At 29.0% G+C, this 144,179-nt stretch overlaps 10 protein-coding genes across 17 annotated transcripts; 7 read left to right on the top strand and 3 right to left on the bottom strand.

Annotated features, from left to right (window-relative positions):
• The first annotated feature begins 18,557 nt into the window (after positions 1 to 18,557).
• On the top strand, positions 18,558 to 19,684 carry LOC124812209 (uncharacterized). Of its 2 annotated transcripts, none has more exons than XM_065789786.1 (3): positions 18,558 to 18,784; positions 18,880 to 18,975; positions 19,084 to 19,684. In XM_065789786.1, exons 1-3 carry the CDS (start codon positions 18,586 to 18,588, stop codon positions 19,647 to 19,649), a joined length of 861 nt encoding a protein of 286 aa, XP_065645858.1. In that variant the 5' UTR covers positions 18,558 to 18,585; the 3' UTR covers positions 19,650 to 19,684. The 2 variants fall into 2 exon arrangements, with proteins under 2 accessions (XP_065645858.1, XP_065645859.1); XM_065789787.1 differs by having other exon boundaries at positions 18,901 to 18,975.
• Positions 19,685 to 19,922: 238 nt separating this feature from the next.
• LOC136076314 (uncharacterized) lies at positions 19,923 to 20,973 on the top strand. The gene is made up of 4 exons (XM_065789788.1): positions 19,923 to 20,138; positions 20,277 to 20,337; positions 20,468 to 20,636; positions 20,776 to 20,973. The coding sequence occupies exons 1-4, from the start codon at positions 19,938 to 19,940 to the stop codon at positions 20,894 to 20,896; spliced, it is 552 nt and encodes a 183-aa protein (XP_065645860.1). The 5' UTR covers positions 19,923 to 19,937; the 3' UTR covers positions 20,897 to 20,973.
• A 14,037-nt stretch (positions 20,974 to 35,010) lies between these two features.
• Positions 35,011 to 52,970, top strand: LOC136076620 (uncharacterized). Of its 5 annotated transcripts, XM_065789909.1 has the most exons (8): positions 36,727 to 38,273; positions 38,664 to 39,038; positions 39,194 to 39,352; positions 39,761 to 39,943; positions 43,192 to 43,333; positions 50,627 to 50,881; positions 51,033 to 51,141; positions 52,679 to 52,970. In XM_065789909.1, the coding sequence occupies exons 2-4, from the start codon at positions 38,781 to 38,783 to the stop codon at positions 39,848 to 39,850; spliced, it is 507 nt and encodes a 168-aa protein (XP_065645981.1). In that variant the 5' UTR covers positions 36,727 to 38,273; positions 38,664 to 38,780; the 3' UTR covers positions 39,851 to 39,943; positions 43,192 to 43,333; positions 50,627 to 50,881; positions 51,033 to 51,141; positions 52,679 to 52,970. The 5 variants fall into 5 exon arrangements, with proteins under 5 accessions (XP_065645983.1, XP_065645985.1, XP_065645984.1 ...); XM_065789911.1 differs by lacking the exons at positions 36,727 to 38,273; positions 38,664 to 39,038; positions 39,194 to 39,352; positions 39,761 to 39,943 and adding an exon at positions 35,011 to 35,150 and having other exon boundaries at positions 43,192 to 43,324; XM_065789912.1 differs by lacking the exons at positions 36,727 to 38,273; positions 38,664 to 39,038; positions 39,194 to 39,352; positions 39,761 to 39,943 and adding an exon at positions 35,250 to 35,353 and having other exon boundaries at positions 43,192 to 43,324.
• On the top strand, positions 35,596 to 69,583 carry LOC136076619 (uncharacterized). The gene is made up of 2 exons (XM_065789908.1): positions 35,596 to 36,328; positions 65,917 to 69,583. Exon 2 carries the CDS (start codon positions 67,489 to 67,491, stop codon positions 68,560 to 68,562), a length of 1,074 nt encoding a protein of 357 aa, XP_065645980.1. The 5' UTR covers positions 35,596 to 36,328; positions 65,917 to 67,488; the 3' UTR covers positions 68,563 to 69,583.
• LOC136076618 (uncharacterized) lies at positions 53,252 to 65,297 on the top strand. 3 transcript variants are annotated; one of them, XM_065789905.1, is made up of 8 exons: positions 57,705 to 57,735; positions 57,826 to 57,918; positions 62,229 to 62,286; positions 62,383 to 62,529; positions 62,602 to 63,770; positions 63,887 to 64,048; positions 64,409 to 64,760; positions 65,171 to 65,297. In XM_065789905.1, exons 5-8 carry the CDS (start codon positions 62,837 to 62,839, stop codon positions 65,250 to 65,252), a joined length of 1,530 nt encoding a protein of 509 aa, XP_065645977.1. In that variant the 5' UTR covers positions 57,705 to 57,735; positions 57,826 to 57,918; positions 62,229 to 62,286; positions 62,383 to 62,529; positions 62,602 to 62,836; the 3' UTR covers positions 65,253 to 65,297. The 3 variants fall into 3 exon arrangements, with proteins under 3 accessions (XP_065645978.1, XP_065645977.1, XP_065645979.1); XM_065789906.1 differs by lacking the exons at positions 57,705 to 57,735; positions 57,826 to 57,918 and adding an exon at positions 53,252 to 57,071; XM_065789907.1 differs by lacking the exons at positions 57,705 to 57,735; positions 57,826 to 57,918 and having other exon boundaries at positions 60,841 to 62,286.
• LOC136076842 (uncharacterized) lies at positions 53,471 to 55,342 on the bottom strand. The gene has a single exon (XM_065790424.1). The coding sequence runs from the start codon at positions 55,340 to 55,342 to the stop codon at positions 53,471 to 53,473; it is 1,872 nt and encodes a 623-aa protein (XP_065646496.1).
• Positions 69,584 to 86,128: 16,545 nt separating the features above from the next.
• Positions 86,129 to 89,591, bottom strand: LOC105845322 (52 kDa repressor of the inhibitor of the protein kinase). Its single transcript, XM_065789904.1, has 2 exons — positions 89,327 to 89,591; positions 86,129 to 89,247 (listed from the first exon to the last, which is right to left on the bottom strand). The coding sequence occupies exon 2, from the start codon at positions 89,118 to 89,120 to the stop codon at positions 86,163 to 86,165; it is 2,958 nt and encodes a 985-aa protein (XP_065645976.1). The 5' UTR covers positions 89,121 to 89,247; positions 89,327 to 89,591; the 3' UTR covers positions 86,129 to 86,162.
• A 4,162-nt stretch (positions 89,592 to 93,753) lies between these two features.
• LOC136076865 (uncharacterized) lies at positions 93,754 to 94,059 on the bottom strand. The gene has a single exon (XM_065790497.1). The coding sequence runs from the start codon at positions 94,057 to 94,059 to the stop codon at positions 93,754 to 93,756; it is 306 nt and encodes a 101-aa protein (XP_065646569.1).
• Positions 94,060 to 105,381: 11,322 nt separating this feature from the next.
• On the top strand, positions 105,382 to 107,079 carry LOC136076869 (uncharacterized). Its single transcript, XM_065790503.1, has one exon. It carries the CDS (start codon positions 105,382 to 105,384, stop codon positions 107,077 to 107,079), a length of 1,698 nt encoding a protein of 565 aa, XP_065646575.1.
• A 25,146-nt stretch (positions 107,080 to 132,225) lies between these two features.
• On the top strand, positions 132,226 to 144,015 carry LOC136076877 (uncharacterized). Its single transcript, XM_065790564.1, has 2 exons — positions 132,226 to 133,545; positions 143,743 to 144,015. The coding sequence occupies exons 1-2, from the start codon at positions 132,226 to 132,228 to the stop codon at positions 144,013 to 144,015; spliced, it is 1,593 nt and encodes a 530-aa protein (XP_065646636.1).
• The last annotated feature ends 164 nt before the right edge of the window (positions 144,016 to 144,179 follow it).

A 144,179-nucleotide genomic window follows, 5' to 3' on the forward strand; every position in this document is an offset into this window, starting at 1 on the left:
TAATGAAAAGAGAGTCAGGGTTTGATGTCTTTAAATACTTATGGAAGTCAGTATGAGATGAATGAATATTTTTTTGCAGTTCTTTACGGTTTGAAATAAAAAAGGAGTTGAAAATTTCCGAGATTTTAACTGGATCATTGATAATGGTGTTGTTTGAAGATATACAAGATGTATATAAGATATCATCCGAACGTATATTCAAAAGAGTTCTAATACCCTTCCACGTAGCTCTCAAACTATTGCTATTGGTAGTAAAGTAGTTAGAAAAGTGTTTTTTGTTTCTTCTTCGAATAAGTGTTAGAAGTAAATTTCTTTTTCAAGAATTAGTTTGTCATTAAGATTTTTTGTTTTAAGGAACTTCTTAAATATATTGTTTCGTTTTTTTTATCGAGGTTAAAATTGCTGAAGTATCCCATGGATTAAAGCCTTCAAGTTAAGCCTTACTTAGTTTACTTACGGTTACTTTGTTTTTTTAACGGCGCGTGTTTGTCTAGAAGAGAGTTAAAGGTAGTGAAGAAATCTTCATATGATTTATTTGTATTACTATTGGAAACTTTGATTACTTCATCCCAGTTGATTTCCGTGTAATCATTCCTGAATTCTTCACTATTTAATTTTTTAAAGTTTCGAAGAATAATATTGCTTTTTTGAGAATTAATAAATCTTTTTTTAAAAGATGAATAAATTAGAAACTGTGGCAAATGATCCGATATTCTAATAGTTAGATTGCCGGAAAAAATATCTTTAGAAGTTGAATTAGAAAATATATTATCAATTAAAGTACTTGAGTGATTGGTAATTCTTGTTGGTAAAGATATAAAAGGAAGAAAGTTATTTGAACCAATGGTGTTCAAATACTCCGAGATTGATTTATCTGAGCTTGCTTTTATAAGATCGATATTAAAATCACCCATTATAAAGGAAGTTTTATTTTTTTCAACAGCAAGTTTTTCAAATAGAATAGCTAGATAATGTTATATGTTTTTACATAAATAAAACTCATTTTTTAATTGTGAAACTTATTTTTGGTGTCAAACATGTAAGTTTTTTCAACGTAAGACTTTTTAAAAAAAGTAGTTTTGAAGTATAGATATAAAAAATATAGATATTTCATAATTTTTAAACGGAAATTTTTCCTTATAATAACACGTCAAAAAATTGAATACAAAAATCAAATTTCAAGCAGAATCTTTAATGGATAATATAAAAAGTGCCAATCCACTTGATTATTTACAGCTTACTCATAAATATTCTTTGAAAGCTGCTTACAAACATTGTAATTATTAAAGTTTAATAAAAATGAAACTTTTTTATATTTCAAAACTGCGCATTTATCTACGCTTCGAAGTCTTTTTTGAAACCTTCTCTCATAACTTCTTTTGCTGTTCTATTGTCTTGTTTATTTTCTTGTCTATTCTCAAAATCTTTGTATATATATATAGTCCAGTTCCACATATACTGATTACATTGCATAAATTTACGGCGTTGGTATGCACAGATAGGTTATTTAAATGTATAAATAGTATGCATACAATTAAATAACCTATACGCGCATATATACAATACATTTAAAAAACTTATACGCGCATATATACAAAGAGGGTTGGGATAAAAAGTTATTTTAATTTTATTTTATCAAATTGAAAAAATTCAACAAAAGATCCCAACTTTCATGATAAATGCATCATGATTAGAAGTCAATTTAGATTCAAATTTTAACTTTGTAAACGATTTTTAAACAGATATCGTTTTCATCAATATCCTAAAAAAAATATTTTTAGTGGTAAAAATAAAATTCTTTCACAATAATAATCATAGCGATGAAAACATGGAGGTGGGGGGAATTGGAGTATGCCATATTTTTTGTATCAACATTCTCTCTCCCCACCCCATTAAAAATTTAGTAAGTCCGTCACTAAATATTTAAAGTCTAAATAGGAGTTTTGAAAAAAATTCAACATTTTGTAGAAGAAACTGGAAATAATTTCAATAAAATTTGCTTAAGAGTAAGTTATATATATAAAAAAAACTTTAATTCCAACGTGTCATTTAAATGAAATTCAAGATCCAGTATTCAAACAACTATCTACTCTAGAAAAAATTAGTTCAAGAAGACACTGACAGAAATGATGCAGATTTTGAACATCACAATTCAGCTCAAGGGATTCGATAAGCTAGAGTTGAATGATTTGGAAAAGGATTTGGGCCTATTAAAAAATTCATTCTGAATATGGATTTAAAAAGAGTTATTGAGTTATTACAGTATAAGAAGCATCATAGGACAATCTGCGTTGACCCTAAAATGGTGTGTTTCCTCCTTAATTAGCTACGTTTTGACACAAATTATCCATGCTTTCTCTGTATATTGAATTAAAAAAATTAAAATCTCCACCTTTGAACATAAAATTAGGTCTCATAAAGCAGTTTGTGAAAGCACTGATAACTAATGACGATTATTTCAAGTACATTGCTAATGCATTTCCTAGACTGTCAATTAAAAAAATTAAAGCCGGTGTCTTTGATGGTCCACGAATTCGACAGCTTATCAAAGATAAATACTTACCAGAACTATGTCGGATCTTGAGAAGAATGCTTTGATATTATTTAAAGTCAGCGTTAAGAACTATTTTGGAAATACGTACGCACATAATTAAAAAGAAATTGTTTAGCAACTATTGGAAAATTATAATGCACTTGGTTGCAATAAGAGCATTAAACTACATTTTCTGCATTTCCATCTCGCCAATTTTCGTTAAAATCTTGGTGCTGTCAGTGATGAGCACGGAGAACAATTTCATCAAGATTTGAAGGTTGTGGAATAACGTTATCAAGGTAGATGGGATGTACATTTGATAGCCGACTTTTGTTGGAGCATAAAACGTCATAGTCCTCGATCTGAACATTCCATAAAGAGCTATAAACGTACATTTTTTAACCTAACTACTTATAAAATTGACATATTCAATAGCCATATTATTTTTAAAAAATATTATTTGCGTTAAATAAACATTGCAGTTCAACCCAATTGTTTAATTTTCCTTTGCATGGTAATAATTGGATAATTATTACCAAATAATAATATAATTTACATTTTATCACATTTTTTAAGAAAGTGAAAACCCTATAATTTAAAAACTTGACGTGATAGAGAAAAACTAAGATCATTTTTTAAATTAGCACCTATAATTTAATTACTAACAACTATCAAATTCCATTCAAAAAATTATTATTATTTTTATTATTGTTATTATTGTTATTATTTTAATCATGATCATTATCTTTATTATTATTAAAGATTATTTATTAAGGATAAAACTTTGTAAGCACTTATTAAGCACTTAAAACAAGTAAAAAAAAGATTTGTGAAATTTCCTTTTAGTGAGCACTACAATGCTTACTAAAAGGAAATGTCTGCTTATATAATGTCATGATTATAACTGATCTTAAAATAAAAATATTTTAGGGCAAACTCACCTGAATAATGGATATTTTGAAATAAAAACCTTAGTTTAGTGAGATAAGGGCAAGATGAGCTTATTAACCTAGGATGGTAATCTTCCAAGTGATGGCGTCACAATAAAAATACTTAGTTTTACAAAACAAAAAACAAGCCATATACAAAAAAGGTTCAGAGGAAAAGAATGTTCTGAGCGAAAAACAATTGTTTATAAAAATAGGAAATGTTGTTGAAAAAAGTATATTAGGATTGTTAAAGAGATTGAAAGATGTTTAGATTGTTAAAGAGCAGGATAAAAAAGTTAAAAAAAAACTTACAATTGAAGCAATTATAAAAGTAAAACTTCAAACGATCAGAAGAAAAATTGAAGAGTAAAGCTTTACAAAGGAGGTAAAGAACATGGTTTAAACAGAAAAAGAAAATTGCTTGAAAAAGTAATGAAATTTAAAAAAAGAATTATTACTGACAAAATAGGAAGCAGTTATGGGCGCTTGCATGATTTTTTGATGTTTCATATAGGACATTTTCACACATTGTGTAAAACTCTAAACTTGCTAAATAAAAACTCTAAACTATGCTAAATGATGAAGCCTTGCAAAAACTTAGGTTGGCGGAGGCCTGGGAACAAAAAAGCCCTTGCCCCACTCTGCTCAAACATTAAGGTACTAATGAAGTAAATTTTTCTACTTTACTATCTTAAACTAAATTTAAATTTATTGACAGATTTTAAATTTCGTAGAAAAATAGTATAAATTACAAAAGTTATGACCATGCAAAGTTTACACCTTCTTCCCCCCCCCCCCTCCCCCCCCTCATTTTGAGGGATTTGAAAATTCGCATTCTAATTTACAATATTATTCTACAAAGCTAAAAATCTGTCAATAAGTTTAAATTTAGTTTAAGATACAGAATAGAAACTATATTTCTTGTAAGGCAAGCTTGTAAAAGCAAAGAAAATCCGTGAATGTAAATTGGAGACCTTTAAAAAGCTTTTGACAGTGTACCAAGAGATGTAGTGTGGTGAGTTTTTGAGTAACTAGAAGTTAAAAAATGGCCTGTAATAGTTTTCAACTCATATATTCAGATAATTGTAAAATAGCTTTAGCTTCTTTTTCTTTATCATCTTGGCGCAAGCACTACCCTGATGCAAACAATAGTTCTTAAGATGAATATGATGCAACTAATTGCTTGAAACAATTAATTGCGAACCACTTGGTTTGTTTAGGTTTTTACGCTTAGGTTACTGGACTGAACAAGCTCTCGAATCCATTCATCAGGATTTCAATCAGTTTTTGCGAATGAGAAAAGTTGGAGAGCACAGCCCAAACTATATAGAGGCGCTGAAAAACGCGGTTGTTGCTTACAACTACAAGCACTTTTAAAGTAGCTTTCTATTTGCAGGAATGTAGTTTGTAAAAAGTAAAGTGTTAAATCTCCTTTGAACCTAAACAAACCACTTGGTTTGTTTAGATTCAAAGGAGATTTAACTTTGAACCTAAACAAACCACTTGGTTTGTGTAGGTTCAAAGAAGATTTAACACTTTACTTTTTACAAACTACATTCCTGCAAATAGAAAGCTACTTTAAAAGTGCTTGTAGTTGTAAGCAACAACCGCGTTTTTCAGCGCCTCTATATAGTTTGGGCTGTGCTCTCCAACTTTTCTCATTCGCAAAAACTGATTGAAATCCTGATGAATGGATTCGAGAGCTTGTTCAGTCCAGTAACCTAAGCGTAAAAACCTAAACAAACCAAGTGGTTCGCAATTAATTGTTTCAAGCAATTAGTTGCATCATATTCATCTTAAGAACTATTGTTTGCATCAGGGTAGTGCTTGCGCCAAGATGATAAAGAAAAAGAAGCTAAAGCTATTTTACAATTATCTGAATATATGAGTTGAAAACTATTACAGGCCATTTTTTAACTTCTAGTTACTCAAAAACTCACCACACTACATCTCTTGGTACACTGTCAAAAGCTTTTTAAAGGTCTCCAATTTACATTCACGGATTTTCTTTGCTTTTACAAGCTTGCCTTACAAGAAATATAGTTTCTATTCTGTATCTTAAACTAAATTTAAACTTATTGACAGATTTTTAGCTTTGTAGAATAATATTGTAAATTAGAATGCGAATTTTCAAATCCCTCAAAATGAGGGGGGGGAGGGGGGGGGAAGAAGGTGTAAACTTTGCATGGTCATAACTTTTGTAATTTATACTATTTTTCTACGAAATTTAAAATCTGTCAATAAATTTAAATTTAGTTTAAGATAGTAAAGTAGAAAAATTTACTTCATTAGTACCTTAATGTTTGAGCAGAGTGGGGCAAGGGCTTTTTTGTTCCCAGGCCTCCGCCAACCTAAATAAAATATAGAACAGTAGAAGTACAAAAGAAATGCAAGTTTATTTAATAAATATTCGTCGTAAATTATGCAAATTTTACGATTCAACTGTTGAAATAGAGTAATTAATTACTAAGATTATAAATTATTTTTAATCAAATTTAAAAGTTATTTATCATACCAAAGACTCCACCTTTCATGTTGATAAATTCAATAACATGTTGCTCAATTATGTGTACCTTCAAAGGAATTGTAGCCCTTAGATTTCTATAGCTCGTAGAGAACTCCTCTAGATCTTTAACATATGTGGAGCTTAATGATTTTCAAAAACAACCATGGACTATTTTTTCAAAATCTCTAAGTACCTTAATATATTTGGCAGCGGAAACTCCAAGACTAAACTCTTGAAAAAACAGTTCAAAGCTGTCTATGTTTTTAAGCAATTTATGACAAGCATTGCCTTCCAAACGATGCTGCCCTTGGTAGGACACTCTGCAGATGTTTATTTTAGACAGATATTGATTAACAAACTGTAACCCACACTCCTTGTTTTCAAATAAATTTTTTTCAATCTCTTTTAAAATTTTGTCTACAACACCTAGCAGTATATGTAGTCCAGGAATATTTACAAGTTCTAGTATTTTTTTGTTTTTGTTGCCTGTTAATAAAGGGGAGTTAACAACATTAGTGTATTTTTTAGCTTTTTTTAAATTTGCACCATCAGCCATCCATTGGTTGTACAATGTACACAAAGACAATAGAGTATAATGATCAGCTTTTTGAAAGTCATGAGATGACGTCATGCAATACGGACAAGGGTGTTTTGATGTTGCAGTTTGTTTTCCAACCATTTGAAGCAAAATCTTTAGATCTTCAGATACTGTGTAATCTAAGGATGAAATGTTTAGCTTATCCAATATTAACCGCAAGTTATGGTATTTTTCGTTCAATGAAGGCAAAATGGCCAATATAATAGTTTTGTGGACGCTTGAATCTTTAAAATCTTTGCACGCATATCCGTCACTCTTGCTCAGTTTCTCTGGAATTTTATTATTTTTTAACTCTGGTTTTAGGGTTATTGACAGTGTAACTTTTAGGAATCCCTGCCCTATATCTACACCTAATTTGATATCAACATCATTTGTTTCTTGACTTCTGTGATGAAGTACCATTGCTACGAGTTTTTCAATGTCATTGCAATACACAATAGGAGTATCTTTTTCTACCAACTATACATTCATAAAAAATCAAAATGAATAATACAAATTGCAATCTAGATATAAAATAATTTTTTTGGAAATAGTTTACTTACCTCTTCGCTTTCTTTTAATTTTAATAGCAATGGGAGTTTATCACAATTGAATAAATTTCCAATTATTTCGTTGTTCTCAATCAGTTTAATATTGAAACCGGATTCCACACTTTTTCGTCCTGCCTCACTTCTCAGAAATCGTGCAACTTCAATCATGTTGCGATTACTTATAAATCATAATAAAGTTATTACAAAAATTGGCTTTAAACTCATAACAAATTTATTTTTAAAAGTATTTTTAAGCAACAAAAATTTACCTGGAATGTAGTTTTAATTGAAGTTTGTTCAATTTATGTAAAGAAAAGAAAGGTTTCTTAACCTCAGTCTTTCCGAAAGAGACAGTGAGTTGCTTCGGACCAAAGGTTTTCAAAACTAAGGTGTTCTCTGAGTCATTTGTGCTGAAATCTTTGATAGAGCTGGACAAAACTTTTCCTTGCGTTGTTGGGGATGTTGATTTTACAATGGCAGTCAAATTCTTTTGTCTTTCTAATTTCGTACAGGGATGTGGAATTCCCTGTCCCACTTGGGCATAACAATGTTGACAAACTAGTCTTTCTGCAGGTTTATTTGAAACATCTTCAGCGCCTTGATAAACAAGCTTTCCCGAAACACAATCAACCATTGGGGCCAATATTTTTTCCATTTTTGATTTGCGCCCATTTTCACAAATAAAACATTCACATTTTTTCCCTCTAATAACTCTGGTATTCAGGTCTAAATTTTATAGCACTTGTATGACAACTATAACAACTAAAATAGCGAAACTAAATTTTAAATGGAGTAAATTAAACATCAATATAGTTATAATTACCTTCATAACACGGCCGCATAATGAAGTAAGGATCAGTCCCTGCAAGCTTTTTTCTACATTTTGAGCAAAGCATGGTAGGAAGGTCAGGATTATCCGCTGAATAATCTTTCCAGAATATAGTTTTGATAAGGTTTGAGTAGTCATTTTTCTTTTTATTTAGATTTAAATAAGTTGTTTCAGGGTTATTTATTGGTCTTAAATCCGTGCCTTTCCTGAAGCAGCAAATGCAAAATTTTTTTACAAAATCACTATGTTCTTTTGCATGTTTAGGCATTTTAAATGAATGTTTCAAATAAAAACTTTTGATATGGATTGATAATATTGGCATGATATATCGGCAATATCAATCAAATGTCAATATAATGCCTATAAACACATGTCAATATAATGGCTAAAAACATGCTTTCAGTTCGTATATCAACGCGTGCAAAGAGTTGTTATGCAACTGTTAACAATTAGCAACTGCTAACTTTTACTAATTGTTAATAATTAAAGGTTGCTTTGCTTTGTTTTTATTTCAATAGAAATGTAAATAGAAAGTAATAAAAATTACTTATCCGTCTGTAAATTTTAATGTTAAACAAAAATTTTTAAAAACTTTAAAAAATAAAATTGATAAATCTATCAAAAATATTTCTGAAAATCTAAATATGGGGCATGGGCATGATTTTGTGGTGTTCGAGAAGATTCCCCAAATCCCCCCTAGGGGATGGTTCCAAAAAACACTTTTCAACTTTTTGCTTGTTTTATATTAAACTATATTAAATCTATATTAAAACTTATATTAAATCAAAGTTCATCGACAGATTTCAAATTACATCAAAAATAAATTTTTCGTTTAAAAGTTGAGACCATTTAAGGTTATTTCAGGGGGTAATTTTAGGCTTTGCATTGTTATAAATCTTAAACGAAAAGAGATTTTTTGATGAAATTTGAAATCTGTCTATGAATTTTGATCTACTTTATGATAGAACAAAAAAAAAATTTACGATTAAAGGAGACGTAGTTCTAGGAAGGGGGCAGTTAGGGATCGGGGCGGGGTTGGTTTAGCTTCAATTACCTTAATTTTTTGCAAGTCATCCTCATTTGCTACCAGTATCAACATACTAAAAATTTGAGTATGCCCCATGCTTATTAGCTACCTATCTTGAACAACAAAATTCCTGGGCACTGCCCTAAAATGTGTGTTTTCTCCCCAGGCCCCCACTAAAAAAAGTTGTCGTTTACATTTTTTGAATGAGGAAATGTTTTCTAATGATAATCAAAAATAAAATCTCTGGGGATGTGTTGCAAGGTCTTAGAGTATGTTCCTATGCACCGTGAATCATAACTGGTTGATGCATTACTTTTTCACTAACTTTACAAATACATAATGTTAAATGAGGATTAAGCTGAAGATTTAATTCAAAATACTGATCTTGGTTCAAAGGTAAAGGTAAGGATTTTAGAAACAGATTAAGGTTTATTTGAGTCCATCTTTTAAATGTTTCTGGTCTTCCTACATTTGGCTTTGGTTTTCGACCAGCTTTACCAAATACACAATTACACTCGTTTGCTTGACATTTTAACCAAATTTTTGGTATAGCATTGAAAGTTTTATTACCTCGGTTTTCTATATTCACCATAGTTGTATTGCATTTCAAACACATTTGTGCTGGATGAACATCTAAACAATCTTCAACAATATTCATTTTAAAAATATTATAAATTCTATTCCGCCTACTGATGGTTTTTATAGAGTCTTTTCCAGTCAAATTTCCACAAATTTTGCATACTCTCAATAATTTTTGTTGATGTTTTTCAGGCTTCATCAAAATGAAGATTTTATAAAAACCTCTTGACTAAAAGATGAAAATATATTTCATTAAAAAATGATCGGTTATAGAAACTAAAATTTTTTGAGAGACGATTAACAATATTTTTATTAAAAACTAACCCAAATATCATAAAAATTTTACCTCGTCCATAATTGGCATCTATGTAAAGTGTTAGTTTAGGTAATATTCCAGTTAAAAGTTAAATAATTAAAGTGGATGTTTAGATATATTTTTCACATTGATTTTATGCTTAAACTAACTCATTTATGTAAAATTTCATTTTATGAGTCAAAATATTAGCAACCATTAAAATATTGCCTTTAAAAACAGGAAACAAGGTTGAAAGGTAATATACAAATTGAACACGTAAATATTAAATTAGATAACCGAGTATTTGTAACAGGCGCATGCGCATAATAAAATCCCAAGCTTTCATAAGTATTGAATCACCGTGTCTGATGATGCTCTTTCTCTTCTAAATAAGATCCAAAAACGCATTGTAAACGTAGTTGGAACCGCTCTATCTACTAAGCTTGAGCTTCTTTCCCATCGTAATAAAGTTGCATCTCTTTCTCTTTTTTACAAATACTATCATGATTGCAGCTCAAAGGAGCCATCATCCCTAACTCCATTAGCCAAAATTCATTCTTGTTTGACTCGTCTAAAAACTTTTATTCGTCTAGTTCTTTCTGTGCATTTTAACCTTTTGAAACTAACTCCCACCTTCATGTTTTTCTAACTTATACAATCTTCAACATTTTGTCTTCTGTCAACCGTTTTTTGGACTATAACTCCTTTCTTTTTTTCTAATAACTCCCAACTTATTAGTGGTTGCTTGCAGCCAGAAAAAAAAAAAAAAAATAGGCTTTACAACATGCATTGTATTGAAGTCACTGACTTGTGGTGTTTCTTACTCTGGACGACTGATAGATTTTACACGAAGCACTTAATATCTGCAGAAATCTAATTAAAGTGCTAATTTATATCAAAATTTATTGTAAAAAATAGTGATAGTGGAAAAACTGCATAAAATCTTTGAGTGAAATGATTTGTGCAAATCTTATCGGTCAAACTCGGAGTATAATACACTATTACAATTTTTTTTTTGTTTTATTAAGGAATATTGTTTCGAAAATTGGATTTTTTGTTTGAAAAACAAAAATTTTTTTTTATATAAAAACCATCTCTTTTTGTATTTAGCAGTTTTCAAAAATTAAAAAGAATTACAATGAAAAATCAGAAAATAGCATATTTCAGCGGGGTCGGAGCGATTTCAAAAGTGGATGAGATAACCCAATGTTATCCTCTCGTTTTACACATCCGTTATTCGAGAATTAGTTTTATTGAATAACATTAGTGTGAAAATAAATAATATCTTTAGAGCGGAGGGCATAAGGACACAATTTTAATATATAAGAAACTAAAATGTTAAAGAAATCTTGTTTGGAAACTTTATTTTATTTATTAAAAATTTTATCCATAAAACCTTTGAATTGTTAGCATAAAATGTATCAACCAATAATCCTAATATTGAACCTAATATTGAACCTAATATTGAACCTAATATTGAACCTAATATTGAACCTAATATTGAACCTATTATTGAACCTAATATTGAACCTAATATTGAACCTAATATTAAACCTAATATTGAACCTAATATTGAACCTAATATTGAACCTAATATTGAACCTAATATTGAACCTAATATTGAACCTAATATTGAACCTAATATTGAACCTAATATTGAACCTAATATTGAACCTAATATTGAACCTAATATTGAACCTAATATTGAACCTAATATTGAACCTAATATTGAACCTAATATTGAACCTAATATTGAACCTAATATTGAACCTAATATTGAACCTAATATTGAACCTAATATTGAACCTAATATTGAACCTAATATTGAACCTAATATTGAACCTAATATTGAACCTAATATTGAACCTAATATTGAACCTAATATTGAACCTAATATTGAACCTAATATTGAACCTAATATTGAACCTAATATTGAACCTAATATTGAACCTAATATTGAACCTAATATTGAACCTAATATTGAACCTAATATTGAACCTAATATTGAACCTAATATTGAACCTAATATTGAACCTAATATTGAACCTAATATTGAACCTAATATTGAACCTAATATTGAACCTAATATTGAACCTAATATTGAACCTAATATTGAACCTAATATTGAACCTAATATTGAACCTAATATTGAACCTAATATTGAACCTAATATTGAACCTAATATTGAACCTAATATTGAACCTAATATTGAACCTAATATTGAACCTAATATTGAACCTAATATTGAACCTAATATTGAACCTAATATTGAACCTAATACTGAACCTAATATTGAACCTAATATTGAACCAATAATATTGAGAAACATCTGAACATGAATTGCCTTGATAACACTTTTAAATAATGAAAAATAATTAACTATATAGTTGAAAATAAGTTTATAATAGTAATTAACTCCTAATAAATAGGAGTTTTGATTAGTTTTTGAAGGCTTTTAAAATCATAAATTGGTACATTTAAATAATAGAAAGAAAACTCCTTCTGTATGTAGTAGAAAATATTAACTTGCTTTAGTTTAGAGATCATTTATCGAGCAGTGCGTATAATATCAAACAGCAGAAATAACTATATCAACATAAACTTTCGGAGTTCCTCATGGCATGACCGTGAGGTAGTTTTTTTACTTTATTTAAATTTTTTGGAAATGAAACATTTTAATCTTTTTTTTTGTTTATGACTAATTTTTAATATGGCTAAAGACCTGGATTTACAGTAAAACTTTATTTTCAAAAATTGGCATTGACTTTTCATTTACCATTTTTATAAAAAATAACCATGGACTTTTTTATATATTATAAAATTTATATACTATTTAAATATTATAAAAACAACAACATATTTTTAACATAGATAATTTTAATTTTTATAATAAGCTACCTTCTGTAAGCATCAGAGCTCAATAGTAACTCTTCGAAATTGTCATTTATTTATTATGCTTTTGCTATTCATACTAGAAAGTCAAATCAGAAATAATTATCAAAATATATTTATACATTCTCTTAATATTGGACTTTAAAAGTTTTTAAAGTGACTTAAGAATACTTACCCAGTAATGTTAAACACATTTTTAAATTTGAAATTAAAACAGCAGAACCAATTTTGCATAGTTATTTATTTTTATTATTTTATATTACCTAATTAAGACTTAATAGACGATAAAATATATATGGTAGACATATTGCTTGTCTAAATATCATGATTCAAAAGTACGCAAAAAATGATTTTTTTCAATCTTAATTTTCATCAAAAAAAAGACTTTGTTAGTCTAACTATTATTTTTTAATTATTAATCTTCATTTGTTCAACTATTTTAAAATATAAAAATATCCATTGGAAAGAAAAGGCTATTTATAAAATTGGTTGTGTTGTCGAAGTGAGGTTGAAGATGTATCTATTTTGCGTAATTACTGTAATTAATTTTATATTTTGAGGTATTTTACCAAATTAAAATTTATAACTAAAAAAAATTATAGACTACTAAAGTCTTTGGATAAAAATGAATATTAAAAGAAAAGAAAAATTAGTTTTTGAGTACTTTGAAGCATGCTATTTAGACAAGCCTTATGTCCACCATATATATTTTTTCGTTTATAAAATTAAATAACTATGCAAAAATGGTTTCTTTCTTTTATCTAATTTTCAAACCTGAAATTAGTTACTATTGAGCTCTGCTTGATTCTTACAGGGCAGCTCTTCTTGCAAGGCATCTTTTAATCAAATTTGAAATTATGTATTTTAAATATATGTGGTTTTTTTTATAGTATTAAAAAACCTCTTAGTATTTTTATAAATATAGTAGATGAAAGATAAATACCCATTTTTAAAAATAAACTTTTACTGTAAACCCAGGGCTTACAATATTACGAGGTCGCACACATGGCGTTAATTGTCTGGAACTCCGTTTTTAAGTTAGATTCTGAGACTTGATTATTTATTTTTTCAGAAAATTTAGTTTTTTTCTAAAAATTTTAGTTTTTTAACAACACGTTAAAAAACTAATATTTTTAAGAGGGTCACTATAAAGGCTCATGCCCTCACTTTTTTCTCCAGAGCCTTTTTTTATTATGTTAGCAATGAAGGAGATTTTTTTTTTAAATCGAAAAGTCTTCAAAAATTCTGCCCAACTAATGATGACGATAAACAAAGGATCTTTTAATGTAAAAATTTGTTTAAAAAGATCGTGGCTGTTTATTGTCAACTTTCCCAAATCCCGAAGATTAAATTTTAGTTTGACGTAAAAAAATACGAAGTATAAGTAATGATATGAGAGCACACAGCCTGCTTTGAAATAAAGACCACTTTATTTAAGGTATGCATTTTCATAAGTTGAATACAACCATTTCTATCATACTGAACTCTTGTCTTGTTACATCATATGGAGCTTATTTTCTTAGCTGAGAAACTGATGAACCAAAAAAAACCTTAGCAGTTTATTATTTACTTGACTGAAACTTAATTGAGATTTGGTGTTCAAACAAATTGGCGACATTGTTTTAAAATTGTAATATTAACTGCAATTGCTGATAGTTAAGACAAAAGTTAAATTAATATTGATATGCTGTTTATAAGTTTTTTTAAAACTACGCTGTAAAACTTTACCGTGAAATTCAAGGTACTATACCGTGAATAACACGGTATTTCACCGTGAACGCATTTTGCGGTACAATACCGTAATTATTACGGTATTTCGGCCGCGAACACGACTCTTAACTACTTCACGGTATACTACCGTAAAATTTTTAGACAAATTAAGTAAATTGGATTGCCATGTTTTTTTTTAATATTTAGTCTTCGCATTGATTTTTGAATAATTTCTATTTGAAATATTTGTATGTCTAAATAATTCATCCCATAATTTACAAAATAATATTATTTGTTTCAATGTTATTTCTTATTGCACTTGATTTTATGATATAACTTATATGATATCAGCGTGTTTGACATCAAATATAAGATTAAAGATTGAGTATATAAAACGTGTTTGGTATCAAACACGTTGATATCAAACACCTGAAGATATTATTAACTTCAGTTATATCTTACTAAGACATAGCTGAAGTCCATGGTATCTTTAGACTGAAGACTTCAGCCTGAAGATCACAGCTAGGTTATCTAGTTGTGTTTTATATCATACCTTATATCCTTTTAATCCTATAAACATAATAATTCAAATCCTATAAATCCTAATAATTATTATATTATATGTATATATATTTTGTATATATAATTTTATATATATATATATATATATATATATATATATATATATACACATATATACAAACATTATTCCTGATGAACCTACTGATGGTGAAACACAGTGTTGAAGAAATCAAAAATTAGATAATTGTTTTTACTAATTTATTATTGCTCTGTTCTTTTAGAACATTGAGCACTCTGTTTGTAGAATACACTAACATAATTTATATATATATATATATATATATATATATATATATATATATATATATATATATATATATATATATATATAGTTTATAAAAAAGATAATGTCTAAATTGGATTTAAAAGCATGCAACCATTGTGGCAAAAAAATAAAATCTTTGCTGAGTTATATGACTCATTATCAAAGCCATCGCAATTTAGCTAATATTCAGTTTCCTTGCAGCATTCAAAATTGCAGAATTATTTTCAAAACGTATTCAACTTTCAAATTGCATATAAGAAAAGAACACAATAAAAGTATTATCGAAAATAAACCAACAACAGAAATAAATAACATTTTCCAAAGTTTTAAATGTGAAATTGCACTATGTAAAAAAATATGTGCTGGACTATTTCAGTTTATCTTACATCTTAAATTGCATCTTGATTCACTTGACCGCGTTCATTGTCCTTACATGAATTGCAAAAGTTCTTACACTAATCGAAATTCATTTGCATCTCATATAACAAGACGACACAAGCAATGGGATTCAAGTTTTATCATGCCACTGTATGTTGTACATAGCTTAAATTCTTCTAATTTAAACAAGAATAAAGATGTTAACACCCTTGAACAAGAAAGCATTTCATGTGGATCTTTAGAACACTATGAAAATGAAGAGTTTCATGATCGTATTGATGATATTTCTTCTGAAAAATATTTGAAGGATCAAGCTCTCTTTTTTTTAAAATTGCAAGTAAAAAATATATTTCCAGCTTCTTGTGTTCAATCTATTTTTGATGAACTTATGGTAGTTAATAATTCGAGTACTCAATTCTCTGTTCAAAGTCTGACTTCTGCAATCTCGAATCAAAGCAGCGATATCTGTGAAAATATTTTAACTGAATTTTCTAAGTCAGAACAAATAAAGATAAACAGTTTGTACGCTTTAAGTACTAATAAAAAAAGGAAAGCTTATTTTCATAAACACATGAGTTACATATCTCCAATAGAATTTACTTTAGGTTTTGATGCCAATAAAAAATTTAGAACTGTTCATCATGTTCCAATAAAGGACTTGTTAAAAATGATGTACAATAAACACAGCAATGAACCTGGGTTTTGGGTAAAACATGAGGAAAATTTTGGTATATATTCAGACTTACTGAGTGGATCCCTAATTCAAGATATTGCAAAGTCTGATGATAAAATTTTATATCTTATTCTATATCAAGATTCTTTTGAAATTGTCAATCCAATTGGATCAGGAAGAAAAAAACATAATATACTTGCAGTTTACTTAACATTAGCTAATATTCCATCACACAAGAGATATGCATCGGAGCATCTACAGCTGGTACTTATGTGTAAAGATGCAGATTTAAAGTACTTTGGCCTCAGCAAAGTATTTGCACCAATATTTTCTGAATTGGCAGAAATATCTGGTTCTGTTTCTGTTTCTGAAAGTTTATCTATAAAAACAAAACTTCTATGCATACTAGGGGATAATTTAGGGTCACATTCTATAGGAGGCTTTTGTAAAAATTTTACCACAGTTTCACACTTTTGTCGATACTGTTTAGCAACACATGCAGAGTTTGATTTTAACCCTCAATTCTGTGGACTAGATCGAACAGAATCAAGCCATAATAATAGCCTGCTTCAATTAGCTCAGAATAATGGTAACATTTTTGAAGGAATAAAATTTAATTCACCATTTAATGGTTTATGTGGATTTCATGTGTCTACAGGTTTGCCACCATGCTTAGCTCATGATATCTTTGAAGGCGTTGCTTCACGAGATATGTATCTATTTGTTAAATATTTTGTTAATAAGCGATGGTTTTCATTTAACAACATCAACAGAAGAATTAACATGCAGAAATATTTTGAAGGAGATGCCTTGGATAAACCTTGTGAGATAAATAAAACTTCGAGTACTGAAAAGTTAAGTGGTCATGCAGTTCAAAACTGGGTGTTTTTGCGTTTCCCCTTTATATAGGAATTTACATTCTAGATTTTGAAGATCCTGTGTGGTTATTGTATTCAAGACTGAAAGAAATTGTTGAAATTATATGTTCACCTAAAATTGACATTCAACATATTGCTTATCTGCAGGTTTCAATAAATGGTTATTTGTCTTCTCGTAGAGAATTATTCTCTTCTTCTAAACTATTACCAAAACATCATTATTTGTCCCACTATCCACAGTTAATTTTACGTTACGGGCCTCTAATGCGAGTTTTCACTTTAAGGTTTGAACAAAAGCATTCTTACTTTTAAAAATGTGCCAGAAATTTTAACAATTACAAGCATGTATGTAAAACCTTAACAGAAACACACCAGTTGTTGCAATCATACAATAATTCAAGCATACCAAGTTCAAAAATTTATGCGGTCAATTCATTTTCATTCAATGTCAAAAATTTTAGTTCTACCATTTCTGAGGCAATTATAACTACATGTGGACAACTGCCGGATACATTTTCTACCCATATTGTCTATCAAGGTACCCATTACAAAAAAGATTTATTCTTGATTTTTGACTTTACAAAGGATCACGAACTTCTTATTTTTGCAAGAATTTTGTTTCTTTTTTTTGATACACATGGAATTGAGTATGCTCTTATTAATGAGCAGAACACACAATTTGTGCATGAGCTTGGTATGTATGAGGTCTGTGGAGAAAATAATGAGATTCGATGTATAATGATTGCTTCTTTAATAGACTATTTTCCACTGCCATCTTACAAGCACTGCAATCGCTCTTTTATTTCCTTAAAGCACTCTGTGTCATGCTCATCGAATAACTACAGGTTTACATAAATAATTTTTAAAAGTTATATATTTTATTTGGCAATATCATGATAAAAGATTTTATTTGTAAACTATTTTAATTACAGTATTTATGCAGTAAATGTGTGCAGTTTTTTTCAGAAATATTATTTAAAGAACCAGTCATAAGAACCAATCAAAAACAATAGTAGAGAGTATTATAAAAACGTTTTAAGAAAACTTTCTTTTTTAAGAATTTTGCTGCATAATTAATATGTATAATGCCTTACTAAGAATTTTGTTAAATTTTTTAATATTTTGTTTTTTTGCTTAGTATAATTTAAAATGGAAGCAAGTATAATTTTTAATATTTTATATATATATTTTTAATTTAATTTTTTTTTTAATACTACATTTTGTGAATACTATATATATGTTTTTTAAATTTAATTAGTTGTAATCTTTTAAATTTAATAACCATATCAAACTCTGTAAAATTTACTTACAATATAATATGACTTTTATTATGATACTCTTGATATATTCACATGTTATATATGATCTATTTTTTTAGATAATGGAGGTTATTAAAAGTAATATTTTAAGAACACTGCCACATATTGACGGATGTGTTTTAAACCAGGTTGTGAAAAATTTATGGGAAATAGGTGTTGAAAATGAAACAGATCTCTACCTGGTTAAAGTTGATGATTTGGTTTTGCTAAAACCCATCCAACAACGCAAACTCCTTGAATCTTGGGCAAAGGAAAGCTCTGGTAAAAAAGATTTATGATACTCAAAATAAATATGATTTTTATTATCATATACATTTATATATTTTTATTTATAATATTAATAAAATTTTATGCAGAACAATCCCAAAAATCTGTAGATTTTATTGTGGCCACACAATCCAGCATACAAATGGTGCCCACAGTTAAAGTGAAAAATAACTCAACTAATTCGAGTAAGTTATTAAAAAAAGTTGTTAATAAAACATAGTAATTGAAAAAATATTTTGTGTTCTTTATATATTTAATTGCTCTAGTTTAAATATTGTGTCAATTTTGTCTAGTAATGAAGATTAAACATGTAAGTGCTGCTGATTGGTATTTGACATTTGTTTTACCTTGGGCCAAAATGTCTAGAGAGGTACAAGATATATTAGCAGCTGGAGAAAGACCTTTAACAGCACATCGGTGTGCAATTATAAGGATTATTATGAATGATGTCCTTGCTGTTTGCCCAAAGCCATTAAAAAAACATTTAGATGTAATTGCATCTTCTATGGTTGCCAAATATCCTAAATCGTTTAAAGATGAGTATGGTACTACAGTGATTGGTAGCGGTCATGACAGTTTAACGTTACAACTAGTAAACCGTTATGACTATCTGCAGCGGCCAAACCGTGTTCCACCATTAATGAGTGTTTTAAATATGGAATCCCAAAAGGAACAATTATCAGTAGATGTTATAAAAAGAAAAACTGATAGTTATGGTTGCTTGAACCGAGAACCAGTTCTCAGTGTTTCAAACAGTCCTGAAGAACTCAAATACTATTTACAACGAACTGAAATAAATGAAAAGATGTTATTGAATGATTTGTTGATAAAATTCCCCAATTTATTTACAGTAAATTAAATTAATTTTATTTAAAAATAATATGACTTATATTATTAACCAGTAAGTATTAATCTATATTACTACTAATTAGAGATTTTTTTATAGTATTTAATAAGATTTTTGTAGAAGTTTATTTTATTTAGTTTTGGTATATATATATATGTATATATATATATATATATATATATATATATATATATATATATATATATATATATATTTAAATTTTTTTTTTCAATTTAGGTTGATGGTGTGCTACATCACTGTGATTTGTTTTTGGGTGGTGTGAATGCTGGTGAACTTTTGATGAAAGCATTATATGATGAAAAGTTATATTTATTTTTGCATAGTTGTGGAATAGCAAACCTTAACGTAAAGAAGGTGATAAAAAATTTAGATAAAGCAAAACATGAAACTTTGTCAGATTTACCTGTGGCTCCCGGTCTTCTAATGGCTTTGATTAGTTTGTTTAATGAAAAACTTGACGCACTCTTTATGTTTGTGGATGTATGTTAAAGATAGTAATCATTAATTTAAAATATATCCAATACATATTTTCAAGCAATTAATTGTGTTTCACTCATTTTATAATAACATGCAATGTAGTTACTAAAAGATATTTAGTAGTAAAAAAAATATGTTTAGGAGACAATGGATCAAACAGAATTGGTGCCAAGATCAAATTCTCCTCATCTATGTGTTTATGGTATGTTGAATTACAAGTTCTAATATGTTTTAAGATTTTGAAAATAATTTAAAAAAAAAAGGCTTGATCATTTTTATTTATATATATTTAAAATGGATTTTTGTTAGGTCAACTTGCATTCTTTTTTTAGGGAATTCGCTATTTACAGCAAATCGATTCATGCTGGTAATTGATTGCATTGTTGCAGTTGATGGAATGAACAATTTCATCAAGTCATTTTGTTGTTTATTTGCGAGTTTTTATATTTTCAATATACCATATCCAAAAGAAGCTTCATCAATATTAGAATTTTGTCAACGGTATATAATGCTTATATTATGTTTAATTAAATGTGTTTAATTTGTTTAAGGTTTACATAGTATTTGATGTTAATGATATTTATTGATGAGAATGTTTTTAAACGTCAATTGCTTATACATATATTATTGACCGTTCTAGTGCATTTTTCGGCATCAATCCTGAAAAAGGGAGCAAAGCAAGGCGAACGAAGAAGACTACAGCAATAAGCAAAGCTGTGCTGTCAATACTGCAGAAGTTTGCGAAATTTAATAATATTTGAATTTACCACGTTGCTAAACTTTTTAATATAACTTTGAAACAGCAATTTATTATATAGTTATTTATATTTATTTGTAAATTTCAAAAGTTTTACAATGATGTCTTTTATTTTATTTTTGAATTTAATTCATTATTAAACTCCTACTTACCAAATATAACTATTTATATAACGTTATATTGATATGTAAGAGATTTTAAATTTTCGTTTTATTTGAATTTATTTATATTCATTTAATTTATCTGAGTAACTATTTCTATTTAATAACATGTAAGTAATGTAAAACTGAAAAGATTTTTAAAAATATGACGTGTTTTTGTTGCCATTAGCATATAAACAAACATATATGTTAATAGATATTTATAATTGAAGATACAGTTAAAAAAAATGCAATTGAAATACAATTGAAATAAATGAAAAAATAAGACAAAATGAAACAGGCAAAACATTTTTGAAAATAGTAAAAATATATTTTGATTTAAGTTGTACAAAAAATATTTTACAACAAATGAGCGAGGCATTTCTGTAAATTAATCACGGTACTATACCGTAATTCACGCTGTTTCATTACAGAATAATCACGGTATTCTACCGTAAAATAACGGCGTTTTACCGAGATTTCTTCACGGTGTTTTACCGTAAAATAATCACGGTACAATACCGGCACTTATGGTTAACGGTATAGTACCGTGATTTTCACGGTAAAGTTTTACAGTGTATCCTCCAGCATTTTATTTCGTAATTACTCTATCTTTACACGATGTTATCATTTTGAAAACTTTGATTTTGTATCCGTTAAATAATTGTATTTACATCAAAATAATGTGTTATTGTACATTAGTGATATATAGTGATATATGGAATAAACATTTGCAAAGTATTGTACATCAGTAATATATTATGGCAATTGTAATATTAAGAAGTTATATTTACAAAAGTAGCATAAAGTAAACGGCCTTTATTTGAACTGAATTCCTGAATTTACTTTTCTTTGATTAACATCATTTTTTAAAAGCTCATAAAAACATGTTAAGCATTAGGAGTTCAACTAAAAAGTTAAATTATTTGTAACAATTTTTTTTATTGTTTTATAAATATAGATTAAGATACTAAGCTATTGGTTTGAATTTCCGAACATTCATTAAAACATCATGTTTTTTTTTATCATAGGCGGGCTGATCACTTGTCCTGCACGATAGTTGACAACGATTGCTCTTCCCGAGTAGCCCTTTCTTCTGAATTATGCCCTTCTTATTCGAATTTTTCCCTTCCCTTATCAAGGCCCCAGTCCGCCCCTGTATTTTATTGATATGCAAACTAGTGTTTTTCTTTTAGAAGTAGCATATGAAACTTTTATGATCATAAAAACGTTATAATTATTTCAAAGAATTAGCAATATCATTTTTGACAGTTTTCATGTTGGAAATTCTCTATTAAATAAACCTACATTTTCATTTCGAATAAATTAATACCTTTATTAAAATTTAACTTTTCCAAATAAACATTGATCAATTTAAAACAAAATTATTAATAGACATTCGTTTTAAAATAGTTCCGAGTAATTCCACGTCAAAACAACCAATTTTTTTTTTAAATGCAACCCTATGTCCTTAGATTTTTTTTATATTTTTACCATAGTTAGTACATTATAAAATAAGATAAATCCCAAAATTTCAAGGTCTAACTCCCAACGGTTCGTGAGTAATGGTTGTTTTAATTTTGGCTACTATTATTGTTTTGGTCATTTTCCGCCATTTTTAAATTTACATTTCTCCTTATAAAACCAAGTCTATAAACATTTGAGTTCTAAAAATAAGTGACTTAGTTAATTTCTAGGTGAGGAATTTGAATATATAAATAAAAAACTCATTTTATAATTAAAAAGTACCTAAATATCAATTATAAATATTAAAATAGTGGACACCTGCCCCAGTAAAATTTTTAGGTGTGCAGTAAATTTTTTAAGCCTAAAATTTCAAATTAGATCATTGTATGTTTGAAGAAAATTGTGTGAAAAAATCATTTCTGCCAAATACATAGTTTAAAAATTACATAAAAAATGTTACAAAAAAAGCAAATATAGCATATTTCGCTTATCGTAGTATTTAAAATAAATAAAAATGATGCATACTTGAATTGATATACAATCTTTTATAATATATCCATTAAAAATTATTGATTTACAAATATATACTTATTAATTTTGTTAAAATCTTTTTTTGAAAGTTCATATTTGTCTGATATTATTGTTGGTGCACTTATTAATGTTATTACATTGGTGATTGGTATCCAACAAAAATTATTCCTTTTCGGCCAGAAAAACTGTTCAGATGGACCGTGTGGATGCATAAACTTTATTTTTATATCATTATATTCTTCATCTTTTTCTTCAACTACTGCAATTCACCAAAACAAGTTATATGTACATGCGTAATATTTGTATTTCTGCATTAGCTCAAAATTTATTAAACTTAAATTTTGGTAGTTTGATTTTTTAGTTATCTTAATAGATTTTGGATTTATATTGTTACTAGTTTTTTTAAATAATATAGATGCTTTCGAAACTGGTATGCAATGGTGAAATCCTCGACTTCCTGGTATTGTTTTTCCTTTCTCAAATCGTTTGTTTTATGTAGCTCTAACATTAACCAATCAATTTTAAAGAACTTTATTGTGAGCGTTTTTTGAATGCAAAATTCAAACGTTGCATCGATTGTTAGTATTTGATTTTTCTTTGGACGTTTTTTTGCTGTTGTTCGTTTTACTGTATCACCTATTGCATCACAAGAATATTTGCCATGACTGGTTGCAAAAAATATCCATTCAGCTAAAAAATCTTCTGAGTGATGGCATAGATTTTGAAAATTTTCATACTGTCCTCCACATCCTTCAGAAAAGTAATACAATTTGAGAATTAAAGAAGGGTTTCTTTGATATAATTACATAAAAAATATTTTAAATCAAATTACCTTTCATTTTTTTTTTATGCACTTTATAAACATTACAAAAATTGCCATTTTTCTTTTCAAATCTTTTTCCAAAGTAGTGAAAATGGTGATTACAAATGCTGAATAGTTCTTCACATGCACGCAACTCAGATCTACATAAAATGTTTTGACGAGTATCAGTGTCTAGGTCATGTAGTAAAAAAATCTCTTTATTTCTAGAATATGAGGTTTTATGGCATTCTGACTTCAAAACTTTACCAATATCACATGAAATCATTTTGATAATGAATTAAAAAATGTTATAATTGCAAATTTAAAAATGCACAAGTATTAATTACATTATTTATGTAGAACTAATTGCAACATTTAAATTAGATGAATATGTCTAAATTCAGCAATTAAACTTATTTTTTCAGTAATTAAACTGATAATTGGAAAAGAAAAGGAACCAAAGAACAAAAAGGAAACAAAAAATACATTAAAAAAACTTTCATAACTTGAGAACCACTTAGATTTAGATTTAGGTAGGAATTAACATTTTTTCCTAAAGTACTTTGGCAAAAATTGAAAAAAAAATCAGAGAATTTAGGGTTGTATGGCCTGGTTGTTTTGAAATGGAATTACTCTTAGGAAAAGAAATAAAAATTGCACGTTTAATTCAGGAGCGGATCCACGATTTTTTAGTGTTTGAGTTAAATAACTTCCAGGTAAGTTCTATATTCCAAACCTTTGAATGTTCATACTTATGTCATTTAAAGATGTTTTGCAAAAATTTGCGCCGCAAAGAACTTGGGAACAAAAATACCCTAAAAATTAGAAAACTAAAACGTGGGGGAAATAAATTTTTTGAAATATGAATTCTAATATCCTAATCTAGGTAGAAATTTCTTTAAGGTAAAAAAATTTCATTGAAAATAATGATTTGTTTAGAAATCATACCTAATTAAATAACCCCCCTCGTTTTGAGGGGGTTGTAAACTTTACATGGTTATACCTTCTTAATACCAAATGATTTTTTGACAAAATTTTAAAAATATGTACAATTTTTAGTCTTATTTAAGTAAGTAATTTTTCTGTTTGGAAAAATTAATTCCCTTCACGTTTGGGCGGATGATTTCTACTTTTTAGGGTATTTTTGTTCCCAGGCTCTTCGTAGCGCAATTTTTTGCAAACATCCTTAAATGACATAAGTATGAACATTCAAAGGTTTGGAGTATAGAACTTAGCTGGAAGTTATTTAACTCAAACACCAAAAAATCGTGGTCCGCCCCTGCAATTATATATACATTTTTAGTACAAAAGTAAAATATTTACAGAACTATGTATTTGGCATAAATGATTTTTTCACACAATGTTCTTCAAACATACAATGACCTAATTTGAAATTTTAGGCTAAAAAAATTTACCGCACGCCTAAAAATTTTACAGTGGCAGGTGTCCATTATTTTAACATTTATAATTGATATTTAGATACTTTTTAATTATAAAATGAGTTTTTTATTTATATATTTAAATTCCTCATCTTGAGATTAACTAAGTCACTTATTTTTAGAATTCACACGTTTAAAGGCATGGTTTTATAAAGAGAAATGTAAAATTAAAAATGGCGGAAAATGACCAAAACAATAATAGTAGCCAAAATTAAAACAACCATTACTCACGAACCGTTGGGAGTTAGACCTTGAAATTTTGGGATTTATCTTATTTTATAATGTACTAACTATGGTAAAAATATAAAAAAAATCCAAAGACATAGGGTTACATGGCCTGGTTGTTTTGACATGGAATTACTCTTCCAGTACATAAAAACTACACTAATGATCTTCTAAAATCAAATATCATATTTTCAAGCTTTGCTATTTATTCGCGTAAGTTGTGAACAAATTGCTAAACTTGCTTAGCTATTTGCGTAAAATTTAAAATATTTGGTACCAATGTATATATTGTTGCCGAAATAAAATCGTTCCTATTACGGCTCTACTAACTATCAATTTAAAAAATCGGAACGATTTCTCAAAAACTTGAACTATTTCTTCAGGAACTATTTTCTAGAAACAGGAACGATTTCTTATAAAATAGGAACGATTTCTTACGGGCACAAATCTTAATAACAAAATCTTCTTTTTAATCATTGCAATTTAAGTATTAAAAAAACAAGTACAATATAAAAAAATAATCATTAAAAAATATGTATGCGTTTAAAATAAAAAAATTTGGTAAATAATAAATTTCAAACAAAAGAAAAAAATACCAAACACATTGGAACGTTGAGATTGTTGCTGCATAAGATTTTGTTTTAGTCATGGTTTAATAATTATCAAAGTGTATTTAGTACTGGTTTTTGTAACTCAGTATATACTTATTTATCGATGCCTTATTTTTTTTTTAAGGTTGTCGTTTGTATGTCATTAATAATTTGCTCAGATTCAAAGAGACGATGACCTGATATTTTATTTTTATTGTTTAGCGGAAAGAAATTGTTAAAAATATTTTTTTAAAGTTGTTTTCAAATCTACTTTTAAAAAACATAAAACTTAAAGCTTCATTTACGATGATATTTTAATTTGGGGATGTCCATTAATATTGTCGACAAAATAGGGGAGGAGGAGGTCAGAAACGTTTTGACAATTATTGACAGGGGAGGTCAAGAAAAGTTGACGTTTACAATAATAATTTTTTAAATAAATTTATTTACTTAAAAAAAGGACAATTAGGCAGCGTTTGTAGTTGTTTATAGCGTAGCATTTGTATTGGGGGTAGCGGTGTAATAAAATAAAGGTGATAAAGTTGTTTGATATCATCTAAGTTGTATTTTATGTGGCCTTTCTTTTAATGTACTTTTTATAAAGTTTATTAAATTGGGCACCTTAATTTGATTTAATAATAAAGACAAATAAGATAATTACTCTTGAATAAAAAAAATGTCATTATATTGAGTCGATTTAAAACCTCGTGGTCTCTTAGCGCACTGTGAAATTACTTTGCGACATTTTTCTGATGTGTCTTTTTTTTTTTTTTTTTTGTAGTTTTTATCCATTTTTTTAAACAAAAAGAAAAAATGAAAAAACTTTCAATCCTCCTCATAACCAATACTGCGCAATCTTAAAATTTATTTATTATTTATTAATTATTGGAAATTATCAAACTAACATTTAATTAAATAAATTAGTCGTTAATAGTTTTCAGGATTTTGTTATTTATAAGTATAAACCGCAAATTGTAATTGATTGAGCTCGATTATTTTTTTTTTACCTGAGTTGGTTACTATTTTCTACCTGAATACATCGTAAATATTCTGAACTTTTTTAAGAAAGGATATACTTGAAAAACAAACGTTAAATTAGTTATAATTCGAGAGTTATACCTGTTTTTAAATCCTGTACATTTACGACCAATTTCAAATCTTCTTTGTTTCTCGAAAATATTAGAGCGAATTATGTATACTCAACTCTTTGGTTGCCCAAATGTATATAAAATAGTGAGCAAGGAGTTTTTAAATTTAACGGAATAGTTTAAGAAAAATAAACTTGGATACAAATAAAACAAAATACATTTTTTAAATAGATTAAAACTATGCTAATATCTTTTCGTGCAGCTCTGCAATGTATTTAAGATTAAAATTGTTCTAAGTAGACAAAGACGTTGCTGTCAGAATTATTTCGAATACAGGTTCACCCATTTTAAAGATCTATTCTAAAATAATATCTAAATGTTTTTCAACTAAACATTTATCAAATCCTTATTTTTATGTATTATCTTGGAAAGAAAAAAAATAACAATGTAGGAGAGACATGGGCATGATGATCTTAACAATTTATGTTTTTTACTAATTTATTTTTAGGCATAAAAACTAATTTTAAGTGAACATCTTAAATTAGTCCTTAGTGGTATTAAATATATTAGCATTTACTTATTCAAATAAAAAAGATTAAAGTTAATCTTATTTTTTCATAACCTTAACTTAACATCTTGACTTTGGCCTGGGAAAAGAATTAAATAGTCTATTAGTTGGATTTTTTTTTCAACTATATTTAGGTGCCCCAAGACGTCCTTACGGTCTTCACGCCTCTTTCCTAACCAATGTCGCAAAACTTGCTCAGAGGTGGCAAGTTTTGCCACCTCAGGCAAATACCTCTGGGAATTACAGTTGATTTTAGAAACACCTCAAGCCACTGACTTGTGGTGTTTCTAAAATTATTTTCGTCATTAAAAACCTGTATTTTCTGGTTTATTTCTGCATATCTGATCATCCGCTATATATATTTAGTAGTTTATATATGATACTTTAATCAAGTCTTGATGCCAAATGTTTTTTTTAAATTTAGGATTAAAAACAACTTCAGGAATATCTTGAAAAAAATTGATTAAATTTAAAAAAAAAGAATTTAGCGAAATCTCGGTGATTATGAAAAAATAGCTGTTTAGTTTATAGTGATCTAAGTGAAAATGATGTCAAACCAATAAATCAGAAGATACGCGCCATTATCTTAGAGTTATTTTTCAAATCGGATGTGTCAAACTGCCATCTAATCGAATGGTATTGTACAAATGGTAAAAATCTACTCTAGTAAGGCAACTCTCGACAAATATTTTTAGGTTAAACGGGAGCTATTGTTATAGATTTAATGGAAAAGGTTATCACCTGTACGTCATTAACTTCTAAAATTTCTTTGAATTAACAAAGAACATGATAAATCACGTTAAGAACTGACTGAAAGTTAAATCCAAAAGAATGAGCAAAAGCTAAACTGAGAAACAGGGAGAGCTGAGAACTGAGAAATGAAAACTGAGAAACTGAGAAACAAGGAGACGTTATAAGCAGAAGCAGAGAGAGTGAAGTGGTTGCTAAATGAAAAGACAAAAGAGACAAGACAAAAAAAAAAAACGCCTTCTTACTACGAGTATACTCGTAGTTGGCAAATAAAAGACGCCGACTTACTTAGAGTATACTCATAGTTTGCAGCAAACAGATTAAGGGTTACAGCCGTTTTAAAATTTAAAAAATTTTTTAAACTATTGACGTGTGCGTATCTGAACATAGCGCCTTTTCCTAATATCGGAATAGTTTATAGAACTTAAGAAAAGTTCAGTTTCCGTCATATTCAGCAAAAAATCAGATACTCTTTTAGTTTTATGCCTGAAATTAGACACCAATGAATGAACTTCTACCTAACTTTTTTAATTTTTTTTTTAATTATTTATTTTTAATCCTACTACTTTAATGCACCTAATTATCTTCGAAGTCACCTGAGTTATTAACTTTAATACATGGCATGAAATTGTTGAAATATATCAGAATTTTTGTTATGCCATTATATCATAACTTCGATTTAATCATAAGAAATTTTAATTCTCTAATTCTAAAATAAAAATAACATTAAAAAATAACGTAAAAAAAAAATAGAGGTAGATTTTTTTAAGTTTTTTTTCTAAAAAAGAACAAAAATTTTTTTTTGGCTTCACTAGAAATTTCTATACAATATACATGCCACTAATTTTACTTGAGCATTATTTTTTTATTCTTAATTTAATTTTGTCAAAATATTTATCAAATTTATATCGAAATTTATTAGATAGATTTAATTATATCGACAAAATTTAGAACAAATACGGGAATCTTTTTTTATATATGAATCTAATTTTTTAGGAATGAATTTTGATGAAAATCTATCATGGATACAACATATAAAATCCATTGAAAAAAAAATCTCGAAAACATTGGCGTAATCTTTAGAGCAAAGACATTTTTAAATGTTAGGTCCTTAAAAAATTTAATTATTTTTTTATAAATAGTTATCTAACCTACAACAATATCGTATAGGCAAGTACAAATCACACTAGGTCAAGAAAACTGTATTGAAAGAAAAAACATGCAGTTAGAATTGTATTTGGAGCTGGTAAAGCTGTTCCTTGTGAACTTCTTTCACGTTGACTTGATGCCTTAAATATTCACAAACTTAACATCCATCTAGTTTTACAGTTTATGTATAAACAAAATGCGCACGGTCTCCAAAAAATTTTAAAACTTATTTTGAAAAAATACACCATAAGTGTTCTACAAGTTTTTCCATAAATAAAACATTGTTGTTCCTAAATCTTATTCAAAACTGAGTTCTTATTCGATTCAGAATCGCGGGCCATTTTTGTGGAAAAGTTTTTCGCAATAATAATGCCTTCTTCTTGCTCTGGTCATTAATTTTATTTGTAAACTTATGTAGGTTGTAAAATTTTTTCAACGGCAAAATATAATGTTCAAAAAAAATCTAGTAAGACCTAGTTTGAAATTACCTATAGCATTATACCCACCTCTGGGCAAGTTTGGCGATATCGGATAGCAAGGAGATGTGAACTTTCTTCTAAATACTCTTCCGCGATAAGTAAGGACTTCTTGGGGCATCTAAAAATAAAATAAATAAATAAAAAGTAAACAGTAGCAAGAGATGCATTGGGTGGGGAAAATCCCCAAGCCTTGTTACTACTGTTTACTTTTTATTTATTTTTAGATAATTTTAGAAACACCACAAGTCAGTGGCTTGAGGTGTTTCTAAAATCAACTGTAATTCCCAGAGGTATTTGCCTGAGGTGGCAAAACTTGCCACCTCTGGGCAAGTTTTGCGACATTGGTTAGGAAAGAGGCGTGAAGACCGTAAGGACGTCTTGGGGCACCTAAATATAGTTGAAAAAAAAAATCCAACTAACAGACTATTTAATTCTTTTCCCAGGCCAAAGTCAAGATGTTAAGTTAAGGTTATGAAAAAATAAGATTAACTTTAATCTTTTTTATATGAATAAGTAAATGCTAATATATTTAATACCACTAAGGACTAATCTAAGATGTTCACTTAAAATTAGTTTTTATGCCTAAAAATAAATTAGTAAAAAACATAAATTGTTAAGATCATCATGCCCATGTCTCTCCTACATTGTTATTTTTTTTCTTTCCAAGATAATACATAAAAATAAGGATTTGATAAATGTTTAGTTGAAAAACATTTAGATATTATTTTAGAATAGATCTTTAAAATGGGTGAACCTGTATTCGAAATAATTCTGACAGCAACGTCTTTGTCTACTTAGAACAATTTTAATCTTAAATACATTGCAGAGCTGCACGAAGAGATATTAGCATAGTTTTAATCTATTTAAAAAATGTATTTTCTTTTATTTGTATCCAAGTTTATTTTTCTTAAACTATTCCGTTAGATTTAAAAACTCCTTGCTCACTATTTTATATACATTTGGGCAACCAAAGAGTTGAGTATACATAATTCGCTCTAATATTTTCGAGAAACAAAGGAGATTTGAAATTGGTCGTAAATGTACAGGATTTAAAAACAGGTATAACTCTCGAATTATAACTAATTTAACGTTTGTTTTTCAAGTATATCCTTTCTTAAAAAAGTTTAGAATATTTACGATGTATTCAGGTAGAAAATAGTAACCAACTCAGGTAAAAAAAAAATAATCGAGCTCAATCAATTTCAATTTGCGGTTTATACTTATAAATAACAAAATCCTGAAAACTATTAACGACTAATTTATTTAATTTAATGTTAGTTTGATAATTTCCAATAATTAATAAATAATAAATAAATTTTAAGATTGCGCAGTATTGGTTATGAGGAGGATTGAAAGTTTTTTCATTTTTTCTTTTTGTTTAAAAAAATGGATAAAACTACAAAAAAAAAAAAAAAAAGACACATCAGAAAAATGTCGCAAAGTAATTTCACAGTGCGCTAAGAGATCACGAGGTTTTAAATCGACTCAATATAATGGCATTTTTTTTATTCAAGAGTAATTATCTTATTTGTCTTTATTATTAAATCAAATTAAGGTGCCCAATTCAATAAACTTTATAAAAAGTACATTAAAAGAAAGGCCACATAAAATACAACTTAGATGATATCAAACAACTTTATCACCTTTATTTTATTACACCGCTACCCCCAATACAAATGCTACGCTATAAACAACTACAAACGCTGCCTAATTGTCCTTTTTTTAAGTAAATAAATTTATTTAAAAAATTATTATCGTAAACGTCAACTTTTCTTGACCTCCCCTGTCAATAATTGTCAAAACGTTTCTGACCTCCTCCTCCCCTATTTTGTCGACAATATTAATGGACATCCCCAAATTAAAATATCATCGTAAATGAAGCTTTAAGTTTTATGTTTTTTAAAAGTAGATTTGAAAACAACTTTAAAAAAATATTTTTAACAATTTCTTTCCGCTAAACAATAAAAATAAAATATCAGGTCATCGTCTCTTTGAATCTGAGCAAATTATTAATGACATACAAACGACAACCTTAAAAAAAAATAAGGTATTGATAAATAAGTATATACTGAGTTACAAAAACCAGTACTAAATACACTTTGATAATTATTAAACCATGACTAAAACAAAATCTTATGCAGCAACAATCTCAACGTTCCAATGTGTTTGGTATTTTTTTCTTTTGTTTGAAATTTATTATTTACCAAATTTTTTTATTTTAAACGCATACATATTTTTTAATGATTATTTTTTTATATTGTACTTGTTTTTTTAATACTTAAATTGCAATGATTAAAAAGAAGATTTTGTTATTAAGATTTGTGCCCGTAAGAAACCGTTCCTATTTTATAAGAAATCGTTCCTGTTTCTAGAAAATAGTTCCTGAAGAAATAGTTCAAGTTTTTGAGAAATCGTTCCGATTTTTTAAATTGATAGTTAGTAGAGCCGTAATAGGAACGATTTTATTTCGGCAACAATATATACATTGGTACCAAATATTTTAAATTTTACGCAAATAGCTAAGCAGGTTTAGCAATTTGTTCACAACTTACGCGAATAAATAGCAAAGCTTGAAAATATGATATTTGATTTTAGAAGATCATTAGTGTAGTTTTTATGTACTGGAACTATTTTAAAACGAATGTCTATTAATAATTTTGTTTTAAATTGATCAATGTTTATTTGGAAAAGTTAAATTTTAATAAAGGTATTAATTTATTCGAAATGAAAATGTAGGTTTATTTAATAGAGAATTTCCAACATGAAAACTGTCAAAAATGATATTGCTAATTCTTTGAAATAATTATAACGTTTTTATGATCATAAAAGTTTCATATGCTACTTCTAAAAGAAAAACACTAGTTTGCATATCAATAAAATACAGGGGCGGACTGGGGCCTTGATAAGGGAAGGGAAAAATTCGAATAAGAAGGGCATAATTCAGAAGAAAGGGCTACTCGGGAAGAGCAATCGTTGTCAACTATCGTGCAGGACAAGGCAAGGGCCGGGGATTTTCCGTTTTTCCCAAGTGATCAGCCCGCCTATGATAAAAAAAACATGATGTTTTAATGAATGTTCGGAAATTCAAACCAATAGCTTAGTATCTTAATCTATATTTATAAAACAATAAAAAAAATTGTTACAAATAATTTAACTTTTTAGTTGAACTCCTAATGCTTAACATGTTTTTATGAGCTTTTAAAAAATGATGTTAATCAAAGAAAAGTAAATTCAGGAATTCAGTTCAAATAAAGGCCGTTTACTTTATGCTACTTTTGTAAATATAACTTCTTAATATTACAATTGCCATAATATATTACTGATGTACAATACTTTGCAAATGTTTATTCCATATATCACTATATATCACTAATGTACAATAACACATTATTTTGATGTAAATACAATTATTTAACGGATACAAAATCAAAGTTTTCAAAATGATAACATCGTGTAAAGATAGAGTAATTATGAAATAAAATGCTGGAGGATAGTTTTAAAAAAATTATAAACAGCATATAAATATTAATTTAACTTTTGTCTTAACTATCAGTAATTGCAGTTAATATTACAATTTTAAAACAATGTCGCCAATTTGTTTGAACACCAAATCTCAATTAAGTTTCAGTCAAGTAAATAATAAACTGCTAAGGTTTTTAATTTTTTGGTTCATCAGTTTCTCAGCTAAGAAAATAAGCTCCATATGATGTAACTAGACAAGAATTCAGTATGATAAAAATGGTTGTATTCAACTTATGAAAATGCATACCTTAAATAAAGTGGTCTTTATCTCAAAGCAGGCTGTGTGCTCTCATATCATTACTTATACTTCGTATTTTTTTACGTCAAACTAAAATTTAATCTTCGGGATTTGGGAAAGTTGACAATAAACAGCCACGATCTTTTTAAACAAATTTTTACATTAAAAGATCCTTTGTTTATCGTCATCATTAGTTGGGCAGAATTTGTGAAGACTTTTTGATTTAAAAAAAAATCTCCTTTATTGCTAAAAAAATAAAAAAGGCTCTGGAGAAAAAAGTGAGGGCATGAGCCTTTATAGTGACCTTCTTAAAAATTTTAGTTTTTTAACGTGTTGTTAAAAAACTAAAGTTTTTAGAAAAAAACTAAATTTTCTGAAAAAATAAATAATCAAGTCTCAGAATCTAACTTAAAAACGGAGTTCCAGACAATTAACGCCATCTGTGCGACCTCGTAATACTGTAAGCCCTGGGTTTACAGTAAAAGTTTATTTTTAAAAATGGGTATTGATCTTTCATCTACTATTTTTATAAAAATACTAAGAGGTATTTTAATACTATAAAAAAAACCACATATATTTAAAATACATAATTTCAAATTTGATTAAGAGATGCCTTGCAAGAAGAGCTGCCCTGTAAGAATCAAGCAGAGCTCAATAGTAACTAATTTCAGTTTTGAAAATTAGATAAAAGAAAGAAACCATTTTTGCATAGTTATTTAATTTTATAAACGAAAAAACATATATGGTGGACATAAGGCTTGTCTAAATAGCATGCTTCAAAGTACTCAAAAACTAATTTTTCTTTTCTTTTAATATTCATTTTTATCCAAAGACTTTAGTAGTCTATAATTTTTTTTAATTATAAATTTTAATTTGGTAAAATACCTCAAAATATAAAATTAATTACATTAATTACGCAAAATAGATACATCTTCAACCTCACTTCGACAACACAACCAATTTTATAAATAGCCTTTTCTTTCCAATGAATATTTTTATATTTTAAAATAGTTGAACAAATGAAGATTAATAATTAAAAAATAATAGTTAGACTAACAAAGTCTTTTTTTTGATGAAAATTAAGATTGAAAAAAATCATTTTTTGCGTACTTTTGAATCATGATATTTAGACAAGCAATATGTCTACCATATATATTTTATCGTCTATTAAGTCTTAATTAGGTAATATAAAATAATAAAAATAAATAACTATGCAAAATTGGTTCTGCTGTTTTAATTTCAAATTTAAAAATGTGTTTAACATTACTGGGTAAGTATTCTTAAGTCACTTTAAAAACTTTTGAAGTCCAATATTTAGAGAATGTATAAATATTTTTGATAATTATTTCTGATTTGAATTTCTAGTATGAATAGCAAAAGTGTAATAAATAAATAACAATAATATATAAATAATAATAATAAAAAAAAAAACAATAGTGAAGAGTTACTATTGAGCTCTGATGCTTACAGAAGGTAGCTTTTTATAAAAATTAAAATTATCTATGTTAAAAATATGTTGTTGTTTTTATAATATTTAAATAGTATATAAATTTTATAATATATAAAAAAGCTCATAGTTATTTTTTATAAAAATGGTAAATGAAAAGTCAATGCCAATTTTTGAAAATAAAATTTTACTGTAAATCCAGGTCTTTAGCCATATTAAAAATTAGTCATAAACAAAGAAAAAGATTAAAATGTTTCATTTTCAAAAAATTTAAATAAAGTAAAAAAACTACCTCACGGTCATGCCATGAGGAACTCCGAAAGTTTATGTTGATATAGTTATTTCTGCTGTTTGATATTATACGCACTGCTCGATAAATGATCTCTAAACTAAAGCAAGTTAATATTTTCTACTACATACAGAAGGAGTTTTCTTTCTATTATTTAAATGTACCAATTTATGATTTTAAAAGCCTTCAAAAACTAATCAAAACTCCTATTTATTAGGAGTTAATTACTATTATAAACTTATTTTCAACTATATAGTTAATTATTTTTCATTATTTAAAAGTGTTATCTAGGCAATTTATGTTCAGATGTTTCTCAATATTATTGGTTCAATATTAGGTTCAATATTAGGTTCAATATTAGGTTCAATATTAGGTTCAATATTAGGTTCAATATTAGGTTCAATATTAGGTTCAATATTTGGTTCAATATTAGGTTCAATATTAGGTTCAATATTAGGTTCAATATTAGGTTCAATATTAGGTTCAATATTAGGATTATTGGTTCATACATTTTATGCTAACAATTCAAAGGTTTTATGGATAAAATAAAGTTTCCAAACAAGATTTCTTTAACATTTTAGTTTCTTATATATTAAAATTGTGTCCTTATGCCCTCCGCTCTAAAGATATTATTTATTTATTTTCACACTAATGTTATTCAATAAAACTAATTCTCGAATAACGGATGTGTAAAACGAGAGGATAACATTGGGTTATCTCATCCACTTTTGAAATCGCTCCGACCCCGCTGAAATATGCTATTTTCTAATTTTTCATTGTAATTCTTTTTATTTTTTGAAAACTGCTAAATTCAAAAAGAGATGGTTTTTATAAAAAAAAATTTTTTTGTTTTTCAAACAAAAAATCCAATTTTCGAAACAATATTCCTTAATAAAACAAAAAAAAAAATTGTAATAGTGTATTATACTCCGGGTTTGACCGATAGGATTTGCATAAATCATTTCACTCAAAGATTTTATGCAGTTTTTCCACTATCACTATTTTTTACAATAAATTTTAATATAAATTAGCACTTTAATTAGATTTCTGCAGATATTAAGTGCTTCATGTAAAATCTATCGGTCGTCCAGAAAAAGAAACACCACAAGTCAGTGACTTCAATACAATGCATGTTGTAAAGCCTATTTTTTTTTTTTTTTTTCTGGCTGCAAGCAACCACTAATAAGTTGGGAGTTATTAGAAAAAAAAGAAAGGAGTTATAGACCAAAAAACGGTTGACAGAAGACAAAATTTTGAAGATTGTATAAGTTAGAAAAACATGAAGGTGGGAGTTAGTTCCAAAGGGTTAAAATGCGCAGAAAAAACTAGACGAATAAAAGTTTTTAGACGAGTCAAACAAGAATGAATTTTAGCTAATGGAGTTAGGGATGATGGCTCCTTTGAGCTGTAACCATGATAGTATTTGTAAAAAAGAGAAAGAGATGCAACTTTATTACGATGGGAAAGAAGCTCAAGCTTAGTAGATAGAGCGGTTCCAACTACGTTTACAATGCGTTTTTGGACCTTGTTTAGAAGAGAAAGAGCATCATCAGACACGGTGATTCAATACTTATGAAAGCTTGGGATTTTATTATGCGCATGCGTCTGTTACAAATACTCAGTTATCTAATTTTATATTTACGTGTTCAATTTGTATATTACCTTTCAACCTTGTTTCCTGTTTTTAAAGACAATATTTTAATGGTTGCTAATATTTTGACTCATAAAATGAAATTTTACATAAATGAGTTAGTTTAAGCATAAAATCAATGTGAAAAATATATCTAAACATCCACTTTATTTATTTAACTTTTAACTGGAATATTACCTAAACTAACACTTTACATAGATGCCAATTATGGACGAAGTAAAATTTTTATGATATTTGGGTTAGTTTTTAATAAAAATATTGTTAATCGTCTCTCAAAAAATTTTAGTTTCTATAACCGATCATTTTTTAATGAAATATATTTTCATCTTTTAGTCAAGAGGTTTTTATAAAATCTTCATTTTGATAAAGCCTGAAAAACATCAACAAAAATTTTTGGGAGTATGCAAAATTTGTGGAAATTTGACTGGAAAAGACTCTATAAAAATCATCAGTAGGCGGAATAGAATTTATAATATTTTTAAAATAAATATTGTTGAAGATTGTTTAGAAGTTCATCCAGCACAAATGTGTTTGAAATGCAATACAACTATGGTGAATATAGAAAACCGAGGTAATAAAACTTTCAATGCTATACCAAAAATTTGGTTAAAATGTCAAGCAAATGAGTGTAATTGTGTATTTGGTAAAGCTGGTAGAAAACCAAAGCCAAATGTAGGAAGACCAGAAACATTTAAAAGATGGACTCAAATAAACCTTAATCTGTTTCTAAAATCCTTACCTTTACCTTTGAACCAAGATCAGTATTTTGAATTAAATCTTCAGCTTAATCCTCATTTAACATTATGTATTTGCAAAGTTGGTGAAAAATTAATGCATCAATCAGTTATGATTAAAGATTATCAGCACTCTTTTTGTAGCCGATACAAAAAAGAATTTGCTTGTTAAAGGTAAACTAGAAAATAAACCAAAATGTTCTATATGTTCAACCTACATCATGGTTAATAGCCTTTGCAGTTCTGTGCATATGGAGTTACAGGAGCTATTGGTAAGTTTGCTCTGCTTTTATTACACTTATACAAAAAAAAACATTTCTTTTAGAAAGTAAATAAACCTTATCAAGAAAACTTAAGGACTTTAAAAACATTAAAAGTTAATGAAAACCTTACTATACTGATAGCATTTCTGTTATGCATAGGTCAGCATTGCTGTCTTTTTTGTGACCAAAAAAGATACCCAACTAGCTCCAATATGTAGAGAGCATGTTGTTTCACAAAGGTCTTTAAACTCCTTAAACAATGACTTTCATTGTTTTCAAAGTAATGGAGGAAATTTGAAAAATGCTAAATTATTCAACAATGTGATTAATGAAACTTTATTTAATATTCCTCTTGACCAGGTAATATAATTTACCACTTCTGTTTTTTAATCTTTTTAGTACTCTTTGTTGGTTCAATCGTGAGTTTAGTATTGGTAGTTGGTATCTTTGAAATTTTGTTAGGTTGCTGTACCTGCTTTACATATATCTTTGGGTACCTATTTAAAGTTTTTCAACATGTTCGAAGATGAATGCCACTTAATAGATATAAAGCTTGCTGGAGAACTTGCTTTAAAGAATAAAATAATTGGTAAAGCTGATTTTGACAAATATGTTAACATGCATCTTCAATCCAATCTTGTAAAAAGTGTTATTGAAGACTGTGACAATAAAATTGCACTTCTACAAGACACAATTTCTCTAAAGGTTATATGTGAGGCAGATAAAACAGTAGAAATTAGGAACATATATACACCAAGAATAGTTAACGACAAGGTATTTATTATTATGAAACTATGTTTATTATATTACTATGTTTGCAAAAATGTTTAATCAAGTTTACAATGAAATTTTTGTTAAATAAAAATATTATTAAAAATTTATATATATATATCCTTATATTTTAAAATTTTAAATATATATTTTTCTAGATAAAAGAATTAAGTTCATTAAATGAAGCAAACGTACTTGATAAAACTTCAGGTCCCTGCATTCAGCAACTTAATGAAGTGTTGAAGGCTAATAAAGTAGAAAGGCAGGCTTATCATGGAAAATGCTTTGTTGGAAACCATGTTCACATGATGCTTAAGGTTTTTATTTAATATTATATATTATTTATATATTTATGTGTTTTTTTAATTGGAACAGTTGTTCTGAAAAGCAGCAATTGAAAAACCTGAGGTCACTGGGAAAAAATCTAATGTGGCTTTCGAATTGTTCATATAAAACCTTTAATTTTTTTCAATTTTTTTGTTTTGAACTACCCGATCTTTGCAAATTAGAGGGATTAAAGACCCCCCTGCTTATTACACCCACTACAATTAAGCAGAAAAGAGTAAATTGGTTGTTGCAAAAAAAAGTTAATGCTTGTTGACAAAAACAAAAATTATATTTGAATTGATCAAAAATCCATAGAAATCAGTTTAATCTCATGCAAAAGTGTTGTTTTTTTTTGTAAAATATTGAAAAATTATTTAATTTTATAAATATTTTTTTAGCCTCAGCCATTGTTAGATTTGTGCAATTCCATTCCATCTAAACTCTTGGTTTTATTGGCACCGATATTAATTTATTATCTGTTAAAGTGAGCCAGAATTTTAAGCAGTTATTTCATTATTCAAAATGTTATATGCTCATGAACAGCTCGCAATCTTTTCAAAGGAATGATATTCAGGAATTAGGTAGGTTTTCTTTTTATGCAGATTGGTGATTGAGTTTAACACATTTTTGAGCTAATTGAAAAGTAAATTGCAAACGAGCATGACTGTCTTGATTGCTTTTAGGTAGATATTTGATTAGTATATTTAAAGGAAGTTGTGTAAAAGATTTTCAATATTCAAATTATTTAATTTTAGACTTAGCAATCCGTACGCTTATGGAGTATTATCGGTTGACTTGGCCAAGTGCATCTGTAACTCCAAAGATGCAATTGCTTTGAATCCCATGTAATTCAATTTATTCAGAAATGGGGATTAGACATTGGCGTTTATGGGGAACAAGGCGGCGAAAGTTTACATTCCGAAGTTAACAACCTTAATCGTTTGTTTTGGCATATGAAAGGCTGTAGTCGTTTGAAAAGCACGTTGAAAGAACATTATCTCATAAACCATCCGAAAGCTAAAGCTATGAAACCAGAAATAAAAAAAAGAAAAAAAAATGCTTAGATCTTAAATTTTATTGTATACAAATTTGTATTGAAAATCCAATCTTTTAATAAAAAGGATTTCTAACGAGTATATAATTCAGAAATGTATTATTATTTAAAAATAATAGTAATGGTTCCCTATTCTGCACCATTACCGAAAACTAAAAATAAATAATTGTACTTTAAGTTTTATAGTATGGAGTATATATTGATATAATTAATACTGCTGTTGAAAATTTCTTGGATTTATAATCAAATAGTTTATAAGGTAGCATTGTGCATAAGAAATGTATCATCAATAGAAACTACCGTAGAACCCCGTAAATTCGTACCCTGGATAAGTCGAACTTTTACTAAGTCAGATATTTAACTTCCTTTGAACATTCTATAAATATCGAGAGCTTCGTTTAAGGCCATCGCTAAGTCGGACTATTATCTATTATCGAACTTCATCTACTCCCCTTGAGAGTCCGACTTAACAAGGTTTGTACTTATATTTGTGTTTAAAAGTTATCGGAGGGACATTTTTTAGTTTTTTAATGAAAAATTACAATAGAAAAGTGTTGCATGAAGTTGAAGTATTTTTAAATAAATATTTTCTATGCATTACAAGATTAAATCTTGCATATTTATAGTTTAATTAGTACGTTACACAATTAAAAGTAGATTTTCTTGTTAATATCTTGAGTATCATAAATCTTATAAGTTGTTACTCAATAAAATATGACATTATCTGTCTGCAAGTTAAGGGCAAACATTAGAAATTCCATAACTGTGGAATCTCTTATACATTTTGAAGTAAATGATTGCAAGTGTTATCTCATAAATTATAAATCCATGTATCTTTTAACATGTTTATAATTACTTAGTTAAAATTGAATGATATAACATTAGACTTTTTATAGTATTTTTAATAATATTCATTAGCAAATTTAGGTTTTTATAGTGGTAAGAAGTTTTTTCAGAACGCACAAAAAGTATAGAATATATACATAGCTTGCTGTAAAATCATTTTATTTTAGTTAAAAAAATGATTGGTTAAAACAGAACATACAGATTTTTTATGCTTTTTTTTACAGAATTTGAATCAATTAAACTTTTTGGCCAAAAAAATTTCAAACAAAAGATATTCTATAGGTTGTATGACAGATGTTTAGTTTTTAAACTTAAAAAACCTTTAATCTTGAACTGAGATATTTTCTTTGTTTACAAACATTCTCATTTATTTTTACGATTTAGGTTAAACACTTAAGGATATAAAATTCCAAAAATGTATTGTGTTTATTTATTCAAGTGAAATTTGTACCTCATTAATAAGAAACAAAAAAACAAATTTTCATTATTTGCCCAAAAATCTAATCGCCAATTTTTTTCGTAACTTTATCAAACGTAACTTATGCGCATGCTCACAATAAAATAACAGGCTTAAATCGCCGTGCAGAAGAACCTGCCCAAATATGACAACGGTGAATATGAGATTTGTAGAGATAGAGAATGGAATGAGGAGAGAGAAAATGGCGAGCACGATAAAGCGAAGCTTTATCGTGCTAAATTAGCATCTGCTAAATTAGCCTCTGCTAAATTAGCCTCTGCTAAGTTAGCAGATGCTAATTTAGCAATCGATTTTATGTATGGTTTTCTTTGAAAGTCAGTAGTAAACGAAAATCCAAATAGACGTAAAGGAGAAAACTCAGTGAGAGGGTTGCCATTCATTAATATAGGAATGGCGACAGAACTGTGTTAGTTGTTTGCAGTAAATAACTTTTAAAGAGTTTTGTTGGAGTTAAAATTTACAAGCCACTGTAAGCTTAAATCTGTTACAGAAGTGAAATCAGATTTAAGATCGACTGCCTGTTATAAGCGATCGAAAAGAAAAGACTTTTTGTCAAGACAGGAGTATAAAGTTCAGTCATCAGAAAAATTTATTAGATTTATTAAGAGAATTTTATTAAGAGAACCGCAGATGATGCAAATCGGTGGTGATGCGAAGAGAACCGCAGATGATGCAAATCGGTGATGATGCAAATCGCAGATAATGCAAATCGATTTATTAAGAGAACCGCAGATGATGCAAATCGGTGCTTGACTTATTTTAGTAATAAAGTGGCCTAAGGTTTTTCTGAAATGACCCGTTCTTTTGTTTTATCTTTACACCACTTAAGCCGAGACGTGCTTTTTTTTTATTGTAAAGAGTGTCTTACAAATATTAAATTATAAAAAACTAAAATTACTGTTACATTTAAAAACTCTATTCAAGTATAGTTAAGATTAGTTGTTTTATTGTTTATAGAATAAATTATAGAAAATTTAAAATAAATTGAAACCTTAAAAAAAATTCAATTTATTTACATCAAAAGTTCTCGTTGAATTTTTTTGATAGAAAAAGGGAAGAACATTTTTAGGCGATTGTTTATTAAAGTCAGAGTAATTAGGCTTCTTCATGCCAAGTCCATCAAATTAAACGGCTCATTGCCACAATTTAGTGGGATCTTTTCGAAATTTAAAGATTTTTTTGTAAAAATGGTTAATAATAAAAGGTTTTTTGAAATTTTGGGGCCCTAATGACAGATTTTGGGGGCCAGACCAATAGCCATAGCAACAAGTATTCCATAAATTAGAACCTCTTGTAACAATATAAGTTATTTTGAAAATAAAAAACTAAATTAGCTTAATATTGTTTTAGTTTTTATTTAAATATAATGATTCTATTTAAATAATTGCCTAATGAAACAAGATAATTTTTTGTTTAGCTCTTTATTTTGAGTTATAAACTTATGTTTACAGAGAGAAAAACTTAGTTCGAAGCCACAAACTTCAAGGTGGTGGTAGTGTAATAATTTTCAAGGCAGTTGCCCCTCATGTTTAAACTGGGTGAGTCGTTCGTAAAGTTAACGAGGCATTACATAACAAGTACAGAGTAAGTCCGGTAAATTATTTTTACGGAATAAAAATTATTATTTAAAAAATAGATACTGCATAAATTATCTTAACAAAGTTTGGCACCAGACCAGTCTGGTAAATTAAAAAAAAAAACACTTTTCAAGATGCTTTGTCAAATTTGTGTTTTTAATGCTTTTAATAACTTTTTTAGAATTAAAGGCTTATTTTCAAAAATAATAATATACAAAAATAACAAAAGAAAAAAGCCAGGTTTATTTTCACAAAATAAACTTTACTAAATAGAAATATAACCAGACTAAATTATATATAATAAAATATTACGGGTTGCAATATTAAGTTGATTTTTTGGATTTGCAATAACTCATTCGAAAACTAAGAAAATTAAAAAAAAAAGGTAAAAATAAGAGCAACAACTTGCCATTTAAAACAAAACTACTTAAGTTTAAGCATTTTAAGTGTCTGTTTCTTAAGTTTCAACCATAGCATGAAGATGACAAACTGATGCTGATTGCGACTGTCGAGGTGGTAGATAAACTGCAATAATTAAAAAATAAAATCACATTATTTAAAATAAATTGTAATATTTCAATATATTAGTTGAAACACTTAAAGACTTTAAATAAACATTACATACCCTCTTCAATTGATGACCCAGACCAATAAAGACTTCTCAGCAACTTTTACCGAGAAAACATTGCAACTAATATTACCTTGTATAAAAAACAATGAGTACAGTTTCAAGAAATTTTCTGCAGCATCAATCAAAATTTTTTTTTTAAACTAACGTTCAGTTAGTAGCTAAATAAGAGTTATAAACGAGTCATGGCATGTAATAACATTAAAATCCATCGCATTGTTCTAAAAAATATGAACATAAAAATAACTAAATAATAATAATATAATGCAATAATAGCTAAAATAAACATAAATTAATTATACTGCAACATTTGAAACAAAAACTATTTTTTTATTTTCAAAAAAACACAAAAAAGAAAGACACTTTATGTGTTTTTTTTTTGGGCGCCCATATCAGGCCAAGGTTATCAAAACAGGTCCATGTATGTTTAAAATTTATAATCTAATTAATAATAATACAAATAAAAGTATTAGTAATACAAATAAAATTTTGTGTTGAAATAGGAATATAAAAAATACCCTAAAATCTTTATTAAATGGTCTCTAGTCATGAAAAAGACTTTGCAGTTGTTCTTTAAAACAGTGAAAAAAATTTTGCAAGCATAATATGATTGCCAAACTTTAAATTATAACAATCAGAACAGCAATATCTCTATTTTACAATCAAGTTAATTTATATACAATCACATGGCCTTGACCTTGCTATTGTTGGGCTTATTAACAACACTGGTAGAAGTTATGTTGCCTGCAAGAGACAAGAATAGCTTACAAAAAATTATCAACATAAAGTAACCCATGAATCAGGTGGATTTAAAACACAAGTGTAATATATCTTAACCAGCACAAATGAGTTATTTGCTATATAAAGTTGTTGGCCATGAAGCAGGAGATATGTGAGTAAGTAGAGAATTTAAAAATTAAAAGAAGATGAAGTGCATAAACATTTTGAAAGGAAATTTAAAGCAAAATAAAGAAATCTGAACATAAAGTCATCAACAACACAAAGAATTGTGGTAGTTCAATGAATACTTGGTTAAAATTGTAGCAAAAATCAACAAATTTTATAAAATGCTGTAAGAGTCTGTGAATGCAGAAGACAGGTTCTTGCATTGTAAGTCTGAGTGCAAGGCAAAAAAAGATGTATACAAAGTTCAATCAAACAAACAGAAGGTATGAGGTAAGATGCTAGATGAATAAAATGAACAAAGAATATAGAGTTGTGAAGCAAATAGTTACAAAAAATATAGATTTTGTTAAAGGGTGTATTAAAGGGCTAGATAGAAAAATATTTACAAATGAAGTTTAGGTAAAAACGAGTTGGATGGCTCATTTTGAAAAATTGCTAAATGAAGAGTTTGAAATGATCAAGGAAGGTGAATAAGATTGGAGGACCAGCAGATAACAAGTAGTGAAGAAAAATGAAGGATGCTCAAAAAGCTCAGTTAGACAAGGCTGATAATCCTTCCAGTGTATTGAGGTAGGTTTTGAAAGCTTCAGGGATGCAGATGTTCATTATGTTTTAGATCTTTGCAATGAAATTGTTCAAATATAAAATTCGGAATGATTAGAAGCATAAAATCAAGCCATGGCTGTTCTAATTATTATATTTTAAAGGTTGGCAATCATACCATGCTTGCAAAAATTTAAGTTCAAAATATTTGTGAAATTTAATAACTTAATTACTTTAAGATATTTCAAAGGCATTGAAGTATAATTAATTGCCAAAATATTGGTAAAACTTTATAACTCAATTACTTGGCAATATTTTAAAAGCATCAGAAAAGCTAAAGAAGTTTCAAAGGAAATAAAGGAATTAATTATAAAAGCCGTAGGAAATAAAATGACTTACAGGCAGATTTCTGAACTTTACAATGTTTCTAAACCAGATATAAGTCACACTATGAAAAGATTTTGTCTGCGCAAAACTATTGAAAGCAAACCTTGCTCTGGAAGACCTTAAGTTACAACTGAAAAGTCTGATAGATTATCAGTAAGGTATTCCAAAAATAATCCTCACAAGTCTGCTGTCTAACTTAACGCATCAGTTTCATGGCACAAACTTTGGCGTCAATACAACTAAACGCCAATTACGACAAAATAATCTCTATGACTGTTGCCCAGTTAAGAAATGGCAAATACCTGCAAGAAATTTGAAAACAAGAATAAAATTTGCAAAAGATCATATTAGTTGGTCTGTTAATGACTGGTCAAAAGTCTTTTTATTTGATGAATCAAAGTTTATGCTATAAAGTAGTGACGGAATTAAGTATGTTGGGGGCCCAGTAGGAGACAGATTAATCCAAAATATCAGTTACCCACTGTTAATCATGGAGGAGGAAATGTTATGGTTTGGGTATGTTTAATCGTGACAATGTGGGTCCCATTCATTCACTTAGAAGGTTTTATGGACCAGAGAGTTTATTTAGACATCATAAAGAAAGTTATGCTGCCACATGCAAAGCATAAAATGACTTGCAAATAGATCTTACAACAAGATAATGATCCAAAGCATTTAGCCAAATCTGTTAAAGAATAATTTAAATCACAAAAAATCAAAGATCTTAAATGGCCTTTACAGAGCCCAGATCTCAATCCTATTAAGCATCTTTGGGAGTACATCAACTGGCAATTAGTTGGTAAAAAAATAACTAACAAAGACCATTTATTAGCATTTATTAAAAAATGTTGGTATAATATTCCTCAGGATGTACTCATTAAATAAGTAGATTCAATGCCTCATCGCTGTGATGCTGATTTAAAGACAAATGGATATGCCACCAAATACTAAGTGTTTTATTAAAACAAGTTTATTGTTAAAAAAATTGCTATTTTGTGAATTTTAGTAAAAGTTTCAGCTTTTTTGAAATAAATATTAACCAAATTCAGTTGTTTCTAAACTTTTGCACGGAAGCTTTTTCGAAAAAAAAAAAAATTAAATGTTAATTAACCGTTTAATTTTACAACTTTTGTGACTTGTATTTTAAGTTGAAATAATATAGAGCACATTTGGTAAAAATTTCAGCTTATTTATGAAAGTTTGTGAAAAGTTATGCAGTAAAAATTGAAAAAAAGTGGCATTATGAAAAACATGCAATCTGTAGAAGCGAAGAAACAAGGACGCTAGCATAATGATGAGGATCATCATTATAATTAATTAATTTTTTATAATTGATAATTTGCAAAAAGTTATCAGGATTGACATAAATCCTGATAACTTTTTGCAAAAAACTTTGTAAATCACAAATAAAAGTATTTTGTGCTAGTATTCCTAAGAATACTAATACAGAGTAAGGGTATGGAAATTTAAATGTTGTACAAAAACAAAGCAGCTTAGGTATTTATGCTAAAAAAACACAACACAAAGTCCAAAAAAATAACTTATATTTAAAATAATAAAAAATAAAACCTTAACATTTATGAAATTCTGTTTATTCATATTAATAAAACAAATAAACCTTTGCTAACATAAAAAAACATTAGGCACCTCCCTACAAACTAATTCCCCAAACATGTAAAGTGAATTTTTTCCTTAAGTTTTACTTTGACATTTCCAAACTTGTGTTTTCCAATGGTTCTCTACAGCAACATTTAAATGCCATTATGGATTATTTGAAACAATTTTTTACAACTGCATGCCCTTCCTGATGTTAATATGAAGCAGGTTGTACTGGTTTACATGTTCAACCCTCAGAATTAGGGTCGGCATTCGGCAATGCCGACCTAACTGCTGACCTGAAAGTATTTAAGATCGGCAAAAAATTGCTGACCTTGTTTCTATGTTTTATGGTTAGACCTTTGTATCAAATAATTTTTGCCGACCTGATGCCGACCTCAAAAAGATTGAGGTCGGCAAACTATTGCCGACCTCATTTTTCCTAATTCCGAGGGTTGCATGTTATTAGTAGCAGGGTGACCTGATCTGACGAATAAAAAGTGTATTAGGGATCCTACCTTTTTTTTTTTGTCAGTGATGGTTTAACAAATTGAATAGAAAAAGGAAAAATACTTCAAGCTAAAAATAAACTTAACCAAACAAATATTAGTTAAAAAAAAACATTCAAGTCAGATTAATAAATACAAGAAAAACATGTGTTTGATCATCTATGTGCTTGATCACCAATGCCAAAACTATGAGAAGCATAAACTAATGTAAAAAAATTAACAAAGTAACTTAAAAAACATATAGGTGGATGAATTTTTTAAATAGAACACCCAGCATATTCTATTAAAAAGGCTGAAAATGTATATAGATAGAGAAAAATCAAATATTTTCAGAATCTTTTTATTCTATGTGTTTTATCTCCATTACTAGGGATTGCAATACCAGTTAACTGGTTTACAAGTAAATCAAACTGAAAATGTATAATTTTGTTACTGGTGAATTTATCCTTAATTACTGGTAAATTTAAAAAAAATATATTATAAAAATCTAAGAAATAAAATACATTCATTCAATAAAAAACTACACTACTCATCTTTTCAATAAAAAGTAAATGGAGATATGTTTTTGTCCCCATTAACTTTTTTACTTAAACAGTTATTTTTTTTTTGTTACTATTCTGTCTCAAGTATTTTGCTGATTTGATATTTACTGAATGTGCACATAATTAATTTGTATGTAGCTCATATCATAAACAAAATCTTTTCAAAACATGTTAAAGAGGTAATAAAAATAACAAATTGCCTGTTTCATGGGAGAAAAAAATATTTCTAGTTGCTAATTACATTTTTTTAAATACTTTATTAAATCATTTGTTTGGTGCAGTTGTTACACTATCAACAGCCAAAGTTGGTTTGTTACTTGTTACATATTTGTTTGTACACCTTATAATTTAAGAGCACTGTTTAGCGCTAAGGGTTATACAAATATTCTTAAGTCTCTATACGATTCAAACTTATATACTTAAGTATCTATAGGATTCAAAAGTATAATGCATTGTATGGTGCAGTGTGTAAATCTAAACATGCTGGGAGTACATCTATATATTGCAATATATAGATGTACTCCCAGCATGTGTAAATTTAAACACTCAGTGTGTAAACCTAAAGTGTGACACTGCATCATGAAGTGTCCACCCCAATGTACCAACAATAACAAAAAAACAACAACAACAAAAAGCAACACATTTACCAAAAATATAGGTGTTTTACATAAGAATGTTATAAGTTGCAAAATATATGTACAGTCTACATTCTGGATGATTCGCTCTAATATAGCTAGGCTAAATCGAGGAGAGCAGCCATGAACAAAACAAAACAAAAACAATGCAAATAAAACAAAAAATACACACACAGAAGGTTGCTACTAGTCAACATTCATATTTATATCTTATATATCTTCTATAGTGAGATATCTTTTATCACCAGTGATACAACTATTATTTCTATTTATCTTAATGTAACAAGTAGTATTTTTATTTGGTTATGAGGACATATTTTCTAATGTTGTTAAAAGGGATTGATTTTAATTTATTTTGAAGTGGATTTAAGTCCATTAATGCAGAGTATTTAAAAGAATATTTACCGTAGGATATTGTATTTTATGTTGGCACACTCAGTGCACCTCTACAAGAATTTCTTGTAAGTTGACAGCTAATTGCACTGCGTAAGGTAAACCATTTATTAAATATAGGAGGTAGCTTTTTATTTAGGCAGCTGTGAATAAATGAACAAATTTGAATAGTGCAAATATCATGCACTTTTAAAATTTGTAATGCGCTAAATTTATTGGTAGAAATTCAATAACCCTGACTTCTTTTTTCTGCAAAATAAATAAACGATTTACAATACTTATGTTTCGACTCCATGATAGAAGGCAATATGACTATTCCTATCAGTTAATATTGATATGATAGAAGGCAATATGTCCAACCTCTCAATCAATATTGACTGATAGGTTGGGGTGGAGCAAGTAGTCTTTATTTTATTTATTTATAATTTTATTTAGGAAGTCTTATATTCTTTATCTACATTATATATATATATATATATATATATATATATATATATATATATATATATATATATATATATATATATATATATATATATATATATATATATTAAACAACTTTAAAATGTATTCTACACAATAGAGTGCTCAATGTTCTTAAAAGAACAGAGCATTTATATACTAGTAGGATTTCCTACTAATATATATATATATATATATATATATATATATATATATATATATATATATATATATATATATATATATATATATATATATATATATATATATATATATATATATATATATATATATATATAATTTTTAAATTACTGTAAAAAAAACAATTCATCATTTCAAAATAAACAACTTACCGACTACATTATCTTTAAAGAATTTCTTTGAAAATATGTATGGTTTTACATTTACATTTTTTACATTACATTTTACATTTACATAAGGGTATGTTTTAAGACGTTTGTTTTTAAACACTTTATTAAATCAAATAAATTATAGTATGCATTATTCTATACTTAAACGCCGTGGATAGCCTACGGAAAGTCGGTAGCCAAAAAAATAAAAATTTGCCTACCGAAAGTCTGTTTTATTGGCTAAGAATGTCACGTGTTAAAAATTTAATCTTGTTTATATTTTTTATCTTTTTTTACAACATTTTTTAAAGTATTTTTCATATGGCTGTTTTCATAACTTACTTTATTGCGTTTCTAGCGAAAGTATGGCTTTTTCATGCTCTGATTCTTTTGCATCATTTGCAGTTTTAAAAGAAGCTATTAAGAAGTACGAAGATACTTCTTTTATAAAGTTGTGGGTAAGAGATGCTAGAACTATTGAGGCTGCTAGGAAATCCATTCCTAAAAAAGCTGCTTTAATGGCAGCTGATATTAAACATTATTTTATAAAGTATTGTTGCATTCATGGTGGTCAAAAATTTAAATATTGTGGCAAAGGAAAGCGTAAAACTTCGTAAGTTATTGTGTTTATTGTTTTAGCAAAGTATAGAAATTTACTTTGATTTATATTATATTATAATTGTTATTGGATTATAACTTATAATCCAATAACTAACCGAATAAAAAAGTCTTATGTTGAATTTTGATTGTGCTAATAATTAAAGAACTTTTAAAAAAGACTGTCCATTCTACCTGAATTTTAAAGCTTCTGAAGATGGTCAATTTTTAGTGTTACATACAATGAATAATACACATAATCATGAAGTATCTGAAGTAAAAAATTTTTGTTTTGTATTTAAATAATTTCTTATTAGTTTTTAATATAAGTTACACACAAACACACACACATACGTATACATACATACATATACAAATGCACATATATGTATATATATATATATATATATATATATATATATATATATATATATATATATATATATATATATATATATATATATAAAGTTAATAAAAGATTGAAGATATTATAGGGAGGTTTAATTACTTTTTTGATTCAAGATCACACATTTTGAGTATTTTTTTTTTTTTAAATAAGTAATTGATGTCAGAATTAAAATTGTATTGTTGAAAGTATATTATTTTTAAAGCTTTGTTTTGTAGGTTAAATAATCTAAAAAATGCACAAGACTTGGTTTGTCCCTAAACCTGACAAGCATATCTGAGATGTGATCCAAAAAATTGAATGGTTTATATTGAGTAAAGTTTCATAATTGACATAGTGACACATTTTGGCTAGCATTCCATTTCACCGCTACACAATTTCACCGTTAAGTTTTTAAGACTAGAGGAGTAGGATAGATTTGAGTCAGTTTTGATTCTAAGATATTTTAATGAAACTAGGTTTTTATATATTTTAGTTTTAAGTTTAGGTTTTTATATTTTTTAGATTGATGTGATTTGTAAATGATGAGTTCAGTTTTGTTGGTATTAAAACTTAGTTTGTTAAAGTACTGCACTTTAACAAACTAAGTTTGTAACTAGATTGGATAAATGACTAATATATTTGCTAATTTTTTTTAATGGTTGGTTTGTTATGAGTAATTTTATGTTGTCAGCAAAATAATAAGCCTTTAAAATTTTAGATATTAAGATCATTTATAAAAATGAGGAATAGCAATGGTCCTAATTCAGAACTTTAGGGTATACCTATGGAGCATTTTATTGGCAAAGATTTGGCATTATTAATGAAGACAAATTGCAAAATTTTAAGAAAGTATGATGAAAACAATTGGAAAGCAATACCTCGAACACCATAGTGTTCTAATTTACTTAGGAGATTAGAGTGATCAACAGAATCAAAGGCTTTCTCCAAGTCAAGTAACAATCCACATGTAAAAAGTTTATTGTCAAGAGCTTTTTTAATAGTTTCAGTTATTTTAACAAGTACATGAGTTGTTAAGTGTCTGCTATAAAATCCATACTTATATTTGTGGAGACTTTGATTTTTTTCAAAAAAAAGCTATAGAATAATGTTAGATAGAAGAGAAATTGATTGATAATTTGTGTGGTCCATTATAGAACCTTTTTTATGTATAGGAATGACTTTGAATATCTTAAAGATATCTAGAAATAAGCCTTTATTAGTAGAACTATTATATGGTACAAAGAGGTTTAGAAGTAACATGATAATTAAGTTTAAGAAGGTGTGTGGGATCTAAACTTTTATTGTTTTCTATATTTTTTTTTATTAAATTAGACACCATATTCAGTAACTAGATTAAGAAAAAAGAATTAGAATTTTTTAAATAGCCAGACAAGGTACTATAAGAAGAAATCATTTTACTTTTAGATGGGCATTGTATTGTTTTATAAAAATTGTTGAAAGTGTTTGCAACAGCCATACTGTATAAGATGCTGTTACCATTAGATTCTGTTACCATTAGATTTGAGATGGTAAGATTTAATTGGTGTGGAGGATATGTGTTGTAGAAGTTAATCTACTACATTAAACTTTGCCATGGCTACAGAAAAAAACAGAAAACTTCAAGATGAAAATCGCAATTTTAAATCCAAATAAACAGGAATGTATACGCTTATACCAAGTACCACTGGTTTACCATCATGTTTAATCAGTATTAAAATGTTGTATATATATATATATATACATGGTTTTCTGATGAGCCTGCTGATGGTGAAACAAGTTGTTGAAGACCAGTAAAAATTAGATAAGTGTTTTTACTAATTTATTATTGCTCTGTTCTTTAAGGACATTAAGCACTCTATTTGTAAAATACACTAACATAGTTTATATATATATATATGTATATATATATATATATACATACATACATACATACATACATACATACATACATACATACATACATACATACATACATACATACATACATACATACATACATACTGTAATATTAATTCTATATTTGTTTTTCTCACACACTTTGTAAATATCTTTACTCAATATATATACATTTGCAAATACCCCCGAGGGTATAATAAACATTATAAACGTTATATACAATGTAATAAATGACACACCCACAACGTTCCTTCTGTCGCAATACAACAATAGTTTATATATAATACAGTTATTTACACTAATTACAACACCCCTTGATCTCTAGATCACAAAGTCCGCATACTTATTCGGAAACCTCCGCACTCGCGTCGATCTTCGGAGATTTAGGTTATCCGCGATGGGTTCTTCCGATTCTCTGATAGACAAGTCAGCTACAATGGGAGCAGGACGATCGTCCGACATGTGTCTCGGCAATCCATCGATTTCTACCGAAACTCCTCGTCTTTCATCTGAGACTCTTCCTCTGTTCCATTCGCTCGTGCATTTTGAGTCAGGTGGTTTTACAAATACTTCTTGTCCTTGTGTATAGTTGTGGAGAACTTCCGCGTTAGTTTTGGCAGAAATTGTGTGTGGTTTCCACTCGTAGGAAAATATAGCTTTGTAGGGGAGCGATGTTTCCTCACCATTATTTCTGGGAGCTATGTTATACCAATATACCATTTTTAACGGGTCTTTGCCACTTCTGGCTTCTATGCGCTTGATTGTGCGATGATGACGTTCAACAATTCCATTTCCAGATGGCCTGTAAGCGCAACGAAACAAGATGGACACTCCCCAATCTGCGCATAATTCACCAACGAGTTTTGAGCGAAAAGTCTTGCTGTTGTCAAGTAGAACTTGCCACAGAGGTCCTCTTTCTCGGAATATTTCTTCTAAATGGAAGCACACTGTTGTTTCTTTCTCGTTCTGTAGCCTTCTCCAAATTGCAAACTTGCTCCTTTTTCCACAGTCAATAATAGACAAGTAAATCTCTGATTTGTAGTGGGTTATGTCAATAGCCAAACGATGCCAGCTCTTTCCAACTTCAAGATTTCCTTCTTCCCATCTAATCGGCGCAGGATCCACCGATAAACATCTTTCGCAACTTTTCACGACTGATTCAACGTCTTTTCTGCAAACTTTCTCCTTCGGATATGTTTGTTTCATCAAATAAAGTGTTCGATTGACTCCAAAGTGATGAAGATTATGAAACGACTTCACATCAGGCGGTACAATGTTTGCTGTCATTGCAGAATGGTTTGCATGCAGCCAGTTCTGTGGTACCCTCGTAAGAGCATCGGCTTTGTTTTCTGCTGACTTTACCAGGAAAAGTTTTAATTTTATATTGCACTCCTTTACAAGGTCTTCAATTAATGACAACCGGCGACGGACAAGTGGTTCTCCGAGACCGTGTACTCGAACGGGTTTGTCACCGATAATTAAGGATCTCAACCAACCGACAACAGTAGCCGAATCACACTTTATGTTAATACATTCGAATCCCCATTTTGTTGCTAGATTAATTCCTTTTATCACGGCTTCTAACTCTGCAAGATTAATGTGAGCCGTATCATCTTGTTTCCTCAGCCACGAACAGTCTTTTACTATTTCCCCAGCCACTTCCAAAACTATGCCAACAGCTAAACTGCTTGCATCGCACCACACTGTTGCTTCAGAAATGTTTTTGACGTTCCATGACCCATGAACGGGATCTTCCTTTGTAAGTCTTTCATTCAAACTGCTTACTAATTTAACAACTCGTTCGTTCACCAAAGAGTCCCATCCACAACTACTCGAAACTCTTTTTAGATAGCTGCACGAAGGACGCAGACAATTTGCTATTGGAAAATGTCCGGTCAGCTGTCCGCACCAAGAAAAGATTTGCCGACGTGTCATTTTTCCTTCCGGAACTTTGGGTATGTTGTCACGTTTCCAACGGACTTGGTTGCATTGTTTGTACACTCGCAATCCAAGCACACGACCACCGACAAGTTTTTCTGGCAACTTAGAATCCAAGCCATATTTTTTCAAGAGTTCTTGAACTCTGCAACTTGACACTATGTTGTTATTGACAATGATATCATCAATAAATGAATCCGTCCCAGACTCGACAAACTTATCTAAGGATAATACCTTTTTTAAGATTTTAGTCATTAGACGAGGATACTTCACTCGTTTTTTCTTGAGAAACAGCAGTAGCACCGATAGTTAGTTGTTCCACATTGAAGTGTATGGTTTCGCCGTCTCTCCCGACTTGGACACCTCCAAGCAGTCGTATTGCGTCCATACCAAGTAGCATTTGATATTTGGGAACAATGTCTGCCACCAGGCATTCCAAATCGATGGTGGTATCATTTATAGAAAGATTAACAACAATCTGGTGTTTTATTTCAATTGAGTTTCCATTCATCATAACAACCTTTTCTCTTGCGAGTTTGACATTTTTTGCGTTTACAATTTCCCGACTTAAAATGGATTTGGAGCATCCAGTATCCAACAATGCTTTTATTTTTCTTCCATTAACATATACGCAGAGAGTTGGCGGTTTTAAATTTTGTGGGAAGCCGCTCGCACAAAAACGGGTGGCTTCCCTTCCACGTTTTTTGAGTTCGTACACTTTTTATAGCAGTGCAGGGCCAGGTGATTGTCCATTCCACATACAAAGCACCTCTTTTTGTCAATTTCTTCGCTACAATTTCGACTGATATGTCCATCCTCGCCGCAATGGTAGCAAGTTATGGTCTTTCTTCCGCGTCCTTGAGGAACCTGCCTTTGACTGACGGCAACAGGATTCACGCAACTAACAAAACATGATTCTTTACGACGTAAAATTACCAAACTTCTTGATTTTTCAGCGATCTGGTACAGCGACATTGTTGATATTGAGCATGCGGTTTGCAGCTGTTTTCTTGCTTCGTCAGGTAACCCGAGAATGAATGCGCACCTTATCCACTCTTCGCTTACGTGAGTTGATATTAGCTTGCTCAGCCTCGTTAATTCTGCGAGATATACGTCAACAGACTCGTTCTCTTTAAGACGGCGATTTACGAATTCTTCGTATGCTGTTAGCGGAGAAGCAGAGAAGGCAGTAGTCAGTGCATTTTTTACTTCTTTGTAGTCTTCTTTTATTTCATCACTAAGACCTTGATAAACGGCAAACACTCCACCGGAGAGAAATAATGGGAGCACCACATGCAACTCGTCAACTTTTTGAAGTTTTGCAACCAGTTCCAATTTTTGTATCCATTCTGAAAACTCACCCGAACCATCGTATTGCGACACCAAATCTGCAAACTTTATCACTATACTCATTGCCGAAATAGCTTGTAATATTAATTCTATATTTGTTTTTCTCACACACTTTGTAAATATCTTTACTCAATATATATACATTTGCAAATACCCCCGAGGGTATAATAAACATTATAAACGTTATATACAATGTAATAAATGACACACCCACAACGTTCCTTCTGTCGCAATACAACAATAGTTTATATATAATACAGTTATTTACACTAATTACACATACATACATACATACATACATACATACATACATACATACATACATACATACATACATACATACATACATACATACATACATACATGCATACATACATACATACATACATACATACATACATACATTATAAACCAATTAATTTTGAAATCTATTATTGCTTATTAATCGCTATTGAGAAAGCTAAAGAGTTAATGCATTTAAAACCGAACAAAAAACTGCTACAAAAAGAGTTGATTAAATCCACAGGTAAAATTATCACTCTAAGAGATCTTTCAAACATTGCTGCTTCATCTAACAAAGTTGAAAACAGGAATAATATCACAACCTTTGTTACAACTTTAAAAGACAAATATAGTAAGTAGTCTTATGAACTGATAATGCTTCTTGTTTTTTATTTTATTTTTTTTTTCTCTTAAATTTGGCATGTTTTTAAATAATGTTTCTCCATTTGTTTCTGTTTTTATTGCTCAATAATTTGTAATTTATTGACTTTATAGTGTTTTATTAGGTCAAATTTAAACTATATTTTCTGAATCTTTCTGGTTTTGTTTAGAAAGCTAATAAATTGACTTATTAAATTGAAAATAGGGATTGTTGTTGCCATATCAGTCTCAGCTTTAGGGTGAACAGTTTCAGCTTCAACTTGATGCTGAACTTGAAGTTGATAAGGATTATTATAATCAGCTTGAGAGAGAGTGAGTTTAGGAGTTACTCCTAAAGTTTTGGAGTAACTCCTAAAGTTTAGGAGTTACTCCTAAACTGCCTCTCAAATGATTTTATGCAAGTGATACTAAATGAATAACTTCTAATTTTAGATGATTAAATTTTAAAAGTTTATTTTTAGATCTAAAATTAATTAATCTAGATAAATTGTTTACAGTGATGCAAATAAAATTATATAATAACTATAAATATATGTATTATATTTAGTATATGTAAATATATATTCTAGGAGTGCACCGATCAAGTCTTACCCGAAAGGGTGTACGGTCGCACGCCTTGTTTGTCCACATTTAAAGTAATTTTTTTGGACCAAATTTTTTTTAACTAAATTTTTTGGAGCTATTTAAAACTTTTTTTTAAGTTTTTAACTACATTTTTCAAACAGAGCAATTGTTATGTTCATTATCTCCAGTATTTCGTATTAACGCTGGAAATCGGGCAATATAAAGGAAGTAATTTCAGACTGGGATCAAATGTGGTAAATACATTTATAAAAAAATCATGAATTTTTTTAGTTAATTTTAGTTAAAATATACTGCCTTTTTCCTCAAATTGTATGAAATTCGGTAGCTAAAATTACCTACCTAAAAAAAAGAATACAAAGTTTTAAAAAAGTTTTACAAAATAAATATTTTTTTGGAATTTACTATTTTTAAGTTAATAATGAATAAATTATAAATGAATAAATAAATGAATAAAATATAATGTTTTATTTCGTTACAACTTTGTTTCTTTTTTTTTTAGAATTGGTTTTTTTCTAAGTAGATAAGTTTACCTTTTTACCACAAATTATTGAAACGCTTTAAAAGTTAAAAGATGCGAACTGCCGTGGTCAGTGTGTCTAAAAAAATTGCTTTAAATGTGGACAAACTTTGTGTGCGACCACTAATCTTTTAGTCTTGTCCACGCAAAATAATTTAATTTGAATAGGATGCCAGGTAAAAAAATTTTCATTTTGAATGTCTTGGGATGCCAGCTAAAAAAGCCTGCTTGATTTTTTATTTTCTATGATAAAATTTAACAGATGTTTAGATTTTACTGTACAGTATCTACATAGGTATCTATTGTTTTAGCTTTTATTACCAATTAAAGGGCAACAAATATTCATATATTTTTTGACTTTGTTTGAATTAATTAATATAGATAGAGATGTTAGAATCAGAAAATAATTTAGGCTGATTAAGCTTCAACTTCAACCTGACACTTCAAATCAGCTTTACCCTGAAGCTGATTGCCAGAAATCAAATAAAACTTTCGTAATGAAAAGTTAAATTAAAAAATGGTATGTAATAGCAAAATTTGATAACACAACTTTGTTATAGTAATAGCTGCTTCTAATGTTTTTATTCAGCCATTCAGAAAATGTTTCTAAACTTTATTTATTTACATAAATTATTTTTAATTATTATTAAAACAATCACTTTTTTTATTTTCAGATGCTAATGTTGAAGTTTTATTAGATTCTGACAATAATTTGAAAGGGATTTTTTTCAAGACGATATTATGCACAGTGCGTACAATTCATATCCTTTGTTTTGATGCAACATATAAACTGTTACAAATTCGTCTGCCTGTTCATATTGTACTTTGTGAAGATAGTTGTGGTTAATGTGTTTCTTTATACATTAATGATATGGTTGATACATCCCTAGATCAACTGTTGTAAATAATATTGATAACAGTCAATTTAGGAATGTATCAACCAATCACAAAATGTATAAAGGAAATGAACAAGTTTATATATTCATATACAAATATTTATTTTTTATGAATGAAGACTTTAAAGGTTGTAGGTTCTAAGTCTTTAAGGTTAAGAGTCAGAAAAACATAAAAATGGGAGAGCGTTCCAAAAAATTGAATTGTAGGGGGAAAAAACTAGACAAATAAAAGACCATGCAGTGATAAATACAGTAAAAACTTATGACTTTACTTAATGACGAGTCAGATGAGTTTTGGTTGCTGGAGCTAGAGCTAATAGCTTCTTTGAGCAGGAACCATGATAGTATTTGTAGAAAAGAGAAAGAAAAGCAACAATATGACGATGTGATAATGGTTGGAGGTTGGCTGCAAGAGCATGGCCAACTATGTTTACAATGCGTTTTTGCACCTAGTTTAAAAAAGAAAAAGCATTATTAAAAGATTTACCCCAGATATGGCAACAGTATTCCATAAGCACAATAAAGAGGCTAATTTTGCAATGGATTTGATATACGGTTTCCAAGAAAGATCGGAAGTAAGAGTTAATCCAAGAAGATGAAGAGTAGATGACTCATCAAGTACATTACCATTCATAAATATAGGAAGATCTAAATTATTATGATAATGATTGACTGAAAAAAGTTGAGTTTTATCTGAATTAAAGTTCACCAGCCACTGTATGCCCATGCTGTAGCAGAAGTGATATCCTTCAAGCTCATATGCCCCCTCCAAGCATTCAGAGAGTGTTGGCTTCTTGTCACGATAAGAATAAATGGTAGTATCATCAGCAAACAATGCCACCTAAGATGTGAGAATATCTGGAAGATTGTTAATATAAATTAAAAAGAATATAGTGCCAAGGATAGAACCTTGAGGAACCCCTGAAGTTACAGGATATAAAGAGGAGTGCTGTCCATTGAGGACAAATTTTATACTACGATTGGAAAAAAAGGACTCAATAATCTTAAAGATGTTACCAGATACACTGTAAGAAGAAATCTTATGGAGAAGACCAGCATGCCAAGCTTTATTAAAAGCTTTAAATATGTCAAGAGCGATAGCCTTAACCTCTCCACCTCTATCTAATGCACGAAAAACCCTATCTTGTCCATATTGATGATCAAAAAGTAAGTTATTTGATTCATGATGATAGATTAAGTGTTTGTTAATGAAAGATTCAAAAACCTTGCTTATGATAGGAAGAAGACTAGTGGAAAGGTAGTTAAACAAGTCGGATTGCTCTCCAGAGTTTTTGAAAATATGGAATTTTTTCTTACACTCTTAAAAAAGAAATTATACAAACCTTCCTGCAAATTGCCTTTTTTTCAGGTAACGTAACTTGTTTGTTAAGGCAATTAGCCGGAGCCTTAACAAACAAGTTACGTTATCTGAACTAGTTCAATGAAAAAAAAAACTTGTGCGTTAGGTAACCTGAACTAGTTTGGTAAAGTAAACTAATAGTAAATAATATTTAATAAAGCAACAAACTTTGATAAATTTTACGTTTATTATGCTATTAATTTATTTTAGATTATATACTCCTGAAAAAAAAAATATGCCTGCTCTAAAAAAATTAATTACCACTTGTTTTGTTAAATTTTCAAATTAATAATATTGAATTGTCATCCTATTTATATATAAGTTAAATTAACCTGCCAAACTTTTTTTTTAATACAAAGTTTATATGCAGTTGTACCAGTAAACTGGTACAACTGCATATAAACTTTGTATTAAGTACTTTTGAATCAGAAAATGTACTTCATAGAAAAGGGACATGACATTTGACAAGAAATACATTTATAAATCATTTCACATTTACAATTTAGCTTTAAATGCACGATCATCTTGTAATTGACAGATTACAAGATGATCGAACGAAACGTTGTAGCACAATAAAGTATTGAAAAAAATTTGATGATTTAATTGAAACATTAAGTAACTACTAACGTAACACATCTTAATGAAGAACCAAAGGTAAAGATGTAGAAAGAAGAAGAATTGCACACATGCAAATTCATGTTGAATATTTCAAAAGGAATGTTATCTGGACTACAAGCAGTAAAAGAGTTTAGTTGAAAAATGGATGTCTAACTATGGGTTAACTTGTTTAATTTGAATAGCAAGAAGGGTGTTGCAATTAGAATCAAGTGTCAATCTAGAGAAAAAGTTATTTGTTAATAGTTCTGCCTTATCCTTAGGAGAAGTAAAAGAACAGACCCATGAATTAAAAATGAAATGTTATACTTAAGTTTGTTAATGACACTGTTAAGGATTATACTAAAGTCTATAGAGCCTAACTTCTAAGGTAAGGTACACTATTTTGTAAACTAGGAATAATGATACTTAGCATTAAAAATCACTTTTTACATTGATTTCTTGCAATATTAAATATGAGTTTGTTCTCATGAGAGTTGTTCTTTTAGAAAAGATGAAAAGAATGATTACAATTAGATATAGCTGCTGCACAAACAGGCGAGAACCATTGAGTAAAATGGGGCTTGACTTAAAACCTGAAAGAATCAAAGCTTTCATAGTTACCATAATCCAGGAGGTTATATAGGAGGAGCATGTTTCAGCAGAAAGAGAAAAGTCATCAGCCCCAAGTGCATCATAAAAAAAATTGCAAAATGAATTCTAGTCAGCTTTAGGTTAGTAGTAAGTATTGCAATGATAGGGTGAATCCGAAGAAGAAGTACAAGACGAAAGATTTATGGAAAACACTGCATTCGCGGAACCACCTAAAGGAGAAAAAGAAGAGACTGTACGCAAGCTAGGGTCAGGTTTAAGACACATATCAAGGAGTTAAGGTAAGTGATTAGGTTGTCTAGAGAAAAAGTCACAAGTTAGCTATCTTAGTAACATATTGAGAAATACAAAAGTCATTGTAATGATGACAGGAAATGCACTTCTTCTTGTCTTTGCTTAGAAAGCGAATCCAACTAGACAGCAGGACATGGAACGGGTTGGACTGGATTTCAGGTTTACAGTAACTGGGTGATCATGGTGACAATATGCCAACTAACTTTCTATATTTTGCATTTGCATTGTTGCTAAATTGTTTTTTAATTAATGTTAATTTTACTAAAATAGGTGAAAGTGAAGTAGCTGCCGTTGGTTTAATTACAAATGAAGATGCGACATCATTGAGGTTTGACTATTTGTGTCATAACATGTATGTAAAGATAGTATTTTTTATTTAATGGTAATTTTTTTGTCAAAATAACTATCTTTATAATATTTTTAGTTGGTTTGTAGAAACATTTAAAAGAAACAACTGTTTCTGTCCTAAAACTAATGCCATAATGACAGACAAAGACTTGATCGAGAGAGATGTTGTACGTGCTTCTTTTCCTGATGCGTCTCTTTAACTTTGCCTATTTCACACTCTTAGGTAAAATAATCTAGTAACAGCTAGTTAAATGTTACTTGTGAAAATAGTTAGTTAAAGGATTTTTATTTTCAGAACTTTTAATTGTGAAATTTCTTCTGTAAAACTTGGCATCACAAGTGGGCAACAAACGTCTTGTCTAGAACTCATTCAAAAATTAGCATATGCAAGATCAGAGGCCCAATATAATGAATTTTATGAGATATTTGTTTCTTCATCGCCAACTACAGTTCTCGACTATTTTAATAATAATTGGCACAACATTCGTAATGAATGGGTCTTTGGCTTAAATTATGCATGTGCTAATTTTATGAACACCACTAACAACCGTCTGGGAAATTTTAATGGAAAACTGAAAGAAGTTATTGACTTTAATAGTATGTTAGAAAACTTCCTTGAGATTTTATATGTTTTATTAGCCTCAATGCGAAATGAGAGAGATCACAAAACTATTTTCAAAATGCAGAAAATTTGTATTGACTTTTTTGAACCTAATTCTGCTGAAACAGGTTATAAAAATTTTCTGACAACATATGCATTTGAGCAAGTATTGAAACAATTTTCCTTGCGTTCTGAAGTACATCTTTTTTGTGACAATGAAAACCATATAGTTAAAAGCAGTGAAGGTATGCTTATAGTCACTTCTGATATGTGTGGTTGTACATTTAGAAAATCAATGGGTCTGCCATGTCACCATATCTTTGCAGTTCGCCAGTTGCTAGGTTTGAATTTGTTTGAAGCCAAGCTATGTCTGGAAAGGTGGACAATGAAGTATTATCGTCAGCATCAAAGAGTTTTTAATACTTTTTCGGAAACTAAGGAGTCTTGTATGGAGATTTGTGTTGCTCCAAGAAAAAAAACAATTCTTTCTCAGCACGAAAAATTCAAACTTGCACTTCGTACAACTTCAATATTAGCTACATTAGTTTCAGAGTCAACTGGACCTTCTTTTGAACAGAGAATGGAACTTCTACAAGAACTGCAAAAGGGTTGGGAGCATGGCAAAGTCATGGTATTAAATGAACTTGATGAGACAGACTTAAAGGTATCTGATATAGTCTCAAGTCAAACATTTTCAGATGCAGGAGCACCAAACAATGTAGACCTTATTAAAAACTCTAACAAAAAGGATAGAAATGAGATCGATTTCAGAAATGAGTCTTCAGAGCAATATGTTACTGCCGATAATTTGCAACAAAACCAAGAAGAATGTTTTGTTGTGCAGGACAAAGCAGGTGTTCTAGGTATATATAAATTTCAAAAAAATTATATGCAATTGAGATTGATAATTATAGTAAATAGAGTTTATTAATTATGTAAGAATAGGATGGAATTATAGCATTTTGTACATTTATTTTAGATACTCAGTTAAAAAAGATTTGCTTGCCTCAAAGTGTTATCCAATGTGGACGTGCAAAAGGTGCTACTCATATAACAATAGGTCTTCCTAAAAAACGTCTTTGTCGATCTTCTGATGTGCCATTTCCTTTTATAAAACTTGAACCTGTTAAAAGACATGCTTGTATGTTAAAAATATTGTTTTACATTTAAAGCTAATAAATAACAAGTTATTTTTAAAAGTTTTTCTTTCTAATTTATATTAAGGGTCATCTATAAAGAGTTTAACTAGTAAATTGTAGTAAAAGATTTTTTTCTAGTACTAAAAAGATTACTTTTCTTGCACAATTTTAAACTTATATGTTTAATGATAATCACTGTGCAAAAATGGAAATGGTCTCCTATCTATATTAAAAAGTCAAATACAGCATGACATACTTTATTGGTGACCACTTAATTAAAATTAATAAATGTTTTAATGAATTTTTTTATTAATAAATGGTTTTACAGCATTAGTTATTAAGATTAAATGGTTTTGTTATAGTGATGCTTAGTTGGTTTTTAAAAGCTGACGACGTACAGAAAGCTCTTTCTGGTACCCTTATCAATAAGAGTGCTGTAGAAAAAAGACCGAATTGTATTCCATCATCTATACTTGATGAAAGTTCATTAGAGTTGCTTTCTTCATTGCAAATATACTTTAGCTCAGATGCATGGAAAGCACTTAATAAAGTAATCAAGGCTAAAAAAAATCAACATATCTGGCCATGCGCTGTTTGCCTGATGAGCACAAGCGAAGAAAATAAAACTGGCAATGCAATAGCATGTGATTCATGCTTGTTGTGGTCACATAAAAAATGTGTAGGACAAAAAGAGAATTCCTTTTTAAAAGCAAGGTATTGGTTTTGTCGCACTTGTTATGGAAAAAAATGATTTAAGTATTAACTTTATAATTTTTGTATATATATATATATTAAATTGATTGTTACAGTTTATATAGTTATATTTAGATAGTATTATATAGTATGATTGTTACAGATTATATAGTTATATTTAAATAGTATTATTTAGATTGTATAGATTAGATACAGATTGTAAAAGTATTTATAAAACCTCAGTATGCAATGTCATATTTTATTTTTTGAGCTATTTTTTGATCCAAGCTTTAAGATAAATAAAAATCTAATCTTATAAAATAAAAAGAAATAGTTTTAAAGAAAAAGAGAAAGAAAAAAAAAACAGTTTTTTAGTAACAACATTTTTTCCTTTTTTGTTTTATTTGTTTTTTGTTTTGTATTTAATCTAGAAATATGAAATGCCAAGTCCTATGGTTTACCTTCTCGTGGTGCATTTCGTTAAATAAGTTACAAAAATTTTATACTTTGTAATTTATAAACTAAAAACCAAGGCAATATTTGTTGAAGTTATTTAAAGTTTGTGGAGATGCAATTCCTTGCTTTGTCCAACCTTTTAAACTATATATATATACACATACAAACATAAATATATATATATATTTATATATATATATATATATAAAAATATATATATATATATATTTATATATATATATATAGAGAGAGAGAGAGAGAGAGAGAGAGAGAGAGAGAGAGAGAGAGAGAGAGAGAGAGAGAGAGAGAGAGAGAGAGAGAGAAAGAGAGAGAGAGAGAGAAAATATAACAAAAAAAACAAATATCTAACTTGAGCTTCTACTGCCAGGTTCCTGATAATACTGCTGAAGGAGAAACTGACAGTAGAAGCTCAAGTTAGTAAAGTGTTATTTTACTATAAATATATATATATATATATATATATATTTATAGTTATTTTACTATAAATATATATATATATATATATATATATATATATATATATATATATATATATATATATATATATATATATATATATATATATATATATATATATGTAGATTATGTAGATTCAAGTATAAATAAACCTATATATAGAATATGTAGATTCAAGTATAAATAAACCTGCAAATAAAAAAATTTTTATACCGTCATACTAATGATCAACGCCAACGCACAGTGGGCCAGTAGGTGGACAAACTGGGAAAAATTTTAGTTGTCTAATCTTGAAAACCTATTTAATTTTAGTATCTACATATATTAGGAGAAATCTATTGATAATTTATTTATATTAAATCCCTTACTTACCAGGACTCTAAGCATTTGAATATTGAGATTAAAAAAATTTAAAAAATAAAAAAATTATAAATAAGTAATTAACGGTGACATCAACGTTGTGTTATATTTCAATTACATCTACGTTTTTGAAACAAAAAATTAGTACATGTTATTCTAGAGTATTTAGAGATAAGAAATACCAATGTGTGAAATAAATTTGTCATAGCATGTTATCTCAGTTATACTTTGAAAATCACAGATTGAAAAAAAAAATTTCTTAAGAAACTTATTTTTTGCCGCACAATAACTAATAATTACCACAATTTGCCATGTGTTGTCTTATATTTATTTGAGCTATATGATGCTTCAATCGAGTTTTAATTGATTGCTCGTCCCCTTAAATCCCCGTTCAGATTTTATGTATGTTTTAACTTGGTTGCTATGGTACTAAATTTTGCATAGCAACAACTCATTTTTACATTAACGTTGTTTTAACAGTATTTTACTTGCGCTAAATACACAATATTGGGGGTATGTATTAAAATGAGATTCAGAATTCTTATGAGGTTAACTTTTTTTGGTTACTATGGATACCTTACTTTGCATAACATAGCAACAACATATTTTCGGTAGTTGTTAGTAATTTAATTACTAACACTGACAGTAATTTAATTACTTTTAATTTTAATTACTAACACTTGTAGTAACTTAATTACTAACAAGTATTAGTAGTCCAGGCGGCATATATATTATAACATTTTACTTTTAAATACAAAATACTTTTTACAATAATTATTTAGATATGGTTTTGTTAAACTTAGACATTCATAATTTTCTCCAAAAAAACAGTCTTAGTATTTCAAAACAAAATATTACTGAAGATATATTAAAATTTATTCAGCCAAAATTTGCTGATTTTAAAGACGTTGATTTTAGACATGCTGTTCAACGATTTGTTTACTTGTATAAAAAAAAGTGGAAATCTGCAAATTATACTGTGAAAAATTTTGAAAAGAAGTTTGTGAACTGGCTTAATGAATATTTAATTGTCAGAAAAAAAGACAATGAACCAACTGCAAGTAGACGTGGTCGAAAACCAGTTGCATTTGATAATAGTTCTAATAAAACTAAAAAACGGCGTGTATCTTGTTTAATTGAATCTCATTCATCCAATGAATTATTTTTTGCTGCTAATAAAAAATTTTGAGATGAATCTGTTGTTATTGCTGCCAAGAATGTTTTAAATATATCAAATACAGATAAAGCAACTAAATATTCAGCAGACGAAGCACTGGCTTTAATAATTGATGCAAGTCTGACAAAAGCTTCCTATCAATTGATTAGAAGCGGAGCCTTGGAGAAAGAATATAACATCTACCCCGCTTACAATGATGTCAGAGATGCAAAATTGAAATGTTATCCTGCAAACATAACAGTGGAGGACTATTTAGCTTCAGTTCCTTTAAAAGATTTAATGACTCATACTTTGCAAAGAATCTGTGCAGTTCAGGAACCTGTGCTAAGGCACTTGATATTGAACGACAAAGCAATAAAAACAATGACACTAACGTGTAAGGCTGGTTTTGATGGTGCTACTGGCCAAAGCATTTATAAACAAGTTTTATCAGAACCCGACATTAACAGAGATTTAAAGCGTGAAGAATCATTATTTATTAGTTGTCTTGTCCCATTGGATTTGACTGGATTTAACAACAGCAACGAAAAGGTGCCTATTTGGAGAAATCAAAAGTCGTCCTCCACAGCCTATTGTAGACCCATAAGATTTGCATACAAAATGGAATCCAAGGAATCTGTGATTGAAGAAGATCAGTACATTAAAAGTGAGATAGAAAGCTTGGGTATGATTTTATTAGAGGTTTGCGGATCTTCTATTGAAGTGAATTGTATTATTGAACTTACAATGATTGATGGGAAGGTTCAAACAATATTATCTGAAAGAAATAACTCATACCAATGCTGTTCAGTGTGTGGTGTCTCTCCAAAAAATATGAATAGTCTTGATATCCTTAATATAGATTATACTAACACAGAGTTCAAATATGGTCTTTCCAGTCTTCATGCATGGATTCGATTTTTTGAGATGTTATTGCACATTGCATATAAAAAAGAAACAAGAAAGTGGCAAGCAAGATCTAAAGAACACAAAGAAAAGGCATCTGTAGCTAAACAAAAGATTCAGACTGATTTTATGAACAAAATGGGACTTGTTGTTGATTTCCCTAAAAGTGGTGGTTCTGGAACAAGTAATGATGGCAATACCTCAAGGCGTGCTTTTGCAGCATATGAACAAACAGCTGAAATTCTGGGTATTGACCAAAACCTTATATTCAGATTTTACATTATCTTGGTAACGCTCTCTTCAGGATATGAAATAGACTGCTTAAAGTTCAAGGATTATTGTTTTGACACTTTTAGACTATATGTGTCCCTTTATCCATGGTATTACATGGCTCAATCAGTTCACAAAGTATTGATACATGGACATGACATAATTAAAAGCCTAACATTACCCATCGGACTTATGTAAGAGGAAGCTCAAGAGGCTAGAAATAAAGACTTTAAATCTTATCGCGAAAATTTCAGCCGAAAAACATCCAGAAAAGCAACAAATACTGATCTTATCAATAGACTCCTAGTTTCCAGTGATCCTGTTATTTCATCATTGCGTAAATCAACATCACACCAAACAAATCATAAAGCATTTCCTTCAGATGTTTTACAATTACTTAAACAATCTTCAAACGGTATTATTGTTTTATAATTTTTTGATGTAATTTAAAATTGATAACGTTTTCTTGCACTATTTTTTGCTTTTATTATTCCTAAAACATTATTTACCTAAATACTCAATTTTTATTCAATATAGGTGGGTCAAAAATCCGATAAGATATTCAAATATCAATTTACCACTTTGTAACTAAGAAAAGTATCCGGTAACTAAGCAATATAAGTATCCATAACAACTAAATTTAAAAAATTATCACTTTTGTAAGAAGTGTGATCTCATATTGGTACTCATTCCAAATTTAGTGAATATAGCACTTATAAAATATCTGCAGATAACAAAAGTAGGTTGTTGCTAAGCAAAATAAAGGTATCCATAGCAACGAAATAAAAAAATATTACCTTCATAAAAAGCGCAGACATCATATTAATACTCATACTAATTTTAGTGAATATAGTTCTAATATTAAATTAGTTATGAATTTTGTCCAGTAAAAGTGCATTCTGGCCGACTGTGCAACGCCTTAATGAGTTATAAAATTAAGAACATTTGATTAAGGTGTCGTGCATAACTATCAATTAAAATTAATTAATAGTAGTTTATTTGGCACTTTGCCTGAGCTGTGCCAAAAATATTACGCTAGTGTTGTATCATCAGCAAAGTGTTGTACCATCAGCAAAGTGTTGTATCATTAACAAAGTGTTGTATCATCAACAAAGTGTTGTATCATCAGCAAAGCTGTGCCAAAAATATTACGCGGATTTGAATTGTGTTGTCATAACAATTACTTTTATAATAATATTGATACGGTCACACAATTTGTCTTAGAAGTTTACTTAAGTATTTCTTAGAAAAATAAAAACTACCTACGGCAGTTCTGTTTTGTAATAAATTAAACTCTTTTATTAGGTTAATAAATAATCCCATGAGTTTTTACTTACTCAATTACAGTGTAAAAATATCTGAATTTATTTATAAACGAAGTATTTACTATACGCAACCTAATGGAAGTATACAAACTCTAATGTGTGTATACAAACCTAATGGAAGTATACAAACTCTAATGTGTGAACGAAGGTAGATGGTCGATTAATGTTACACGCTCACAGCAAGTATTAAAGACCAACGTTTAGAAAAGCAATTTTAAAACAATCAGTTTAACTAGAATTTAGAGGAACAGCAAGTGATTTAAGGAACTTTATGAAGGAGAACATTCCGAAGCAGAAATTGATCTAACAATCTTGTCTATTTTATCATTATCGTATACCCCATTTAATACGTACACCCAATTATTTTATTGGGTGTTTAAAAAAATTAAATAAAAAAAGCGCATACGCGTGCTATTGCATTGAAACCTTTGAACCAAACAGATTGTAATTTTAAAAGTAAAAGTTTACTGTTTTATATTAAAAAATAAAATTAAAAACATTTTAATTCCACATTGGACTTTAATTTGTCATTATACTCTAGATATATTAATTTTTTAAAACGTATGTGTAAATTATTTTTTTAAGAAATATCTTAAAATATTTTACATATTTTACATGTTTTAAACGGCAGGCTAACAGTATTTTTATTCTAACAAAAGCGCTTTTTATTGGTTGATAAATTCTATTTTGACACGTGACATTCTTAGCCAATTAAACGGACTTTCGGTAGGCAAATTTTTATTTTTTTGGCTACCGACTTTCGGTAGGCTATCCACGGCGATACTTAAACTATATAATTTGGAACAAGATGGCGACTTTGATATTTTTTAGCTTAGATTTGTGCCCGTAAGAAATCGCTCCCGTTTTAAAAGAAATTGTTCCTGTTTTTAGGAAATCGTTCCTGTTTTTCTTTAAGAGTCATTTTTTGTAAGAATCAGGCAGTCAATGGAAGTGACCTCCTCCAAATTGCTTGAATTTTTTATATATTGATCAGAATATAGAAAAAACCTGTTAGGGAAAAAAAAAAATTTCAAAAATGCTTCGTTCACTCGGAATCTGGGCTTAAATTTTTGAGATTTTTTTAAAAATTTTTAGAAATTTAGTTTTTCCCACCTTTGAACCCATTTTTTTGGCAAGGCAAAAAGTTGCACATAGCTTTTGTAGTTAATATCAGACGTAACCCAAAAGCTCTCTCCAAAAAATATAAAAAAGTTGCGTGACACTGTGCGGTTGGCTAATTATCATAGTTCAAAAGTACAAAATCAATCACTTTTGTCAATTTTTAATCGGAGTTAATTCTAGCGGCGAAGTGTTGCACACAATTTTTCTTTTAGGATTTGAAATTATCAAAGGTATTGAGTCTAAAAATGCAAAGAAAGTTATGTGATACCTAAGGCCTATTAATATATTAAGGCTTGAAATTGGAAAAAAATGTTTTAGTATACTTACAAAATGAACCATTACGGCAGAGGCGCTTAGTTTTGTAAAAATGTAAACATATCCAACTGTCAATACAAAAAGGTCCTAACATAATAATAAAAAAAATTCGTGTGATCTTTAGATATTAAGTTAAAAATAAAGGTACAAATTGTTAAAAATGATTAAGTACGAAGAGATATTTTTTTGGACACACAGATGAGGTTTTCGCTCACAATAAAATTTCTATCATCCAAAATTAGCATTTAGCATTACACAAAACATTGCACGTAATGTTAAGAAAAAATTTAAGCGTTTCTGACTATGATATAGAAATCATAAGAATTGAAATAAATAATAATAAAAAACAATACATGATCAGAAGTGAATTATTTAAATTTACGTCATAACCAAATAACTTGTGGTGATCGAATGGAAGAAGAATCGCTGATATCACGATTGTGGAGAAACAAGTTAGTGGGCGGTTGTTTACTTTACCATAAAAATGTCTTAACTTTATTTTAACGATCTTTAAAATTTGCATAAATAGAGTAGATATTTTATCATTGTTATTGAGAAATAGGTACTGCATAAATAGAACTTGTTTTTAGTTGAGTATGAAACAAAACAAATATTTTTATGAAAACTGTTGTTGCTTTTCAAAAGGAAATTGTGGATCATTCAAAAAACATAAAATTATAAACAAAATGTTATACATTCATCAGCTGGGAGATGTTGATGTTAAGAAACACCTCATCAACTTAAAGGTAATTATGTATTTTAAATTTACGCAGACTGTAATATAATTTTTATAATTACATACTTTATAACTTCTCTGCAATAAGATTTTGAGACAAAGTTCTTTAAACAAAAAAAAATAGCTCTTTTAATTAATTCCTCACTCTTTTAATAAATAATCACTAAATTAATCACACTCTTGCAATATTGTATTTTAATAATAACAACAATGTATTTCAAACTTGTAAACATTTTTCGTGAAGAGTCAGATTATAAACAATGCTTTAAATGACACACTTAAAAATTGTTTAAAAAATTGTTTTTAGGTCATGCGATTAAACGATAATAATATTTGGGAAGAAAATGGACTTATTGCAAATAGACTTGAAAGAAATCTTGAAAAGGATGAACAAATATGTGCTTTTCACCGGTACACGTTTGGTATTGCATGGAGTCCTCCAAAAACATGCTTTCATCCTCACCATCTAAATATAAAAGGAAAAAAATCTCCCGCTTTAAGGGCGTCACCAATACATGTCGTCATATCAATGTCAAAGCGATACAATGAAGTATTTTCAGTTGGTGCAATGCTGTGTTTTACCCATTTAAAGCAAGAAACTGCTTTATCTAGAGTCAACGAAAACACCAATTTATGTACAGAAACACAAACACAACAAGAACAAACATATATGACACCTGCTACTCCAGATGAAGAATTTGATCCCGGTGAAATTAATGTTTCACAGGAGATTTTGGACGAATCTCTAAGAAGCCGTGAGAGTGTAACTGAGGTTCTTAATGCAAGTCCAATAAAATTTAGATTAAAAAGGAAGTTCGAATATCTGGAAGATACTACTAAAGATAAGTTAAAACGCAAGTATGTTCGCCTAGAAAACTTATTAAAGAAAAAATTTGCGGAAGCTGTTGCTCCTGGACAAGAGGAAATACTTATAGATTTTCTTAACAGTAAAAATGTTGATGAAATAAATAGCCCTCTCCCAATTGAAATTATTCGTGCTCAGAAAGTATATAAGCAAAATGATTCCATGGGAAAGTTAGTTATCCTCTCATTATTAGACCATACCAAGTATACCAAAAAGTTTATAATGAACACATTTGAGTGTACCAAACATCGTATAGAAACAGCAAGAAAATGGCATGCATCTCATAAAGGGTTGGCATTTCCAGAGAAGAAATTATTCGTCCGATCTAGTCTTGATCAAACAAAGTGTGAACATTTCTTAGACTTTATATTTACAAGCGGTATTTTGCATGATGTTGCTTATGGAATAACCAAATTAAAATACGACAGCGGTGAAGAACAAAAGATAGTGCATGCAATACTGACGACAAAATATAGCCACGCTATCATGTTCGATCGAAAAAGTTGTAGTGAAAACAATTATATACCATTATCTGATTCAAGTTTGTGGAAAGTATTGCATGCAATAAAACCTTCAAGTCGAAAAAGCTAAGCTGGATTAGATGATGTTACTGCTTCAGGCACGAATGGTTTTCAAACATTACAAAAATTGGCACAAAGATTTAGTTCTAAATCTCTCGAAGCTGCCCTTGAAAAAGGAAAAAGGTATTTGAAAACAAGTTATCAAACCAATTGTAGTGTCAATGACTCAAACATTTCTTCTCATAGCTCAAAACATGCCTTACCAGATCCATCTGGAAAAAATCTTCAATCCAACACAGAGATATCAGAAGTGGTATGTGCCGATTGCTATGATTTGTGCAAAGCTATCGAGATGATCAAAGAACTAACAATTCAAAATTCTGACGATGCTGATTCTATTTATGATTTGGAAATTGCTGTAAAGGATGTATTCAACTACATAAAACACCTGATGAGAGATTCTCAACAGAAAAAGGCAAAAATCGAAGCTTTTAAGCAATTAAACGATGAAACTGCTTTCTGGCTTAAAGATTTTTGTCAAAAAATTCTTCCGGTTCGATACAGAGAGGGCCAAAGAGAGTATTTTGGCAAGAACGGAATGAGTTTACATGTGGATATATTCTTCATAAAAATAGCAGGAAAGTTATTCAAACGTGTTTACTTTACTTCAATGTATAGGTGTGATCAGGGAATAGGTGATGTTGTTTCGTTAGCCACTGCAGTTTTAGACCAATTCAGAATTGATCAACCGCATATCAAGAAAATGTTTACCAAATCTGATAATGCCGGCTGCTATCAGGGAAATCTTTCAGCTGAAGCAATCTACAATGTATGCAAAGAGAGAGATATAAAGTTGCTGAGATATGATTATAATGAACCCTGTTGTGGAAAAGATCAATGTGACAGGGAGAGTACAGTTGTAAAGACAATTTTAAGGAGTTACGTTGACTCTGGTAATAATCTTTTGACTGCTGAAGATATACACAAGGCTATGCATTATAGTTTTGGCGCTAAAGATGCAAAAGTAGCAGTTGCTCAAATTAGCAATGATAAAACTGTAGTTACTGGACCAAAGATTAAGAACATTAGCAACTATCACTCATTTGAGTTTGGTGAGAAAAGTATGAAGATGTGGCGTTATTTCAATATCGGTGAGGGAATTGAACAAGAGTATGGAAATCTTAAAATTCAACCCTCGATTAAGTTGTTGTTGCCATATAGCAAAACAGATAATTCAATTAAGCGTAACAAGTCACTTAAGGAAAAACAGAAAAGAAGAGACAGGCAATTATATTCATTAAGATTTTGCACTGAAATGAATTGTACTTTATCATTTGAAAGCGATGCTGAGTTAGAAGAACACATGCTATCCGGTCTTTATACAGTTCCGAAATCATTAACATCATTGGATAAAGTTCGCAACTCGTTTGTTCATAAGATGAAAATTACTTCACAACTAAATATGCCAATTTCTTCATCCTCTAACATTGCTTCCGTAAAAGACAAACCACATTGCATGAACATTTTTCTATTGCAAGGTTGGGCATTACCAGTTCGAAGTTCTTTTAGATTTTCAAATCAGCAGATAGAACTGTTGTATAAATACTTTATTCGTGGAGAAGAATCAGGTAATAAAATGAGCCCTGAGCAGGTTCACATGCAGCTGAGGAGAGAACTTCCGCCTGATCAATATGTAACTAGCCAACAGATAAGATCTTTATTTTCAAGGTAGGCATTGTTGCTATCAAAACTTTTGCAAATTAGATTATGTTTCTGACTGTTAAATAGTTCTTTTACAAATATGAAATTAAAATTTAGGTGAAAGTTATAATTTTGTGTGTTTGTTTACATATGTTTAAAAATATGTACAATTGATATTATTATAGATTTAGTAACCTGAAAAGAAAAGGTAAGCTGGTAGAACCGACAACAGAAAATAATGAAAATAGTCAGGTTAACGATAACAAAGAAGTTTATGGCGAAAATGATGACTTTAATCTGGCAGGAGACAATGAAGATGATAATAAATATGAGGAAGACATCGCCAATCTTGCAAAAGAAATTTGTCTTGTATGGAAAGTGAATGATTGGGTTGCTGTTGCATATGAAAAACAATGGAATATTGGATATATTGTGGAGGTAATATTATTCAAAGTATATATTAGTTTCAAGTTTTTATTTTGTTTTACAAAACAGTGCTCTAAAATAAAAGGAATATAAATAAAATGTAAAAATAATTTCAGAATGACATTATATAAGACTTTACAAGTTTTATTGAATGTAAGCAAAATTAAACAAATCATAAACTCTTTATTATATTATTGTAAATGTTGCGCTAATACTTTTAAGTATCTATAACTGGGATCAGAGTTAATTGTATGATTAACGGGCAAGAGAAGAATACTTTTCGCTGGCCAGTTACTACCGAGGAGATAAATAACCAAACTGATAAAATTATCTGTTTAGTAAATGCTCCTTTTCTAACCAGTGGTTGTGGCGATTATTCATTATCCGAAGAAGACTATAATACAGTCATATCATTATTCTTAGAGAAACTTACTGCAGCAGAGTAGAAATTATGTGTGATGTGGTGGATAATGTGTGTAAATGACTCTATTAATAAATGAAAAACTAATTTTTAAATGGAAAAACATTTAAATGTTTGATTTATGTTTTATTTAATTAGCAATATAGTTATCTTGATGTTAGATTTTTGTTCAGTTTTTAATTCATGTTATATCATGCGTGTGACAAAATCACACGAATTTTTTTTATTATTATGTTAGGACCTTTTTGTATTGACAGTTGGATATGTTTACATTTTTACAAAACTAAGCGCCTCTGCCGTAATGGTTCATTTTGTAAGTATACTAAAACATTTTTTTCCAATTTCAAGCCTTAATATATTAATAGGCCTTAGGTATCACATAACTTTCTTTGCATTTTTAGACTCAATACCTTTGATAATTTCAAATCCTAAAAGAAAAATTGTGTGCAACACTTCGCCGCTAGAATTAACTCCGATTAAAAATTGACAAAAGTGATTGATTTTGTACTTTTGAACTATGATAATTAGCCAACCGCACAGTGTCACGCAACTTTTTTATATTTTTTGGAGAGAGCTTTTGGGTTACGTCTGATATTAACTACAAAAGCTATGTGCAACTTTTTGCCTTGCCAAAAAAATGGGTTCAAAGGTGGGAAAAACTAAATTTCTAAAAATTTTTAAAAAAATCTCAAAAATTTAAGCCCAGATTCCGAGTGAACGAAACATTTTTGAAATTTTTTTTTTTCCCCAACAGGTTTTTTCTATATTCTGATCAATATATAAAAAATTCAAGCAATTTGGAGGAGGTCACTTCCACAGTTTCAGGAATTTGCCTGATTCTTAGAAAAAACGGCTCTTAATTATACCAGTATAAATAGGGTTTTCATAAAAATTGTTGGTGATTATATTGTCTAGTAGTGTAGAAGAGTTATTAGTTATTCTGGTTGGCTTATTTATTGTTGGAATAACATTATGTTGAAGAAGGGTATCTATAAAATATTTAATGTTATTTGAAGCATGTCTCATCAAGTCCAAATTGATGTCTCCGACTATGTATACATGCTTTCGTTCTTTGTTGACTTTAGTTAAAAATGTATTTAAAAGAGTTTTAAACACTTTTAAATTGCCAGCTGGTTTCCTATAAGTAGTATTAACAATTTCAATGCATAATGACTCACAATCTGTTTCATTAATGCATAGGTCATAACGTGGGACATAGTTAATTGAATTGCAAACAAAAATACTTACGCCTCCGCCACAATATTTTTTCCGCAGTTGATGAATTGACGTGTAATTAATTAATTTAAAATGTAAATTTCGTTCATCATATTTGCACCACGTTTCTGTTATGCAAATAATGCTAAACTTGTGTTTTATTTCATCCAAGAGAAGTTTTAAGTTTTCAAAACTTTTATGTAGACTTCTGATGTTAATGTTTAATATAGTAAAATGCTTCTTTATTTTTTTTTTAAATATTGTGCAGATTCCCAAACAGTGTAGTATTTACTTTCAAGACTAAATTTGTCGAAACAATTTGTATCAGTATCATTATCACTTAAAATTATCAAAAAAAAATTTAAATTCATGGCGTTCCTCCATTTAAGATATAAATAAAGATAAATTATTAATTAGAAAAAATTAAAAAAAATATATTACTTATTTAGCCTTCAGATTAAACTCTTTTACTATTAGCTTGTCGTACTCTATAACGGCATATTTAAACATCAAACTTGGTTTTTACATACCTTAAGACTTACCACAAAGTATAGTGATAATCTGATTTACCACGAGAAATCTGATAAACCACGTGATATATCAGATATATGATAATTGGATAATCTGATGTGACGTGGCAATCTTATTTATCACAATGATATGATATTTTTGTTTGTCAGAATTGAAATTTAACTATAAAAACTTTTTGTACTGATGTAATGTTTTTGTATTTGTGCTGAGAGGCTCGTTGATATTATTACAAGTAGTTTGTTTATAGATTTGATACTGATATTTTGATATAGCTTTGATGTTGCTATCAAATACGACAATACAATAATGTGAACATATATCTGTATTCTTCCCATCAAGTTTCTGCATTTTTCAGGTGTTTTAACAAGTATGAATTTATCGCATTGCTTAAAAAACTATACTTTACCAAGAGAAAAGTGTTTTCTTTGTTATGTTATTCACCTCCCCAATGTCGAGACAGCCACTAAAGTCAAGGAGCCTAATCTTTTTTAATGTGGTAACAAACTACTCTCAACTCTTTTAACTCTAAAACACAAACCTTGACGAACCATATACAACTTAATACCAACAATAAATAAGTCAACGAGAATAACTAAGACCACATCGTCATTACTTAATAATATAGTTACTAACAATTTTCAAAACTGTCGTTTAGGAACGAGCATAATCAAAACTGATTTAACAAATCACTTTCCAATATTCTTAATTACTGATAACATTACCTAAAATAATTCCCCCTTGAACTCAACAATTTTAAAGCTACAGATCACTGAAAACTCATTATTGTATTTTCGAACTTTTCAGAAAATATCGATTTGAATCTTATTTTACAGTCCCATAAAGTCAATAATGCTTATGAAATATTTTTAGTACAATTCTGTAAACAGTATGACATAGCATTTTCTGTTTAAAAAATAATTATAAAATCCATGTCTCTTTTAAACCACTGGATGACCAAGGGACTAACTTTATGTTAAATATTTAAGGCATAAAACATATAAAAATGAAATAAACTACTAAAACCATAAAAATTTATTAAGCAAAGTTGTTGTAAAAACCAACAACTTTGCTTAATAAATTTTAATAGTTTTATGGGTTTAAAAATATAATTCAACTAACCATGCGATAATCGAACTAATTAACCACGTATCAGATCCGTTCAATAGTGACTATTTTACCTTTAGTTTTTATTGATCTGTAAAAAGCCTTTGACACTGTTAACCATAAGATACTTATTGAAAAAACTGGAACTTAATGGAGTTTAAAATAATAACTTACTTTGGTTTGAAGATTACCTGGCGAACAGGTCACAATGTATTACTCATAAAAAAATTGAAAAAGAAAAACACATTACATATGGTGTGCCCCAAAGTTCAATCTTAGGACCGTTATTATTTTTATTGTATATAAATGATTTGTACTTAGCATCAAATATTTTAAATGTTATATTGTTTGCAGACGACTCCAATCTTTTTTATTTCAACAAAAACATAAAAGTTCTCTTTAATATATTGAATGAAGAACTATTTAAAATAAACGAGTGGTTTACAAGTAATAGGCTTTCTTTAAATGTAGAAAAAACTAAATTTCTTTTAGTCTTCAAACTTAGTAAAGGCTCCTTTAAAATTACGTAATCTTTTAATCAATAAAATATTTAATAAAAGGGAACCAATCGCTAATTTTTTTAGGAGTAATACTAGATGAAAATTTGTCATGGAAACCACATATAGAATACATAGAAAATAAAATCTCAATAAATATTTCCATATTATATAAAACTACACCATATCTAAACACTGCTTCCTTGAAAAAAATCTACTTTTCATTTATTCATAGTTTTATCTCTTACTGTAATATTATATGGGGTAGTGCTAGTTATAGTAAATTTAAAAAAATTTATAATAAGCAAAAACACGCATGCACAACTGTATTTGACGTACACAGAACTTTTTATTGCGAATCTCTTTTAAGGAAGCTTGGTGCCCTAAGTATCTATAAACTCAATATACACCAAGTTCAACAATTCATGTTTAAAATAAAACATGGGCTTTCTCCTATTGTATTTCAGTCTTTCTTTAGTGAAATCTCGCACAGGTATCCTACTAAATTCTTAATTAACAACCTTATTGTACCAAAAGCTAATTTAAAACTAAGTTCTTACTTAGCTACTTTTCATTTTTGTATATAAACTGACAATTTTTTCAATGTAAATGAGGCTCGATGATAAGACAGTTTATGTCTTCTGCCTGCTCCAGCTCTCTTACTTATTAACACGATTTATTTCATTGTAAATTTTAATATATGGCAAATAATAATAAGAAAAAAAAAAAAAAAATTGAGCGCGGTGTTTTCAAAGACGTGGTATGGATTAAACTTGGAACTTCAAGCTAATGATGCAAGCGCTCTATTACTACACTACTACCGCCGTTGAAGATTATGAGGTACAAAAAAAAAATTAAGAAAAATATTTATTCATTATCCGAGTATTGTACAATATTGAATGAATGATGGACTTCCAATAATATTTGTTGTAAAACATTTTTTTAAATTACTTTCTATACTTAATCAATTTAAGAATTTTTTAGATAAGAAAAAAAAGCTCATACAACAGTAGCCGTGGCGCAGTTGGTAGAGTTATGACACTCTATGAGAGTAGCTAACATCGAACCTCTCTAATGAGAGGTTCGATGTTAGCTCTGGCTAAACTATCTTGCGACACCGATATGAAAGAAGGCGTGCACTTCCTGGTTAAATGCTTTTTCACGGTACTCTGTGATAGATCAAGTTTACTCTTTTTTTAAAAGTCCTTAATGTCTTATTTAAAAACCATTTTAATATAGTATTACCAGCGGTGTGCTCTGGATTTTTAAATGTTTGAGTTTTGACACTTACCTGCATTTTGCAAGCTCCAAACTTTTGTATGTTTATGCTTATATCTAAAAATAATGCAAAGATTTGGAGTGATTGGAGCTTGGGAACAAAAAAACCCTAATTTTTGGGCCCACCCAGCCCTTAACGTCGGAGCAACAAGTTTATAAAATATTTTCTTTACAATTTTTTTCTAAATTTATATTCATCAACAAATTTCAAATTTCATGCAATAATCTCTTATTTTTCAAAAACTATGACCATATAAAGTTTTAACCCCCCCAATTTGAGGGGGCTGTAAAAATTGCAGGGTCATAAAAGCTGAACAGTAAGATATTATTGCATGAAGCTTGAAATTTATAGATGAATATGAATTTAGATAAAAATAGTAAAGAAAATATTTTATAAACTCGTAGTTCCCACGTTAAGGGCTGGGTGAGCCCAAAAGTTAGGGTTTTTTTAGTTCCCAAGCTCCAATCACCCCAATTCTTTGCAAAACATTCTTTTTTGATATAAGCATAAACATACAAAAGTTTGGAGTTTGCACAATGCCTGTAAGTGTCAAAACTCAAACATATTAAAATCCAGTGTACTCCACTGATTACTGTAAAATCCCTATAAATGTAACCCTTAAACTTTATGTAACTCGCAGTATTTTTAAATTTCCTTTGAATCCGGTTTTTCATAAAAATCAATAACTCGAGTAAGTTTAACTATTTTTTTTGACTCTCGGTTGCTTAAGAGTTTAAACAATATTTATGGCACGTTAATGTCAAGTTTAGGGGTCTTGTTAAGAAATTTTTTACTAAATCTAAGAAAGATGATGATCCTTGCTTTGGGTTTAAATAAATTTTTCCTTTTAGAAATATAGTTTATTCTGAGAAATATTATTTTTTAAAAAGTACTTTTATCTCATTTGATTGAAAAGATATTGCCTAAAGTTTACCGGGCTGATCAACCAGCCTCAACAGGGTATCAATGGATAAACGATTATGCATGATATAAAACCTAAGCGTAAGTAAGCGTGTCTATAGTTTATAAATATTTTATATTTTGTGTGGTACTTAAAGTGTTTCAAGAAGTCCTCACGATCTTGTGACAAAATAGGGGAGACCGTGGCTAGTTGGCTCGGTTTTTACACTATGAGCTCCGTAGCCCTAACAGTACATTTTTTTGAAAATATTAAAGTGAAGTCTTTAAGAATATAAATTTGGGTAACTTATAAAACTTGCATTCATTCACCAAAAAAAATTCATGGAGCCTTTCCAGGCCCTCAAAAAAAAAAAAAAAAAATTGCGCCAACTCACCACGGGGTAAGTTGGCGCAAACTATAAAAATGATTATTAATGTACTATTAAGTGCAAAATAAATAGAAATTTTTTTACTACTTTGGGCAACAATTTTATCCCAAAAATTAATATTACTTCTAACTGGTACCGAATATAAGTCCGTATAACAGTCAAAACAGTATCCCACTTTATATCTGTGAAAAAGAAACTTAAAAATATTTTATTTTTTTATTTTTTTGTAAGAATAAATTTTTTCAATACTGTTGAAAATTAAAAAAAAAAAAATTAATTTTATAAAAATGTATTTTTTCCATAGTAAATTTATTATTTATTATTATTATTATTCAGTGATCAAATACAAATACAATAATCTATTTATAATTTGATGAAGAGGTGCTACACCAGGCCCCTCTATGCTGACGAACATATGGATACAGACGCTAAAGACAAAGCAGCAGTTGTATCTATAAAGTTACTTTCTTATGTTGTTTTTGAAAGCGTTGATGGATTGAGCGTTCACTGCTTCATTCCATGGGGCGACAGTTCTATTTGAAAAAAAGTTATATCGCTCCTCACAGTTTTTTACTATCTGACATTCTAGTTTATGGTTATGGCCTCTTAGAATATACTTATCTTTACTTTTTGAAATTTTTTGCGGGACGACAAAACTAACAAGCTCGAGTTTACGAGTGATTTTGAATTGCTCGCTAAGATCTGCTCTTTTGCCGCATTCTTCAAGAGTTGTTAAACCGAGCCGTTGGAGTCGATCTTCATAGGTGAGATATTTAATAGTCAATATTGTTTTTGTTGCTCGATGTTGGACTTGCTCGAGAATGGCAATGACTGATTTTAAATGCGGTGACCAGGCTTGTACAGCAAACTCAAGATGGGGGCAAATGTAAGTAAGATACAGAGTGCGCCATGAATAAAAACTGTGACTGCAAAGTGTTTTTTTGAGTCGCCCTAGCATTCTATTTACTGCTGATGCGGCTGACTCTATTTGCGGTCTGACGTTAAGGTCATTCGAGACCATCACACAGAGGTCTCTTTCGACTGCGGTTTCTTTGAGAGGACGACGGGTGCCGTCGACGTTAGACATTGAGTATTTGTACGTTGACTTGTTACACCCGCTCCCAACATGCATTACTTTGCATTTCTCAACGTTGAAATGCAAAAGCCAAATATGTGACCATTCCACTGCTCTGTTAACGTCATCTTAGAGAGTGATGTTGTCCGACTCCTTTTTAAATATCCCTACTATTTTGCTGTCGTCGGCAAACAGTTTCATATGATGAGTAATTCTGTCCGGCAGGTCGTTTACAAAGATTACGAATTACACCAGTTGCAATCGAGCACTTATAGATAAGCGAAAGAGGCTTGGCAAAGGTAGCTAAATATTTACTAAGAACCCTTGGATGTAATCCATCGTAGCCGGTTGATTTTCTTTCATCAAGGTTGTTTAGGCATTTTTGTACTATGTCAATAGAGAAACTTGCTGGATCGATGACACAAACTGCTTCAGTACAACTTTCAAAGCTTGGCATTGAACCTTCGGGCTCTGAAACAAAAACTGATTGAAAATAGTTATTTAACGATGCGCTTATATCGCCGGTATCTGTTGTGATGTTGCTATTGACTGTTTGGAGCGATGTAATGTTGTTACTGACGCTCTGCTTGCTTCTTACATATGCATGTAAGCGTTTAGGGTTGCTTTCGGAATCCCTGACGAGTAGCTCTTCTTCTTCTAACTTTTTTGCAGGCAGTGCGATGCGATATTTTGAAAAATATGTGCGTATCTCGACCTGCATTTATGTACTTGGCCCAAGAGGTGCGTTTAGCTTTGACTGCCTCAATAAGTTCTGGTGTTACCCATTGCTCCTGTTTTTCTGTAAAGGGAGTGGTAGTTGACGGAATGTGTAGGCTAGTGGCTTCATTATAAACGTTTGCTAGAAGCTGGTACTCATCGCTTACATTTAGTCCAGTGAATACTGTTTCCCATTCAACAGCTTCATTATGTGCGGATATTGCTGCGTAGTTTGCTCGACTCCAAATGAGTTGAGGTTTTAGCGCAAAGTAGGCGAGTTGTTGAGGCATGCAATAGCAAATTGACCTTCGATGAAGCAGTGTGCTTGGCCAATTGGAGTGTTACCAAGAGAATCGCCTTGTTTAATGAAGAATACACGGTCTGGCTCATTTGTTATATTAATATCGAGTGTGCTAGTCTCATTTGTTATATTAATATCGAGTGTGCTAGTAGGCTCAACGTGTCGACTACAACGGTAGGTTGGGAATGTGATAAGCTGAGTTAAGTGACATTCATTAAGGCACTTCTAGAACCTGATATCGCCTTGACGCTCACCTCTCACGTGAGCAACAGTTGCAATGCCGCCGTTATCTTCGAAAGACTCATAAGATGTATGGCTAAAATTGAAGTCCCCATATAGTAGTATTGCAGAGCAGTTTATATTAGTCAGTATCTGTTGAGCGGTAGTGATCGATGTGATACACTGAGTAAGAACTTGATCATTTTCGTCGTGTGGACAATATAAGCAGCCGAGGAAAAATGATTCTTGAACAAGTTTTATTTTTTGCCAGATGCTATGAGCCAACTTTTTCGCAAATGCTATGAGCCAACTTACTCCGTGAAAATTTTGCCAACTTACCCCGAAAGCCTTTTTTTCAATAAACAGTCTATAGATCCTGAAAAAAGGCAACTTTGAAAAAAAGTCTGACTGGATATAGTAAACCAATTGTGATTGGAACTTTTACAAGTATACAAATATTTTTTTGTAAAGTAAAAAGGAAGCGATGTTCCAAAAGTTACGTTTTTGTCCAAAAAACGCAAAAAATTCTAATATCTCCTATGCGCATGCGCGAATCCTGACAATACTATAGTGAATGATGAAATAATCAATTAGGAAGGTTCTGTGTAATTTTTGTCACTTTCTGATGAAAGGCTCTGAAGATAAACGCAGTTCGTCAACTTACCCCTGCGGCCAACTAGCCCCGGTCTCCCCTACCACTCTGTGAAAAAGCATATAACGTAAGAGTATTTAACTAGGAAATTTATGTCTTTTTCTTTACCAATGTTGCTTGTCTGGCCAGAGTTGGTATAGAACTTTGATTTCATGACTTGGAGCCAAAACTAACCGTTGCGAATTTATACACTTTAATGACGTATGAGAGAAAATTAAATTGCAAGAAATTTAAATTGTTGTCAAATCTGCTTAACTTACCCCTATTAGACTAAATGACACACTAGTTAGGTTTTAAAAAGAACAGAATATCGGATAAAAAGACTAATTATAATTAAAAGTTCTATAATTTGGTTAAATATTAACTCTTTAGAGATGCAGATAAAAATTTCAAAGCAAAGTAATAATATTTTTAACTTTTTTGGTTAAAAATAGAAAAATGCCCATGCATCATACTCAGGGGCGGATCCAGGAAATTTTTTGGGTACATCTGATTTTTCCACGAGCAATTTTTCTCCCCCCCCCCCACACACACAATTCCGGAGTTGGAGGGGAAGGATTAATACACCATATATATACAAAAGGGCCATTCCGAAAAGATCTTCAAGGAGGAGGAGGGGGGGGGAGGAAATAACGTATGTTTTTGCCGAGTTACTTCTAAAAAAAAAAAAGTCATCGTTTACTGACATTTGCTGACTATAGTTAAAAACTTGCCTAACTCAAGTCTAAATTTGCCGACTAATTTTTCAATAAAGTTTTTGTAGGGGGTGGGGGGTTAGACACCGCTCTTCCTAGTGACAACTCTGTATTTATAAAAAAAATACGCAAGGATATTACTAGGACATCTTACCATAGTAAAATCGTATAATTACATAAAATTTAGAAATTTATTTATATTGACAAGTTAGATTATTTATACTCACAAATTAGCTTAATATTTTCACATTCCATTTTTAAATTATAATCTTACACATTTTACACATCTTATATTTTTATCGTAAATAATTATATATTATGTTTATATTGTAACAAACATAAAAAATATAAATATAACAAAATAATTACTTATTATAATAATAAATATTGAATTTTATATAAAGAAATTAGATGCCGCAATCTTAGTTTTACATTTTGCATAGCAAAAGTAAGTTTTAAAATCTTTATTCTATTTAAACTTGTATAATACATAAAACTTCAAAAAATAAAAACGTTTACACTATAATTATTATAACATAGCATTTACAAAGAATGATAACAGCAACAACGATATATCTGAAACCAACGTATGTAACGCGATGTATGCCAATAATTTCTTTATGCCAAATAATGTTTTAAAAAGATTTGTGGCTATGAAAATAGCCGGGTTTTTTTTACCAGTCGCAAATAAAGATGACTTTTTTTGTTCTGTTTTTATTTTTAGTAATTTGTATTTTTTTAAACTTTATATTTTAAAATTTTTTTTAAATATATTTTATATTTATTTCAATTTTATTTAAAAGTTAATCTACGATTAATAGTAGCAAACTTATCAATGACTTTTTTTATATCTATAACTATCTCTGTATGAATATTCATTAATGCTAAACCATTTAGGCGGTCCTGAACCATGGTGCTTCGCATGTAATTTTTTAGGCGCCGAAGCGAAGAAAATGACCGCTCACACTCACATGAAGTTAATGGAAAGGTAGCAAGTAACTTTAGACAAACTTTTATGTTTTCAAAACCAGGAAAATTTATCGCTTTTAAAGTCTCAGAAATATTAGAAGGGATATCTCCTTTAAAATTTAACCAGAAGGCTTCCCTTAAATCAAGCTCACCAGACAAAGCAAGCGGATTCGGTAAATCTGTTCCATAAAAGTCACTGAAAGATATGATGGAGTCTTTCCAACTGGTGTCACGAGAACGTTGCACTACTGAAATCATTTTTCTAGGAACTAGCACAAGTGCTTTATAACATTTTAAGGTAGTATCATCAAACCTTGTGTCTAGTTCAACACTGAGATGGTCTAACAAAGGAATCGTGATAACAAACTTAAAATAATCAGAAATAGATTCAGAAGGTGTATTATCTCTGTTTTTGGAAATAAAGGAAGTTCTTGGCTTTGTTTCGACTACATTAATATTTTGTGCAATTTTTAAAGCCTGTTCATAACACATTTGATGGTGCTGATCAACTACATTTCTAAGTGAAGATACAACATCTTTCAACGCCTGAATAAGATTTAAACCATCATAAATATCATTACTCTTTGACTGCAACATTCGCGTTATGGGAAGAGTTAAGTCAAACACATTTCTTGTTATGCACATAGCAACAATAAAATCAAAACCTGTAATTAGTTTCAGAAGAGACGATGCACTTGAAGATGTTGAGTGATTAAAACTCTTACTGACATTTAAAGACATCTCTTCAAGACAAGAGACCAAAGAAATAAAAAGTTCTTGAAAAGTGTCTAATCCATTTACTTTTTCCACCCAACGTGTCCTGCAAACATCTTTTAACTTTTTTTTAACAGCCGATGGAACAGTACTTTCGATATGCTCCCCTAACTTTTGTTGTCTCGTAGGTGAAAGATTAAAAAAATATGATACTTCTTTAACATGTGTCAGAAGATTCTTAACATATTGTACGTTGCACGAGGCACAAATAGCTAAATTTAGCCTATGGCTATAGCAATGAACAAATGAAGCTTTTTCATTTAGATTTAAAATGCGAGAGGACAATCCTTTGGTATGACCAGCCATTGCTCCAGCACCATCATATGACTGTCCTCGGCAATTCATGATATCTAGAGAAAAATCTGAAATACTTTTTAACAAAATATCAAATAATCCTTCACCAGTAATACCATTTGTGCAATGTAAAAAACTGATAAATTCTTCTCTTATATTAAACTTTGAATCAACAAATCGTATAACTAATGATAGCTGTTCTTTATTTGAACTGTCAGAAGCTTCATCAGCAATAATAGAAAAATATTTAGAATTTTTAATTTCTGCTATTATTGTGTCAGTAATAACTTCTCCACAACACCTTACTAACTGATTTTGTGATGTCTTAGATATATAAGATGCATTTCGTTGATGATATTTAAGATGATCTTCAAGAACTTTATCACCAGCTTTAACACGAAAATGTAACAATTCAATAAAATTACCTACAGTATGATTAGAAAACTCACCATTTTCAGGATGAAACTCCGAATCATCTCTATGGCCTCGTAAAGAAAGACCAAGACGTCCACAGAGAATAATTGTTTCAATAATAGGTTGTAATAACTGTCGGTTTTTAGAAATCTGTGATTGAACTATTTTTTGAGATGTAATATCTATTGATTCTGTTTTACAAGACCAAATGGACGACATTGAAAATAAAACTTCAGCAGTTTTTACATGTAAGCTTTTATTTCTGCAGACAGACCTATCATTGGTTTTGCCAAATGCATGTATCTGAAAGTAACGAGAAGCTTCATTCCAGCGATCAAAAGGCTTACTAAATAATCTTTCGACTAAACTACATTCAGATGGAAAATTGCACCCAAAAAGTACACATGGCAAGCAGAAGGCTCCATCAAATATTTTCGAATATGTGAGCCATGGAAATTTTTCCATCCACATAAATTGAAAACTTCGCCCATTCAGATTTTTAGGAAAAGAATATGTTTTACAAGGTACAAAAACAGATTTAACTAAATGTTGAAGTTCAGAATTATTTAAGGTTTTTGCAACATTTGAATAACTAGTATAGTTAGAAACCAAATAACCAATATCATAATTATTGGACGGTAAAGTAAATGATTCACAACATGTAATTTTACTAAATTTTGATAATGATAATGGTGGTTGAGTAGAGACTTCCATTGGTTTCCTTTTTATATTATCCAATAAAAGACTACTATCTTGATGTTTGGCCTCGAAATAAAATTTTATTTTAGTCTGCGACATTTTGGTGCTTTCATTTGAAATTTTTCGTTTTAAGTTTTCTTTTATTATCACAGGGGTATAATGGTTGTGTTGGAAAGGAGCAGAAAAATCATATAAAACACCTTCATAACAAAAAAGGAGATAAAAAGACTCAATATTGTTTAAAGAGGTTATACGAGGTACAATAGTAGAGCTGAATAAAGTTTTAAATTTATGTAGACCAAAATCTGGATATAAACATTCTATTTTCTTATTGCAAACACTTGATAATGCAATAATACAAAGGAAAGAAGACCAGTTTTCATTGTTACAATTATTAATAGCTTCTTCTTGAACTAAATCTATACTTTTTTTTCCTGAATCCAAAGAATTTAGTGATACTGATAAAGGAAGAATGTTATCAAAGCATAGAAAAGAGCTAGTATTATTAACAAAAGCATTATGAAAAGTTGGATGATTAGAATAAAATTCGGCATTTAAGAATAATTCAATTGAGGTCTGTAATCTTAAATCATTAGCCATGCAGTTATTTCCAGTTAGACACAAGGAGATAGAACTGTACAGACAGTTTCCAGTTGATTGAGACCTGAGATATACATAAAATATAATAATTAATGTATTTATATGAAAAATTTATAAATATTTTTAACTAGCTAGCAGTCAATATAACATTACAATTAACCAAATAGTTATTTAGAAAATTATGGAACCTGAACAAACATCTTTACCTTAAAACAACAAAATTGCCATTATGTTTTTCTTTAAAACTTTTTGGAAGATAGATTTCAAAAATTTTAAGAGTTTTTTCTGCTTTGCAAGAGTCGACAATAATAATATCTTTACAAGAACTAATATTTTTTTCTAACATATCTTTCAAAGAAATCAATTTTGTTTTATCATTTTGTAACATAATGTTTTTAATTTCTTGATTGATTGACATTTTAAATTAATACTCGGACAGACAAATTAATGCTTGAACATTTAAAATTAAACAAATTTTGAATATTTTGAATTATTCGTATGTATATTAGGGTGTATGTGTTAGGGTACGTCCGACAGTGTTTTTTTTATAAAAAAAACAGAATATTTAAAATTATAAATAATGAAAACTAAATTGAATATAAAGATAAATAATATAATGAAATAATACTGGGTACGTCTATTGATGTATTTTATCACTTATAGAATATTATTATTACTTTTACCTCCTGATGATTGCAAAACAATAGATTTCGTCAAAAATTTATTAAGGGTGTTATGAATTAGGTTCGTCCAAAAATTGTTATAAGTAAAGAAAATTTTCAATTATTATTTTAACAAGCTAAATAAAAATTTAAAAAGATTTTTAATTATATATTAAAATAAAATTGGGTACGTCTATTGATCTGTTTAGGTATATATTATTTATCAAGAATTGCTTAAACCTCCGGTTAAGATACTTTTATAAACGTTTTAAAAATCGCTTTAAACAAGAACCATTGGTATTTTTATTTCACAATTGCCCGTAAATGTAAAACGCAAGCGTAGTACTTAAATCTTATTGAGTTGACAGTTCAGCAAAAAAGATATATACTTTTTTAAAATTCAAGTAATAATCGCATATAGTATAATTTATATTTTTGATATTTTTGGGTACGTCTTAAGACGTATTAGACGTACCCTAGATCCGCCCCTGATTAGTATATTTTAAAATGCATAAATTATTAAATCATGGATGAAGTAAGTTATTATAAAAAACAAATTTGTTTAGTTTTAGTGGATTAAAAATATCTTTTATTTGATAAATATTGGATCAATAAAGTATACCAGAAAAATGAATTTTTATGCTCAAAAGATTAAGTGTATTAAATTGTTTTTAAAATCTAAACTTTCAACAATAAAAAAAAAATTCAATATTAATTTATAAAAATTTCTTATTATGTTTTGAGTTAGTTTAATAGTAGAAATAGTGGTTCTTAAAGTAATCATAAGACTCGGATTCTCGTTAAAATGCATCCTTATCAAATTTGTTTAAAAAAACCTGCGAAAAGAGTACACTTATTAAAGTAAATATTGCAATCCAAATCAATACTCAAAATTTATTTTGAAGAGAACTGTGATTTATTGTGAAAAATTAAATATAAAATTGTAAATAAACAAATACTTAAAATTATATTAACTGTTATATAGGGGAGAGTGGGGAGAAATGGTCCACCATTTTTACTTTTTTACAAAAAGTTGCATTAAAACATAGATAACAACAACTCAGAGATGTTTGTTATATTTCTCAAAAGAGTAACCATTTATTTCAAAATATAGTCTATAAAAAAAATAAAAATTATCATACACAAGAATATAAAATAAAAAACATCACTCCAATATGGGGAGAAATGGACCACCTGTGGGGAGAAATGGACCACCTGTGGAAGACACAAGAAGTTTTAAAGAAATTAATAAAAAAAATTTTTTTTAAAGATAAATCAAGTGAGATATATCTTTCTGTTCTTTTTTTACTTTTGGAATTTACTGGTGGCGGCAAAATTGTTTTAATTTATCCTATTCTGACTATCCCAATATACTGTCGGCTAAAAAAACTTGTCAACTGTTTTCCCACTCTTTCGCAAAAAAGAAATTTCAATAACACCATCCTCATCTTCTTCTTTTATAACATTACCATCTAAATATTTTGTTTTCTTTCCTACCTCAAACTCACACAAAACATAGTCGTTAACATTCACACTTTCGACATCAACCATTCTGACATCAATACTTTCATCACTACTGTCGCTACTGTCACTAATACTATCTGACATATCATCAGTCATGTCAGTATCAAATAGATTCTTGTTTACATTGGATTTAATGCACTGCTTTAATTTTATTTCCTCCATCATCGGTGATGATGTCGCGTTCATACATTTTCCACGTTTTTTCCCTCTGTTGGTTTGCTTGCGAGGAGCAGCTTTAGGATAGCCTACAAATATTTCAGGCGAAGCAAACATTTTTAATGAAGCTGCATCCAAAGATACTGTATGGACCAACACATTAATTGATGCGTTCCTTGTGAAACTATCGCCCTATCGCCCCATCTCTGTTCTCTCCACATTTTCGAAAATCCTAGAAAAAATTATGTTCAACAGATTATACAAATACTTTCATGATAATGATCTACTTTACATTAATCAATTTGGTTTCAAGAAAGATAACTCAACGGAACATGCTATTATCCAATTTGTACGTGAAATCTCAAAATCATTTGAAAAATCACAATATACACTAGGAATTTTTATTCACCTATCAAAAGCTTTTGATACGGTCGATCACCATATTTTGATTCATAAACTCAAATACTACGGAATAAAAAATAAAATTTTAAAATGGTTTAAAAGTTATCTATCTAATCGAAAACAGTTTGTATTATTTAACAATGATTATCAATCCACTTTTCTTAATACTTGTGGATTTCCACAAGGTTCAATTGTTGGACCTCTCCTTTTTTTAATTTATATAAATGACTTAAATAAAGCTTCAAAACTAATGAGCATTATGTATGCAGATGATACAAACCTATTCCTTTCTAACTATGATATCGCTGAACTTTTTAAAACAATGAACGAAGAACTCAGACATATATCTGATTGGTTTAAGTGTAATAAGTTAACCTTAAATATTAATAAAACAAAATGGGTTTTATTTCATTTGATTACAAAAAAAAGATTTCTCCCTACAAATTTACCTCAAATTTTTATCGATCAAAAGGAAATCAAAAGAGATTCTGTTACAAAATTTTTAGGTGTTTATCTTGATGAAAATATTACTTGGAATCACCATATTGATTATATAAGCACAAAATTTTCTAAAAACATGGAGATCCTATATAAATTACGAATCTATCTCAATATGAAAGTCTTAATACAACTTTATTACTCATTTATACATAGTTATTTAAATTATGCCAATATTGCTTGGGGAAGTACTGAAAAAAGTAAGTTGCAACGTCTTTATCTCCGTCAGAAACGCGCAATCCGTATAATCAATTTTGCAAATCGCTTCTCTCATTCGAAGCATTATTTTATGGAAATGAGAATTTTGAATATATACGAGTTAAATGTATTTAATACTTTATGTTTTGTATATATGTGGATAAATAACTTATCCGTAGCCGTTTTCAAAGATCTTTTTTCTCTTAAACCAATCAGTAAATATACTTTGAGAAATAATAACTTTTTAAATGAACCTTTTTGTCAAACAAACTTTAACCAATTTTGTATTACCTATCGAGCGCCACACCTTTGGAATAAACTTGTTTTGCCGAATTTTAATTTCGAAGTACCTATTACTTTTTGCCTTTTTAAAAAAAAACTGAAAAATCTCATTCTTTCATTAGATAATAATTTGAGTTATTATTAGTAGTAAAAGTTAAAAATATTTTTTGGTCTACTTTTTTATTGTTTATATACATGTTTACGTTTATAGAATTTTATTCCTACTAATTTTATTTATTGTTCATACACTTTTTACTTTTTAACTTCCACATTGGTTTACTCTTGTATACAATTCTGATGACAAGATCATCTTGATCTTTCTTCAGATCAGATTATTTACCTTGTAGTTTTGTAAAAGTTTATTAACTTTTTTTTTATCTTATCTTTGTTAAATGCTTATTTGAGGTTCTGATGACAAGATCCTTGTGATCTTCTTTCAGATACCTTGTTTATATTTGTTATTTTTTTATCATTGTAAGTTTATATTATTATTTTTACTATTTTTTATTTTAAGCTGTACAACGATTAACAAATGTAAACCAAAAAAAAAAAAAAAAAAAAAAAAACTGCGTCGCAAGATACTTCTTGACAAACAAATTAATTGACGTGTCCGCTTGTGTAGTTGCATCAGGAACAAAAAGAGTGTCAGTGTTTGGTGATGATGAGCTACAATGTGCCCTTGCTCTTGCAATGTCTATGTCTGATAATTCTGGTTCTGCAACCATAGGCCTGTCTGTAACGTCCGAAGGCAGAAATTCTTCATCAGAAAATGTGTTTTAATCTAGAGGCCACACACCACTAGTTTTGAAACCAGACAAAATATTTTGTTTTGTAGAAGCCTTGAGAAAAGCTGTGCCTCCAAGCTCCACCAGCTGGTAAATGAACAGAGTTTTCCCACCATGTTTTATTTGCTAAGAGTCAGCAAGATTATTGAAGGCGGTATTCATTGGTCCAAATACGGCACGGTCTAGTGGCTGTAACTTATGGCTTGTATGAGGTGGTAGGGTAATAATAGGAATGTTATTACTTTTAGCTAATTCTAGGGCAGCATATGAAAGATGACTTTCATGCTTGTCTAATATTAGTATCACAGGGTAGTTTTCAGTTGGCCTAACATATTTTATAAAATGGCGTATGACTTGAAGAGAACTGTCACTGGTCATCCAACCAGAAGGATGGGCAAGTCCAAAAGAGCCTTCTGGTGATCCATTTAACATGAAGTTAATAAATTGCTTTCTTGGAAAAATAAAGAGGTGGTAAAGTATTGCAGTGGCTGAAACAATGCAAAACAGCACAAATAAAAACAAACTTTACGTAAACGAAAAGACAACACAAAAACTAAAAAATGAAAATGCAAACACAAAAACTTCTAAAAAATAAAAAAAATAATAATAATTTTTTGTTATTTTCGGCGAAAAAAAAGGTGTAGAAAAGTTGGTAGTACAAATCGATGTTCGAATTTTCTTTTGTTAGTTTTTTCAATTGTTAATTTTGAGTATTTACTTTTTAATATGTTTCTTTGTTTATTATATGACATGTTTTTTTTTAATCTTCATTTTTTTTTTGATATTTTCAAATTCTTTATTTTAACAATTGACAATTAACTCAGTTTTTTATTTTCTTTTTTTTTTATTAGGTTATGTAAAGATTTGTGTTGCATGCGTACGAAGAATACGTGATATTTACCAAATTACCGATGCCCCTTAGTATTGTTTCAACAGCCATCATAAGATGACATTTAATTTTAAATTTAGAGAAACAAGTTTAATTTTTTTAGTTGATTAGGGCGTCAAATTTTGCTAACATTGATCAATTTGAGGCGATTGTTTAAGCAAAGATATTATTTTTTAAAAAACTATAAAAAAAACTTTTGCAAAGAAAAAATGTTTTCCTAATTCTTTCTTTCTATAAGTTAAATGTTAACATATGAGGCTATTGATTAATTGCATTAAGACTTTTTTGCTTCTCCACAACTTATTGCATTATATATTGCTGAACATGTTATTGATATTGCTTTTTTTTTTTTTAGGTGTTTTGGAAATATATAAACTTAGAGACAAATTTCGAGAAAATCTACAACTTAAATATACTAAATTTTTAAAATATCTGCTGAATTAAAAATTGAAATGTGACTGACTGCCATGTTATTATTTAAGGGCTAGATTGTGACACTAGTCTTTTTTAGTAATATGGCTTATCATATTTATCCATATATATTATATACCATTATTATGCGTTATAAATGCGTTATAAAAAAAATTAGGAGAAATGCCTCAGCGGCAAACGCGGCAGCGGCAAATGCGGTAGTGGTGTAGTGGTAAAGTGCTCGCTTCATAAGCGAGAGGTTCCGAGTTCGATCCCCACCACGTCCCTGGTAGTACCGCGCTCAACTTGTTTCTCCTCGCAGCGGTCTTGTTCGTCAAGGTTCGTGTTTCGGAGCTATAGAGTTGAGAGAGGGTTATAACCACTAATAAGTAGCCTCCTCATCTGTAGTGGCCTTCTCGGCCTTGAGGAGGTGAATAACAAAAAAAAAAAAAAAAAAAAAAAAAAAAAAAAGTCGTCATTCTTATATAATACATGGAATATGAAAACCTTTTCAGCAGATTTATGTCTTCATTTTTTAGCAGAATTATGTTTAATGTCCTTTTTTCGATATTTTGAAAGCGTAACGTATTAATGTTATATATTTTGCAAAATTTTACTCTAAATGAATCCAAGTCTATTTATTGATAATAGTAGGAGCGCGTGTGATGTCTGAGGTTGTCCCGTCAGTTAATTAAATAAAGAATTTTGAGAACCACCTTATTGTATGTTTTGACGCTTAATTTAACTGTTAAAAAGAGGATTCTAACCTCTTTTTTTTGCATATTTTTATTACCAAAATTATGAATAAGGGATCGTCCATAAAGTACGTACGCTCGGAGGGGAAGATGGGTTTGCAAATGGTGTATATGAGATGGAGGAGGTGGGGGGAGGGGGGGGGAGGGAGCAATGAGTAAATTATAGAAATAAGGAGACACTAAATTTAAAAAAAAATGTCATAAAATGTTGGGTGGGTGGGTTAAAAGCGGAGGTACTTCTAGCAAAGCAGAGGGAACTCAAAAAAGCGTATGGCAAAATGCGGGGAAGGGAAGGTTGGAACAAAAGCGTTCGCACTTTATGAACAACCCTTAAGTGTAAGTGAATAAGTAATACCAAAAATATGAATAAAATAATGATTTTTAGATTAGTTCTTAAGTGCCAATTTAAAAATTTTCAAAGCTAAAAAATTTTCAAAAAGTGCAGTTAAGTAGTTTGGCTTTAGACACGTCCATTAATTTATCATGTAGATAAATTTAAAAATTTTTAAAAATGTATTTTAAACGCATATATTTATTTAAAAAAAGCTATTAAAAAAATAAAATATTCTTTAAATTGTGACTAATTAATGTAAATTATATTTGTAATGTAAATAATGTAAATTAGTTTTTTATTCTCAAATAAATGAAATTTAAATGAATGCAAATTTACTTATTTTCTTCCTCTTTTCTTTTTTCTTCCATAAATGATTTTAAGCAAAAAATATTTTACTTTCAGAAATGTTGGAAATTCGATTTAAAAATCGAATTTTTTTGAGCGCCTAAAATATTCCTTAAAGGCGGGAAATTTTGGACGTTTTACCAAAGGTACCTATACAAAACCCATTTAAAGAATTTTATTACCTTGATATAAGAAGACATTATTGAAAGCAAAGTATACACCTTGATTTTTTTAATTATTATTATTGAAGTTTCTACATAGAAGAAAAAAATTTTGATCATTTTTAACTATAACGATAATTCAGTATAATATAATAAAACTTTTTAAAGAATTTAATTTTATATAAAATTAATCAAATAAATTAAATTAAAAAAACTTAAATTGGCGGGAAATTTTTAGAAGATTTGAAAATTTACAATGAAAATATAGCTAAATCATTATGTAAATAAAGCTAAATCAAATGATTTTTAAGGTGCTTCACCATCAAATAAAAATCAAATGATTTTTAAGGTGTCTCACGAAAAAAAATACATATCTAAGCTCAAAAACATAAACTTTCTTTATTATTTTGGGTAACTATGGTTGTTTATTTAAAAATTAAATTTTATAGAAACGTTGCTAAGGGGCAATTTTCTTGAAGTAATTTTTGTAATTTTTTTTTTTTTATTCATTCATTCAACCAAAAATTGAAAAGTTACAAGTTTTTTATAATTTAACAAAATTAGGTTAGGTGTTGCTCATATAGTTAAAAACTAGTCATTGGGGTGACACCTAAATAAAATAAACAAACAAACAAAAAAAAAATTAACAGCAATAATAATAAATAAAAGCATGCGTAAACTTAATTAATTAAAAAATAACCCAGTGGGCACGGTACGTTTTTATAACGTTTTTAAAACGTTTTTTAGACGTTTTTATAAGGTTAAAACCTAATAAAAACGTCCAAAGAACGTTTTAAAAACGTACTGTGCCCACTGGGAATAATAATAATCACGATAAAGCTATAATAAGTTAAATAATAAGACAAAAAAAATATGAAAACACTCATGAACAATAGCAAACAAAAACACTCAATAACAACAGCAAACAAAAACACTCGATAACAACAGCAAACAAAACACTCGATAACAACAGCAAACAAAAACACTCAATTACATTAGCAAACAAAAACACTCATTAACAACAGCAAACAAAAACACTCAATAACAACAGCAAACAAAAACACACACATACAACTCAATAACAAATGAAAGGGCAAAACACAAAAACTACAAAGCGAAAATGCAAGCACAAGAACTTCTACAAAACAAAATTAAGAACTTCTACAAAAAAAAATAAAAACATTCTTTTGTTATTTATAGCGAAAAAAGAAAGGTGAAGAAAATTTAGTAAAATAGAAAAACAGAGAGCAACAATAAAAATTATTAGCAACAAACGCACAAATAATAACAAGCTTTTCACAAACAAATAGGCAAACACAAAAGCTACAAAATGATAGCAAAAACTACAAAACGAAAATGCAAACACAAAAACTTTTACAAAAAAAAATAAAATGATCTTTTGTTATTTTTGACGTAAAAAAAAGTGTAGAAAAATTGGTAGCGATTTATTTTTACGTTTTAATCAGTTCTTTCTAATATTATTTCGAACTATTTTTGAACTTTTTTCTTGTAAATTAGTACTTTCCTTTTAATTTTTTTGTTTTGTTTTTATTTTATTAAATCTGTTTATTCTTTAATTTTTTTATTCATTTTCGTGTTTTATTATTCTTCAATCTTTTAATTCGTTTATACCTTTCAATAATTTGCTTATTTTACTTCATTTTTAACTAAATTTTTTTATTCTTCAAAAAAATTTCCTTCGCCTTTCCTTTTCTCTTTTTTTCCTTTTCACCGTTAAATAAACGCTTCCGCCATTTGAGATGTCATTACATAGAATCCTGTACTTATTAACTGAAACAAATATTTTTAGCCTAGTGGCTAGTACAACCAATTATAAATTAATTTTTATTTTCATTTTTTGAAAAAATAAAAAAATCACTTTTTCTACTCACAGTTTCTCAAATATTTTAAGATGTTGCCAAAACAATTTGAAATTTTTATCACATTGAACACATGGAACTTTTTCCAAAAAATTTTAAAATTAATATGACTTCAATGTGAACCTCAATCAAACATCACATCTACTTGAATTTAATTAATTTTTTTAATTTTTATTGTAGAGAAGTATTATGTAATCTTAATTAATAAACTTTTCTTGAAAGTAGTTGTTATAATCTTATTAACTTGAAGTAGAGAGGCAAGTTGGGCAAATAAAAAATCTCGATGACTGCGCATTGCATGACAAAACATCTAATAAATGAAATGATTTTCTATCTAATGAATAAAATGATCACTCTAACTACTTAATGAATTAAGTAGTTAGAGTAATTTATAAAGTTAAAGAATTAAGTAGTTAGAAATTTTTATCTGCATCTCTAAAGAGTTAATATTTAACCAAATTATAGGACTTTTAATTATAATTAGTCTTTTTATCCGATATTCTGTTCTTTTTAAAACCTAACTAGTGTGTCACTTAGTCTAATAGGGTTAAGTTAAGCAGATTTGACAACAATTTAAATTTCTTGCTATTTAATTTTCTCTCTTACATCATTAAAGTGTATAAATTCGAAACGGTTAGTTTTGGCTCCAAATCATGAAATCAAGGTTCAATACCAACTCAGGCTAGACAAGCAACATTGGTAAGGAAAAAGGCATAAATTTCCTAGTTAAATGCTCTTACGTTATATGCTTTTTCACAGAGTGGTAGGGGAGACCGGGGCTAGTTGGCCGCAGGGGTAAGTTGACGAACTGCGTTTATCTTCAGAGCCTTTCATCAGAAAGTGACAAAAATTACACAGAACCTTCCTAAATGATCATTTCATCATTCACTATAGTATTGTCAGGATTCGTGCATGCGCATGGGAGATATTAGGGTTTATGCGTTTTTTGGACAAAAACGTAACTTTTGGAACATTGCTTTCTTTTTACTTTACAAGAATAGTTGTATAATTGTAAAAGTTCCAGTCACAATTGGTTTACTATATCCAGTCAGACTTTTTTTCAAAGTTACCGTTTTTCATGATCTATAGACTGTTTATTGAAAAAAAGGCTTTCTGGGTTGACAAAATTTTCACGGGGTAAGTTGGCTCATTTACTATGGAAAAAATAATATATTTATAAAATTATTATTATTTTTTTTTTACATTTTAACAGTATTGAAAAAATTTATTCTTACAAAAAAAAAAAAAAAAAAAATATTTTTAAGTTTTTTTTTCACAGATAAAAAGTGTGATACTGTTTTGACTGTTTTACAGACTTATATTTGGTACCAGCTTGAAGTAATTTTAGTTTTTGGGATAAAATTGTTGCCCAAAATAGTAAAAAAAATTTCTACTTATTTTGCACTCAATGGTACATTAATAATCATTTTTATAGTTTGCGCCAATTTACCCCGTGGTGGGGTAAATTAGCGCAATTTTTTTTTTGAGGGCCCGGAAAAGCCCCAAGATTTTTTTTTTGTGAATGAATGCAAATTTTGTTAGTTACCCAAATTTATACTCTTGAAGACTACACTTTAATATTTTCAAAAAAGTGTACTGTTAGGGCTACAGAGCTCATAGAGTAAAAACCGAGCCAACTAGCCCCGGTCTCCCCTACTTTGTGACAAGACCGTGAAGACTTCTTAAAACACTTTAAGCACTACACAAAATATAAAAGATTTATAAACTATAGACACGCTTACTTACGCTTAAGTTCTATATCATGCATAATCGTTTATCCATTGATACCCTATTGAGGCTGGTTGATCAGCTCAATAAACTTTAGGCAATACCTTTTCAATCAAATGAGATAAAATTACTTTTTTAAAAATAACCATTCGCAGAATAAGCTATATTTCTAAAAGGAAAAACTTATTTAAACCCAAAGCACCGATCATCATCTTTCTTAGATTTAGTAAAAAAATTTTTAACAAGACCCCTAACCTTGACATTAACGTGCCATAAATATTGTTTAAACTCTTAAACAACCAAGAGACAAAAAAAAATGGTTAGACTCATTCTAGCTATTGATTTTTATGAAAAACCGGATTCAAAGGAAATTTAAAAATACTACGAATTACATAAAGTTCAATGGTTACATTTATCGGGATTTTACAGTAATACTATATTAAAAAGGTTTTTAAATTAGACATTAAGGACTTTTTAAAAAAGAGTAAACTTGACAATCTATCACAGAGTACCGTGGAAAAGCATTTAACCAGGAAGTGCACGCCTTCTTTCATATCGGTGTCGTAAGATTGTTTAGCCAGAGCTAACATCAAACCTCTTGAGTGAGCGCCATAACTCTACCAACTGCATCACGGCTACTGTTTTATGAGTTTTTTTTTCCAATCTAGACTAAAAAATTCTTAAATTAATAAAATATAGAAAGAAAATGTGCAATTTTAAAAGACGTTTTACAGCAAATCAACTAATATTATTGAAAGTCCATCATACATTCAATATTGTATAATACTCGGATAATGAATAAATATTTTTCTTAATTTTTTTTTTTTTTTTTTTTGTACCACATAATCTTCAACGACGGTCGTAGTGTAGTAATAGAGCACTTGCATCATTAGCTTGAAGTTCCAAGTTCAATCCATACCACGTCTTTGAAAACACCGCGCTCGATTTTTTTTTTCTTTTTTTTTCTTTATTATTATTATTATTTGCCGTATATTAAAATTTACAATGAAAATAAATCGTGTTAATAAACAAGAGAGCTGGAGCAAGCAGAAGACATAAACTATAATTAATAGTAAATAAATTATAAAAACATAAATAAAGTCTTATCATCGAGCCCCATTTACATTAAAAAATTGTCAGTTTATATACAAAAATGAAAAGTAGGTAAGTACATAATAAGAATTTTACACACGTTAGTTACAATATAAATATTAATATAATATAAATATTAGTGTTGAAATATAACGCAATATATTAAAGATTAACAACAACATAAAAGTATTAAAGTTTTTAACAAAAAAAAATTAAATAAAAATAAAACTGCAACAAAGGAGAAGTAGTGTCAATAACAATTTTTTTAGATAATTTATATTATTTATGCATTTATTTTAAAAGAGATATTTTAAATAAAAGTCATTTTGTAATAAGTGACTCTTTCCTGAATTGTTCCAAAGAGATGTTTTGAATATTTTTTTTTTGTAATAAATTTTGAAAAGTGTTTCCATAGAAACGGTCACGGTATTGAATTTGGTAAGAACAAAGTTTTAAATTAGTTTTTGGTACAATAAAGTTGTTAATTGAAAATTTAGTAGGATACCTGTGCAAGATTTCACTAAAGTAAGACTGAAATACAATAGGAGAAAGTCCATGTTTTATTTTAAACATGAATTGTTGAACTTGGTGTATATTGAGTTTATAGATACTTAGGGAACCACGCTTCCTTAAAATAGATTCACAATGAAAAGTTCTGTGCGCACCAAATACAGTCCTGCATGCGTGTTTTTGTTTACTATAAATGTTTTTAAATTTACTATAACTAGTACTACCCCATACAATATTACAGTAAGAGATAAAAGTGTTAATAAATGAAAAGTATATTTTTTTCAAGGAAGCAGTGTTAAGATATGGTGTAGTTTTATATAATATGGAAATATTTATTGAGATTTTATTTTCTCTGTATTTTATATGTGATTTCCATGACAAATTTTCATCTAGTATAACTCCTAAAAAATTAATGATTGGTTCCCTTTTAATAAATATTTTATTGATTAAAAGATTAGGTAATTTTAAAGGAACTTTTACTAGGTTTGGAGAATAGAATAAATTTAGTTTTTTCTACATTTTAAGAAAGCCTATTACTTGTAAACCACTCGTTTATTTTTAATAATTCTTCATTCAATATATTAAAGAGAACTTTTATGTTTTTGTTGGAATAAAAAAGATTGGAGTCGTCTGCAAACAATATAACATTTAAAATATTTGATGCTAAGTATAAATCATTTATATACAATAAAAATAATAATGGTCCTAAGATTGAATCTTGGGGCACACCTTATGTAATGTGTTTTTCTTTTTCAATTTTTTTATAAATAATACATTGTGACCTGTTCGCCAGGTAATCTTCAAACCAAAGTAAGTTTTAATTTTAACTTCATTGAGTTCCAGTTTTTTTTTATAAGTATTTTATGGTTAACAGTGTCAAAGGCTTTTGACAGATCAATAAAAACTCCTTAGGTAAAATAGTCACTATTGAATGGATTTGATAAATGATTAATCAGTTCGATTACCGCAAACTGTTTAACATCAAATAGTTAAAAAGTCTGTTGTACATAATTCGTTCCAATAATTTTGAGAAGCAAGGTAAGACGGAAAAAGGTCTGTGGTTTGAAATATTAGTTTCGTCACCAGATTTAAAAATCGAAGTGATTACGGCAACTTTAAGTTCTTTTAGCACAACACCTAGTTTTAATGATAGGTCAAAAATATGAAATAATGACGGTTCAATAATATCGAAAACTGACTTAACAACATTTACACTAATTTTGTCAATGCCCGCACTTTTATTACTTTTAAGACTATTAAAAGCATTCCTTATCTCGCTTAGATTTAAATTAGATTCTTTCATAATAGTATTACACGGTTTAATATAAGATTCAAACTTTATGGTACTTGGCGGAATTTTACTCGCCAAGTTCGGCCCTACTTCAAGAAAAAATGAGTTTAGTTTTTCAGCTATTTTTTTTTTTTTTTTCATAAATCATTTCCCCGTCAATTAAAAGTTTTTAGGGGAGATTATTTTTTACACATTTATTTTTACCAATTATTTGTTTAATTATACTCAACGTTTGTTAAGTGTCGTCGTTGGTTTTTTCCAGCAACTTTGCATAATAAATTTTTTTAGAGTGTTTTATTGTTTTTTTAAATAAGTTTTTATAGTTTTTGTAGTTTATTTCATTTTGATATGTTTTATGCCTTAAATATTTACTATAAAGTTTTTGTTTTTTCTTAGACGATTTTATTAGTCCCTTGGTCATCCAGTGGTTTAAAAGAGACTTGGATTTTATCATTATTTTTTTAACAGGAAATGCTATGTCATACTGTTTACAGAATTGCACTAAAAATATTTTATATGTATTATTGACTTCATGGGATCGTAAAATAAGATTGAAATCGATATTTTCTGATAAAAGAGTTTGAAAATACAATAAGGAGTTTTCATTGATCTGTCGCGTTAAAATTGTTGAGTTCGAGGGGGAATTGTTTTGGGTAATGTTATCAATAATTAAGAATATTGGAAAGTGATCAGTTAAATCAGTTTTGATTATGCCCGTTCCTAAACGACAGTTATGAAAATTGTTAGTATATTATCAAGTAATGACAATGTAGTCTTGGTTATTCTCGTTGACTTATTCATTGTTGGTATTAAGTTATATTTTGTTCGTCAAGGTTTGTATTTTGGAGTTAAAAGAGTTGAGATTAGTTTATTACCGCATAAAAAAAATTAGAAATTAGGCTCCTTGACTTTAGTGGCTGTCTCGAAATTGGGGAGGTGAATAACTTAACAAAAAAAAACACTTGAAACTCTTGAAAAAGTATAGTTTTTTAAGCAATGCGATAAATTCGTACTCGTTAAAACACCTGAAAAATGCAGAAATTTGATGGGAAGAATACAGATATATGTTTACATTATTGTACTATCATATATCTGATATATCACGTGGTTTATCAGATTACTTGTGGTAAACCAGATTATCCCTATACTTTGTGGTATAGGGATAATCTAATCCAAAGCTTTTTTTGAAGAAATACGAAATTTGGTCCAAAAAGTCTGCAATTTTTTATTTTTTCTGAAAATGTAATTAGTGTAAATAACTGTATTATATATAAACTATTGTTGTATTGCGACAGAAGGAACGTTGTGGGTGTGTCATTTATTACATTGTATATAACGTTTATAATGTTTATTATACCCTCGGGGGTATTTGCAAATGTATATATATTGAGTAAAGATATTTACAAAGTGTGTGAGAAAAACAAATATAGAATTAATATTACAAGCTATTTCGGCAATGAGTATAGTGATAAAGTTTGCAGATTTGGTGTCGCAATACGATGGTTCGGGTGAGTTTTCAGAATGGATACAGAAATTGGAACTGGTTGCAAAACTTCAAAAAGTTGACGAGTTGCATGTGGTGCTCCCATTATTTCTCTCTGGCGGAGCGTTTGCCGTTTATCAAGGTCTTAGTGATGAAATAAAAGAAGACTACAAAGAAGTGAAAAATGCACTGACTACTGCCTTCTCTGCTTCTCCGCTAACAGCATACGAAGAATTCGTAAATCGCCGTCTTAAAGAGAACGAGTCTGTTGACGTATATCTCGCAGAATTAACGAGGCTGAGCAAGCTAATATTAACTCACGTAAGCGAAGAGTGGATAAGGTGCGCATTCATTCTCGGGTTACCTGACGAAGCAAGAAAACAGCTGCAAACCGCATGCTCAATATCAACAATGTCGCTGTACCAGATCGCTGAAAAATCAAGAAGTTTGGTAATTTTACGTCGTAAAGAATCATGTTTTGTTAGTTGCGTGAATCCTGTTGCCATCAGTCCAAGGCAGGTTCCTCAAGGACGCGGAAGAAAGACCATAACTTGCTACCTTTGCTGCGAGGATGGACATATCAGTCGAAATTGTAGCGAAGAAATTGACAAGAAGAGGTGCTTTGTATGTGGAATGGACAATCACCTGGCCCTGCACTGCTATAAAAAGTGTACGAACTCAAAAAACGTGGAAGGGAAGCCACCCGTTTTTGTGCGAGCGGCTTCCCACAAAATTTAAAACCGCCAACTCTCTGCGTATATGTTAATGGAAGAAAAATAAAAGCATTGTTGGATACTGGATGCTCCAAATCCATTTTAAGTCGGGAAATTGTAAACGCAAAAAATGTCAAACTCGCAAGAGAAAAGGTTGTTATGATGAATGGAAACTCAATTGAAATAAAACACCAGATTGTTGTTAATCTTTCTATCAATGATACCACCATCGATTTGGAATGCCTGGTGGCAGACATTGTTCCCGAATATCAAATGCTACTTGGTATGGACGCAATACGACTGCTTGGAGGTGTCCAAGTCGGGAGAGACGGCGAAACCATAAACTTCAATGTGGAACAACTAACTATCGGTGCTACTGCTGTTTCTCAAGAAAAAACGAGTGAAGTACCCTCGTCTACTATTCTAAAGCTGATTGATAAAGACTTCGTAGCAGAATTCAAAAATGACAGTTGGAGCGTATCTTGGAAATGGCTGATGGAACCACCAACTTTAACTAACAAAATTCCAAACTATCATATCTCTGAGGACGTTAAAAGTGAGTACGCAATGGAAATAAGTGAATGGATAGCACAGGGATGGCTGAAACCATTTGAAGGGAGATGTAATGGCATCATTCCATTGATGGCAGTAACTCAACGAAATAAGTTAAAAATACGTCCGGTGATGGACTACCGGGAGTTGAATCAATTTGTATCCAGTCATACTGCAGATGGGGATGTTTGCAGTACCATACTTCGCAACTGGAGAAAGTTGGGAGAAAATCTTGAGATAATCGACTTAAAGAAAGCGTACCTGCAAATTCGTGTCGACGAAGCATTATGGAAATATCAAGTTGTGGAATATGAAGGGCAGCGTTACTGTCTAACAAGATTGGGTTTTGGTTTAAATGTGGCGCCCAGAATAATGACTAAAATCTTAAAAAAGGTACTATCCTTAGATAAATTTGTCGAGTCTGGGACGGATTCATTTATTAATGATATCATTGTCAATAATAACATAGTGTCAAGTTGCAGAGTTCAAGAGCTCTTGAAAAAATATGGCTCTGATTCTAAGTTGCCAGAAAAACTTGTCGGTGGTCGTGTGCTTGGATTGCGAGTGTACAAACAATGCAACCAAGTCCGTTGGAAACGTGACAACATACCCAAAGTTCCGGAAGGAAAAATGACACGTCGGCAAATCTTTTCTTGGTGCGGACAGCTGACCGGACATTTTCCAATAGCAAATTGTCTGCGTCCTTCGTGCAGCTATCTAAAAAGAGTTTCGAGTAGTTGTGGATGGGACTCTTTGGTGAACGAACGAGTTGTTAAATTAGTAAGCAGTTTGAATGAAAGACTTACAAAGGAAGATCCCGTTCATGGGTCATGGAACGTCAAAAACATTTCTGAAGCAACAGTGTGGTGCGATGCAAGCAGTTTAGCTTTTGGCTTAGTTTTGGAAGTGGCTGGGGAAATAGTAAAAGACTGTTCGTGGCTGAGGAAACAAGATGATACGGCTCACATTAATCTTGCAGAGTTAGAAGCCGTAATAAAAGGAATTAATCTAGGAACAAAATGGGGATTATGTATTAACATAAAGTGTGATTCGGCTACTGTTGTCGGTTGGTTGAGCTCCTTAATTATCGTTAACAAACCCGTTCGAGTACACGGTCTGGGAGAACCACTTGTCCATCGCCGGTTGTCGTTAATTGAAGACCTTGTGAAGGAGTGCAATATAAAATTAAAACTTTTCCTGGTAAAGTCAGCAGAAAACAAAGCCGATGCTCTTACGAGGGTACCACAGAACTGGCTGCATGCAAACCATTCTGCAATGACAGCAAACATTGTACCGCCTGATGTATAGTCGTTTCATAATCTTCATCACTTTGGAGTCAATCAAACACTTTACTTGATGAAACAAACATATCCGAAGGAGAAAGTTTGCAGAAAAGACGTTGAATCAGTCGTGAAAAATTGCGAAAGATGTTTATCGGTGGATCCTGCGCCGATTAGATGGGAAGAAGGAAATCTTGAAGTTGGAAAGAGCTGGCATCGTTTGGCTATTGACATAACCCACTACAAATCAGAGATTTACTTGTCTATTATTGACTGTGGAAAAAGGAGCAAGTTTGCAATTTGGAGAAGGCTACAGAACGAGAAAGAAACAACAGTGTGCTTCCATTTAGAAGAAATATTCCGAGAAAGAGGACCTCTGTGGCAAGTTCTACTTGACAACAGCAAGACTTTTCGCTCAAAACTCGTTGGTGAATTATGCGCAGATTGGGGAGTGTCCATCTTGTTTCGTTGCGCTTACAGGTCATCTGGAAATGGAATTGTTGAACGTCATCATCGCACAATCAAGCGCATGGCAGCCAGAAGTGGCAAAGACCCGTTAAAAATGGTATATTGGTATAACATAGCTCTCAGAAAAAATGGCGAGGAAACATCGCTCCCCTACAAAGCTATATTTTCCTACGAGTGGAAACCACACACAATTTCTGCCAAAACTAACGCGGAAGTTCTCCACAACTATACACAAGGACAAGAAGTATTTGTAAAACCACCTGACTCAAAATGCACGAGCGAATGGAACAGAGGAAGAGTCTCAGATGAAAGACGAGGAGTTTCGGTAGAAATCGATGGATTGCCGAGACACATGTCGGACGATCGTCCTGCTCCCATTGTAGCTGACTAGTCTATCAGAGAATCGGAAGAACCCATCGCGGATAACCTAAATCTCCGAAGATCGACGCGAGTGCGGAGGTTTCCGAATAAGTATGCGGACTTTGTGATCTAGAGATCAAGGGGTGTTGTAATTAGTGTAAATAACTGTATTATATATAAACTATTGTTGTATTGCGACAGAAGGAACGTTGTGGGTGTGTCATTTATTACATTGTATATAACGTTTATAATGTTTATTATACCCTCGGGGGTATTTGCAAATGTATATATATTGAGTAAAGATATTTACAAAGTGTGTGAGAAAAACAAATATAGAATTAATATTACAGAAAAGTTGCAAAAAATTACTATCTTTAGCATTGAATTAGGGCTATAAATATAAGTTTATATATATATATATATATATATATATATATATATATATATATATATATATATATATATATATTTTAGTTTTTATTAAAGTGTAAATACATATCATGCGTTTTTTTATAAAATCTGCTCTTTAAAAGTTATATAGATATTGAAATTCAATTTATTTAAAAAACTAGTACAAAAACTAGAAATAATCAGCTGGATAAAGTAAATGACGGTTTCCTTAACATTCAATGTCATTACTTATAAAGATAAATTTCATTTGGAATCTCCCACATATAGTTTAAAACTGGAATCTCAAATTCCAGTTTACAACTATATGTCTAAATTACAGTTAAATAGTAGTTTTAATTAAAATATACATAAAAATAACTGTTTTTTTAATGAAATACAAATATATTTACGACATTAGTCATCAGAAGGTATATGTTGTAAACTGTAATCCTAGATATACATATTATGAACCCATGTGTGAATTTTTAGATCATAAGAAGCATCATGGATCGCGTCTATCCACGAGTTTGATAGTAGGTTACTTTATTGGTAAAAAGATGGTTCAGAAACCATTTTGAGTTTTTATTAAGAGAAAATTTATTTACTTGGCATGAAAATCAATCAAAAAAATATTGCCGTGATGAACTTCTAAAATAAATATCGCAACTACGCCAAGTTTTCATATCTTTTAATTTTTCCAAGCCAGATCTTTGTGATAAAAACGAGTCCCTTCCAATTGCGCTGGGTCTTAACTACTGCACGGTAATCATCAAAACCAAGATATTTATTGATGAAGTCTGAATTCTATTACTGAATTGTAATTTAGTTTAAGATAGCTTCAAAAATATTTTCTTTCCCTTTCTCTGGTGTCTAGTGGTAAAAAAACTTTCCAATCTCTAAATACTTTAACATATATATTCTGATTACCTATAATTACTTCAATATATTTACACAACATTACGTTACAGTTCTGTCACTTTATATAATACAACGTATAATATATAAATCCAGTGGTGTACATTGGATTTTTAAATGTTTGAGTTTTGACACTTACAGACATTATGCAAACTCCAAACTTTTGTATGTTTATGCTTATATCAAATAGAATGTTTTGCAAAGAAATGGGGAGATTGGAGCTTGAGAACAAAAAAACCCTAATTTTTAGGGCCCACCCAGCCCTTAACGTGGGAGCAACGAGTTTATAAAATATTTTCTTTACTATTTTTATCTAAATTTATATTCATCAACAAATTTCAAATTTCCTGTAATAATCTCTTATTTTTCAAAAACTATGACCATATAAAGTTTTAACCCTCCTCAGTTTGAGGGGGCTGTAAACATTGCAGGGTCATAAAAACTAAACACTAAGAGATTATTGCATAAAACGTGAAATTTGTTGATGAATATGAATTTAGATAAAAATAGTAAAGAAAATATTTAATAAACTTGTTGCTCCCACGTTAAGGGCTGGGTGAGCCCAAAAATTCTTTACAAAACAATTATTTTTTGATATAAGCATGAACATACAAAAGTTTGGAGTTTGCACAATGTAAGCATCAAAACTCAAACATCTAAAAATCCAGTGTACACCACTGAAATCATAACATTATATAATTTAGTTTAACAAGTATAACAAAGTATGACGTGATTTAACAAATAATGTTTCTTAGGGGTTGTCCATAAAGTACGTACGCTTTTTTTTTGCCGTCCCCCCTCCCTCCCGCATTTTGCAATACGCTTTTTTGAGTACCCTCCACCTCCCTAAAAGTACCTACGCTGTTAACGTATTTATCTAACATTTTATGATATTTTTTTTAATTTAGAGTCTCCTTTCATGTATAATCAACTCACTGCCCTCGCATCTCAAATACGCCATCTGCAGACCCCCTCTTCCCCTACGAGCGTACGTACTTTATGGACAATCCCTTATCCTAAAAACTCAGCGTCTCTTAAAAAGTAAAAATAAAAAAAAATACAAAACTGTTTCTTTAAATATAAACATGTTATTTTAAAGGAAAATCCTAGAACACTATAAAGTTTTATCGATAAATGGTATATCATAGTTTTAGTGATATATCATTTTAAATGATATATCAAGTTTTATCGATATATGATATATCATAGAGTATGTTTTTTCCGCAACTTTTTTACTTATAACTTAGGTTCCATTACAACAGAAAAACATTATTCTGAGGTACACATCACTATCAATAACTCAAATTTCTTAAAAAGTGGAGAAAAAACAAGATAATTCTAACGTCGCGACATGTCAATGTAATTGTTGATATAATTGTTGATTAGTATGAGTTTAGACGTCCACTCGATGTTTGTCGGATGTCTTGAGATGTCCAATGACCATTGTTCTAGAACAAAATAAAAAGTTTTAAAAGTGACATATTCAAAACTTAAAAGTGACATATTCAAAAATGTTTAATGTTTACAGCCATTTCCAAAAAAAAAAAATGCTTTGGAGTATACGGAGAATACGCATATATGTTTATATTCATACCTCCAAAGTTATTAAGGTCCTAAGTTTAGAAAAAATTATCAAAATGCTTTTTATAAAACCGTTTTTAAATTTGGGTCTAATTATAGTCATTTTCAACAACTAGGAATAAATCTAAACTACAAAGTTTTAGCAAACCAGGTGTTTATTAAGTCGGATGCAGCTGCGGAAAACCTTATTTAGGTAAAACAGCTTTAAATTTTATCAAGAATACTTTAACATGTAAAAAAAGTTAAGATTGTAAATGTGATTCCTCTAAAATATCTAATCATAAAAAACTCTACCAAGGAGAAATAAAATGGGATACAACATAATTAGTATTTATCTTTCAACACACTTGAAAGTTTCAGAGGTCTCAGAAATATTGAATATGTTTTAAGAAACTTAAGAAATTTAAGAAACCATTGATGCGTTATTAACAATCTTAAAAACGATGCTAATGCAGTGTTTTTTCTATTTAATGCTTTTTGTAAAAATACTTTGACGTTGCTGTTGAATGATGGAGCTGTCCATTAGTTTCAAAATATAACAAATATAAATAAATATAAGTATTGAATGTTCTTTGTTCAAACGACTTCGTTCAAAGACAAATTAATATATTTAAACTCGTTTATACAAAACATTAAAAAGTATTTTGAGTTTTTTATAAAACCTCATAATTTTTTAATGGATTAAAAAAAATGATAACAATAATTATAATAGCAATAATAATAATATTAAACACTGGAGAACCCAATATTTTTTATTGAATGGTAAATAAAATAGTTGCTAAACAATTTCTTTTTAATTATGTGCGTATGTATTTCCGAGAAAGTTCTTAACAATGACTTTAAATGATATCAAAGCATTCTTCTTAAGATCTGGCATAGTTCTGGTAAAATGTTTATCTTTGATAAACATTTTACCAAAACTATTTTGTCAAATTTGTGGACCATCAAAGACACCGACTTTAATTTTATTAATTGGTAGTCTTGGAAATGCAATAACAATGCACTTGAAATCATCGTCATTAGTCAGCAGTGCTTTCACAAATTGCTTTATGAGACCTAATTTTATGTTCAAAGGTGAAAATTTTAATGTCAACAAGCAGTTCATGTAAAATGTTTGGATCTCCAGACTTAAGATCAGATCTTGGAGGCCCGTTTGTTTCAACCCAATTCTTATCTCCAGCTCTTCCATCCAATATAAAGAGAATGCAAGGATACTTTGTGTCAAAACGTAGCTAATTAAGGAGGAAATACACCATTTTAGGGTCAACGCAGATTGTCTGATAATGCTTCTTTTACTGTAATAACTCAATAACTCTTTTTAAATCCATGTTCAGAATGGACAGAATGCCCAGTATACACTTCACCAAATAAATCGCTATTAAGTAGCAGGACGCACTTCAAGCTCTTCTTTGAACAATCAATGAACATTCGCCATTTAATTAAGTTGTAGTCTGAAAATCCCAATTCCTTAAGTAAACCAAAAATTTTATGGCATAACACAAAAACACTTCAATTTTAAACTACTGCAGAAATATATTTTCTATAGTACGAAAGTAAGATACTTTTACTCCTTTTTCAACTAAATTTTCTCATTTAGTCTTAATGCTAGAATTTCTGAAGCTTTTTTGGATAGGCCCAAATCCTGTTCCGAATCATTCAACTCTAGTTCATCAAATCCCCTGAGCTGAACTGTGATGTTCAAAATCTGCATCATTTCTTTCAGTGTCTTCTTGAACATCACTTATTTTTTCTAGAGAAGATAGTTGTTTGAATACTGGCTCTGGAATTTCCTTTGAATGACACGTTGGTCTTAAAGCTGATGGTAAATTAGGATAAACTATTTTCCTTTTATTTTTTTATTTAAAGTCTTTTACTAGACAGAAGTAACAGTCCGTTGAATGATCTTTTTGCTCACACCAAACCTTGGGAATCCCGAATGCTAACTTTTCTTGTGTTCCCTTAGTCCACATAAGTAAACATTTGACACACTACTTGCACACTTTGTAAGGGGCTCATGGCTTGTCTTGATCACCAAGTTTCATCAGGAACATTTAAATGTAAAACTCGCATGTTTTGAAAACAATAAAAAATATTTTAACAAAATTAAAAACTTATACAAAAGTAGCTTGTAGCCCAGACAAACTATTTTTGTAGATTACGATTGATTTTGTAGATTCCGCTGATTACCATTGGATTCGTCTACCCTACGTAGACAAATCCAATCGTAATCAGCGGGTAACTCTTTTACGGTAAAATTTGTTTAACTAAAGCGCAAGGGGTGGAGAAAAAAGTTGACTTCTTAGAAAAAAAACGATTTCAGTTTTGGAATCAATGTCAATTTTAATCAAAATAGGCCCCCAAATCAAGTTCAACAAAAAATTTTAATCAAATTGTTTCTCAGAGTAATTTATTGAAATATTTATAACTCAAAATATCACACATTTACATATAGTTTTACATAGAGTTTTACCTGTATTTGGCTTTACCATCTAAAAAACAATTGTGTTTTATCAAAAAAACACATCATATAAAGTATCAAAGTTCACATTTTCTTCAACTAAATAGAAAATGGTAGTAAAACTAAAAAATGAATATTAGATAAATTTTGTTTATAAAACTCAACTAAAAATTGCTAGACTACAACGAAATTAAAATTTCAATATTATATTTTTTCAACGGAGGTCAGAAATACACATTTCATTCTAATATATACAATGTTTTCCTTCACGTAAATCTAAGGCCGACGGTTTTGAAGTAGGAGGGCGCAACCGCCAGTCTCTAAAAAAATGTTCTATATATCTATAAACTATAAAAAAAATGATAAAAAAAATCGTCTAGAAAAAAAGTCAAGGACATGCAGCCCTGGTGTTGTCGTCCCTGAAATCAGAATTAAAGTTTCTTTTTAATATATAACTTGCTTATAAGCTAATTTTATTGAAATCATTTCCATAGTTGACCATAGGATTTTAACTGAAAAATTGTATCACTATGGTATACGGGGTATCGCTAATGATTGGTTTTCATACTATATTAACAATCGTACTCAGTTTGCCTCGATTAATGGGTTTCAATCCACATGTAAAGTTATTAAGTATGGTGTACCACAGGGTTCTGTTCTAGGACCTTTACTGTTTTTAATATATATTAACGATCTGCCTCACTCTATAAATAATTCGATTGTTCATCATTTCGTTGACGACACTAATCTTCTATGCATAAATAAATTGTAAAAAAATTAATTCAGATCTCCATTATTTGTGTCATTGATTAAATAGTAGCCGTTTTTTCCAAAATTTCAATAAAACTGAATTTATTATTTTTCACCCTCCAAAAAAAAAGATTGATAGTAATAATGTGAAAATTAGAATTAATGGTAAAAGACTTTTCCCATCTAAATATATAAATACCTCGGGCTATTTCTTGACAAAAACCTATCATGGTACTATCAACTAATTCAATTAAATAAAAAACTCTTATGTGCCAATAGTATGCTGTCATTAATACGACACTATGTTCCCCAACATGTTTTAATATCAATTCACTATTCCTTGTTTTCCTCACATCTAAGTTATTGTTGCACTGTTTGGGGTCAAAAAGCTCATTTTCTATTAAATCGTATAAACAGTTTACAACGCACTTCCTTAAGAATTATGACATTTTCTCCATTACGATCTAATATCGAAAATAGGTTTTCTGAATTAAAAATTCTAAAATTTCAAGATCTTGTAAAGCTTTATAATTGTCTCTTTGTGTTTGATTTTCTTCAAAATAAACTACCAAATTCCTTTAATAATTTTTTAATTAAAAAGTGACACACACAAATATTACACGCGAAATACTAAAAATTTTAACTTGCACACTTCCTTTTTCAACACTATTAAATATGGTGAGCGCTATATAAAACATCAATGTGTTTCTCACTGGAACCAAATAATATCATTTATAAAAAAAAGATTTTAACTAAATACCCTTTTATTACCAACATTCTTCTTCTCAATCGAAACCAAATTAAGAAATTAATATTTGAGTATATATTTAATGAATATTAATTTTATCTTTTATTATTATTGCTTTTTTTAAATTACTGTATTTATAAAACTATTATTACTTTTATTTTATACTGTCTTTTTTAACTCTACTAATATTACTATTATCATTAATTTATCTTTGTTTTAGAAATCTTATTACTATTATTTATAATCATAGTGATAGTGATTCAATTGTAGTAATAGTTTTTATGGTTATTGCCCAAATTTTTGCAATTGTTATTTTTATTTTAATAATTTCTGTCATAGTTATAAACTTTACTTTAATTATTTTTACCATTGTTTTTATCATTAGTTATAATTTTTAGTAAAGTTATCATGATATAGTTACTATTAGTTTTTTTGTTCACATTATTAATAATATTATTATTTTTATTATTGCAATTATTAATATCATCTTTATTTATTAGTGCTCCTATTACTTTTTTTTATTACTTGTGTTATTGTTGTTTATGCCAGTATTTCCTTGTCTTAATTTTTTTTTTAGTTTATTTGTTTATTAAGGTCCATTGACAAGTTTTTAACTATATGAGTAACATCAAACTTAATTTTATAAATTATAATTAAGTTTGTAATTTTTAAATTCATGATTAAATAAATAGAAATGGATAGTAATATTTTACTAAAAGACTTTTCAAACACAGAAGCACAAGTTTTTCAGATAAACAATTTTGACTCGCAATAATTTAAAACAGATTCATTTGAAACTGAACTTGAAACTTTAAAGAAGAGTTTTACTGCGATACACGTAAATATTAGAAGTATAAATAAATCGTTCGATAATCTAAAACAGTTCATAATACAATGCAATTACTTATTTAGATAATTTTCCTAAAATAAAAATGGTGCTCCGATAAATCTCCTCAAGCAAGGTTTAAACTGCAGATTATACACCAATAACTTCTGAAAGAAAAAAAAAAAACAATTGCAGGAGGAATATCCGAAATGATAAAGCGAATAAAAAAGGAAAAGTCCTATGTTGACAACGAGTTCTTTACAATTGAGATAATCAAAAAATCAAAAAATGATGCAATGCAATGAAATCTGGATTAACGGTAAAAATACAAGTTAATTGATGCGATGTCACATTCATTCATTCATATATTCATTTATACATACATTATATTTACTTTCTACAACCTGTTTGTAAACCTCCCCCTCCCCCTCCGTATTTGATGCAGAAGCTGAAATAGTTTATTGTGACGCAGAAGCAAAAATTATGTTTACAATAATTAATTATACATAAGCAATGAAATAATACAATGATTTGTAATTAGTTTTCTGGCCGCCAAAAATTTCTAGCCAGTTGGACTGTACCTCCCGTAATCCAGGCACTGTTTTCTCGTACATTTTTTTCTCACTCATCTTATCTTATCCGATTATTCTCTCTCTTTTTTTCTTTTTTATCAGTTTTACTTCTTTAATATTTTTTTTCTGATTCCGATTTTTTAAAATATTATACTACGTTATAATTATTATGTTCCTATTACTTTTTTTTATTATTTATGTTATTGTAGTTTACTCCAGTATTTCCTTGCCTTAATATTTTTTATTTTATTTTTTTATTAAGGTCCATTGACAAGTTTCTAACTATATGAGTAACATCGAACTTAATTTTATAAATTATAATTAAGTTTGCAATTTTTAATTTTATGGTTAAATAAATAGAAATGGATAATAATATTTTACTAAAAGACTTTTCAAACGCAGAAGCGCAAATTTTTCAAATAATCAATTTTGACTCGCAATAATTCAAAACAGATTCATTTGAAACTGAACTTGAAACTTTAAAAAAGAGTTTCACTGCGATACACATAAATATTAGAAATATAAATAAATTGTTCGACAAACTATAATAGTTCGTAATACAATGCAATCACTTATTTAGATAATTTTCCTAAAATAAAAATGGTGCTCCGATAAATCTCCTCCAGCAAGATTCAAACTGCAGATTATACACCTATAACTTCTGAAAGAAAAAAAACAACAATTGCAGGAGGAATATCCAAAATGATCAAGCAAATAAAGTAGGAAAAGTCCAATGTTGACAACGACTCCTTTACAATTGAGATAATCTAAAAATCAAAAAATCTTTTAGTCTATATTTTAGCCAATAAAAAATTAAAAAAAATTTTAGTTTTCACCTGTTGTAGACTGTTGTGTTGTAGACTGTTTTAGACTGTTATGTTGTAGGCAAAATAAGCATAATTTCAAATTGCTCGAAAGAAATCTTCCACGAAATAAATAATGATGGGAAAAAAACATTCTGTATACTAGATCTAAGCATTAACTGTTAGAATTACAACGAAAATGCGTTTGCAAAATTCGTTTTCGATAAAATGCTCTAGATATGTATCTTTCAAGTCGTCAAAAAACTCGTTCTTTTTTAGAAGTCTCCTTAAGGTGGTAGACTACCTTGAAAAATGAAAATTTTCAAAGTTTTTAATTATGCTGTTTTACCCTATTTTATATATGTAAAAAATGGTGGGGATATTAGTTTTTCATAAAAAATATTCATCAGACATAGTTGGTAAACAAAAAAATTGTGACGCCTAATTTAAGCGATTTTTTACGAACCTTTTAATTGGATCTTTTAAGAAAAATAAATTCTTACTTCATTTTTTTTTTCAATCATTGGCACACTTTTTAAAGTAACCCAGGAAATCCACATGTAGTTTTAAAGTATAACCAAAAGTAGAAACATAGTTATATTCGTAAGATTTATCAGAAACTTGATTTTGCTGCCTGCAGATATACATTTTAGGATTAAATGAAATGTTAAATAAATTTAACATGTATAATGGAAAAAAATTAAATATGTATAATTGAAAATTTACACAAGAATTTTGCCCAAACAAAGGATGTGAAAAAAAATTAAAGACCCCAGCGTAAAGGTTTTGCAGATGCCAATGAAGAAACCGTAAGAGTAGTATATGAAACTGGTCTTTTTTGAATTTTTTTGTACATTGTTATATCTAGCATTTGACAATTACTAACGAATTGGTTTGGATATTTTTCTTTTTTTTTTTTTTTTTTTCAAGTGGTTTATATAATTTTGAATCATAAAAAAAAAACATTACTAAAGCCAATATAGATTTGAAACAGTAAAAATAATGCTTTGCTATAATGCAATTTTTGAATAATTGGCTTAAGTTTTCTAAATAAGTGGCTTTAGGATCTCACTTCTGCTACAGCATGGGGCTCACAGTGGCTGATGAACTTTAACTCATATAAAACTCAATTTCTTTTAGCCAATCGTTGTCGCAATAATTTAGATTTTCTTATATTTATGAACGGTAATGTACTCGATGAGTCATCTTCCCTTCACCTTCTTGAATTAATTCTTACTTCCGATCTTTCTTGGAAACCATATATCAAATCAGTTGCAAAATTAATATCTGCTAAGGTTGCATCTCTTTATCGAGCTCGACACTTTCTTCCTCCGGATTCTGTTCTCTATCTCTATAAATCTCAAATCCGGCCTTGTGTGGAATACTGTTGCCATATCTGGGGCGGATTTTCTAATCATGTCCTTTCTCTTTTAGACAAGCTGCAAAAACGCATTGTAAACATATATAGACCTGCTCTTGCAGCCAACCTCCAACCATTATCACATCGTCGTAATGTTGCTTCTCTTTCTCTTTTCTGCAAATACTATAATGGGCACTGCTCTAAAGAACTAGCGCCTCTTGTGCCATCTACTAAAGTTCATTCTTGTGTTACTCGTTATTCAATTAATTAATTTAAATCCTTTTTGCTCCAAAAACTCTTATTTGTCTAGTTTTCTTTTTCGAACATCAATTCTTCGGAATCCAGTTCCTTCATCTTGCTTTCCTGATTCATATAATTTGCAATCCTTTAAGTCGTCTGTCAATCGTTATCTTGCTATACAATCTTCATCTTTTTTCTTCCAGTGACTTCCAACTTTATTTAGTGCTTACTTGCAGCCTTGTTGGAAGCGAAGATGTTTAAAAAAAAATAAAAAAGTTAGACTGAAGTAAATGCCAAAAAGCAATGCCAAAAAAAATAACAGTTGATGAAAAAAATATTTATGATAAATCAATTATTGCTGAAAAATAAAACAGTTTTTCTATTAATGCTGGTCCAAATTTGGCATCAAAAATTCTTCTGAATTCAACTTCATTTGATTCTTATTTAAAAAATTACGATAAAGTTACGGATGAACCTAATCCTAAATTAATTGAAATGCGAAACGCCTTTTATAATCTTAAAAATAACAAAAGTGCTGGATTTGATAAAATTAACGTTATTGCTGTAAAATCTGTTTATCATATAATCGAACCTCTTTTGTTTCACATCTTTAATCTTTCCTTTAAAACAGGTATTGTCCCGGAAAAATTAAAAATTGCACAAATCACACCGGTTTTTAAGACTGGCGATGACTATATTATTTCTAATTATAGACCTATATCTATTTTACCGTGTTTCTCAAAATTACTTGAAGGAATAATGTACAACAGGCTATTTAATTATTTATCAGAAAACAATATGTTGTACTCAAAACAGTTTGGTTTTAAAAAAAAATGTTCCGCTGAACATGCAGTGCTTGAAATAGTCAATCAAATAACAAACGCATTATGTACTAACTACTTTACATTAGGAGTTTTCATTGATCTGTCAATGGCTTTTGATACTGTAAACCATAACATGCTAATAAAAAAACATGAATATTATGGAGTAAAAAATAATAACTTACTTTGGTTCAAAGGCTATTTGATCAATAGAATGCAATTCATCCAATATATATATAAATTTTATTTTCATATTTTTCAACAAATACTTTGTATAATATATGTATATAGTGTGGCTCTTGAAAATACGTGCTCTTTAATTAATTAATTTATTTTTTGTTTTTCTTTTTTACTTTTCTTTCAGTTTTTCTTGTTAACTTGATTATTACTCTAAACATGAATATTGTTCTTGAAGTATTTTTTAAACTAATTGTTATTTATTTATAATAAATAACAATTAGTTTAAGAAATTTGTTATAATTTTTAATAAATAGTTTGTAAAGTATAAATATAATATCCGGCTATTGTAAATACGTACGATTGGGGTTTGGTGATAAGACAAAATAATGTATTCTACTTGCCCCGCCAGTTTTTTTTTATTATAAACCTTGTAAATTGTAAAAGTTATTAAACGGCGAAATAAATAAAAAATAAATAGAAAAAAAAATTTTAAAAAATTGATTTTTCTTTTTCTTTTCTGTTTTTCTCAAAATGTGATTTTTGAAAACCGTGCGTCAAATAAGTGCTAAAGAGCTGAAATTTGGTACACTGATTCTATTATATGTAATCTATTGACTGAATAAACACTTTTATCTTTACTTTTTCGGTTCTTAAGTAAATTGGGCTCAAAACCTGAAATAAGGATCAAAATTTTGCTGCCATTTTAAATTATATTTAAACAAAAACTTTTTGATAAATTTTTTTCTTTTTGATTCAGCCAATTCAACCTTCATATTAGATAATGTGCAAAAAACCCAGCTCTGTATCTCTAACCCTTCTTGAGTAATTTATTGCAGGTTAGATACCCTTATTTTTACTCCCGCGGACCAAAAACCAGTGTTTTAAAACCAAATTTAGAAATTTAAATAAAGATTCCATAGTTTGAAAAGGTTTTTTATATTGTTTTTTATATTGTTGCCAGATACTGAGTTTTTTGTTAAAGAATTCTAGGACTTAGTTTTCAAGGTAGACTACCACCTTAAATACAGGAATCATTAAAACAGATATATTAGATCATTTATTTGGACCAATTTATTTATTATTATTTAAAGATGTAAGAACAGTTCAAATTTCTATAACCTAAATCTGCGAGATTTAGGTTATAGAATTTCCCGGGAACAAAAATACCCAAAAAGTGTTCTCCCAGCCGGTCTGTGATGGCAATTAAATAATAAAGTAATCTTTTTTAGAATATTATAATAAGTTAAAATTCATTAACAGGTTTTTAATTTTGTTTAATAATCTTTTATTGTTCAAAAATCGCGACCATCTAAAAATTCTACCCTCACCCAAATGAGGGGGTTGTAAATTTGACACGATCATAACTAAAAGATTATTAGATGAAATTAAAATATGTTGATGAATTTATAGTATATAAGTTTATTGTATTATTTTAAGAGGGAACACAATTTTTGGGGTATTTTTTTCCCCATGCTCCAACCACCGCAATGTTTTAAAAACTTGAAACGTACTGAAAGAAATACTCGGAAAAACCATACAAAATTAAATAGTTTGCTTGATAGAATTGTTTTTAATAAAATAGAACATAACAACAAAATTGGTCATTCGCTCAAAATTTCAATAGTTAAAATTCAAACATTGGCCCTAAAATGGCTTCCAAACGTCCGCATCACTCTTTCAAAAACTTATATTAAACTTAAAATTGCAGTTTCAGTTCGAATGGACTAAACTACCAAGAACTAGAAATTACGATAAACTCGCTGGAAATAAATAAGGCTCCAGGCTCCGTGACGAGGTTAGCAGTAATATAATTTAAAAATAGCAAACGTATTAAAAATCGGGAGTTCATTTACACTAAATAACAAACCTTTCTTAATTCTTCCTGTCTTTTCAAAACTTTTGCTGCGAGTAATCAATGTAAAACTTTACAAATACCTAGTAAATAACAAAACTTTAAATAAAAAACAATTCGGTTTCAGAACACAACACTCAACCGAGCATACAATTTTAGATCTTATAAATAACGCGAATGACTAATTAAAAATTCAATAAACAATTAGATATAGCCCTTTTATTTTTATTCTTCTAAATTTAATTCGTCTGAACAGTATTTAAATTAGAGTAGTTTAGGTATAATAAGCACCTTAAACGAAAATTGGAATATCTTCGAAAAAAGTTATGCGGGATCCAAAACTTTAGCAAATAAATAATTTTTAGGGATCATGATCGACTTAAATACTTTGGCACCCGTAAATTTGTCTTAAAAAAATATTGAGACTATTTGATAATATGAACTGGGATATATTTAAATAAGCTTAAAAAAAAGAAACATTGAGTAAATTCAATAATTAAAAAAAGAAAAAAAGAAATGGTGTTTTTGAAGTCAAAAACAAATTTTTTAATGCATTGTTTTTAAATGTGTATGAAGGCCACTTGTTGAGCCACCTGCTGTTTTTATAATTTTTGCACACTTCTTACACTTTGCACTATGCCCTTTTTCATCTTTGAGAAAGAAAAACCAAACAGAATATTTATCTCTGCCTTTTGAATGCTCAATAAACTTTTTAATTTCACTCTCCATCTGCTAAATTAGAATATTATCTCAATTTGTAAATATGTGTCACATATTTTATCCTCACAATGTTTATATCAGTGTTTTTTTTTTTTTTTGAGTGTTTAATTTAAATTTAATTTTTTGAAATTTAAATGTTTGAAATAAAAAATTGTTAAAAATTAAAAAACTTTATGCCAAAAAAATTTTATAAAAAATTTCTTCATACACTTTATTGATTGCGATAGTTGTCCACCTTTACGACGCCGTCTTTACAACCTTCATTTTTCACAGCCTTCAGCTTTTACAGCCTACAGCCTAAAGAAAAAGAAAATCGAGGAACCAGATACATGATTAATATCAATAAAATATGATAATATAATAAAAAAATATGGGATTAAAAAATTTTTTAAACAAAATTTGCTAATCAACAATAAAAATAAAAATTACAAGCATCTATTCGAAAAAAGTAAATTAACTAACAATTCGTAGTCGGTTTATAGAAAAATTTATAGAATAATATTTAAGTAAATAATAACATTTAAGTAAAAATAAAAATGGAGTAAAAAAAAATATATACATATATATATATATATATATATATATATATATATATATATATATATATATATATATATATATATATATATATATATATATATATATATATATATATATATACACTAGGGTGTCTCAAAAAATTTTTTTTTTCGAAAATATGTGGAAGGTTTCAATCGTTATCGTTATGTATTAGTAGCATAGAGTGAAAATTTCAGCCGTTCAAATAAACTCTAAGGTAAAGAAGGTGGTTTATTCAATTTCTATATAATAGAATATTATATTGCAAATTTATTATTTTGTAATAACTTTTTTTATATTAGGAGAATTTAGCAACACTTTTTTCAATTGATGTAAATGTTTTAATAAAATTATTAACATTATTTTTTAGTTATTTACACATTTTTATTTATAATACACGACAAAAATTATTTAAAATAAAAAATGGTGTAATTAATAATTTTAATAGGACGTTAAAAAAGAAAAAAGATTTGTTTGCCAATTTTCCTAACATAAAAATTGCGCGCGGACATATGAAAGTTTTACATAATAAGTAAGTTTTCATTTTATTAAAGTTTACTTTTCAATCGTTAAGCGACTTTTTTCAAATAATTTGTTAAGTGTAGATAATTATAATAAAAAACAACGCGTGTATGCTACGCTTTTTTTTTGCTTGGCAAAAAAAGTATTTTTTTAATAGTATTATTTGCTGTTACGAAACAAACTACTGTACTGTAAGCTATATTTTCTACTATAAATTTATAAATATATAAAATTTTATAAACTGTATTTATAAAGCTATATTTTCAGACAATGGCTTCAGGAAAAAAAATACCACAATACAATACTAGAGCCAGCTGAAGATTTGAGATAGGCTGCAAGAAAACGCAGACAGTTTTATTTGTTGGCTTTCCATTGCAAAGCTTTGCTCCAAATCGACTTCCAACGCCTGGAGAAATGCTCAGAAGGTTTTACTGGCTCAACATTAGAAAAGAAACTAGGTAACGTCTAAAATATTTCTGAATTTTATCTGTTTGTTTTTACTTAACCGTTTGGCATTTTCTTAGCACTACTAAGATGAACTGTAAAGTTGGATGTGCCCTTGCTTCTGGAAAAAGTGAAATCTGAAATGCAGCAAGTTAGGTGAAGGAATGTGTGAAGAGAATAGGCGACAGACAATCAGAGGTATTTGCATTTTGAGAGAACTAGTAAACTTGTGGGGCAAAGCTGGATTCGACAACAATATCATACTCACAGAGCAGCAAATTCGAAACAAAATTACTAACAAGATCAATGAGTACCAATCTCTAAAAAGACTCAAGACTCTAAGTCTACCAGAAAAAAGCTACTGCAAGAAAGTAAACAACTTTCTAAATGAAAGCAGCTTTTTATTCCCAATTCATAAGGTCAACATTTTTAACTTGATAAAGAGTGATCCATTGAGGAACAAAGAGGCTTAAAAAGAGGACATTGAATTTCTAAAGCACTGTCTCAAAGGACGCCAGGTCAAGATGGCGGGTATTGATAAAACATTTCAAAAAAAATGCTTGTTTGGCTGTAGAGAAAATAAGAATAATGGAAGAAAAAAGGGTTCACAAGATGAAAAGCTCAGAAATCAAGAAAAAAAGAATAAAAGGAAGGTAGAAGTACTAGAACAAAGAGAGTTTGAAGTTTCCTGGTACACAGACAGTGATAGCCTTCCAGACTCTGACGAAGCTTTTATGCCTCCCACAAAAGACCCAAAAGATTTCAGGGGAAGTAAAAGTTAGTCTTCAGCTAAGCATGGATGAACTCCTAAACAATTGGATCCCAATCATAACAAGATATGGTATTGGTGTTTGACCAGGAACCTGTTTATTGACATCTCTTTATAAAGCTGGCGGTATTAACATTGAGGAGTTGAGAAGATCTCAAGATCAACTCTGACTAGGAAAGCACACACTGTAGTAGAATCAGAAGCCCAGATCATCCGAGAGCAGAACATGGACAAAGTAAGAGGCTTAAAGCTAGTGATTCACTTTAATACTAAAATTGTAAGGCAGTACACCAGTAAAGAAGCAATTTCCACAAGTCATGAGAGGATAGCTATAAGCGTTTCTTCTCCTGAAGCTGACCCTTTAAATTTTTTGCTTGGTATTTAAAAAATCAAAAGCTCCAAGGGAAGCGACCAGGCTGTAGCCATTCAAAGTATACTCGAGTACTATGAGCTATCAGATCAAATTATTGGGGGGTGTGCTGACACCACAGCTAGCAACATAGGAAAGAACAATAGAGCTGTAAGAAGTGTTATTGTTCATGCTTTGGGGAAGCCTGTTCTCTGGCTAATGTGCGGACATCACATATATGAGAGACATGTGTCTCATGTCATGGAACTTGTTTTTGGTACAATAAAAAGTCCAAGCAAACAACTCTATGTTTTACTTCAGAAGCTATGGCCGCAAATACATAGAGAAGTTAACAAACTTGAAAGAATTGTCAAACTTGAATTTTGCACCACAGCACTTCAGAGAAGCACTTTCCAAAAAGGAGACTACAAGTATCTTTGCCAGCTACTGGCTTATTTCCTGGGTGCAGGTATATCTAATTTCTTCTTTAAGCAGCCGGGAGCTCACCATAAGGCCAGGTTTATGAGTGACTGTCTTTATCTTCTTGTTCTGCAGATGACACAGAACTATCATCCGAATGATTCAAAAACAGTAGAGCCTGCTACTCTCAAGAACATAAACACTGCTACAAATTATATTGTGTTTTTCCATGGTCATCTTTCTTTCAGAAGAGTCCTATGGCAACTCAAGCTCCTTCAAATGACCTAAGAGCTTTTAAGATAGCTTACCAGCTCCAAATGTCAGATGATTACAAAGCCTATGTAGAGATTGGGAAAGTTCTCAACAAAAGCCTTCTACGGCATACTTGGTATCTAGCTCCCCTGTTTGTAGTTTTGTCTCTTGGTGACAGGGATCTAGATACCGACGCACAATGGGCCAGAATGCACTTTTACTGGACAAAATTCATAACTAATTTAATATTAGAGCTATATTCACTAAAATTAGTATGAGTACTAATATGATGTCTGCGCTTTTTATGAAGGTAATATTTTTTATTTCGTTGCTATGGATACCTTTATTTTGCTTAGCAACAACCTACTTTTGTTATCTGCAGATATTTTATAAGTGCTATATTCACTAAATTTGGCATGAGTACCAATATGAGATCACACTTCTTACAAAAGTGATAATTTTTTAAATTTAGTTGTTATGGATACTTATATTGCTTAGTTACCGGATACTTTCCTTAGTTACAAAGTGGTAAATTGATATTTGAATATCTTATCGGATTTTTGACCCACCTATATTGAATAAAAATTGAGTATTTAGGTAAATAATGTTTTAGGAATAATAAAAGCAAAAAATAGTGCAAGAAAACGTTATCAATTTTAAATTACATCAAAAAATTATAAAACAATAATATCGTTTGAAGATTGTTTAAGTAATTGTAAAACATCTGAAGAAAATGCTTTATGATTTGTTTGGTGTGATGTTGATTTACGCAATGATGAAATAACAGGATCACTGGAAACTAGGAGTCTATTGATAAGATCAGTATTTGTTGCTTTTCTGGATGTTTTTCGGCTGAAATTTTCGCGATAAGATTTAAAGTCTTTATTTCTAGCCTCTTGAGCTTCCTCTGACATAAGTCCGATGGGTAATGTAAGGCTTTTAATTATGTCATGTCCATGTATCAATACTTTGTGAACTGATTGAGCCATGTAATACCATGGATAAAGGGACACATATAGTCTAAAAGTGTCAAAACAATAATCCTTGAACTTTAAGCAGTCTATTTCATATCCTGAAGAGAGCGTTACCAAGATAATGTAAAATCTGAATATAAGGTTTTGGTCAATACCCAGAATTTCAGCTGTTTGTTCATATGCTGCAAAAGCACGCCTTGAGGTATTGCCATCATTACTTGTTCCAGAACCACCACTTTTAGGGAAATCAACAACAAGTCCCATTTTGTTCATAAAATCAGTCTGAATCTTTTGTTTAGCTACAGATGCCTTTTCTTTGTGTTCTTTAGATCTTGCTTGCCACTTTCTTGTTTCTTTTTTATATGCAATGTGCAATAACATCTCAAAAAATCGAATCCATGCATGAAGACTGGAAAGACCATATTTGAACTCTCTGTTAGTATAATCTATATTAAGGATGTCAAGACTATTCATATTTTTTGGAGAGACACCACACACTGAACAGCATTGGTATGAGTTATTTTTTTCAGATAATATTGTTTGAACCTTCCCATCAATCATTGTAAGTTCAATAATACAATTCACTTCAATAGAAGATCCGCAAACCTCTAATAAAATCATACCCAAGCTTTCTATCTCACTTTTAATGTACTGATCTTCTTCAATCACAGATTCCTTGGATTCCATTTTGTATGCAAATCTTATGGGTCTACAATAGGCTGTGGAGGACGACTTTTGATTTCTCCAAATAGGCACCTTTTCGTTGCTGTTGTTAAATCTAGTCAAATCCAATGGGACAAGACAACTAATAAATAATGATTCTTCACGCTTTAAATCTCTGTTAATGTCGGGTTCTGATAAAACTTGTTTATAAATGCTTTGGCCAGTAGCACCATCAAAACCAGCCTTACACGTTAGTGTCATTGTTTTTATTGCTTTGTCGTTCAATATCAAGTGCCTTAGCACAGGTTCCTGAACTGCACAGATTCTTTGCAAAGTATGAGTCATTAAATCTTTTAAAGGAACTGAAGCTGAATAGTCCTCCACTGTTATGTTTGCAGGATAACATTTCAATTTTGCATCTCTGACATCATTGTAAGCGGGGTAGATGTTATATTCTTTCTCCAAGGCTCCGCTTCTAATCAATTGATAGGAAGCTTTTGTCAGACTTGCATCAATTATCAAAGCCAGTGCTTCGTCTGCTGAATATTTAGTTGCTTTATCTGTATTTGATATATTTAAAACATTCTTGGCAGCAATAACAACAGATTCATCTCAAAATTTTTTATTAGCAGCAAAAAATAATTCATTGGATGAATGAGATTCAATTAAACAAGATACACGCCGTTTTTTAGTTTTATTAGAACTATTATCAAATGCAACTGGTTTTCGACCACGTCTACTTGCAGTTGGTTCATTGTCTTTTTTTCTGACAATTAAATATTCATTAAGCCAGTTCACAAACTTCTTTTCAAAATTTTTCACAGTATAATTTGCAGATTTCCACTTTTTTTTATGCAAGTAAACAAATCGTTGAACAGCATGTCTAAAATCAACGTCTTTAAAATCAGCAAATTTTGGCTGAATAAATTTTAATATATCTTCAGTAATATTTTGTTTTGAAATACTAAGACTGTTTTTTTGGAGAAAATTATGAATGTCTAAGTTTAACAAAACCATATCTAAATAATTATTGTAACAAGTATTTTGTATTTAAAAGTAAAATGTTATAATATATATGCCGCCTGGACTACTAATACTTGTTAGTAATTAAGTTACTACAAGTGTTAGTAATTAAAATTAAAAGTAATTAAATTACTGTCAGTGTTAGTAATTAAATTACTAACAACTACCGAAAATATGTTGTTGCTATGTTATGCAAAGTAAGGTATCCATAGTAACCAAAAAAAGTTAACCTCATAAGAATTCTGAATCTCATTTTAATACATACCCCCAATATTGTGTATTTAGCGCAAGTAAAATACTGTTAAAACAACGTTAATGTAAAAATGAGTTGTTGCTATGCAAAATTTAGTACCATAACAACCAAGTTAAAACATACATAAAATCTGAACGGGGATTTAAGGGGACAAGCAATCAATTAAAACTCGATTGAAGCATCATATAGCTCAAATAAATATAAGACAACACATGGCAAATTGTGGTAATTATTAGTTATTGTGCGGCAAAAAATAAGTTTCTTAAGAAATTTTTTTTTTCAATCTGTGATTTTCAAAGTATAACTGAGATAACATGCTATGACAAATTTATTTCACACATTGGTTTTTCTTATCTCTAAATACTCTAGAATAACATGTACTAATTTTTTGTTTCAAAAACGTAGATGTAATTGAAATATAACACAACGTTGATGTCACCGTTAATTACTTATTTATAATTTTTTTTTTTTTAATTTTATCTGAATACTCAAATGCTTAGAGTCCTGGTAACTAAGGGATTTAATATAAATAAATTATCAATAGATTTCTCCTAATATATGTAGATACTAAAATTAAATAGGTTTTCAAGATTAGACAACTAAAATTTTTCCCATTTTGTCCACCTACTGGCCCACTGTGCGACGTTAAGAACAACATCCTTAACAAATTGTTGTCTTTTGCCGTTCCAGAAAAAGAATATATGGTGCTTGAGAAACCTGGAATCCAGCCAGTAATTTTTCCAATATCATCTCTTGATGATTTTGTCACTGAGCAAAGTTATCTTCTCTTTTTTCTCCTAGAAATCACTAAGGAAGAGCTTTTGCTGTAGAGGGAGAAAGGTAAAGCTGCTTGCGAAAGTGAGAGAGCCCCTAAGTCATTTATCAAGTTTTCTGCTTGCGCAAATCAGCTTGCAGTGATAAATGATAGGGCAGAACGTCACATAAAGCTGATCCAAGACTTTATTGGAAGGACACATAATAAGGATAGACTTCAGGATACTCTTCAGGTAATTACCAAACATTATTATACAGACCTGTAGTGTGTAAATTGTTAGGGGGAGGGGGTCGTTTTTGAGAAATTAGCAATTTAGAATAGCAAACACATATCATGCTCATTTTTAATATCAAAAAAAGGAAGTCAATTGCACCTAACAATTTAAACCTAACAACCACTTACCCCATCCAATGTACACGCATGCTATATAATAATGTCTGCAAATATTTTTAAAGTATTTCCATATCATTTTATTTAAATAATAAACTATTAATTTCAAATACTAGGAATTTTATTTCTTGGATTATTTAATTATTTTACAAAATAACCTGCTTTTTTTAATTTATTTATTATTTTCTAGGTTGTCCATAAAAACAGACTACAAGTATCCAAGAAAGTTACAAAGAAGTACCTGCAGAATATCTAACAAGTATTACAACTGTAATCACGATTTTGTTGCTTTTCAACTCAATTTAGAATTATTATCTGAAATAAAATTGTTACACAAAATCTGTATCTTCCTTATTCTATTAGATATATTTTAAATCGAAACCAGTGTTTTGTGAGTGTTTTAAATTTAAAACTATCTATATTCGGAACTTTAAAATATAATATTCAGGAAAAATTATATTATATAGAAATTGTTTAAACCCACCTTCTTTACCTTAGAGTTGATTTGTGAGGCTGAAATTTTTACTATAAGCTACTAATACATAATGATAACGATTGAACTTTTCCACATTTTTATTTTCAAAAAAAAAAATTTTTTGAGACACCCTAATATACACACACACACACACACACACACACACATATGTATATATATATATATATATATATATATATATATATATATATATATATATATATATATATATATATATATATATATATATACACACACACACATATATATATATATGTATATATATATATATATATATATATATATATATATATATATATATATATATATATATATATATATATATATATATATAAATATATATATATATAAAAATTAGAGGTATCACTTTAATTTAAATAACAAAAAAATGTTAACAGCTTGGTGGTTATATTGGATATTTTTTAAATATATAGTTTTATATTTAATGAGGCTTTAAATTGTTCTATACTAGGTTTCTGTGTATTTACAACTTTAAAAAACTCGTTCCGCAAATCAGTTGAACGTTATTATATTAAATATGAAGTTAATTATGAACTATATTCAAGGAAAATAAAGTTTTTATTTTTATTGGATATTCATGAACTATTTCTTTAAAATAGGCTTGAAGTATTTCTATTTTTGTTTTATACGATACATATCTTTGTTTTAAACAAGAACTTGAAAACTTGGTGTAAATTAATTTTATAGACATTCAGGGCCTTTATTAGTTTTACCCGCCTTAAAAAAGCGCATTACCAAACTCTTTTTTTTTTTGCGCTTTAATGACTTCACTTATTTTATTAATTCTCTTTTGAGCATACTCTATTGAAACCATTTGGGACTAAATAAGCTACAAAAGTGGTTGAAACCATTTTGGAAATAAAATATATTAAGGAATCCAATGCATTTAAAATAAAAAAATAATTACGTTATCTAAAAAATCCCCTAATAATATGAAAATATGAAAAAAATGCCATTGTATTTCATATTCATTCATATTCTATTTAAATATCTTGTTAAAATAATTTTTAGTTAAAAGCTTATTGAGTGTTAAGAACATATAAGATATAAATAGAAACATTGGTATGGTTAACTTTTGCAAGTAAATGTCTTTAAACATATTAAGTAAATTAAATAGTTGTGTAACTTAACTGGTTGTTTTGATTTAGTTTGTAGGTAAATTTACTGTGATGTACTTTATCCATTTAAGTATATTCTTAAGTAACAATTATATTATAACACAAATAGAAATAAAATTTTTTATATTATAATATGCAATTTTTGAATTATGTAAAAAGATATTTAGAGACACAATCTTAATGTTTTGTTAAAAAAAAAGCAAACTTTAAAATCTTTATTTTATTAAATTTTGCTGATAAAAACATGAAATCTGAAAAAAATCAATTCAAAAAATAAAAACACCAATGTAATAACTACAACAGCATTTTAATATAAAGAATGATAACACCAAGTTGGTGTTGTTGGTGTCACAAACAGCGATATATCTGAACCCCAGGCGCGTAGCTACCCTATAGCAAGAGTAGACACAGTCTAAGAGCCCGTCGAAAAAGGGGCCCAAACGTCGACATTACTCAAAATTCATAAATTGAAATTGAGATGTTAAAATTTGCAATAGAGCTGGCAAGTTTTTATTTTAAATTTGAATTTTTGTTATCTAAGTAACGTTTGTTATATTTTGCGCTAAAATATTTATAAACTATTGCAGTTCAATCAGAATCTTTAAAGAGTATAGATTTGTGTTTAATTAAGTCATCGTTTTTTATTTTTGTGAACTTCTACGTTGTTTATTTAGTCATATGTATATTAATATACATATATATTTTTTTCTTATTACCAAAGGTAAGCAAGCACTATTGCATTATTTCATTTTTAATATATTACTAGTGTGCTAGCCCGTTTTAAAAAACGGGTTTAATATATATAATATTTAGAGGTCTTTAAAATGGATCATTATGTCAACATTATGTCATACCTATGTGATAACGTCAAGAACATTGTTTGAACTCAATTAATTTATTGGATTGCCTCAACAATACGTGTTTCTGACATTTATAAAATTTATGTTTTTTTTTTTTTAGGGGTAAAAAATTAATTCAAAAAAATAATAAAACTATTATATATATTGATTTCACCAGTTTTTTGGAATTTATAAGTGTAAGAACCTTTTTTATCATGGCGGAATCTACATATAGAATTTATAAGTGTAAGACCCTTTTTTATCATGGCGGAATCTACATCTAAAGTTAAAAATGGCGCTGAAAAGCGTAAAATTAGAAAGGAAAAAGATTTGCAAAAATTGCCCAAGCTCGATGTATTTTTTAAAAAAAGTAAAAATGATATTCACCAATCTGATAATATAGATTCTGTGGATATAAATGAATTTCCGAAAACTGAAGAATCGCAGACTACTGATACTGCTACTGAAAATGCAGTACAAATTGAAAGAGCAAATAATGAAACAGCAGTAGAAACTAATATTCACCCTACGGCACTAACTAATGATTTGGGTAAATATTTAAATCAAATTATATCTGATGACGAAAAACGTTTATTAGTACGTATTCCACCGCATCGGCCAAAAGGACCATTTTCCAAAGATTATAATCTACAGAACAGGAGTTTTGGTGAAACTCATTATTACTACACATCAAAATATGGTCAAATTCTACGTATTTGGCTATGTTACTCCATACTTTTAGATGCTGTCTACTGTGAGCCATGCTGGTTATTTTTAAACCAAAATAGCCAATGGAAAACTGGTCTGAAAGATTGGAAAATTTTATCTACACGTGTAAGTTCTCATACCTCTTCACAAGCTCATGTTAATGCTTGTGCAGTATACGAACTATGGAAAACTAATCAGACAATTGATGAAACACAGGAGGAACAGTTACGTTATAAAGCATCCTTTTGGAAAATGGCATTAGAGCGTTTAATTTGTATAACGCTAATGCTCGCCAAAAATTCTTTAGCCTTTCGCGGCCATCAAGAAGGATTTACAGGAGATTACAACGGAAATTTTTTGTCGCAAGTAGAACTACTTGCTCATTATGACAATGTGATGAAACAAATTATTTCAATGCCTTCCGGATCCATTACGTATCTTAGTCCAGATATACAAAATGAATTAATAACAATTTTGGGAGTAAGATTATTGGAAGAACTAACTGCGAAAATCAATACATTGCCATTTTATTCTTTAATGTTAGATACGACACAAGATACCACTAAGAAAGATCAATTGAGCATTGTTATAAGACATGCACATATAGATCGCAGTGAAAACGAAAAAGCGTCACACTTTAATATTATTGAAACCCTCTTAGGATTTTTTGAATTAACGAATCATTCAGCCAAAGGAACTACTGATGAGGTTCTGCGTATACTTAGTGAATTAAATATTCCAATTGAAAAGTGCTATGGTCAAGGTTATGATGGTGCCAGTGTTATGAGTGGAATTTACAATGGACTACAGTCTAAAATTAAACAAATGCAAACAAATGCTGAATGTGTCCACTTTAACAGTCACAACTTGAATTCAGTTGTTAATTTAAGTTTACTTCATTTTTTTTTTTTAGTTATAAGTTTGCCGTTTAAAATAATTACAACTCTCGTATTGGTAAAATATATACATGGCGGGGGCAAGAAGAAGACAAAATAGTTTTATCGCCAAGCGTATCTGGCTACCATGATGTAATGTCATTTTATACCACACTTCAAAATATATATTCTTTCTTTGGAAACAGTATCAATCGGTGGGATCTGCTGTCACAGTTTTCTGGGGAATCGGAAAAAACTTTAAAAAAACTTAACCCTACGCGTTGGTCAGGGAGAATACAATCTATAGCAGCTATTAAAGTTCGTTTCGTTGAAATTTCAGAAGCAGTTACAAAAATAATACTGCAATCAAATAAGGTGAATGAAAGAAATGAAGCAGCCAATATTAAAAAACAAATTGAAAATTTTGAGTTTGTATTTATTACTGTAATTTTATTCAAAATCATGACTGAAATCAATTGTATCTAAAATTTTACAAAAAAAAGATGTGGATTTAAGTACGGTAGTTTCTGCATTGGAAAATTTAAATATTAAACTAAAAATATTTAGCACTTTAGCTTCCATTTTGAAGAATTCAAAATGGAAGCTAAAGTGCAAGCAAACTTGTGGAAAGTTGATCCGCGTTTTACGTGTAAACGACGAAGATTTGTTAAACTTCATTTTGATGAATTATCATCAGATTATCGTTTTAGTAAAAGTGAAGAAATATTCAAATGTTTTTTATTATACACTTGACAAAATAATTGTCCAAATCGATAAATGTTTCACAGGAATGAGAACTATAGTGTTTTATTTGTGATATGTACACTATTTAGCACGTGTTTTTTTATAAGATCCTATAAATATAGTGTATTTGGAAAGTGATTTTTCCGAAATTTACATGACTTTTATTTTACACACTACCCGTTGAGAAAAGTTTTAACAAATTAAAAAATAATTAAAGATTACAAAAGAAATGCAACCACTCAAAGCAGACTACATCATCTTGCATTACTAGCCACAGAGCATAAAACAGCATCAACAATGGATGTTAAAGAAGTTGAGAATATCTTTGCAAATGCAAAAGCTAGAAAAAAAGTTTTTTAATATTATGTACTTTGTAAGTGTTTTTCAAACTGTGTTCTTTTCTGTAATAATAATAAACTACTGAATTTATAATATATTTACTGAATTTACTTTTTTTATAAAATAAATTTACCTTTACCCAACTTAAAAATACAATGAACTCCAATAGTTACCTTATTCAACTATTCTAATTCTAATTAAATATTATTTATATAATGTTACTTTAACATCTAGTTAAGAAATATTTTTTTTATATAAACTTTAAAAACCGCTCTAAACAAGAAGCAATTTTTTTTATTATTAGTGTTTTTAAAACTTAAATCCGATAATAAAACTTAAATCTAATTCACTTAAAGGTTAAGGAAAAATTATTTTTATACGCAATATTAAAATATTATATTAATTTTATTTATTTTTAGATTCAATTTTGTTCTTGGGTATTTCTACAGACGCCCCTGATTTATATTAAGTTTGTGTACATAAAATAAATGTTTACGTTCTCAATTTAATAAAATATTTCGAATTGCTGCGCTTCAAGGTCTTCAAAACTATGATATTTTATGCTATTTTTGCGCCAAAAATATTCTAAAATAATTAAATGTAAATAGTTGCGTTTCCGATAAAAATCGGATAAAAATACGACAAACTAAAACATTATTATTTCACCTATTTGTCTTGCTAAAATATTTGTTATATGTTATATCTATCAAACCTTCTCCCCTTTTTTACAAATTGTAACAAATTTCGGTTTTCCCCAAATAGCGTGACGTAATTTATAGACTTCCTTTTTATAATTTTGTTAAGTTTACAGACCTGTAAGCCAAAGTAAGAGAGATGTAGCACGTTCTCCCCTGCGATTTTTCCTATTTACGACATTAAAGTATCGCAATAGAGTATTTAGTAAGCTAAAAATTGCGAATTAGAAATATATTTTTTTTAATTTATAAATTTAAAAATTATAAATTACAAATATTTTTTTTTTTAATATATTCAGTTTACAATGTTAGTCGCGATACAATAAAATAAACTATTAAAAAATTGGCAAAATATATATATACAATGCGTGATAACAGTGTAAACTAGGTTTCTGAAAATAAGGAACTAGGTTTCCGAAAGAAAATCACTAAGATCTTATCATCGGAACCTTGAAAAAAAAATTAAAGAAAATTAAAAAACAAAACTATTAAAAGAATCTTTTACATTAGCAAAACTGTAAACAATATGAACAACATATATAAGTATAAAAACAATATAAATGGTTGTAAACAACATTACTAGAAAACTGTAAGGAAAGGAAAGAATTAAATTTTTGAAAAGACAGAAAGAATTTGGTCGATCAAAATTTTTGGTTTATCTATTAGGTGCGGTGCACGATAGGCAAGGCAAAATTGATAGAAATTTGTTTGACAAATAGGTTCGTTAAAAAATTTTTTTTTTATTAGTTTGTACTTTTTTCTGGGTTTTTAATTGAAAAGATATTTAAAGACTGGGAGGAGGGAGGGATAGATAGTTTTTCCACATATAAACAAAGCATAAAATTTTCAAAACATTGAATTAAAATATATTTAAAATTTTCATTTCAATAAATTAAGGTTTACACTGAGAAAAACGATCAGTAAAATTAGTTTTGCGAATTGCTCGTTTCTGACAGCGATAAAGATTTTTATATACTTTTTCCAGTACATCCTCAGGCAATATTAGCGTAGTTTAAGTAGCAGTGAATAAATGAAAAATGAAGTTGTTTTTTCTTATTGGAATAAGTTCGAACTTTGTATAAAACTCCAATTTTTAGACTTAAGCGCATACATGATTAATAATTTGATTCCAAGTAATATCGAGATAAACACCTAAGAATTTAACATCGGGCACTCTTTTTATTTCAAATTCATCAATAAAGATTTAAGGCGAGTATGGGGGTAAAAAAAATTTTTTCCTAAGCGAATCATAGAAAAACTCAGGGATTTTTTTACAGTTATATAAAATTCCGCAGAAATTTTTTTTTTAATTTTGTACAATAATTTTGCATATAATAATAAGTATGCGAGATGTAGATGTCGTTGTAAAAGTTTTAGTTTGTTAAATATAAAAAGTTTAAACAAAGAAAATAGTAATCTTGTTGATAAACTTGAAAAATATATAAAAGTCATGGAAAACATAGTTAAAAAATACCTTTCTTTGAAGAAAGGAAGGTTGGGAGGGGGAGGAGGAGACTCTAAAAAATTACCCCAGCAATTATATAAAGGAACTGCAACATATATAAAAAAATATATCTAAAAGATCTGGAACAGAAGCAGACAAAAGGTATCTTTTTAACCAAGCCTCGTTTACATTGTAAAATTGTCAGTTTGTATACAGTAATAAAAGTAATAAAACTTTTTAATGAGAAAAACACGTTTAACTGCACATGTTGAAATATAACTCTAGGGGAATGGCGCCTATGATGGTATACTTAACTTTGAAGCTTCATTATTTAGTACCCTGAAGAATAATAAAAGTTTTGATATAGATACATGCCTTATTACATGTAGAACAATAATAATCCACGGAGTTTTCATCAGTTTTTTTTTTTTTTATAAGTTATTCCTATTTAAAAAAAAAGCACAAGTATGCGATCGTAGGCAACCACTGCTCCTATGATGGCATAGGGGAGGATGAGGCTGGTTAGGACCAAGTGTAACTTTATGATTTTATTTAACCTTAAAGTCTTCCCTCAGAAAAGCCAGAAATTACTCGGAACCATTTCATGCTACACAGCAGCCTTGTAAAGTTTTGCGCATGCGCATTGGATATATTGCGCTATATGCAATTTTTGGACCAAAAAAAAACTTTTGGAGCATCGCTTTCTTTTTACTTTACTTAAAAATAAGTTTTTCTTATAAAAAAAAAAGGTTTTCTCAACTCGTCAAAATTGCAACACACCCAACTCGTCAGTATGCCATAATGGGAAGATTTTTCCCATTATGGCATACTGACGAGTTGGGTGTGTTTTTTTTTTTTCCCTATTTTTGTTGGGTGTGTTTATTTTTCTTTCCCCTATATATTAAAGATTAAAAGCAATTTAAAAGTAAAATAGTTTTACAACAAAACAAAACATAAAAATAACAACACATAGTTTTAAAAAAATTAAAGAAAACTTTATCAAATTTTCTCATTTCATTCAACAAAAAAATTTTTTGATTGCAATTACTGTGGTAACAAGCGTCTGACATGTTTTTTAGCATAAACAGTGAAACCTTAAAATCATTATTATCTCAGTTATCAATTTTTGTGACTTATCCCCTTTTAGCATTCGATTCAATTAAAATCTCGATTCAACTCGATTCAATTAAAATTGCAATAGTAGAGAAGTAAAATCAATAACAGTTTTTTAGATTTTTAATATTACAATAACTTTTATATAACATAATATACAATAACTTTTTTTCTAAGTTTTTGTTTACTGAGCACTTACTGAGTTTTTATTTATTTATTGAGCAACTGTGGTGTAGTAGTAACGCACTTGACTAAGAAACAAAAGATCCCTTGTTTGAATCCTACATCTGGGCAAGTTTTATAACGTCAGTAAGGAAGGAGGCAAAAAATTTATGCTACATATGAGCAGGTTTTTGTATTATTTTAAATAATTTTGATAATTTTAATAAAAATTTCACGATCATCGGAGACTCAATTTAACAACCTTCCTTTTTTCTTCAAAATTTGAAAGAACAATGCCATAGCTATATTTTATCTACGTCAATTTAGTTCTGTTTGGTAATAATTCTTTAATTAACCAGAATAAATTCGATGGAATAGTGACATTTAAATTTAAATTTAGAAGGGTTAGGGGTAACAACAAATGGCTCAAGATGGTTCATCACCAAATAAAAAAAAAAAAAATAAATAAAAAATATTATTATCTTATTTAATCCTTAATAAATTCCTTTCGAGTGTTGTGATTTGTAGTTGTTTTTTAATGTTAAATCCTACTGTACGCTTTATTTTTCTAGTTTTATCTGATGGTTTAAAAAATGAATTAAAATATTAAAAGTTTAAATCATAATTTTAATAATAATAATAAAAAAAAAATAACTATATAACTTTACTGAGTTTACGGTTTTTAAAAAGCTAAAAATTTAAAGACCCGAATTAGGATGTTAGTGTCAAAACTTGGTGGAATTCATTGAAAACTAGACTTAAGCAAAAAAAAAGACCTACAATTAAAATAACAAAGTTTTTTTATTTGCTTTAATTTTTTAATAATATTTCTAATAATTTTTCAAAATATGCATTTTTAAAAATGAAATAAATTTAAATAGTATATTTGCTTTATAACTTTTTAGATTTGGATATTTAAAGTATATAACTAAAATACACAAGTTAAATTTAATTATTGCGTTAAAAACACAATAATGAGTATTAAGTTCAATCTACCATCTCCATTTTTTTAAAAATAGGTATCCCAATATATACGAATAATTTGAATTTTGAGTATTTGATATCCAGATAGTCATTACTGCTGGATAATTTACTGGATCTTATTTTATTTTTTTGAGTTTCAAAAGTTTTACTTTTGTTTTTGAAACTCAAATGACGTCATAGTTTGGTTGACTGTCTTTTAACTAGAATGGTGTACGTAGCTTTTTAACAATAGTTTATTTTTAAAACGGTTTTTATGACACTCGGAGTTTTCCTTCTTTTTTCTTCACTTTAAACATCATAATTCAGCAAAAAATTCATCAATATACTTGAAAATTTCAGGAAATGTTACAAATAGTATTCTCTAGAGAATAAGCAAAAAAGTGTTTTTCATCTTGTAGTATATATTCATATGTGACTGTTTTACTAACATAGAAAAAAAAAATTGAAAAATGAACATAAATGTAACTAAATATATACAAAAATTAATCAAAAACTAGTTTTGGATTCATTAATTTAATTTTTTTTTCGCTCTTTCTCTAGTTCACTGGTATAAAGAACATTTGTAAAACTTTTTTCATACTGAACTAAATTTTTGCGAGTTATAAGGTTAAAGGTTTGCTCGGATTTTTTATCAAAATGTACTAATTAATGCTGATTAATGTCAAAGAAATTAAACAAAGTTTTAAAAATTGTTCAATTTTTTTTAATTATTAGGTGTAAATTGTTTATTTGCAAATAAAATCAATAAATTTATTTTTTTCAAAAAATGTTTTATTTTTTGTTTTTATTTTACGTGCCTCTGAAGGTCTTACCAAGATCATCTTGGTCTTCGTAATGGTTTAGGGAAGGGGGCATTTATATACACATAAATCATAAATATGCCTTTGGGGCTGTTCAAAAATGACAGTCGTTTTTTTAAATTAAAATTTTTATCAAAGCAAAATTAGTGAGCTTTTAGAAAAAAATTGCAAACTCAAAGATATATTTTGTTTAAAAACATGTCACGTCACATATAAGAGGAGGTGGGGGTTGATAAAAATGTTCCGTGGGGGATGGAGAGTCTAAAATTGGCCTAAAAAAGTGTCGCGTATTATTTGAACAGCCCCTTATGTGTAAATAAATATTTATTTTTTTACAAAAAATAAAAAAGTTAAAACGAAGAATCTTTTGTATTTTTGTTTCTTTTAATCAAAAGTTTTGTAACGTAAAATATTTCAAAAAATAGGGAGGACTTTATGTCTTGCCCCTATCGATTTGTGTCCACCACTGGCAGCTGCTATGCTATTTATATTCATTTGATGCATGCATGTAATGCTGCTAAAATATAATACATTATATTAAACTATCTGATAGCCTACCAGTGAGCTTGCAATGAGCTAGTTATAGCATCAAGTTTAGTGTGATTAGAACTCTTTTAGTATAACTGGTTTATTTGAAAATACATGACGTCACGTTAACTTAACTAAGCCAACAACGTTATCTTTCTTTTTCAAGAAAACCATCCAACTTCCCTCGGTATATATACAATTATCAAAATGGGAAGGACATAGTGGAGTATAGGGTAGAACGTGACATTTCGGGACAGTAGGGCATAACGGCACAGTTATACATGAAGCTTTATATCTAAGGTTATAAAAAATTTTTTTACCTACTTTTTTTATAAAAAATTTTAAACTTTTTTTTTCATTATGAAAATTAAAAATAAAATATTGTGAAGAATTTTTTTTTTTAGTACCAAATGCCTTTAAAGTACCAAAATGCATTAGCAAGTTCATGAAAAACTAATTTTTTGTATTTCCTTATGCGATAATGCGACAAAAAGTATATCTTGTATTAATGGTAATTAGGGATGGCAATCCCAGGATCCCGAAATCCCAGGATTCCGTGCAAATTTTTGATCCTGTAATCCCTGGATTTTTAATAAAAATTTCCCGGGATTTTGGGAATGCAATAAAAAAAAAGAAAAAGAAATAGGGATCAAGTTATTAACTTATTTGTACATTATAAAGTGTCTAGTAAATATAATCTTTGGTAAAATATTTGTTTTATAGCTGTTTATTCTCTTTGCAATGATTTAATTTCATTTCGAATTTTCGGCTTTATTTTAATTCGAAATCGTTGCAGAGTTGAAGAGTTCTATCTGCTTTTAAATTAAAGAGTTTTTTTCTGCTTTTTTCATTTTATAAGAATTTATTAACAAAAGTTTTAATTATAATAATAATCCATTTATTTAACCATAAAAATATGAAAATTTACAATAATGTTTATAAATTCACATAAATAAGGTTAGGTGTCACTCGTATAGTTAAAAACTAGTCAATGGAGTGACACCTGAAAAAAAAAACAAATAAAACACAGAAAGAATTATAAATAAGAAAAAATAAAAATAAAAATTTTTAAGAAAAAAAGAAAAAAAAAAGAAAGAAAGGAAAATAAAGCACTAATAAATAAAGATGATATTAATAATTGCAATAATAATATAATAAAAATAATAATATTAATAATAATGTGAATAAAAAAACAAATAGCAACTATATCACGATAACTTTAATAAAAATTATAACTAATGGTAAAAATAATTATAGTAAAGTTTATAACTACGAAAGAAATTAATAAATAAACATAACAATTGCAAAAATTAGGGTAATAACCATAGAAACTATTACTACCATTGAATCGCTATCACTATCATTATAAATAATATTAATAAGATTTAAAATCAAAGAAAAAATAATGATAATATGAATATTAGTAGAGTTAAAAAAGACAGTATAAAATAAAAGTAATAATAGTTTTATAAATACAGTAATATAAAAAAAGCAATAGTAATAAAAGATAAAATTAATATTCATTAAATATATACTCAAATATAAATTTCTTAATTTGGTTTCGATTGAGATAAAGAATGTTAGTAATAAAAGGGTATTTAGTTAAAATCTTTTTCTTTATAAATGGTATTATTTGGTTCCAGTGAGAAATACATTGATTTTAAATAGAGAGCTTTCCATATTTGATAGTGCTGAAAAAGGAAGTGTGCAAGTTAAAATTTTCAGTATTTCGAGTGTAATATTTGTGTGTGTCACTTGTTTTAATAAAAAAATTATTGAACGAATTTGGTAGCTTATTTTTAAGAAAATCAATCACAAAGAGACAATTATAAAGCTTTACAAGATCTTGAAATTTTAGAATTTTTAATTCAGAAAACCTATTTTCGATATTAGATCGTAAGGGAGAAAATGTCATAATTCTTAAGAAAGTGCGTTGTAAACTGTTTATACGATGTAATAGGAAATTACCTTTTTGACCCCAAACAGTGTAACAATAACTTGGATGTGAGGAAAACAAGGAATAGTAAATTGATATTAAAACATGTTGGGGAACATAGTGCCGTATTAATGACAGCATACTATTGGCACATGAGAGTTTTTTTATTTAATTGAATTAGTTGATAGTACCATGATAGGTTTTTGTCAAGAAATATCCCGAGGTATTTTATATATTTAGATGGGAAAAGTCTTTTACCATTAATTCTAATTTTCACATTATTATTATCAATCTTTTTATTTGGAGGGTAAAAAATAATAAATTCTGTTTTATTGATATTCAGGAAAAACCGGTTACTATTTAACCAATGACACAAATGATGGAGATCTGAATTAACTTTTTTACAAAGCTGCGCGAGTAATTTATTTATGCATAGAAGATTAGTGTCGCCAGCGAAATGATGAACATTCGAATTATTTATAGAGTGAGGCAGATCGTTAATATATATTAAAAACAGTAAAGATCATAGAACAGAACCCTGTGGTAAACCATACTTAATAACTTTACATGTCGATTGAAATCCGTTAATCCAGACAAACTAATTGCGGTTGTTAATATAGGATGAAAACCAATCATTAGCGATACCCCGTATACCATAGTGATACAATTTTTCAATTAAAATCTTATGGTCAACTGTATCAAATGCTTTTTGGAGATCAATAAAGACGCCACAGGCAAAAGAACCACTATCAATCGTACCACGAATCTTTTCAGTAATTCTAATAAGTGCATGGGAAGTAGAGTGTTTTAAACGAAATCCAAACTGACGGCCGTAGCGACACTTAGAATTATCAATGAAGTGGTAGATACGAGAATACAATTAACAATTTAAAATAATTAAAAGCAAAAAATTTAAAATATTTATAAATAATATTATTAGTTTATTTATGAAACATAAATAAAAAAGACTTAAAGTTGAAATTATAAAAAATTACAGGAATAAAAACATATCAACTAAGAAAATTTGTAAGTTAAATTTTCACAACAACAAAAATGAGATAAAACCTTATAATCCTTATGTGACGAAATCTATGCGTGAAATGAAAAATGCGTGAAATTTTTAACTACGGTTTAGATTAATGAAGATTTTAAAATACAGAACGTTTATTAAATAAACTATATTTATACAAATTATTCAAAGCGGTAATCGTTTTCACAGTGACAAATTCAGTTAAATTTATAGATCTAATAAAGAAATGTAAATTGAAATAATTTAAGAACTTTGGAACTTTAAAAGAAATTAGAACTAAAGTAAATATCATGAAGAACTACGCTGAATTCAACATTACAAATCTAATATAAAGACATTTCTTAAGAGGAAAAAATGAAACAGCCTTGTGCAAAGTTAGTACATGCAAAAAAATATTGAAAATTGATGGTGGTTTAACAAAAGGTTTACATTCCCATCTACTGCCTACAAAGGTCTACATTCCCTAAACATAAACTTAAAGTTGCATTGCAATCACAAGCACAAGCACCAAGTTTATTCACGAGAGTTTCAATTTCGAAAGATTTAGAAGAAGAATCTCAAAATAAAAAGCCAAAAATCTTGAACTTTTTTTTAGCAACATTGAAAAAAGAGGAAAATCTGTCTGAAGAGTTGGCACGTATGGCAGCAAGAGAAGGTATATCATTTAGTACAATTTGTAATTCCATTGATATATGAGCCGGGTTAGTTGCATGAGGATATAAAAATGTCCCAAAATCACGTAATACTATCAGAAAAATGGTGTTAGACTACTACGAGCAGATTAAAAAGCAAGTTATAAAGGAAATAATTGATCAAATATCAAGAAGCTCTAAATTTTTCTTAACACTTGATGAGTGGAC

The sequence above is a fragment of the Hydra vulgaris genome, chromosome 02 (assembly GCF_038396675.1).
Source record: "Hydra vulgaris chromosome 02, alternate assembly HydraT2T_AEP".
Classification (NCBI taxonomy): domain Eukaryota; kingdom Metazoa; phylum Cnidaria; class Hydrozoa; order Anthoathecata; family Hydridae; genus Hydra; species Hydra vulgaris.

Coding starts and splice junctions, on each gene's coding strand:
- LOC124812209 (XM_065789786.1), top strand. CDS start 18,586: ATGGAGGTTATTAAAAGTAATATTTTAAGAACACTGCCACATATTGAC. Junction 18,785..18,879: donor TTGGGCAAAGGAAAGCTCTG/GTAAAAAAGATT, acceptor AATTTTATGCAG/AACAATCCCAAAAATCTGTA. Junction 18,976..19,083: donor AAATAACTCAACTAATTCGA/GTAAGTTATTAA, acceptor AATTTTGTCTAG/TAATGAAGATTAAACATGTA.
- LOC136076314 (XM_065789788.1), top strand. CDS start 19,938: ATGAAAGCATTATATGATGAAAAGTTATATTTATTTTTGCATAGTTGT. Junction 20,139..20,276: donor CACTCTTTATGTTTGTGGAT/GTATGTTAAAGA, acceptor AAATATGTTTAG/GAGACAATGGATCAAACAGA. Junction 20,637..20,775: donor ATATTAGAATTTTGTCAACG/GTATATAATGCT, acceptor TGACCGTTCTAG/TGCATTTTTCGGCATCAATC.
- LOC136076620 (XM_065789910.1), top strand. CDS start 38,781: ATGTTCGAAGATGAATGCCACTTAATAGATATAAAGCTTGCTGGAGAA. Junction 39,039..39,193: donor CAAGAATAGTTAACGACAAG/GTATTTATTATT, acceptor ATATTTTTCTAG/ATAAAAGAATTAAGTTCATT. Junction 39,353..39,760: donor ATGTTCACATGATGCTTAAG/GTTTTTATTTAA, acceptor ATATTTTTTTAG/CCTCAGCCATTGTTAGATTT.
- LOC136076842 (XM_065790424.1), bottom strand. CDS start 55,342: ATGACTAAAATCTTAAAAAAGGTATTATCCTTAGATAAGTTTGTCGAG.
- LOC136076618 (XM_065789906.1), top strand. CDS start 62,837: ATGAACACCACTAACAACCGTCTGGGAAATTTTAATGGAAAACTGAAA. Junction 63,771..63,886: donor GGACAAAGCAGGTGTTCTAG/GTATATATAAAT, acceptor CATTTATTTTAG/ATACTCAGTTAAAAAAGATT. Junction 64,049..64,408: donor ACCTGTTAAAAGACATGCTT/GTATGTTAAAAA, acceptor GTTTTGTTATAG/TGATGCTTAGTTGGTTTTTA.
- LOC136076619 (XM_065789908.1), top strand. CDS start 67,489: ATGACTCATACTTTGCAAAGAATCTGTGCAGTTCAGGAACCTGTGCTA.
- LOC105845322 (XM_065789904.1), bottom strand. CDS start 89,120: ATGGCTAATGATTTAAGATTACAGACCTCAATTGAATTATTCTTAAAT.
- LOC136076865 (XM_065790497.1), bottom strand. CDS start 94,059: ATGTTAAATGGATCACCAGAAGGCTCTTTTGGACTTGCCCATCCTTCT.
- LOC136076869 (XM_065790503.1), top strand. CDS start 105,382: ATGAATGGAAACTCAATTGAAATAAAACACCAGATTGTTGTTAATCTT.
- LOC136076877 (XM_065790564.1), top strand. CDS start 132,226: ATGGCGGAATCTACATCTAAAGTTAAAAATGGCGCTGAAAAGCGTAAA. Junction 133,546..143,742: donor ACAGTCACAACTTGAATTCA/GTTGTTAATTTA, acceptor GTTTAACAAAAG/GTTTACATTCCCATCTACTG.